Source organism: Vidua macroura, chromosome 1, assembly GCF_024509145.1.
Source record: "Vidua macroura isolate BioBank_ID:100142 chromosome 1, ASM2450914v1, whole genome shotgun sequence".
NCBI classification, from domain to species: domain Eukaryota; kingdom Metazoa; phylum Chordata; class Aves; order Passeriformes; family Viduidae; genus Vidua; species Vidua macroura.
The window spans coordinates 63882462-64001254 of record NC_071571.1 but is presented as its reverse complement, the minus strand read 5'-3'; the positions used below and the strand labels follow the sequence as shown (position 1 = coordinate 64001254).

General features: G+C 39.7%; 2 protein-coding genes across 5 annotated transcripts; one reads left to right on the top strand and one right to left on the bottom strand.

The window, feature by feature from the left end:
- Positions 1-2801: 2801 nt before the first annotated feature.
- On the bottom strand, positions 2802-20066 carry DEK (DEK proto-oncogene). Of its 2 annotated transcripts, none has more exons than XM_053997342.1 (11): positions 19896-20066; positions 18066-18215; positions 16273-16374; positions 15657-15766; positions 13715-13809; positions 12147-12267; positions 10909-11091; positions 8977-9109; positions 6557-6705; positions 5233-5301; positions 2802-4324 (listed from the first exon to the last, which is right to left on the bottom strand). In XM_053997342.1, exons 2-11 carry the CDS (start codon positions 18202-18204, stop codon positions 4313-4315), a joined length of 1113 nt encoding a protein of 370 aa, XP_053853317.1. In that variant the 5' UTR covers positions 18205-18215; positions 19896-20066; the 3' UTR covers positions 2802-4312. The 2 variants fall into 2 exon arrangements, with proteins under 2 accessions (XP_053853317.1, XP_053853327.1); XM_053997352.1 differs by lacking the exon at positions 19896-20066 and adding an exon at positions 19470-19707.
- An 853-nt stretch (positions 20067-20919) lies between these two features.
- Positions 20920-116347, top strand: RNF144B (ring finger protein 144B). Of its 3 annotated transcripts, none has more exons than XM_053997372.1 (8): positions 20920-21165; positions 80789-80978; positions 93902-94006; positions 101692-101752; positions 106416-106620; positions 107771-107915; positions 109642-109731; positions 109928-116347. In XM_053997372.1, exons 2-8 carry the CDS (start codon positions 80814-80816, stop codon positions 110066-110068), a joined length of 912 nt encoding a protein of 303 aa, XP_053853347.1. In that variant the 5' UTR covers positions 20920-21165; positions 80789-80813; the 3' UTR covers positions 110069-116347. The 3 variants fall into 3 exon arrangements, with proteins under 3 accessions (XP_053853347.1, XP_053853340.1, XP_053853357.1); XM_053997365.1 differs by having other exon boundaries at positions 20920-21228; XM_053997382.1 differs by lacking the exon at positions 20920-21165 and adding an exon at positions 63764-63784.
- Positions 116348-118793: the final 2446 nt, after the last annotated feature.

The following is a 118793-nucleotide window of genomic DNA, read 5'->3' as shown; positions in this document are numbered from 1 at the left end:
TAACAATTACAATCCTTAAAAAAAACCAGAGGATATGTTTTTCCTTTTGGCCCAGTTGTCTAACACTTAGATCAGAAAAAAGTGAAATAGTGCAGTCCAGTGAATGATGTCAGGTGAAAAGGCAGGGCAAGTTACATCATACTGCCATCCTTTTACACCCAGAAAAGCTGGAGATCATCTGGTGCCAAAGCTTCTACTTGGAACAGGGCCAACATGGAGCTGGGTACTTGGGCCCCTGCCAGGGTGATGTCCAAACATCTCCAGCAATGAGGATTCCACTACTCCTCCACGCCGCATTTCTGTGTCCACCCACATGGTGAAGTTTCTTCCCCTAACAAATAACTGCAGTGTCCCTGGTGACAACTTGTGCCTGTTGCCTCCCATCCTCTCCCTGTGCACTTCCAAGCAGAGCCTGACCCTGCCTTCCCCATACTCTCCCATTTGGGAGTTGCAGACTGCAAGATGATCCCCCTTCATCCATCTCTTCTGCAGGCTGAACGGGGCCAGCTCTCTCTGCCTTCCCTCCTCCACCCTGTGCTCCAGCCCCCTCACCAGTGGAGGTGCCCTTCCACTGGACTTGCTCCATGATGTCCATGCTTGCCTTGCCCCAGGGAGCCCACAGCTGGACCCTGCTGCCAAGGCCAGCTCACAGGTGCTGAACAGGGTGCCAAGTCACTTCCCTGAGCCACTGGCCCCACACTTGCTGCAAGAGCCCCAAGTGCTGTCAGTGCTCTTTATCAGGAGTGCCCATTGCTGAATAGCCTCCATGAGCTGTCTGCAAGAACCTTCTGCCCTGGCCCTTTTCGGCAAATGTGCTTGGGAAGACACCACTGACCTGACCCTCAGTGGAGATACTCTGTCCCAGAAAGAAGGATGCTGCTTCTGCTTTTGTTAACCTCTATGAGATTCCTGTCAGTCCCTTTCTTTTTCAAGTCAAGAATAAACCTTTAGACCTGTAATTTCCAGCATCTTGCTTTAATAAATACTTCTGAATCCAAAGGCAGGAGAAACATTTCTTTGCAGAAGGGAAACAACACACTTGTCAGCATTCAAGATGCTTCTTTTCTCAGTGACTAGAATATTGATTTTACTAAATTTCTTACTGCAAGTTTTTAGACAGTATTCTGGTATCTTACAGATTTTTCCATTCTTCTCCCTAAATAAAAACCACCAAAAGTAATTTCAGGGATGTTTTCATCTAGTCCAGTTTAAGCTACTGTATTATAGTCAACTTTCTGATTTGGAAACAAGGAAGATTAGATCTGTCCAAGTGGTCGTGAGCCACCCTCTCTCTGAAACAGAAGAGCTAATAATAAATTTTACTTGAATCACTATGCTGACAGCCAGGGGCTTTATTCCTCCAGATTAAGTACTGGCCTCCAAAAGGGTTATTTTAAAGTACAGCTTAGCAGTGGCTGATATAAACTCAGACAATTCTTAAATCTTGCTTTGTCATGTGCCTTGTAACAGGATAACATAGAAAGACCATATACCCTAAAAACAGCCTACTCAGGTCCAAGAAGGCTGTTAGTCTAGAGCTTCTGGAAAAAAGTGGGATTGAATTTACAGCTGGTGTCTTTGTAATTTCATTTTGGTTAGACAAGCCTGACCACTATACCATGGGTTACTACATAACTCTAAATGCATGTAACCTCTTTTCAGTCCAAATTGCTGATCTCCTTCCCACCTAACCCTCTCCATCTTCCTTCTCCTACAGGTCCCATACATTGTTGTCACAAGTGCCCATAAGAACAGGTGTTTATACATGCAAATCATTCAGATTAACTTGTGGTTTTGCAAGTCACCAATCAAAATACTGAATACCAAAAACCTAACCAAAGAGAGAAACCAACAGACTGGACTGTAGGAATTATGCTGGAAGTAATCCAATTAAGATGTTAGGACTATTTTTCTCTAGAGTACAGTGGTCAGAGCATTACCTTAAGCATCTGGAAGGCACACGCCTGAACAATTTATTCAGTTACCTTTTATCCAGTTAACCCATTTCTACTTCTATGAGACTCTGTGAATAGATCCTTGATCAGATGTGCTTCTAATCCAACAGCATCAGGAGAAGCAGGAGATTTTATTTACCTTTCAGTACTATCTTGCAGCCTTTCTCCCAGTTGCAGAAAGAACTGGAATCCTGTATCAGCTGCAGCCAGACTGGTATGGATTAGCAAGGAAACAGGCAGTCCTCTTCTCCATTAAGGACTAACATTGAGTTGTTAAGAGATTTAAACAAAGCATTTGAAGAATGTCAAGTTCATTTCCATTCCATCTATGCAATTCCAAAGTGGCAACTAATGTATATATACAATAAATAGAAGTATGCTATCCTTTTTTAAGTTTTCATTAGAATTTAAATTATTTAAAAATATTTATATTTTGGAGTTGTGAATTTTAAAAACACTTCCTGACCCATATAATTAAAACTGGTACATTTACATAAAAATCAAAAGGCAGATCAAGTATTTGTAAAACATCAAAACTTAATACAAGTAACTTTCTGCTCTTAAGACTGACTTGGAAATTTTTGATGTTTTAAATTGCAAATTAAAAAGTGTTCTTTCTGCTAAGACAGTTCAGAGACAAAAACCTACAAAACAAATCAAAACAAAACACAAATCAACCTCACAAAGATATAAAATCCTGGTGCAGGGACATACATTTCAGCAATAGTGTCTTCTAAAGTAGAGAAGCCAATATTTTCTAGCAGATGAGATAAATACAACAATGTTCCTGTATAGTTTTTTTTTTTTTTTTACTATAGATGTAAGCAAATGTTAGATTAAAACTGATTTACATTTTTGTGAAACACATTTATTGAATACAAAAAATCCCCATTACATTCAGCCTTATTATAAATGATTACACGCAAAGAAATTCAAACGTGTATATGTAAGATCAACAGTCTAACTGGCTGAACATTTTCGGAATTCAGATAATTTATGAACCCTTACTTCTCAACTGTACAATAATAAAATTCAAAAAAATACACTTTGTCTTTCCAGCAATACTAGTCAGAAGATTCTGTGCTCACAGTGTGAATGGCAGCCCACACTTTGGCAGCTCTTAGCTTCATGATTTTAAGTGTAGGACTTCCTATATTAGAAACAAGGGGTATGGAGAAAACCTAAACAAAACTTATGCACAGAGTTCACTTTGATCCTAAAAACTGCCAGCCAAAGTTCAAGACCGCAGGCTTACAAGTACCATTGTTCATGCTGAGGCAATGAAACTCAGGTTCAGAAAAGTCTTCCCACATGGAAGAGAGGTTAAACACATGTTCACATTGGTGCTGTCCGATTTAGAAGCCCTACTGTGGATTTCCAAAGCTATCAAGCCTCCAGCTGTATATCTTGGATACCCACTTGTGAGATGCTAGAAATTTTCCTATTGCCTTTGGGGGGATTTTATGCACTACATCCAAGACATTGAAACAATGTCTGTAGTCTTTGTATAAAGTTAAACTACAGATATAAACCTACAATTTAGTTTTTGTACAAGGTAAGATGAGACAAACATCATGAAACCTCATCTCATTTTCATGAAACTTCTGCACACCACTTGTTAGTACTGCCTCACTGCTGAGCACTGACATTTCATGTCATAAATTCAAAGATACCAAGATTAAAAAACTGATTTGCACAAAAGAAATTTGAAATAACTTTATATACACAACAAAAAAACTTTTGAAAGTATAAAAATAACATCTATATGCCAATTAGTTACCATGCTGTGAGAGCTCTTTCAGTGCCTACACATGCAAGACTGTAATCTAGATTCAGAATAATTCTGTATCTGTAGAATTTATCAGAATATAAAAGAGATCAATACGTGACTAACTCTTCTTATTTTCAGAATTAATATGTATTCAAAATATCTTTGTAACCAATACTGCAATATTCCAGTCTCTGCATGTATACGTGTAGATAAGCAGCTTTCATCTTAGTAGATTTTTAAATCTCCTGTACGCTGGTAATCCACACTAAAAAGTTACAATGGCTTTAATGAATCTAGTTATACAATGCAATTCAAAATGTACAAAACTATAAAAAGGGAACATTTATTGCCATGCATGAAACTTAAGTATGTTCAACTAAAAATTGCATCAAATGCAGTTCTGTTTAACAACAAAAAAAAACCACACAAAGCAATTTACATTAACACTCTTAACATTAGATCAGCAGAACTAGCTCTGACTAAATACCACAAAGGTAAGACACATTCCTTTTGCTGGTGCCTATCAGATCTTCAAATCCATGGAAACATAAACCCAGGAATCTTCATTTCCCACAGTCAAATCAGATCATGAAATCAACTGAAAAGAGAAGTCTATTAGTTTTCTCCTTTTTCTCAATGCCATCACATATAACCTCTCCTTTTGTATCAAACGATCATGAAAATACACTCTCCTTTTGCTATCACAAAACCCGAAAACATCCCTAGAGCAAACAAATTGCCCTTTCATGTCTTTGCTGATAGTGACATGGGACTATCGGTGTGGATAGTAAGATAGGACACTATCTTGCTTGTCTGTGCACAAGACATAGACACAGCAATTCTAGATAGCCACGTATCAACATCACCGAGTGAAGCCACAAGAAAGTGAAGTTACTTTATTAACTCCACTAAATGAACCTCACTTCTACGGTTCCATTTTTAGTTTCAGGGCAAGAAAAAGTAATGAAACCTGATTTTTTTTTAATATAAATTACAAAGCTCTATCTTAAGTACAGTAGGTAAGGCCTGATCTTCAGCATAGCAAACACAGAGAAAAGCTATCCATCTTTATTCTCTTTTGCCTTATCTGACAAGTCTGCTGAGCTTGTACAACCTCATGCATTGTTATCTATCAATGTATGTGGCCAGTGCCTGAATTAAAGTGCATCTTGTAGCCAAGGTTGCAAGTTAAAGCAAATTCATAGCTTTCAGAGTACAAGTAATTAAAAACTATGATAACCTTAATGCTAGTTATGCTTACCAAAGAAATGTGTAAGAGTAGTAGTGGCATGCTAAGAAAATAATCTGAAGCAATTATTTTTTTAAAGAGGGAAACACAAGGGAAAAAAAACCCTAACCAAACACCAAAGATTTTTGTTTAGATGAGCACTAAACTTTCAGTATTTTACAAAAAGCTATTAAAACTGGTGTAAGAGGATGCCATGCCAAGCTGCCATGCCATGCCCACCCCAACCCAGAGTATTTTCTAAATGATAAAGTATTTACCTCTTTGACTGTTTTTTTAATGAAGTCTTTTCTGTCAGATAAATCGTAACTAGGATATTTTTCATATACCTAAAGAAAAGTAAAAACAAAACAAAAACATAAACCTCAAATTACTTTCATTCAATAGATGGTATGAGTAGAAGAAGCTTAAGTGAAATTAGGGCAAAAACTGACATTGGTGCTTCTAGTACTACAACTGCCAAAATGCCCTCTGTTAATTAGGGAAAGACACAAGCTTATTTTTCTGTCCTTATTTTGACCACATAAATATTTAAACGCATGTACTCTTTTATGTTTGGTCACTGACTAAACTGCTACTATAATTTTTCACATCAACAAACTGAAATGCTTGGCTTGCCATGTCATACAAGTAAGAATTCTCCAATTTTTGTTTTAAATGCTCTCTTAAGTAGTCAGAGAGCTCTGCATTAGTGTAGGAAGCCAAACAATTAATGAAAAATAAATAAGCCTTGGTATTTGATAATAAGCAAAACTGTGATCCTTTCAAGAGACTAACAGAAGAGTCAACATATTTGAGTGTTATTGTACAACTACTCTTTGGGAGAGGATCAAACAAAAACCAGATGCCAATACTGACAATCAATTCAGAGTATTTTATTTCAGCATACCAAATCTCAGACTTCCAGAATGATTATAAATATGAAAGAAGTTACATACAGTTTTCTCATAACTTCTGTTTAGTTTTCTCAAGACAACTTGGAATTACCAGGAAAACCAAACATGTGAGTTAACCAGAAAATATAAAGGTAACTGTACTGTTTGTGTTTTGGTCACTTTTCCCCACCTTTCCCTTTTCTGGGCACATGGTTCCCACCTGTTCTGACAATTACTGGATTTCTTGCTGAATTGATTCAACTCACTAACTCATCTGAGAACTATACTGATAGATGCTGATAGAAAACCGCTGAATGGACTTATAAAGAGAACATAAAAAGAGTGTGCAAGGTGAGCAGCAGAAATGTACAGAGCACAGGACACAGCCCTCCCCTATGGACAGCAGCAAAGCTGCTGCACTGCCTAAACATGTCAGATATTTGCATTGTCACACATGGCACTTGGTTTGGAGGTAATACTACTACTTTCCAGGTAGCTAGTTTTAGTATTTCCCTTTCAATGCTGATACCAGTGTTGCATATCTAAAGACTAAATCTCTCTTTGTTATAGCTATCAGTAAGTAAATAAACCAATGCAAAACTATTTAGTTTCTGAACAACAGAGTACAAGCTTCCATTTCTGATAGGATGATAAAAGTCAGTTCACAAACAATCCACTACCTATAAAGAGACTGCAAAATTGTACTTACCTCCTTGCAGATTTGTTTCATTGTAACCTCTTCCAAATTTGCATTGGCCAACAAATTCTTGACAGTTTCCTTCAGTTCTTCATCTGTGGGTGGTTTCTTCAGTTTTTTAATTAAAGGTTCATCATCTGAACTATCCTCAGACTCGCTTTCTAAATAGGAAGAACAAATTGGATTGTAATAGGTTTTCAGTTTGTCTGTTTCTTCCTTAAAAATAGAAGCCATCAGAACTTTCAAACATCCAATCCAGATGTTTTCCTTTAAAATAGACATCTTGCTAAACTATCCATTTAAAAACAAAGCTAATGCCATCAGTACTACATTTATTTATGAATTTGTGTAATTATTGATGAACCATCAGTTTACAAATCAACAAGAACTATAAAAAGGGACTAATTAAATCTATCAAACTAATGAAAAACACTTATTACAACAATTCTAATTCACGTATTATGGCCCTAAGAAAATAAAAAGTAATTATTTCCTTTAAAAATGAGTTTATATTTCTTTTTTTCCCCTAACAGTGTCGCACACTAGGCTCTTGTAATTTTGAAAACTTACGATCAGGAAGCACCATGAGAAGAGGACAAATAGGGAGAATTTTGTAAACAAAGTTAAGTGAAGGGGCACAGGACACTCCTACAATCTTTTCCAGCAGAAAATGAATTAGACTGAATGATTCCAACCTCCACTCAGTTCCTCTACTGCCAACAAGAAAAAAATTCAGAGCAGATGCCAAACCAACTAGATAATGACTTTACAGAATGACTTACTTAACATTTTGATTTTTTGCACAGCAAACATAAACTGAAAACAGAAATGCAGGAGGGGTAAATAAGAAATTACAAATATATTACATAACTTAAAAGAAAAACACATATATAACATTTGTGTGTACATGCATATGCTGATGACAAAATAAGGTGTACACACAACACAGCCACATTTAGAAGTCAAACTGAAAATACACTGAGTTCAGTTACATTGTTGAGAAATAAGGCTATGAAAAAAATTTAGCATAATTCTATGCCCAAGAATTTACCTGCACCTTTTAGCAAAGCACTGACAAGAAGGGTAACTAATCTGACCTGATGCTTGTTCTGTAGCATGCGTATGCCAGTGTCAGCATTAAAGGAAGTATTTTTGCAGCATGGATATAAACAGCATTAGTAACTCAGACTACAATTGTGACAGACATGGCTGCTATCGCAGAGTGCCAGAGAAATTTAGGGTGGGAAAGGACCTCTGGAGATCATCTGGTACCAAAGCTTCTACTTGGAACAGGGCCAACATGGAGCTGGGTACTTGGGCCCCTGCCAGGGTGATGTCCAAACATCTCCAGCAATGAGGATTCCACTACTCCTCCACGCCGCATTTCTGTGTCCACCCACATGGTGAAGTTTCTTCCCCTAACAAATAACTGCAGTGTCCCTGGTGACAACTTGTGCCTGTTGCCTCCCATCCTCTCCCTGTGCACCTCCAAGCAGAGCCTGACCCTGCCTTCCCCATACTCTCCCATTTGGGAGTTGCAGACTGCAAGATGATCCCCCTTCATCCATCTCTTCTGCAGGCTGAACGGGGCCAGCTCTCTCTGCCTTCCCTCCTCCACCCTGTGCTCCAGCCCCCTCACCAGTGGAGGTGCCCTTCCACTGGACTTGCTCCATGATGTCCATGCTTGCCTTGCCCCAGGGAGCCCACAGCTGGACCCTGCTGCCAAGGCCAGCTCACAGGTGCTGAACAGGGTGCCAAGTCACTTCCCTGAGCCACTTGCTGCAAGAGCCCCAAGTGCTGTCAGTGCTCTTTATCAGGAGTGCCCATTGCTGAATGGCCTCCACGGGCTGCCTGCAAGAACCTTCTGCCCCTGCCAAGGCCCTTTTCGGCAAATGTGCTTGGGAAGACAACCCTGTCCCCACCCTCACTACTGCAATCTTTACAGAGTTATTAAGAAACTCAGTGTCTGTATATCCTTTATGCACACCATGAGATATGAGAAAACCAACTGCAAAAGGATGCATGGAGGAACCATATCCATGTTAAAAAAAACCCGTATCAAGCTGCTGAACCAAAGACACACACATGGGATACACACCACTGGATCAATTGCAAGATTTGCATAAAGCCACTGTAGAGGCCCAAACAGAACTTTACCAATGGTTCTTCCAGCAAAATGGAGAATGTGGCTGATACTTTCAGTTTATATGCAAATAAAATCTATACATGCACACAGCAGGAAATATATGAAATCTATCCAAACCAACAGCTTTTTTTATTAAATATTGTTTCAAGAAAAGAAACATCAAGTAGCAAACCAACAATTTACCAAATTCCATTTTCTTTCACAATAAGGTGCAAAAGCTTGCTTTCTAATAAGCATGCCAGTTAAGCTACAGGGCAATGTATGATGAAAGACTTAAAGCATTTACCTTTTCTAGAACTGTTCTGGTTTTTCTTAGTAGTGCTGCTGTCTGCCTTCTTGACATTTGCACCCTTCACAGCTTTCTTGGTTTTAGAAGTCATCTTTTTAGTTCTTTCTCTTTTAGCTACTTTTCTTGGAGGCTACAAAAAGAAAATCAGAAAATTAAAGTAACGGGTATTACTGCAACAATCCATACCTCTTTTCCATAAAGGAAAATTTTCCACTCTGAGGACAATTTACTCCAGCCACTCCATGCCTAAGTTTCCAACAGAGCTAGTGCAGCAAAACAGATACACTGCCTACATCCTTCTAACTCTAGTATATCAAAAGGTGTCACAAACCTAACTCTTAAAAAATGCTGCAATCTTAAAGCTGTACAGACATTTTCCATCTCATGAGGTCCTATTTTCAAACTAATTTGACAAAACAGTATTTTGGAATAATTATGCTTTTATTCCATGCACCTAAACTTCAGTTTCTGAGGACTTCAGTCCACTCAGCCATTGTAGAGATACCTAACTCCTACCTTTTGAGAGAAGACAAAGATTACCCAGTTACATCAATGGAGTTTACTGTTAGACCTTTTTGTTTGTTTGGAGGGTTTTAGAGTTTTTTTTCGTTTTTTTTTTTTTTTTTTTTAATAAGGGAGTTCTTAGAAATATGACAACAACTGCCTCTGAAACAGATATTCCTCTCCTCACAGTAGGAAGCCTGTTTTCCTAAAGAAATTAACACATATGTCAACTTTTAATATTTCAGCCCTCTTTCAATTTGCCGTTTTTAAATAAAGAAAAAGGCACAGAAGCATTAACATTGCTTCACTGAGGCATTAGAATTTCCTTGAACCACCTTTTTACATTAAACCCAACACCTAACAAAATGATTCCAACAAAACAAACCGTTAAGTTACATTAATTGCCTTTCAACTAAAGATTGCTACAATTTCCTATGGCTCAGGCTATTAACCTAACATCCTGTCACACATCCATTTCAACAGACAGAACCTAACCCAAGTAAACAGTGGCCTTATATTATAGACAAGGGTTCCATAGCTTCCATAAAGAACTTTCTTGGGCACCAGCAATTTGACTAATTGCACTTTGTTGCAGGAGTCTGATAAGGTGTTAAGGGTCCTAAACTGAAGAAGGGTTGATTTAGAGGACAAATGTGGAAGAATTTCTTTTACAATAAGGGTGGTGAAACACTGAAATAGGTTGCCCAGAGAGGCAGTGAATGCCCATTCTTGGAAACATTCCAGGCTAGGTTGAATGAGGCAACCTGATTCAGCTGATATCTTTGCTTACTGCAGGAGGATTGGACTAGATGACCTTTAAAAGATTTCTTCCAACCCAAACCATTCCATGATTTGATGCTTCTTGCCTAGTATGCAAAAACTTTCAAAGAAAACACAAAATACAATGAGATGAAGACACTTCAGAGATTGCAGGGATCCTTCTAAGGCTGTTGCTTACTTTAAGACATAAAACCTGAAGAGAGAGTTTAAGATATAAAACCCAGGAGGAATATGGAAACAAGATCCCAAACCAATGCAGTCAGGTAGGTCAGTGACTCCTACCAAATTTAAAGTTAAGTCCTAGGTATCAAATCAAACACTGCATTATGAAATTACAATGAAGTCCTCACAAGATGATATAAGAAATACAATCAATTACATTAGCAATCCTGGCTGCCCCAAAATGACACACAGCAAATGGTTTTATAAATTGCATACATACACCCAAGAATCAGAACTTTTGCCTTTTATCTAAATGATTCTCTAAATTCAACACACTAAGAATTTAAAAAAACCTCTTATAAATTGCAGATGTGTTCCCTTTTCTTTCAGTTAAACATCATTTACTCCCCAACTCTGTGTTCCAAGAGTTACCAATTGATAGCAATGACATAATGTTGAAAAACAAAGAAAACAACTCATTACCTCATCTTCACTTTCTTTATCTTCCGAAGACTCATCCTTTTCCTTTTTTTCATCTTCTTCACTACTGGATTCATCTGACAAGATCTCTGGGTACTTGGTACGTTTTGCTTTTCTTGTTGTTCCAGAGCTAGTGCGCTCTTTTTTGCCACCTTTGCTTTGCGGTTTTTTGGACTTCGGCAACGGCTGAGAAACAAGAGACGTGTGTAATCCAAGTAGGAATACAAAAGTTAATTTAAAAAAGATAAATTCTTTCCAATTACATGAAAGAATAGTAAACAAATATAGAGGTGTCTTAACACAACCCAGGACTATTTTATGTACATTTAAGTCATAATATTTTGCAGCAAGCAAATACTCACTATTGAGACAGAGTTGAGCAAAACGAAATTTCAGTTCTAAGCTAAGTGCACACCTTCCTTATAAGCAAACAAATCTTCAAAGACTGTGTATTAGGGAAGGGAAACAAGAAAAGTTCTACGTTGTTTTTTTACCTACCAATACATAAAACAAGCCTTTTCCTTTGGTAACAAGTCAGCTGACAACTCAGAAAACTTAAAGGCAAGAATTCTTATGCAAACCCGCATTTTGCAGTAACTCAGTACCTGTGTCCCTAAAGCAACATGCCAGCCCCTTACTGACATCACTTCCCAGTGTTTGCTGGGAATAGATTTAGTTTCCTGAGCATCAGTGCAACTATTTTAGTATTACTTTTAGATTAAAAACTGAAAGTCCAAGAAGATTAACAACAGAGTTTAGCAGTCTTAGCAGTGGCACTCTGAATCTAGTGCACTGGTTTTGTATCCTGCAACAAATTCCATTTGGTGATGTCCAAATGTGATAACATACATTTGCCAAATACAGCAAACACAAGTAACATCTGACACTTGATTTTCCTGTCCTTTCATGTATCTATTCTCCTCCACCCACAAAGCAGAGGCTAACTGGTATTTGGGAATGGATATCCTATTTAGCTCCATGTGTTGAACTCACACCTCTGTGCACTAACAGTGTGTAATGGGTACACCCACATGTAAACAGAATTTCTATTTAAGCCTTCACCCCATTATGGATGCCTGCAGTAGTAGAACTACTTTCTTTCAAGAAGTCATTCGTACTTCAGTAAGTTAGAACAGAAATTGTATTATCACTGGAAACAAGCAAACAATGAGCAATAGAGAACAGATGCATTTTCCATCAGAACAGAGCTATAAAAGCAAGCATAACAACCTGTATCTCACCTTGCCCGAAGATTTTGGATGCATAAGGAAGTTTAATATTCTGGTTACAAGCTCACTATTAACTCCTGATCTTTCCAAGTCAAGAACTTCACAGATACTTTTCAACATTGCATTTCTAAATCTGTAGGGGAAAAAAAAAAAAAAAGAAAAGAAAAAAAGAGATTCAGTATCACATACTAAACAGTCAACATCTGACTGCTAGAAGCTGCTGTCCGGTTTGTGTCTGCCACCTGACAATATATATACACAGTCAACTACACTTCCAGTCTTATCTATGGTTAAGCAAAGAATCATCACTATATTACATAAAGCAAAATAAAACAGAATTCCCAAATCTGTATATCTGTATAATAGTATAGTTAAAAAAGTTAAGGAATCATAGTAAAAAAAGTATTACATTCTTTATGATCTATAGCCGGAATAGAGAGGTTCTGTAAAATAGTTCTTGACCTTTGTTCATCTTGTTCAATGCTGTTAAAATATGACATGCAAGTATAAAGACTGGGCAGAAATCAACCACAGAGGCACAACAAACTAACAAACTGATCAACAGCTTGTTTTCTACAAGCTACAAACAGCAGCAGAAGCTACCACAGTAAGGCAAGCACACAGGGCTCTGCACTTCATATGCAACCCAAAGCAACCAGGTTTCAGAATACTTGCTGCTAGCAGTTGTTTTATATGGAAAATATGAAAAAATTTGTGCAAAATTACTTTATTTTGCAGCTTTTTTTGATAAGGGGAATTAGCCAATTAAACCTTTGGGAAATGTTCAAAACTCCCATCGGGAGATAAGAGTTTGTCTTGTAGATTCTCATATATTTGACAAACCATACTCCTGGAAAACTGCATAGCTGAAGAAGAAAAATTTGGAAATTCCAAATTCTGGAATCCTTTCCACTATCTGCAAACAGGTACTAAATAAACTCCCAAGTTTTAGAATATATTGTGTAGGTGTTAGTAGTTCTTTCACTTGTTAGAACTAGCTACACAAATATGCAAGGGCATTTTAAACCCTTTCAGTGCAGCCTAAACTAAGCTGCAGCAGCTTCCCCTGTTGATGCAAAAGCAATTTACAAAGGGAGCCAGTAAAAAAGAAAAAAAAATTTCTGAGACTAGTTGCTACAGCAATTCTAGTATGTTTAATATATAATAAGCAGAAATGGCTTTGATTCTGAAGCAGGAAGGTTTTGAGGCATAGAAGGATGCAGGCTTGCACCACAAATGAAGTACAACTGTGTTTTCACAACACTATGCTTGCCCCAGGGAAATAAAGCTTTCCTCTTACTTGGCAGAAGAATCTACTAGTTAGTATGCAATAGTTAAAGTCAGGAATGCAGGAATTGTGAGTAAAATGTTCACAATATAACTCTTAATACATTTTAAGCTGTCTAAAAAGACCAGTTTGTGTGATTAAAATGAACTCGGAAAAAAAATGTAGAGTTCTACTAAACAGCCACCTGGCTTATAGTTTAAATTTAATCTGAAGTAAAACTGTGGAAGAAAAAAAAGAAAAAATAGAGTGCATAGCATGAATCAAGCCATGTTAACTATCAAGAGATCATTACTTTTTTAACATTTCTTCCTTCTTTTTATACTGGTCACTTCCTTTTTCAAATGGAAACCCACTGAACTGACCCACATTCTTCTTTAGGGATGCAACCTAGAACAGAGCACACAGATTACTTTTCATTGCAAGCAGTTTAAAAGATTTCATCAAATTACATTTGTTAACCTTTCATACAAGAAAAATCTGTTCTAGCATTTAGCTTTCTGTTGACAAAGCTACACCTTTGAAGTTATAACCTACATGGATTATGCCTTTACGTATCTCATGACAGACAAATTATAAGAATTAAGCTCAACTTCTTAATAACTCACTAGACAAAGTCACCTGCCATTTCAAGCTCATTTAGAATGTACTGCATGATGATTTACAGGTTTGCAAAACTACAACATTATGAAGCTGGTTGCACGCTTTGTATCATGTTATTTGTTACAAAATAGGTAATTTTATTTTTTACTCTATAATCTGCTGAAGTAGATTTGCTTCACTAGCTATTCTGAAGTCTTATATAGAACCCTGACTATATTTTTGAACCTCATATTAGTAGGACCAATTTTTTTGCGTTTACATAGCACCCAATCTACAGCTTCTACCATGACACCTGATGTCCGATCTGGGTTGAACTTCCATTACAACAGCCCTTATAATGGGAAAATTGCTCCCATCAAGATCACAAGCGTATTTAAGTTTTGTTTTCACTTCATCTCCTTTCACAAAAAAAAAAAAAAAAAAAAAAAAAAAAAAAAAAAAAAAAAAAAAAAAAAAAAAAAAAAGTAAAAAGCAACCCCAGATCTTTCTGTCTTCTGTGTTCTTTATAACTATCAAGAATAATTTGAACTAGCTTTCAGTATTTCTACAAATTCTGTTTCTCCACTAGTTTATAATTTTACCAAAGCTGAGCTCCTTTTCCTAAGAGCTTTGTCCAGCACCTTAAGAAAATTTGCAGGTGATACTGGTATGTTTTACTAGAAGTGTTAATTACAATTAAAAGCACATACAAAAACATGCATACAAGACAAGATCTGACCTTCACTATATTAAACAGCATTCTGAGTTCCCAAAAACTGATTAGATAGAGTTTTGACTGAAACCATACTGATATATTCTGTTACTCAATACTTGTGGGTACAGATCATTCTTTGCCATTTAAACAAACACTGCACTGGAAGCAGTGGTCTGAGAATTAGAGCTAGCACACATCTGTACTAGTAATACTCAATTTCTGGTTTCTGTGTTAGCTGTTCAATTCTCCAAAATACACCAAGATATTTTAAAAAGTATCAATAATTATAGTAAATGTATAGAAATACATGTTAATCTGCCTCAATTTCACACTTTGCCTCCACTAGCAAGGAAAATGAGTCACATTTACTCTGAAATTTTAGGCACGATTGGTGATACATAAACCACTGCAAGAAAGATTTGCCATTATATTATAAGTGTCATCCTTAAATACAAAACGGACAATATAATATTTTAATTGTCTAAGGAAAATTGTTATATATAAAATCTTCATAGTGATTTTTATCATTTTTATCTTTCTACTGCTTAGTGCAAACAATGAGAAAAATAGTAGATAAACATATGTATTAATACATGGAGTATTTTGACTGTCATCTGCATGTCAGCAGCTTTTAGTACGTGAACCATAAATTATTTCCAACTCATCCTTGTAAGGTAATCCACCATTAAAAAAAAAAAAATCTATATTCAAGAGACTTTTGATTTAGTACATCCTGCCACAGGATTTTTATAGGAAGAGAGTTTATAGGAGTTAAAAGGAGGAGGCTTACTTAACTGGTCCTGCAAATACTCATTTTCTAAGTAGCTTGTAATAAATAACACTTAAGAAATAGATCAATATGTGCAAGGGTAAAAAACTGCACTACAAACATTTTCACTATACATGAGAACTAATGGATATATAAGATTGAAATTCTTACAGTGCCTGGCCTGTTGTAGAGGAGTTTGTGCAGGTTCCTAAGTTCATCTGTCTTCTTTTTACTCAGAAAGAACTGTATCCTCTCAATTTCACAGAGTTTTTGTCCTTTTCCTGAAACAATTGAAATAATTTATGGTCTTCATCACATTCATATTTACCTATGTGTTTATAACTTAAAGTTTCAACTGTTTTTTTTTTTTTTTTTTAAGCAAATAAGTTACTTAAAAACAGCATTAGACATTATAATAGGTCAAACATTAAGCAGGCCTTTTCCTATCAGGCATCCTGACAGGCTCTTTACCTGCCTTACTTGATACTACTTAGATAAGGGTACAAGGATTTGGCATTTCTTTGTATTCTGGCTGCTCCTGCCTTTGTTAGTAGTAGTGAGGTACCAAAGATCCTAATCCAAGTAAGTTTAAATATCATGTAACTTTTACAGTATAAACTGATGCTACAGAATAAAAGAGGGTTTTCATGTAATAGCCTTATTATTTCAAAAAGGATCATGACTTACAAACTAGGTCTCACCTACAACAAATTAGTAATTTCATCTTTTTAGAGTTTTCATTACCATTCCTAACACTCACAATTCATATGTGAGAAGTCAAGCTTACCTGGTGTAATTGTAAAAGGCTCCTTCTGCAGTGAGGACACTTGCATGGTCAGTCTGTCAACCTTCTTCTTCTCCCTCTTTCCTTCAACGATGAGACTCTTCTCTGCAAAAGACAGCTTCCTTAAACACAATATTCTTCATTGCAGATATGACTAAGTGACAGGCAACACAACACTGACTCTTTAAAATAGCAAATCAAAAACTGATGATGATATAATCAGGTACTATGACACTTTCAGACCTTTGGCTAATAAGCCAACGTGATTCTATGGTGCTGCATGTACATAACTAGAAGTCTCTCTAGTCCTTCACCACAATCTTGTATCCAAGGTAACCTTGAAGACAAGACTGGGCATTTCCTGACAGCAACTTTAGGAAGTTACTACCATGATGGAGACTGCAAGAGTACATGTTTCAGAAATCCATCCTTCTCTCCTTTCACTGCCTTTTTCAGGTATGAAACTGACCCTGTTTACACATTTTCCTTGGATGCTGCAGTCCCTATGCACACAACTCCACACACAGCACTCTGAAGAATACTACCACTAGATGGGCAAAAGCAGGGTTCAGGATGCCTGCATACAGATTTGTTTCCCACTACTGGACTGGAGAAACTACACATTTCAGCAGAAGAGGCAGAAGCGCAAGTGCAGTGGGACTGTGCTGCACATCCCAGGGTTCACAGAGAAGCATTCTGCAGGGTACAATAATAAGTGTCACGAATACAACAACAATATTATTCCCAGTAATTCTGGTACTGCTTACTAATGAATACATTTAGACTGTTTTATGTACACCCTGCACATTGCTCATTTAATGATACCACTCTTGAAAGAAACCCCTAAAGCTTCACCTAAACATTTAATACTAAAATACTTGACCTCAAGTAACACTATCCTTAGAGCTAAACAGATGGGCTGTCCTGGCTTTAACATCTGAAAGCAGCTTCAAAACCTGTATGAACACAATCAAAACCAGAGCAAAAATAATTTTTTTTCTGAAAATCCAATGCTAATTACTCCGCTGTTTTCCAAATGGCATAATCCATCTTCTTTCTACTACCTTCCTTAAAGACAACCTTCATCTCTTTCAAAGATCCAAGAGCATCAGTGACTTGGTTTTCACTGTGCCACATCACAGCTCTATTTCCATGAATGCTTTGCTTTTGAAAACATATGCCTGGAGACTTCACAACAGAAATTAACATTTTTGCTTAGTAGTTCCTTCATCTTGTTTTGTTCTCCTTGACTACCTTCAATTACATGCCACAACAAAAAACTTGCCTTGCTTGCTCACCCTATCATATTGCCACAATTTTTTATTACCAAAATTAGTCTAAAGGAATTTCCGCTGACTCAATATAATTACATTTGGATACCCAGAAAATTAATTCACTGTAGTTAAGCAAAGACATCCATATTGCTTCCAAAACTACTGCACAATTAAAAGTTTCTCTTTTGCAAACTTCAGATCACTTCAGAGTGTTACTGGCAAAAAATAATTTGATAAGGGACACTACCCCCTATAATCATTGAAAAATTTATACATCAACAAAAAAAAGCCCTAGTACAGAAGTCCAGGATGCTGGCAATTCCTTAAATCTTTTCTGAGACAAATCAGCACTACTGTTTTTAGCACTGCCTGTTATAGGCTACTGGGAAGCTATTATGACCCATGAGACAGATGCATCATGGAATCTCCTCAATAATTATACAATTAGCCAAAATCACAGGAGACTGCATTCAATAGCTTGGCATCCATTAAAGAACAACTTATTCAATGAGAAAAAAATACCCTTTTCTTCTTCCTCTTCCTCCTCTTCCTCTTCTTCATCTTCATCACTTTCCTCAGCTTTGTTTTCAGTTTCAGGTTGTTTCTCATCTGTTTTTTCTGACAACATTGTATCTTCTTTTGATGAATCAACAGAAGACATGGTGTATGCTTCTGTGGAAAGAATCAGAGGAAACCATCATCAAGAGAACAACATCCATAAAAATCAGGGGAATCTTGCTTTCAAAAATTATGTCTTTGTGCAGCAGAAGCAGCGTGCTGGTACTGTGATTGTTCACATTCTCTAATCACTAAGGTGTTTGGCATACACACAATACACACAACTTTTCAGAAGAAGTTGCCATCCATTCTGCAATTAGTCTGGTTAAGAACACTCTAAGAGGTTATAAATTCTATTCACACACAAGTCTTCAAGCTGCTTTTGTGAAGCATTCGGAAGCACCCACTCAAAGCAGCTGATACTGTTATCTATTAAAAACTGCAGTGTTTTAAGATATCACTATTTTACTGCACCCTGAGATAAACTTAATACTTATTCTTGATCACGGTTAACTATGCATACAAGTTTCCTAGTAACTTAAACAAGTTACTTATTTAGACGGGAAATGGGAAAAGAAACATTAAAAAAAAAAAGTTACAAACAATTCAGGAAAGAATTAACACTGCTTTCATAACCTAGACAGATGCTGCATCTTTAGGCATGAAAATACTTCCTGGTTTTAATTTGCAGATCTACAACAAAAAAGAATAAATGCTTCATACTTAGGATATTTAGGAGTCTTTTCTTAACATCTGAAGTGGCCTATATGTAAGCTTTAAAACGAAAATGTACCATTTTCCTACTAACAGAAAACATCTATCCAATAGAGCAAGATAACTATATGTTTCATTTTAAAAAATTCTAGCTTTCAAAAATTTTCACCGTTTAGATCTGGAACAGAATTTCACACAATTAACAATTTTATTTTTGTAACACTAAAGCCAGTATTATCTGCAAGTAATCAGGTACAAAAAGTAACATTTAAATCTGCTTTTTATGTGCAGCACTAGTAGGTGCCAGAGATCAGTCGTGTTCCAAATGACAGAAAGCATGAGGTAATATTTATTACCAATAGTACGGGGAAAAGTAAAGTGTCCTGGCTAAATCACCAGGGAAAAATACATCCTTCAGGGTATTACTACCAATATTTCATTTGTAGTAAGTAATCTGGCATTTTCACGGCAACTACTGACTTTTACTTGAAGGCATGAGTAAAAGCAAGAGCAGCACTTACAAGCTGTCTTTCTTTCCCCTTTCAATGGAAACAGAAGGGGGAAAGGAAAGTTAGAGGCTTCTTAGCTTTCCACCACCTGGGCTCGGGACGACATTTTGCTTAGGGCAAAAGGGTTCTGGGGATCCACCCTTACCGGGAGAAGGTCTCCCGCCCTCGGCTGGGGCTTTTCACACGGGGATTTTCCACCTATCCCTCCTTCCCGATTTGTAAGCTGGATGCTGGGGCAAATCGACGGCGATGTGCAGCGCCCGGTGGCGCCGGCGGCTAAGGCGCCATCGCCTCCCCGCTCCAGCCGGGCGCAGGATCGCTCCAACCCCTCCCTCGGCTCCCGCCGCAGGACACCGGAGCACCCAGGAAACACGTCGGGCAGGGGCCGGGAGGGAGGCGGCCCCGGTGACAAGCGCCCCGCACACGGCGCGTCCCCGGGGGCGGGACGGGAGCTCGGCGGCACGGCGACCGCGTTTCATTTCTCCTCGTCACAGTCCGTCCCCGCTCGGCCCGGGCGCGGCGAGGCGGGACCGCTCTCGAGCGCCGTTACGGCCATGGCGGCAGGACCCACCTCAGCACGAGCCCCGGCTCCCTCCTCAGGCGCGGCGGCGGCAGCAGCTGAAGGCGGCAGTTACTGCTGGACGAGGCGGGTCCGGGCGCAGCGACACACACACGCCTCGCCGCGGCGCAGCCCTACAGCCAGCAGCAACTCTTGCCCTTTCCCTCTCCTTCTCCCTCTTCCCTCCCTCCCGGAATCAACAAGGTTTTCAAAATGGCGGGTTCTCGGGCGGCGAGGAGGAAGCGGGAAGGCGGCGGCCAATCAGCGCCCGCGGCCCCGCCGGCGCGGGGAGGGTGCGCGTCACGCCCGCCCGCCCGCAGTGACGTCAGGCCGCGCGCTGCGGCGGGCGCGCGCTCCCGCTGAGGGGAGGGGGTGGAGGGTGTGAGCGGCGCGACGTTGCGTTTTCCCTTTTAAAACTGGCACTGTCTTTAACTAAGGTGGCTTAAAAACAAAAAAGCTTTAAAATAAGGAATCCACACCACTTATCCTGCCTAAATTGGGCGGTGATTAATATATGCTCCCCAGACTTTGCTTTTGTACACTGTAGTGTTTCCCAGTACCTCTGGCACAGGTTGCCCAGAGAAGCTGTGGATGCCCCATCCCTGGAAGCGTTCGAGGCCAGGTTGGATGGGGCTCTCAGCAACCTGGACTAGTGGAAGGTGTCCCTGCCAACATCAGGTAGGCTGGGACTAGATGATCTCTAAGGTCCCTTCCAACCCAATTCGTTCTAGGTTCTTAAGTATTTATTAGTGTTTGTCTTACACATATATCCTACTTTTACTACCAGTTCTATGTGACTATGCTTCACGCGCGCCTACGATGAACAATTCCCAGGAGTGGTGGCATTCTTCCCACTTCCTCTGTATTACTCCAGCGCGGCTCCTCCCCGCGGGGGCTGGAGCAAAGCGGCCGTTCCTTGCCGCGATTCCGCGCAGGGGGATCCCTGCCCGCGTCCCTGCGGCGGCGGCGGCGGCGCGGGCGGGATGCGGCGCTGGGCGGGCCCGCGCCGCTGCAACGGCCGCGCCTCGCTCGGGCCGCGGGGGGACGGGGGGTAGCGGCCAACGGGAGGCAAGGGCTGAGGTCGCCGCCTTGCTCTTGCAAAATGTAGGGTCACAGGCGGCCCCCGAAAGAGCCGAGGGCCACTCCCCGCGCTGTGGCCCGAGTTCAGGTCTTAAGTTGAAGCCTGAGAGGTGGCCAGGCTGGTCTTCACGTTGCCTTCAACAGGAGTCAGAAGTACACAGACGGTATGTTGCAGGAAAGCAGCCCGAACTAGCCAGTGCAGGTGACTTGTCTGAAAGTCGTGTTATCCCAAGAGCAGTTTCTTAGCTACTGTGAGGAGCTGTAGGTATGTGGCTCTTACTTTGTGAGGTAAAGGTACAGTATAAGAGAGGAAATGAAAAGAGTGTCACACTTCTGTGAATTTTTCATCTTAGATGGATGTAAAACATAGTCCCATAGAATTAGTAATAAACACAGGAAATACATGTAACACAAATATTACAAAATATTTAGACTCAAAGAACGGATTGGGTTGGAAGGGACCTTAAAGGTTATCAGGTGCCAGTCCCCCGGCTGTGGGCAGAGACACCTTCCACTAGCTCAGGTTGCTGAGAGCCCCGTCCAGCCTGGCCTTGAACACTGCCACAGCTGCTCTGGGCAATCTGTAGGATAAAGATATTAGGAAATACTACAATTTATATGCTGTGTACAAAAGCATAGTCTGGGGAGGGTATATTAATCACCGCCCAATTTAGGCAAGAGAGATGCAGATTCCTTGTTTTAAAGCTTTCTTTTTTTTTTTTTTTAAGCCCATGCAATCACAAATGGTAGTCATTTTAAAAGGGAAAATGTAAATTATTTACCAACAATATGTAATTAGACAAGCTTATTGTTAATAAGGAGACAAAAATATAATTGAGCCATGGGCTACACAAATGGCACAAGACAGATGTTTGAAGACAACAAACTACTTCCTGTAAGATGAATAGGTTTGGATTAATTCAGAATTCTGACAGAAGATGTCCAAAGGCTGTGCTTCAGGTTGTGATGATAAATTAGATCGTCTTTTGTAAAGAGGGATGTATTTACCCAATGGAGATGATTTGCCTAACTGAATTACATATGTTGATATTCTACACATACCACATTAGGTGCACCTTCATCTTGAGGAGAAATAGAAGATAATGGTTTCATTGATCCCTTTAGTGAAGTCATACCACTTTAGTAGCTGACAGACCCTTAAACATAAACCAAATCCAGTAATTTAGGAATTTATATACTTGGTGCAGGTAAATTTCATTTTGTCACAGGTTCCTCTGGCAGAACTTCAACAGCTATGATAACTTCTCTTGATTGTGTTTTTTGAAACCTTCTCTGCCCTTCATAGTATCTTTTTGATTTACAGCTTTATGGAGTAGTTTCAGTATGCTGTCAACAGTTTAATAACTGGTTGTTGCATCTCCCAGATAAGACTGAGACAATACAGGTTAAGAAGACTTCAGAAAAAATCTGCAAAGCTATAATTTGGGAGAAGGAAGGGACCAATTTGAAAAAAAAAATCAGATATGTTTTAAAGGGAAATTTCTAAATTCAAGAAAATAGTTTGAAACAGGTTTGTCTTCTCATTTTGACTATGAGTAAGAATGCTGATTCTCAATATACTGCTTTGGGATGATATGCTGTATCAACACTTCTATATTGCTGTCTTCTCCCAGTCTGAGGAAGTTCACTTAATTATATTATTTCAGGTGAGATTTTAAAGACCTGGATGAGATAATGATATTGGTATAAAATATTAGCATTATCTAAGGTGTTTAGACAGTGTAATGAAAGGTTCTAAATGCAACCTAAAAACCTTGGTCCCGGAAAAAGGACAAATTGGAAGGGGATAAGTAATTTTAAGTAGTTCCTAAGAGCTGCTTCCTATAGCCTGCTCTCCTTATTCCATCACAGAGAGCGTGCTTCTCTACTGTTAGAGTCCTAATCTTAAGGACACAGTGAGTTTTGACAGCTATCTCCATCTGCCAATTCTATGAAACACAGTTCTCCTGGAGGTACCTGGGGCTCACTTTTAGATATCAAAGGGTACATTTCTTAGACATCATAGCTCAGTAGCATTAAATGGTGAAAACTGGTTTGAGGGGACTGTAAAAAGGAGCTGGTTCATGTTTCAGCATACATTACAAGCTTGTATTTTATGCTGAAGTGCACCAGACAGTGCAGTTTTAAACATGGTCACCAGCTGCTGTTAATTAATAAAAACAGCTCTTTTCAGTTAGTTCAGAGCAGCTTGTATTAGCAAGCAATGTTTATTGGCTCTCAGTATAGAGCATAAAAGAACGTATGAGAAGCTTTTGGGAGCAGAAATGTAGGCTTCCCTTTACAAAGTCCCCCAGGGTTGCCTTTATCTTGTTTCCAAAGTGACCTGTTTACTGTAATGTCCTGCCATCAGCACAGAAACTGGCAAGTCTGCTGTGGGCAAAACTATCGAAAAGGTCAGCTCTGGATTGCAGAGAAAGTGCCCTGCATCAAAGTAGACACTAAGTACCTCTCATTTGGAATTTTATCCATAGAGTAAAATACCACAACAACAAATGATGGGATGCTACTTTTTTAATAATGTAGGTACTGTTGCTTTGTGTTCTTGTATGAGTCATTTAAATATATATGTGTGTGTGTGTGTGTCCACATTTCAGGGTTTTTTAACAGTCATGTGACAAGGTTTCCTAGAAATGTCAAAATGCCTGGCCTGTGAAATTCTGAGAAAACTCTGTGCGAATACCAAGTACATGTTTATTACCATTAGGAGCAGTGTGTGGCTTTTGAATCTAAGGGTTATTTAATCACTGCTGAAAGCAGGAATCTAAATATGAACCAATAATTGTATTAATTAATACATCTTAAAAGACAAGAACTTGAAAACTATTTGGGTAGTATGCAGTTAAGTTGTGATGTGATCAATAACATAAGCTGAGAATCTTCAGGTGTTCACTGCACATTTGTGCAAGGCATTTTACATTTATTGACTGATAAGAACACTCAATTTGCACAGTGTTTCCTAAGGGGGTCCTGCATCCTACATTCATTTCCTTTTTTATACCCCATCTAAATGTTTCAGGATTAGCAGGCTATTGCATCCATCATCAGGTTTGTCATGACTGACCCTAAAGAAGCCTAAAGAGTTGTCCCTGTAAATACAAATACTTGCAAACATGAAATGTGTAATCAATATGAAATCAATTAACAGATTCACTATACTTTAGAAATCCCTTTCTTTGCCATGATTCAGGGTAAGTATGTGCAAGATTCAACAAAATTGTAAAGTACAAAGAAACATCAGAGATAGACAATTAATCAAAGTAGGATATAAAGACATGTTTTTAATCGGTGTCTAAATAACAACATTGATGAGTTGTCAGACTGAGCTCTGTGTGGGGATTTCTGTTTACCTTCCACTTACCACAAAGTCAAATCCTACTTTGCAGGGTTTGAAATTTACCACTTTGTGTGTGTTTAGGAGGACCTACAACTCTGTGTTCAGTCAAAGCATGCATGTCTTTTATGTGTTCTATGCAGTATTTAGATCTACTGCCAGATGCAGTATTTAGAAGGAAGAGCCTGGGAACTGTGCATGGATGACTTGTACCTCTGGCAGGCGACAGCCCTAAAGAACTGTGCTTTTGACACCAAGGAGAAGGGTGTAAAACGGCCCTTGTCTTAATGTCCCACTCGCTTCTCACTGTCGAGCTGTGCTCACAGGACTGTTTCCAGAGTAAAGCATGGCAAGGACAGAATTTGACCCGCAGTGAATGCTCACTCAGTTACTGGCCCCCTCTTCCTTGGGGAGAGCGTTGCAATGAATAGTGCTTGGATGTGCCAACGAGCAATGCAAATGTTATGTAACTCACACTTTGGAAAAAGAAACACTGTTCATTCATTTACGCCTTAAAGGTTAGAGCCTGTAAATTTCTACTTGACAAGTCCATAGGTATTTGTATAATTTATTTACAATATCACATTTTTGAACTTATTGTACATGGAAAACATTGCTGGGGCTATTACTACTTTGCACTAGGAGGAGTTTACACTTAGACCGTCAAGTTGTGCTACAAAGTGAAAACTAGTGGTTTTCCACACACATTGTGTGTAGGTATTGGCAACCTCTATTTAAAAAAAAAACACCAAAGAACCAAAGATGAGAAAAAGGAAAACACAGTGGCTTTCTAATAATTTAAGATGATTTTGGTAATAACTTGTCTTCCTGACATGATACAATTCGACGCTGTCCAGAAGACAATAGGCTTTTCTTTCTGGAGAGAGGTCCTCCCCCCACAGCCGCCCGGTAGCGGTGGGACGCACCCAGCACCGAGCCTTTCCGCCGCCGCGCTCGGGACGTGGAAAATGAATTTTTCCTTTGTGGGAGGCGGCGGTGGCAGCACCGCCTGCAACTGCACGCCCGGGGCCGCCACCGGTAGCGGCCTCGGCGGCCGGAGCACCCCCGGTCCCTGCTCTCGCCGCCAGCCCCCGGGCCGGGAGGCAGATGCGCGACGCGGGAGAGGAGCTGCGAGGGCGGCAGGACCCGAGCGCGGCCCGGGGGCTCGCAGCAGCTCCCCGGCCGTCTTCCCGTGGGATAGCGCCCTTGGAGTGACGCCCGCCCCGCACCCAGGAGAAAACCGCGGCCAGGCAACGGTAGGGAGCGGCAGCGGGCGCCGGGACTCGGCCGCCCCGCACCGCCGGTCCCGAGCGGCCGCCGCGCCCCGGCAGCGGGAGGCGCTGCGCTCCCAGCGCCGGCGCCTCGCTCTTCCCTGGGGGGCCCGGGTAGGCGCCGACCGGCGCCTGCAAGCGCGGGGAAGGGAGCTGAGTCCCTTCCCTACTTCTCCCGAAGCTTCTCCACCCCCGCCTTTCAGGTGAAGAGGAGGTGATTGCTGGCTCGAAGCATGTGTGTAAATTGCGTTACCTTATGCAAAAGAGGTGAACTTTTAAAGTTTAACTGAAGTTTGCTTTGGGATTTGCGTGGGGTTCCTCTCGACTGGAAGCTTCGGAATGCAAGTATGCTCCGAGGCTAACATAATGGGATAATGGCATTTAGTGGGGGTTTCATTTTGCATCCTTACAAGCAATATTCTGAAGCCTAATTGAGGTTTCTTTTTTATTTTAAATAGCATTCATTTAAGCCTGTTCTCTCTGTAATTTTGGCAATTTTAAGTTTTAAGTTGTTTTTCATGTACCTTTTCTTTAGGTGCGCTTTGCTACATGTAAGGTACAAGTGCAACACTACAAAAGCTTCTTAGCCTTGAAGGGACTGCTGCTGTGATTAATCTTCACATTTTTCAGGTTCAGGCCCTTAGTGTTTGCTATGAAATACATAAACTAGATGCAGAAACAAATATTAAAGTATCCAAGTATTCCTAGTCCATAGTTGAAACAATTACATTTATTATGTGGAAAAAGAAATCCCAACTGAAGTGGTTTAAAGGTTTATACATCTGGCTGTAATATTCAATCTACTTTAAAATTCCATGTGAATTCTGTATGAATCATGCCTTATTTTTTAATGAATTTAATTTTACACTGAAAATATTAATAGCATATTGAAGCAATATCCATGACCTGGCTTCGACTAACAAAAGCCATAAAGTTCAGTATGGAAGAAAAGCATTTATCCTCATTTGACCTCTGTGTCCTGGGTTTCTAGGCATTTCTTCTCACAAACTATGTAGTTATTCATTGACCATTGCAGGGCTTTAGGTTTAATGAAGTAAGTAAATGCCAGGTGGCCAAGTTCTGTTCCCAGCTACTTCAGACTTTACACCATGGTAACTTTGTTTCAGAGCTGTCACCACAGATTTACCTGACTGTAACTGGAGCCTTAATTTCTTCAATAGCTTCTGTTATATTTTTTTTACTTTGCCAGCTCAAGTCAAAGTTTTTAATACAGGATTTGTATGTAAATTAGATAATGCACTGTTTAATTGATTCCCCTCTTTACTAGGACTTGCAGAATTGGAAATATGCTTCTAGTAGAGACAAGAAACCACAGTGCTGTTTTGTATGGCTAAAAGCTATAAGCTTTCAGTCCTGGTGACTTTTTAGTGGCAATTCTGATATGACAGAACTAAAGGCTTTAGGGAAACTATTTTATGTGTACACACATAAATAAACTTGCAAAGTTGAGATGAGAAAGGCTTTTAAAGTGTTACAAGAATTCTAGCAATGATATTCTGAAAGAGAGGCAATTTAAATATGGGAAGATCATATATTCCTTTCTGGTGGCTGGACTCAGAGGCTTCACTGGTTTCTGCATCTGGCTTCCTCTTAGTGTGAGGTGGGCTCCACCATGGCCTAGGACACCAAGGAAAGTTGCAGGAAGCCTGTAGAGAGCTGCAGGGGTTTAACACAGGACAGAAAATTTACTGTTTTGTAAGTCAGGTCTTGGTTTGTTCTTGTTCCGTGTTAATGCATATTTAAGGGGCCATTTAGGTAAAGTTTGTTTTCAGTATAAGAACCTAGAAAGACCTATTTTAAATTATTAAAGTATGTAAAGGGGAAATGCCTCATTTTATTTATTATACAGAAATTTGATACTCAAATATGAATGAATGGAAATTGATTGTCAAAGTCTTACTTAAATGTTGTTACAATACTTTTAAGTGGAAACAAATTTTATAACACTTACCTGAAGTATCACTTTTGATAGCAGTATCCTTATTTTGGAGAAAACGTGGTTTAATACCTAATTTTGTATGTGAGACTCAACTGCTTGTTACAGAAAGGGAAAAATTAAAATAAATACTCGGAAGTTTTTGCAGAGCTGCAGCCTAATCTAAACATTCTAGAAAGTTTAGAAGTTTTTAATTGTAGTTTCTGTAACTATATTTCTCCACCCTGTTGCCTTTTCATTTATCATTTTTCCAAGTAAACTTTAATTGATATGTTTTATTTAGAGTTCGGAGCATGATAGATTTGTACTGACATGCATACATTACAGTAATTTCAAGAGGTATCCATATGCAGTCATGATTATGAAAAACCGTAAAAAGGGAGAGTGCATTTAGGCTGAGAGGACTGAATCAATCACCATTCTTTCCAGTGGATGTACTGGCTGAAGAAGCTCATCATTCTGAAATGTGCCATTGTATAGTGCATTCAAATGATGTGGCAAGGTCTGAAAGCTGTGAAAATAATAATGACTAGCAGCTGTGGACATGGTGATAAAAATTTCTTTCTTACCAGAGCTTAAAATAAAGACTGCGCCTTGGTAATTACCAGATAAAACAATCTGGATTGAAGGAATTATAATAGGTAAGAGAAAAATCCCCATGTTAAAACGTGAGGTGGATAATTTTGCTTGTAACAAGTAGGAGTGAAATTCAAGGACACTCATTACTTTTGGTATGGTATAAAGAAATTAAGATGCTGGAGTAGGAGTGATTGGAGATGCTGCTATGCAAAAGCTGGAGCCAGTTCTGCAGAATTTCACTTCTCCCAAATTTTACCCCTAGCACTTCAGCCATTTGTTGTGGATGAAGACACTTGACTTTAAGTCACTGATCTTGAATGGCTGCTCAGCTTTTTTTTTTTTTTTTCTGTACAGAAAAGAACCATGTAGTTATAAATTTTATTGTTCCTTTAAACAGACTTTTTGGTATTTCAGTCCTTTTCACATGATGATAATGGATACATTCTGAAGTCTTCCTAGTATAAAGTAGTGTATTTACATGTGTTGATGGATTTTAGAAAACATTTGCTCAAAATTTAAATATTTTTACCAAATATTTCTTAATTCTTCATCTTTGAAAAAGTGGAAAGGCTTTTTCAGTATGTAACTAGAAGACAAGTTGCAAGTCCTATGTGTATGAATCTGACAGTTACCTCCTGTGTCACCAAAGACAAATTACGAAGGTTTCTGTACCTGGGCTTTGTAGATTTAATATGGAGTAAATAATTAAAGATTCACAGAATATTTTGAGTTGGAAGGGACGCACAAGGATCATCAAGTCCAGCTGTTAAGTGAATGGCTCGTATGGGGATTGAGCCCACAACCTTGATGCTGTTAGCACCATGCTCTAGCAGGGATATTCTGAAGCTCACTCAAAAAATGAAATATTGTGTGAGGCCTGGTGAATGGTAGCTGTATAAGTTCTCAAAATGGACAAGGGAATTGTACATTGTATTTTGAGTCATGCCTGTAAAATTGGGCTAAGCCTTTCTGGTCAAAATACCCAAACACAAGAGTATCCACTTACTTGGCAATCAGTACCCTAGTATCCTATTTATTTTGCAGATGATATCAATACACTATTTTACTTGATGAAATTCTAAAAATTAGATTGCTCTGTAAAATACTACAGTTACAGCAATCCCTGTACAAGTGAAAATTACTGCAAGGATGTCACAGAAGGCAGAATTTGAGTACTGAATTGCCTGAAGATGCCACTTCTGAAATGTGGACACTACAAATACACTTTCCAGGAATAACATCACATTGCTACCCACAGGCATCGTTGGTTAAGCTTTTCCAGAAAATGCACAGACTAGCTAGGTGAAATTCTTAAACTAGTTGGAGTTTGCCATTTAGTGTCTCTACATGAAACCACCTCCAAACCACCAAATTTGGAGTAGCTTCTCAGGTAAAGTCAGTGGTTTTTTCCTTGTTATTTTGGTTGGTTGGGGTTTTTTCTTTTTATGTCTTAGTAAAATGAGGATTAACATAGTATGAATATTATTTAATAGCAGAACTGGAAATAGGCTCCAAGTCTGCTGATTTCTATCCACACTGTGAGTGCAGTAGAAAAAGAAAATGGAAATTTACAACATCTTTCCTGAAAGTCAGTAGAACAGTAAGCTGATCAAACTGTACAGTCCCATAAGACCTTTAATTTCTAACAGGAACAGTTTATCTGGAAATGGTTCTGATGTCCATTCTGTCTTCTTTGGTGGTTTTGCTGCCTATGAAGCAGCAGCCTCACTGTGCTCTACAGCTTGGTGTGTTAGGATGAAGTGCTGGCTTGCCATCCATGAAAGGCAGCTGGGATTCAGGACAGAAACCCAAACATATACTGGATATAAACTGATGACTTTTCTCTTCCAAGTATTATTTTCTGTGTTTGTGAATGTGTATATGTTTTATGATGCATGCTTTGCTGGCGCGAAAACTGTAACACGATTATTTTCTTCAGTTTCTGAGGGTGACTTTAAAACTTTGGCTGTTTGTGCTTTTCAGGATTCCAGCTCAAAGCAACCAAACATCTGTTACTGTAGCTGCCCTATTTTAGGACAAAGAGGTGTTAGTGAGAGCAAAGTATGCACAGGTCTGATGTCTCCTGTATTCTCACTCCCACATTTTTATGTACATTGTGAACAGGTTTTAAGGTAGATTTTGAAATGCAAAATTAACTTCAAAACTGTTTTTATTTTTTTGAAGTTGCTTAAGATGGTGCATTATTTTGAAAATTATGTAGAACAAATGTTTCACTTAAATCTTATTAATGGTCCAGTATCCACAGATAGAGGCATTACAATAATTTTGAAAGATTTAAGAATTGGTAAAATAGACATTGGGTTTGTTAATTTTCTGCAAAAGTTTCTGGAGTGTTTCAAATTTTACCCTATAGTTTTTATATAAATAATTTTACAAGACACTTCAGACTTTTTCTTCTTACAAAATCTTTGTTGTTGCAGTTATTTTTATTATTTCTTCTGTTTATAGGAAGGTGATACATATTTCAAAATACATATCCCAACTTCTCCAAGTAATTATTTTATAAATAAGCTAAAAGTCTTTAATACTAGAAAAATGAAAACCATCAAACTTATCAAAATCCTGTGATTCTATGAAATTATCTACTGGTTTTTGGAACAAAACATGCATAGTTATGTGGACAAAAGTAGCTTTGTGGAGTAGAACATATTCTCATGCTTTTTGATCATTCGTTCCTGATGCTGAAGATTAATGTACAAAACTGAGACAGAAGTGGAGAACACACAATGTAATGCCTGTGCCTTGACTTGAGTTTTTTGAAATAAATAATTATGTTATGTTCTTGTTATAATAGGTGGTAGTCTGTAGTAGCTGCTAAGTGGAAAGTTACATAAGAATCTTTTCCATCATTTTTATGTCTAAATGTTGTCTTTGCGTATTCACAATTTAATGAAATATTCTCCTTTCCCAATGAAAGTTTTATGTTTGGTTTTAGTCCAGAAGTTGACTTTCCTGGAAAGCTTATGGGAAAATACTTTGGCTGGTTTTGATTTAAAAAAAAAATGGTATGCTTTTCCCATTTGAAATGTAACTGGAGAAAGAGACTGGTGTTATATAAACACAACTGCATAATCTGACAGTTTTAGCGTGGCCATTTCTCATTGAGGGTTTAATTACTTTGGAAATAAAAAATTGAAAAAGTATTTTAAAATTTTGGTGTCTGTTTCTAGTTTACTCTTAGCTGCTTTATGCTGTTTTGAAAGACTTGCATGCTGGTTGCTACGGTTTGGTGAGGCTTGTACTGCTGTGCTTTTAAACTGCTGTAAATTAGTACAAATGAATAAATACCTATTGCACTTGCTGCTGCTTTGATGGGATGAGGCTTCCTTGGATGCTTAGTTAGGCCTTAAGGGAAATACTTAACACCCACTATGTAAAGCAGCTTTTATTACTCATTAGTATTAGACTTGTTGGTGGTGGATTGCAGCATTGATGACAAGATCCTTGGTCACATGTGAGCTTTGTAACCCAAACACTCTGATGTGTTAGAAGAAGTCTGCGTCTCAGAAACAGGTCCTGAAACGCCAATGCTGTAAGTACCTATGAGAGTGGTTTCCTGATTTGCTCACCAAATAAAGGTGGATTATTCACATACTCAAGGTTTCTACATTTGTGTGTAGGATTGTAGACCTTAATAATGTAACATAGCTGACATCTCTGTAACAGGTTTTAAAGCTTTATATAAGAGAGTACTACCTAATGTTATTAAGCCTGGTTGTTCTATAACACTTCCCATTTTGGGCTTTAAAAGTAAACATGTCCAAAACACTAACAATTTGCTTAATTTTCCTTAAAATTTTCTATAAGATCTGTCAGGTCCTAAAGCCTCGTAAAAACTTTCCAATGTTTTAACAAAGTCCTGGATGTAGTAACTGTGAAAAAAGTATTTTTGTCCATGGTAAATTACAATCTGATGTATCCTGTTACTGAAGACAGCTGAGAGTGTACCCAGACTGAGTGATTCAATTGCAGAGTTTCTGTGTGTCGCTTCTGACTTGTAAATGTCAGTTCAATTTGTAAGTTTAAGCTCCCATCTAATCTGCAGCAGGCTTTGCTGTGAGGGAATGCAGATGCTGAAAAGTTAAACAGGATCTAGCATTAACTACAGAACTTAAGGCTTATCAAAAACAAATGCCATGGCTCTCATCAGAGTAAGAATTTTGTTATGTTGTAGCTATTTCTTATTTAAAATATGCATATATATGTCATTTTCTCTTTTTTTTTTTTTTTTTTTTCCTGGTGTGTTTAAGAGGTGACTTGGCAAGGTAGAATTTGGCCTGCAGTACGCATCAGAATGGTCAATAATACAGGGGTGGTATTATATATATGTATTTTCTTAGAAGTCTGAGTGTTGTTAGATTACAACTCTTTTGTGTGCTTCTTGACTAAGCAATTATCCTTTAGAAAATGCATTCACCTTTAGTTTTCAAAAAAAAAAGTTTTGCATGTCTTTTCAGAGTATTTTTCACTTTTAAACTTTATTGGGAAAAAACCCCAAACCCCAGATATGTGACCTTACTTGGCACAGAAGGTCACATATATTGGCTTACCATCTGGTTAAGTAATTCAGTTGAAAAATGAGCTAGGCAACAGAGCAATTTTTGTCATTTTTGCAAGTGCCTTACAAAAATACTTACTTGAAATATTTTCACTTCACACTTCTTCATAGCTACCTTCCTGCCCAGTTCTAAACACAGCCCTCTGTTTTCACTGCATTTTCTCTCTCAGAAAAAATGAATAGCAGTCTCTCAGCTTGCATATATAGGAACATTCAGGAAAAAATATTCTAAATTACAACATGAACATTCTTTATTTTTAATTTGAGCTAACATCAAAATTTTATCAATTAAATCACATTCAAATCTGTTATGGGTTCTTTGGAAGTGACTTTTGTTTGTGAATTCTGAAGCAAATTAAGTTAAATTTACTACTTAAGTAGTTTAAGCAAGAGCATTTTACAGTCGCCTTTAAACTTTAGTTATGGTTTAACTAATACATTTTAAAAGCTTTTTGAAATTAATCTTCCTGAAATTTCTGGATAATAAACCTTTTTAAGTTGTGGTATGGTGATTGCAGAGGTTACTATGTCTAGTTCTCTGTTCTGCTCTTCTCAGTCTGCTGGACAAAGAGCAACAGAACAACATGGATACTTGTTAAGCAGCCAGGGTGGTTCACAGATGGTACACAGCACAAACTTACATTCAGAGAAAGGAAATACAGGGGACTGTGAGCTGGGGAGGCACGAGGCACAGACAGATTGCTTACTGTGCTGCAGCAAGGGCCATCTTTTGCAGAAAGTGGGCCAGGCAGCAAAAAGGGGTAACATCTTCAGTGTTCCCTGACATTTTCAGGCTTTGGCAGGACTTGCGTCAGTAGCAAGAACATCTCTGTAAATGATCTGTCTACAAACAGTGAAATAGGAATGTGCTCCCTCTTGGAAATCTGTGTTAAGTTAAACTGTATAGTGAGGTGGTTTTGGTGATTTTGTTTGTTTGTTTGTTCTTTTGTTTTTGTTTATTTTTTTGGGTTTTGTTTATGTTTTATTGATACTGAAAATGCTTCTTCCAAGGGAATTTGCCAGGGAAAAAAGCAGAATGTACAAAACATGTGTTGCTCCACACTGACTCCACTCTAGGGTGTTACTGAATATTCTTGTTCAATGTAAATTATACTGAATCATAATGCCCATTATACTGGAGTGTTCAGCTCATTGCATGTGGAAGTAGTCGTTGAGTGTTTGAATTTGTACTATATATTCATGCCTTCAATTAATACTGAGCAATTTCCTTGTGTAGATAAGCTGTAAGAGTCCTTTTCTTTATTCATGTAATTCTTGAATGTATTCTTTAATATCTTTCCACACTTTTCAAGCAGTACAAAAATCTGCTTCTCATGTGGGCATTCCTGATTCCAAAGGTCCTCACACAGTGAAACTGTGCAAGAGGAAATTTTGAATGCAGTTAGTGGTGGGATAAGGCAAGCTTCCTTCTCTGGAGTTATGATTATATTCTGTACAGATTGATTTGGATGAACATGTGTAATCTTTCTCATTTATATAGTTCTGGCTGGGAACACTGACTGCTTTTCAAACTTGGTGTGTAGTAATGCATTTTGAGCTTCTTTATAACCTCTAAGTAGTTACACATCACTTTCTTCTCCTGTAATCTAGACCAAATAATCTGGAATTTTCCTGGTACTAACCTGCAAAAAACTACAAAATATGCCCCCTTAAACATTCCTGAAGCTTCCCAAACCAAATACTCCCTTTTGACTAGTGAAACAGATCATGTTCTTTGGCATAGGCTCTGCTCCTGACCTCAGGGAAACAGTCATGAAAATGAATTGAAACAGTTCAGAGCAGCTGGAAGCAGCTTCTTTGGAATTACTACTAGGTATTGGTTTCTGCATTCTTCTGAGGATACCTGGTTTTGTGCTTGGGGTTCTTCTGTAAAGGGTTAATAAGTCGTCTTCATAGACTTGCAACTATTTCTGTTCTGTATTTTGTTCATGTAAATTAAATGTTTCATGCTTACAGCATATTGGGACTTTTAAAACTTGTTTTTTGGAATGCAGATTTTTGCTTACTTGCATTCTGTTGTCATTGCAGAGCTGATTACTGGTCTGTTTTGCTTTCTGTGTTGCATTTTATTCTGGCAAATATAGTATAATATGGAAATTTGTCTATAGGTTTTTTGTGCCAGTTGATGTCTTCAGATACATTTGAAAAAGAACTCAAGTGTTTCAGGATATTTTAAAAGCAAATCTGTAAGTAATTGAAAAAATGAATTAATCAATGTTTATAGCTGATGAGGAGAGGGGTGGAAAAATGTTGCATGTACAGCATGTATGTTTGGCAGTAGATTTCCAGATCCTTTCAGTACAATAAGATGAAGATGGGGAGAAAAAAAATAAAACCAGCTAAAGTGAAATGATTTGGTTTATTTATTTATTAAAATAGTAATGGACTGGGAAGAGAACTCCTGTGTATTTATTGCAAAAGTGGTGCTGCTTTAGTAAGATCACTCTGTCATTCATTAAATTGTCAGAAGAAAATGAACAATACTGGAGAGTGGAAGGATGTGAAAAAACTGTAGAACCCATTCAGACACAAGAAAGTTTCTCATGTGCCTGACCATTCATCCATCACAAGGGTCTATGCAAGGATTACAGAGAACTAATGTGCTAGTTGGTGCCTGTTGGCCTCATGAGGTGGAGCTCCTCTCCTTCCTTACCTTGCTCTGGGCCTTTGGAGGAATTGCCCTTGTCCTCATCATTGCATAGAAATACCTTCAGTCTGTGCTTCTGTCTCTGTCCTCCTCCTGGCCACTCACCAAGTGGTTGCTGCTCTCTTTTATGCTGCTTCTAGCATTTATTAGCCACATAATTAACTGGATAATAGACATGGACCATTGGGAAAGGGATCAGTTTTTTTGTCATTTAAGGCTCTGCTTAGTGCCCAGACCTTGCAGATCACGTGCCTACATCAGTGCTATTCTGGCACAAATAGAAGTCAGGACCCTCTTTCTTTCTGGGGGATGAGATGGAATTAGATCAGTTTTAGCTTAAAACTATGCCCTGAGCATGTGGCTGGAAATGATGCTGTCTAGTACAACTGCCATCCCCATAGGATGAAGGGGATTTCTATTACATTTCTGTGCCAATTCTTATACTTCCTCTGTTCCTGGGGCAAGTCCAGTAAACTGGTCTGATGAAAATTGTTTTTCTTTTTTGGAGGTTGGCAGAAGACTAAATCTTCTGTCAGATCAGTCAGCGGAACTGTCTTTGTGGTTCCACAAGTTACCACCTGCTTCCCAGTGGAGATGAAGCTAAGGAAGAGAGAAGTGAGGGGGAACGAGGCAAGTAGGAGCTCTTTTTTCAGGGGAAGCCCAAAGCTGCACCAGATTGGAAGGTGTTGAAGACATATTACATCTAAATATTTAAAATAACAAAGTACAAATTTGAGTAGAATTTCAGTTGAGGGTACGTTTCTTTCTGTCCTCACAGTTCTAATGACTTGCTTTTGAATAAAAAAAGTTGGGCTTCTGTCATAAAGGGAAAATTTAATAAGAATTAGACCTTTGTCGTTAACAAAACAAACCACTGTTTTAATTATTTTGAATGCTTTTGGGGTTTTTTAGCTCTTATGAAATGTTTCTCTTTTTTGTGTTAATAAAGTCTGTGTTAATCATCAGATTTTGCAGCATCCACAGAGATTAGCTGATTTGGGTCTTTACAAATATAAAGTAATATGAATACTAGTTCATTGAATAATTTTATTTACTGAATAAAACATTAGATTTTTACATAGTATACATGGACATATTTTTATTAGCAAAACAAAATAAATTACAATTCTAATATCACCTAAACCCTGAAACTTATACTTGCTTGTTTTTAACACTTGAATACATTGATTTTTTGTTACACATGACTCAGATTCCCACCAGCCTTCTAAGTGTGTTAATTTACAAAAGCTGTAAAAGGCAGGCATTAAAAAAAGTCATAGAGTGTGCAGAGTGCCTTTCAGCTCTGATTATGTGCTCATTACCTCTGACTCCCTTTGTGCACTTTGTAACCTGGTTCTTTATTCTCAGGAGACACATGCACGTGCTACTTTGTCCTGAGTTGCTGCCTGGGAATTAAGGGAGCTGTGATGGTCCTGTTGTCCATCAGCTAAGGAGATCCAACTAGTGAATGAAAGGGTGCAGGAATGAATTAAAGCACAGGCAGAAGCTGGACTGGCACAATGCGTAGAGGGATCGAGAGCGTGCATATGGTGATACCCTTGGGGTGGCAGGAGGGAATTGAAGGTACCTAAGGACCTCCCTCATCCAGAATATTGGTGTGTGTGAATTTACTGAGCTCCTGCCTCTCTATGTCCATCTTCTGAATGAGTGCCACCAAGCACTCATTTGTCATTTGCCTATTCATTATCTCTTCTCTTGGCCCTCTGACAGAAGAGTTTGGGATAAAAAGCTGTTAGTTCAAACTCAACTCAGACAACCTGATGACATTAACAAGGCGAAAGGGGGATGTGTTCTGAGAAAACAGTGGGTTGTTTGTTCACTAAACATTATTTTAGGTTTAGGACTACTGCTTGTACTTGGGTAGTACAAACAACACCAACTCAGCGAGTTTGTTGATGACACCAAGCTGTGTGGTGAGGTTGACAGGCTGGAGGGAAGGAATGCCATCCAGAGGGACCTGGACAGGCCTAAGAGGTGGGAGTGTGCAAACCTCACGAAATTCATCAAGGCCAAGTGTAATGTCCTGCACCTGGGTTGGGGCAATCCCAAACATAGATACAGGCTGGGCAATGAGTGGATTGAGAACAGCCCTGTGGAGAGAGTCTAGGGGGAACTGCTGGATGAAAAACCAAATATGAAAGCCTATTGCATTCTGGGCTGCATCAAAGAAGCATAATGTGTGTTGAGGCAGGGGATTCTGCCCCTCTGCTCTGCTCTGGTGAGACCCCACCTGGAGTGCTGTGTCTAGTTTTGGGGCCCCCAGCATAAGAAAGATGTGAATCTTGGAGCAAGTCCAGTGGAAGGCCATGAAGACTGTCAGAGGCCTGGAGCACCTTCCATAGGAGGCCAGGCTGAGAGAGTTGGGGTAGTTCAGCCTGAAAAAGGCTCGAGGAAGACTTTAGAGCAGTCTTCCAGTACGTAAAGAGGGCTCAACTATGCCATGTGAGCCACAGATATTAAAGTACACAGTGAAGCTTTGTGGAGCTGGACAACTTTCAGAACAGTTGTTTTTTCCCCTGCTACTTCTTCATTAAATAAACAGTTAAATGTATATAAAGACTTTTACAAAGAACAGTTTTAAAAACTCCCAAATCCTGTTGCCTTCCCAGTTAGGTTTATTTTAGAAGAGAAAACTTGCTGGTTCTAATGTATGGAGCTGAGTTCTAATACATTCTTTTCTTTTTTATTATGTTAGTGTTAGTAAATTTGAGCTTTGAAGGCACCCTAAAAGTTTGAGTGTATTTTTGTAGGAAGGACAATTACAGACCTAATAACTGCTTAAAATCATGTTTCATAATGTTATTTAAATATTGGAGATTTATGTGCCAAATATTGCTTATCATGTGATATGTTACCGTGAAGCACAATGCTGTAAATGCAGGGAATCAAAACTGAGCTTGTCTAAAGTCTGTGCACAGCTGCAGGCAGCCCCCAGACATATACTCAGAACTGCACTGCTGAACCAGGAGAGCAGCCACTGCTGGGAGGTGAGCACTCCAGCTGCCTCTGGAAGGTCCAAGAGTTTGGCTGCTTTTCAGGTTGTTTACTATTATGATTTGCTCTGAAGTCCTGAATTTTAATGTCACACCATTCTTAATTCTGTACAATTCAACCAGTTTCCAATGTGAGGCCTTTGAAGCACTGGTGGCTGCTCTCTTTAAAGCTTTCATAGCTAGAAGTGAGCATTTGAGTACAGGGCTACAAACTGTTTTTTCCAGGCAGGATGGTGGCTGTAGCATGTACTGCCATTGTGCAGCAGCTCCCTGCTCTGTTCTGGGTTCCACAGAATTTGAAGGAAGCTTCAGTTTCAACTAGGAACTCAGGTCATACTTGACTTTATTTGAAACAGTTGTAAAACTTTTAATGTCTGACTTTTATTTCATTTGAAATGGGTTGAAAGCATCTCAGGCAAATATATAAATCTCCTAATCTTTTACATGTAATGTTAACAGGCATTCGAAGAGATCAATGTAAAGTCTTATGAGATCCATAAACCTTTTGATTGCAGAAGGAAAACGCGTTCATTTCTGAAATCTCTCTGAGAAGTGCAAAAGAAAAATAGGTCATTAATCCAACATGGAACAGAAAGTGTGAAGTTACAGCTTGCAAATTATTTTTGTTCAATGTACTATTAAAAGATGAAGACAGAAGCACTTGTAATCTTTGTAACTACAGAATTACAGTTCTTTTTAAAGCATTTGCAGAAGATGGGTATTCATGCTATGGTTTTCAGTTTTCAGATAAAGAAAATATGCTTGCTTACTTGAGTTGACCTTAGCAGAGTCATCTCTCAACAGGGATCTGTAGTGCATGTTTCTTTCCTTACCCTGGCCTTTTTTCAAGGAGGAGAAAAAAAAAAGTTGAATTAATTTGGTATATTGTGACTTTCTCAGGGGATAGATTACTTGATAGTTTTGGCTATGTCAGGGTGAAAATGAAACCCTGTGTTTGCGACAGTTGACCTGAGAGTAGCTGTCAAACATGTTTTTGAGTCATGAAAGTATTTGAAAATGTTCCTGTCAAATAATGACATACAAAGTTCTTCCCTGACCTTGAAAATTATTGCTTGTTTTAACAAAAGTCTTGTGGCATCTCTAGTTTCTGTGAATTAGGACCAGTAGGGTTCTTCAAAATTAATCTGTATTATCATTAATATAATAAACCAATCCAATCCCCTGTGTCAGAGCATCATAATTAATTTGTTCTAGTGTGAGTCTGCTTTCTTTCATACTGCATTTCATTTTCTAATGGAGGCTACAGGAAGAGAGAAATCATAACAGGACACTGAGAATTGAACTCTAATTTACATGGGAAATTATAATAGTAGTAAAATAGCAGGAAATTTCCTTTGGGAAAACAAGGTTTTCTTTGGTGTTGTTGTTTTTGGTGAAGCTGTATGCACTTTGACCTTGTCATCAATGACCTCAACAGAATAATTCCACAGACCTAAATTCACTACAGGATTTAATGTATTTTTTCTTATATTCTCTAGATAATTTTACTGATTTCATAGGAAACATAAATTTCATTTACTTTTAGATAACCAGTTTGTGCTAATGCCAGGATGTTATGAACATTTCTAAAGCTTTTGCACAAATGTTCTCTGAGTTAAGTGAATTAACATTTTCATTGCATATTTAAAATAATTTACACTTCTTGTTCTTACAGCGACTGCAACACACAAGTCCCTGAAGAAAGAATCCTGTAAGTAAACATATGTGACTTAAGACTGTGTTACATATTCTATATTCTTCCTAATGGAAGAGTGAACAAAAAGTCACTATGTGGCTTTTCATATGTCCAGCTTGCCTAACAGAGCTCAGACAAAGGCAGATGTTATGCCTCCTAATCCCGTTAATTTAGCAGTGATTTTGATTGCACATAATATAACATTACACTAAAGCAAATCCAAAAGTGGACTTTGAAATGACATCTTGAGGATGAATATCAGTTTAGTCAGAGGGCATGTCTTTGCTACCAAACTTTATTCTCAAAACTTTTGCACAGTCTTTCTAAAAATGAAGAAATTATAGCAATCGAATATCTCTTGTAAAAGTATTTAATATATTAGCTTTTATCTCACTGCAGCATTACACTTCTAGCCCTTTTTCAATTGCAATCATGCTGTGGATATAAAAAACTACTACAAATCATGAAAGAAGCAAGAATAAAATATCACAATAATTTGACATCTATTTCATTATCTCCCTAAAGAAAATGCTTTGGTGTAGATGAAGAATTGCCTCTCTTACTGACAACAAGGATCCTTCAGGTTGAGAAACTTTTTAAAATTCACTTTCAAGAGCTGTATCAAGGCTAGTAAAGTGCTGTAGAAGTACCAGTGTAACCATTTAGTCCATACAAGTAATAACTTAAAGAACACAATAGTTTTATCTTTGCCATCTCATTATCCTCTAGACACATATATTCTCTACTCCTGGCTCAGGTAGTAGAAGTACCTTGTCCTGGACAATTTTGGGTGCATACTGGGGTCTAGGAGAATTGTGAGAGCTGAAGAAACCTCATCATCTTCTGTGCATGATTCTTGTCTCTAAGGGTGGCAGTGTTACATCTAACCCTTTGCCATTGCTAGGACCAAAGGCTCTGTCTGTGCCTTAGTAAATACAAGATATATAGGTCCTCAGCTAAAGGAGAGGGGAGGTTTGGTGCTTTAAGGGGCTTCACAGGGGGTTGCGCGCTTTTTTTTTTGTGTGTGTTTTTGTGGGGTTTTTTTGCTTGTTTGTTTGGTTTTGGTTTTTGTTTTTTGTTTGTTTGTTTGTTTTTAAGCTTCCTGCAGAGTCTGGGTATGGGCTTTAGTACGATACTGGTTGCACAATGAAAGAATAATGCTCTGGCATGTGTTTTTAAGTATATAAGTAGTTTCTTAAATTTGAAGTGCAGAGAATGTATTTTCCTTTCACATCTGGATTGTGACTGCAGTTGACAAAGTAGTGTTTCTAAGGTATAAGTGACAGTAACTTGCTGATATTAGGAAAAGAAAAGGAAATTAGTTACAGTTTTGTACTAACTTCATTCTATTATTATAGCTGCTTGGATAAGAATCAGTTTCCCCTTAAAAATGGGAATGGTATTCATTCTAGGATAGCTGGCAACCACCCTTCACTGGTAAATCCATTATGGGATTGTTACTGGTGGGGGTTGGAAGATTCAACAAGTACTGTGGTGCTAAACTAAACTTTTTTAGGAACAGGAACTCAGGATATTGGACATTAGAGAGTGGATCAACTTAGTCTATCAGTAGATTCCCTCCAGACAAAATGTAAGAAAATTTTGTGCAATTTTATGGATTGTCATATCTCTCTGTTTTGCAGCTCTTTTCAGTGGAGGAATGGGTTAAAAACCTTTCTCAGATGGTGGATAGGGAACTTGAAGTCATATTCTCTCTATTCTTTTTCTACAGCCTGTGGTAGCACTGAGGAATGTCATGGTGTGGTTCACAGCTTATCTCCACAGGCAGTTTTGTTGACCCAAATGAGGGAGTAGGGCATGTGAATGAATAAGAAGTCTTAAGCCAATAGCACTTTTGCTCCACAACGTGATCTGGAGGTTTTTGTTTAAAGTGAATTAATTGTTTAAAGTGGAATGGGGTGGTCCTTCATGAAGTTACCTGAATAGGTCCTCTATGGAAAAAAATACCTGTCTGGAGATAATTGCAGCATGATTCATTAGTCACTGATTTTCATCAGTGGTGACTGACAGAGCTGAATAATTTTGAAAACTGAAGGCTCTTTTTCTATATATAAATAAACTTGTATCAATGAATATTATTAGAGGATGACTGAAAGTTGTTTACATCCATGAGTCCTTTCAAATTATAAGAAAGCAATGTAAATATATTTTCCAAATTACAGTCTTAACTATGGAATTTAAGTTACTTTCTTTATGCATCATCCAGATGTATCACCCAGTACCTCAGATTTATTTTTTTTCCCTTAGCTGGAGGTGTTTGGTAGAGCTAATAGGCAGAGCTTTGCAAGGAAATTCCTTACTTGAAATAATATATTATTGTTGCTGTTAGTGAGCACTAGAGGGCTCCTTAGACTAAAGCAAAAGAATACCACGTCATGTTTATCATTGAGGATATGTCTGAGGCATTTTGGTATCTTGAATTAAATAATCAAAACTACTGTTTTCATTAGAATAGTGTAAGGCTTCCCTTTTCAAGAAAAAAATAAATCAATGTCTTTGAAAGGAGAGGCGTTTAGCCTGTTGTTATATAGCAAGTGTTTGAATTTTTGAGAAATGTTGCCTTTATATGTAGGCATCCTACTGGTTTAAATTTTTATACATATTTTTGATTAGCAGTCAAGATCTTTTTCATGTTCCCTTTCCAAGTGGTTTATTTTAAGATAACTTATCTTATGTGCATGGTTTATATTTTTTTCTGCTTGTCTGTCCACCTTTAAATGTCTTTCCTTACATGGTGGTTAGTTTATAATAGCCCCTGTATTATGAAGCCCAAGTCTGCCTTGCAATCTAATAAACGTGATTGCTGTATGCAGAGGTGAATGTAAAATGTAGCTATGCTTCTTTGGAAGTTTGGAATTTTCAAAAATTTTGAACTTGCTTTTCAAAAAAGGGCCAAACATTATATGTTTTATGAATGTAAAAAATGATTCTTAGCTGGTCTGAGTTTCTAGTGCAGCCTGAAAAGGCTTTGCCATCTTACACTGCCTGATATGTAGACTGAGTGTGTTTATTCTAGAGTTAGTTGATGCCATATGGGGGGAGAGGAGGAGCTATAAAACCTACTCTATGCTGATGGGAAAAAAAAAATCATAAAAGAGGACCACTCTATAAGCTGAAGGGGAACAGTGCTCTTGGTTTACACAGTCTTTGTAGTCAGATATATTTTTTAATACATCTTCTTGATTTTTCCTTGTATAGTTGTTCTTGTGCATAATTTGAGTGTTTTTCAAAGACACCGTGGTGTTGCAGAAGGTAATTGATATTTGAGAAAGGGAGAGACATTAAAAATTGAATTAGTTATTATGGTACCAAATTTACATCACTCTAGGTAGCATAATTTTTTATTGTCAGAGGGAAGCCTGAAATTATGAAATAAAATTAGTACAGCTGTGCTTTCAAATGTAAAGCTTTTACAAAGTCACAAATGTACACTTGTTTCAAGAGTAGACTTTGTAGAGAACAATGAGTAGGCTGCTTATTTAGAAAAATGAAGGGCATTTTTTTCCCGATAGCAAGTCAGTCATCAAAGCAGCAAATGAGACTTTAAATAAAGGTTGAGAGATAGTTTATTTGTGGGACCAATGTTCTAGAAACCAGTGGAGATTTTTCTGTCTTAAATAATGTTTGCAGCAGCAGGGTAATTTTACTTGAGACACTTTCTTTGTCTGTCAAACATTCCCCACTTTCTTGTATTTTCCTGGCCCTGATGTACTGTTTCCAGTCACAGGTATATGCAACTTATTTTTAGCCCTTGGTGGTGGTGTTCTGTACAAAACATTCTGCCTCCAAGTGAAATTTTTGGAAGTAAAGAAATGTAATGATGTAGTGGGCCCAAGAGCAGGAGATCTATTTGAACTGTTTCAAGATCAGAGTGATCTATTCCCATCTGGCTTTTCTTTCAGGTTCCTGAGACTTGGTGACTCAAAATATCCATTGTTCAAAAGGGGGCTATGAATTTACAAGAAGGAATCTTTCCTAGTCAGAAAAGATTCTTACTGATGTTGAGTGAAGTTTAACTGACCAGAACAGCTTGCAAAGAGAGCAAGGAAAGAACATTGTGGTCCATTTTATAATTTTCTCTCCTCCAAGTCCCATCAAGCTCACTTAATTGCTCTTACATGCTAGAAGCTCTTGGGGGAAATGAGAGTGTTGTAGATGTTGGTGAACCCAATGGGAAGAATGATGATGTCTAACTCCATTTCAGAAGGCTGAATGATTTCTTTATTATAATTATGTTATAATACATTAATATGCTATATAAAAGAGGATACTAAATACTACATGCTACTTTCTCTAACTATCATATCTCACTCCTCACAACTCGTGACCCTATTCGCCAGAGTCCAGACACAGGTGGATCTGATTGGCCATCAGGCCCAAACAATCCACCATGGTCCAACCAAGCGCTCACTCTGGGTAAACAATTCTCCAAACACATTCCACAAGAGAAAAACAAGGAGCAGAAATAGAAATTGTTTTCTCTTTCATTTCTCTCTGTGCACCTCAATAAAAAATCCTGAGAGAGAGAGAAATGTGCTTGCCACATAAGAGAAAGAGAGTATTTGGAGAATGGTATGTAAGAGGTGGAATTGGGTGCTTTGCCTGCCAGAGAAAAAGATAGGGAAAGAAGATACAGTGTTGAAAAGCAATAGGCTGAGGAATCTGCTGTACTGAGGTCAGACTGTGAGGAGAAATGGGAAGGTTAGGGGGAAAAGAGGCAAAGAAAACCTGCTACAAGCACAAATCATCCCTGACTGCTCCCAAACATTCTACCCTGCTCAGAACCCTCTAACTCCTTGCTGGTACCCACTCCCTAGGGACATTTGGGAATCCTCCAGACCTTTTTTGTGTCCTCACCCTTTCTCCACTGCAGTCCACCTACCATAACCTCACTCCTATCACCTCTGCCCTACCTATACCCCTGCTGTTTCTAAATATTGCTGGCACAGGAATGAGGACATAAGTACTTAACTTCTTCTCATCCTTGGGGCAGTAGCATTTAGTTTTATCCATCTTGCTGAGGTGCCTTGAAGTGATTCCATGGAGGATAGCATAGCTGTCTTTCCCCAAACACTGCTAATATTAGACCTAACAATTACCAGAATCAAAGTAATTTCAGTTTTCTTTGAGGATGAATGCACTGGCTGTGTAGTTCAGTTTGCTGCACACAAAGTGAATTTGAGCTATGGACATTAGACTTCATTAAAATGTCTTCTGGACACTCTATGGCCAAAGATGTGTCTGGATGCTATATTTCTATTTTTCATCACTGATGAAGCATGATGTGTGTGGTGACTTAGACTAGAAGCTGGCAGGCTTGGATCTGTCTCAGCTGCTGCTTCTAACTATCATAGAACCAAAATAGCATAAGCTACAACACAGTTCATAGAGCTTGCAAAACACACTTGCCTAGGGAAAATGCCAGCCAGGTATCAAATGCTTTGGCAATGAGAAGATGCCTTTGATATAATCAGCAGTTTATCCCATGAGTGCAGTCTAGGGTTTAAGGAGAACCTGTGTTGGCACTAAGCTTAATGGACTGAATGCTCAGTGAAAAGGACAGAATGCATTTTAAAAATATTTCAGTCTTCTGTGTCATGGTTAGCTCTATTTGACTAGACTTTGTTTGAATAAAGAATAGAATGTGACATACTGTGATTCTGCTCATTTCCTAGCTCTACTAAGTTTTTGCTAATGTGACTTAATATATACATATATGTAATTCCTACTTGAAATAATGTATTGTAATATTTTTAGCTTTTTTTGGTTCTAGGTTTTAGGGCAAGATTCAAATAATTGCCAAGAATTGCAGCACATCAGGAGGAAACTAAATTTTGACAAATAGAGTCAGGAAACATTAATGTATTTCACATTATTAGAAGATAAAGGCTTATGTTTAAAAGAATCAAGTAATTCTAAAATGATAACTTGTCTGAGGACATGATTCTTTGAAGGAGAATAATTTTGTTCTGTATTACATAAATTCTGAAGCAAAAACTTGCTACAGACAGCATTTGACTATATTGCTGGCAAAAACATTAAAAAAATTAATGAAATGTATAATTTTGACATTTTGTAAATAAGTAAACATGCCAAGCCTAATCATAAGAAAAAAAATCAAGAATTAAAAGCACATTTAGAACTCTGTCTTTCTGATGAAAGAAATTCTGTTGGGAATTTTCACAAATGTGGGGATTGGGAATTTTAACAAATGTGGGTAATCCTTTTTCATATATAGTATTATTTGCCTCAATGCCTCTTTTAATTTATAACAAGTTATATTAATATCATTCTTCAAAGGCATGGCTCTTTCTAGAGGAAAAAGTAATGTCTATCTGGATTGTAGATAGGCAGTGAAAGAAAAGGAAGGGAAGAAAGTGAAATGTTAATGTTAGACCCTGACTTAGAAATACCCCAATAGAAAATGGTGACAATAGGGCCAAACCAATTCCCATTACTTTGTATACCAGTAGGTGTGGGAATGCCGAAGAGGTCTATGGTTTTGATGAAGTTTATAAACCCCAAAAGTATTTAGTAACCCATATAAGCAATATAATTAATGTTAATAGCTTTTCATATAAATGCAGCTTATTCATAATCTCAGAAGGTGGGCGTTGGCAACTGTAATCACAGCTAAATACTTTTCTGTGATAGGTGTGCAGATATAGTTTTCTCTACCTGTTATCTAAAATTGATGTTTCCCAGTTTTCAGCTGAGAAGTTAGCTGGAAGTGGGAAATTTTATGTGGGTGGTGGTAAAAAATAACCCTTTTCCCAATGCAAAGCATACAGACACATTCAGTGTACCCATGACTGTGTCCCTATCTTTCCACTATTGCTTTTTATTTAGTTTTCATGGGACAGCCTGTCCAAAGATTCACATAACAGGCTGGATCCTGTGGACTTGCCCCAGCTATCCATCTTTGTTTTGCCAAGAGTTCATACTTTTTCCAATTGCACATTTCCTCCATAGAGCAAATTTTGCTTTAGAGTCCATGACACAGTTTAAAAATACAAATACAAAAACTGTCTGACTGCTATTGAGATCTCTCTTATAACACAGCAGCCAAAACCTTGCTAAATCTCTTGCTGATACAGCTCTGATATCTCACAGCTAGAGGAAACTGAACAGCTTGCCACAAGTCCATATTTTTTGAGGAATGGCATAGCGCATCCTCTTCTGTCATCCCAAGGCCTTTCTGTAGGTGGAAGATAGGGCTGAGAACCTCAGTCTGAGGCAGCAGCACTGATCTTCTTAGATAGCTTCTTATTGGCTTCAATAAAATGCATAAAACTTAACATACACACTTACTGGCTATTTTCTCTCTTTTGACTTAGCTGTGCGAATAAACTCTCTGAAGCAGAAGTTGTGCAATGAAAATAATTATCTCAGGGCAATTTGAAGGGTGAATTTTCTGGTAAGTCTGTCATGCTGATGTGTTTCCTGAAAAGAAGCACCAAGAAGCATCTCAGCAGCCTTCTCAAGAGACTAGATTTTCTGCTTTCATAGAAAACACAGTATGTGTAAGAACCCTATGTATCCCTTTGTCTGTCCGTCTTCCTTCTAATGGTGTTGGATTCAGTGCCTAACTTGTAGTGGTTCCTGCCAGGCTGGAGGAGACAGAGTTCAGGTCTAGTTTTCAGCTGCTGCTGGTCACCCATCAGTGCAGATGTAGCACTAGGCTGGCAGGAGCTGGGAAGGAGGAAGGACAAGTGCGGTAACTCTAGGAAGGGGAAGGGTGTGGAGAGCAGGCAGTGAAGAAATGCTGTGAGGGGACACTCAGGCAGAGCTGCATGTGGTGGAGCAGTTCAGGTATTGTGCAAGATTGCTGTGAGGGAGCATAGGCAATACAGCTGTGTTACACTGGAGGGCTCAGACACTGCATTACACTGTGGGTGCTAAATGTAGGACATGTTTCTGTAGGAAACCAGGCTTCATTAGTCCTGCTGTTCCCAGGGTGACTTACAGAACAGTAGGCATGCTTTGACATATGGCTGTATACCAGCAAAACTTTCTGTGAATGGCTTGAAGACTGAGTGCTTTCTTTTGTTCCAAAGACACATTTTCATTTCTACAGAAAATGGAATTATTGAGGGCCTGCTGAGGATAGAAAGCCTGTAATTTATCGGAGAACTGCACTGGTAGGCATATCTAATCTGCCTAATCCATTGCCATTAGCATTGAACAGACAAAATGTTGAAAGCATACCTAAGCCTGCTGGTGATACAAAAGTGCCTACAGCTAAATAGATTTTTTTGTTTCTTGAGATTTATAGCTCACATATGTTTGCTGTACAAAAAAGACCAAATCCAACTGAATAATATTACTGTAACTTAGTTAAAGCTTTCTATTGACAGTATAAATCATGAGGACAAAGCTTGAGTCCCCTTTATGTGCCTTTAGAATATTGATATAAAAATAGATCTTTTTGTGTTCATATTTCTTCACAATAGTTTAAAAGAATGCAGAGGCAGTAGCTCTACTGAAATCTTTAAAATTGAGACTGGCATATAGTTGCATCAAAAGGGAAATTAAAGCTCTTCTGACAAGCCACAGTTTTGGAGGGGATGGAATAATCTTTGGTCCTTGTATGCAACTCCTCTTCTGATACCCACTGAATTATTTCAAAAGGATACTTTTTTCTAACATTCACAAATGTGATTGTTTAACAACATTACCCCACACATTGTAATGCAGAGCAAAGTAAAAAGGTGGAAAGAGGAGTGAATAAAGCTTAATGAGCAAGCTATGGTCAGTGTGGAAAGACAAACAATCAAAAAAGGTAAAGTGTAGTTTAGTGCCCTATTTGGTGCTCTGGATCTCAAAGGCATTTATCCTGCAAGTGAGCCATTGGGAACACCAATAACTTCCTCCTTCAGCAGCATCTATCTGATTTCAGTTAACAAAGATCCTCATGAATCTGTTTGGTGTAGTCTGATGAGATAATATGTTAAATCCTGTGATAGCTGGTCCTAATTGCACTTCTTTCCAGACATTATTCATCTTTTACACAGCAGTGTGTTTTTCTTCAGCCTACTAATGCCAGACACTATCCAGATATCACAGCTCTTAATTTGCATTCTCTCTTTAATGTTTTCTGTGGTTTTTTTACTGCAGTAGCTTTGACTAAGTAGTCTTCTATTTTATTGACTATTCCCCTTTTAAGCTAGGGTAAATAATAACTATGACCTGCATTTTGAAGTGTCCAGTATTTATTTTGTTCTTGAAGAACCACTGAATAACTGGTCAGAGCTGGTTTTCAGGTGACCTCTTAGCCATGTGCGTTTAGCACTTTGCTCAGCAGCTCTTTGAAGGAGATAGGGTACAGAAGCAGAGGGCTTTTATCTCCTTTGTTTTTGCCTTTTGGAAACCTTATTGGAAATTCATACACAGTGCTAGTATGCATTAGTGATTTTGCCTTTTGCAGAAGTTGAAAAGCTCATTAGATACCATCAGGTTTGTTTTGTGCATGATATTGGGACAAATAATGCAACTGTACGATCAAAATACTTGACTAAAGGTTGTCCAACACTTCAGATGTTGGTAACATGCTGTGTGAACCTTTTGACTTTCAGGCCAGACCCCTCTGTCAGCCATTTCTTATTTTACTGTATTTTTACCTAACATGGAGCAGTTGTCCTGAGAGGAAGTCTACAAATGTAGCATGGCCCAGAAGAGGCTGAATAGCTGCAGGAAGCACAAATGGGCCAATACTGTTTTCTTGTAGTGGGTGTCAATATGGGGGGAAGGGACTGAAAAATAGATGTATATAAAAAAGAGGAGAGCTTGTTCAGTTGGGTCAGGCTGGCAGAATGGATTAATTGTTCTCACTTGGAAGTAGAGGTGGAAATGGAGGAGGAGCTCTGGAGCCCATATGTTTCTCAAAGGCAAAAATCTTTCCCAGTGTCTAAAATCATGGCAAGGCAATGCTCAAGAGTTATCCGAGCTTCAGGGGAGCAGAGTGCTGTTCTGCACATGCTTTATGAGTTTCAATTACTCTGCCAGACAGTATTGAGTAGTATTGAATCTGCCACTTGACTGGAAGCAGGCTTGGTAAAGACAGCATTCATGATAATTAAATGGCTCAAACGGACTTTGAAAAGAGAAACGTGTCTAGCTAAGGACTGGGATAGTTGATCCCTTGCTGACTGTCAGCAGGGCTTGGGACTTCGTATCCAAGAAAAGGCAAAGCTTTGTGTGACGCTGCAAGGGTGCTGAGTCAGGGGATCACTAACCTGTCTGCCTGGCTACTGCCAACCCCAGAGACACACAGACAAACAGGAGCTTTCTAGAGCCTGGTCTCTGCATTCTTCTATGTCTGTTTTCAGGAAGCTGATACACACAGAGCTGTTCTTACAGAGTGGTCTGTAGAGTGCTCCTTGGTTTCATGGCATTTAAACACTCTGCTTTGTTTCTATCTCCTAACTAAGAGCTAATCCCTCCTAGAATAGTTTCCTTGTATCATTTTTCAGGACAATCAGTTACTGAGGCTCCAATTACAAATGCCAAGGAAAGTTCCTCTCAGTTATGCATGTCAGCAAAATGTCTTCTTTTATTAAGGTGACTCCCATTGTGGAGGAAGGCTACAAGGCAAAACACAGACTCTGCCAGAAACACCTCCGCATCTGAGGTGTTGGCAATATTTGTGTCAGGATGAAGTAATTGGAGCACCCTACTGATTACTAAAACAGGTTCTTACCAGACCTGTCTGAAACAGTGAGGATTTTTGAGGGGGAGGGGGCAGGTGGGGAGGGGGTTGGTGGATGAACTAGGAAAAGCTGAAAAAGGGGGAAATCTCCCAGGAATTATTCACAGTCCCCATGCAGGGACTGTCAGCTTTGTGATAAAATGTTTGAGATCAACTGCTGGATGAGTGCTTCATGGGGCTCTTAACTCTGAAATAGTGTTCTGGCCAATGGATAGAATCTTGAAAAAGTTTGTTGTTGTTTTGGGGATTTTGTTGGGTTTTTTTTAAAGTGACAAAATGATTCTGGAAACAGTGAAAGGAAATGTGTGGTTCTTGTTGTGAGTGTTTTTCAGGCATTAGGTGTTACCATCAAATATCCTGTGGTGCTGGCTGTGGCTGTTCAGCTGTTTGCTCAGTCCCTGCACTGGCCTGTAGCTTGTGCTGGGAACCCTCTCTCCCACAACCTTTCAGCAGTGAGGATTGCTGCCTCTCCTCTCTACCTTTTTGGTCCTTCACAACTCACTGCTACTCCCTAGTCTTCTGCCATTGATGTCATCCTTGCTTGTGCTGTTAGGATCTTTTTATGTGGGCCCATCTATAAAAAAAAGCACCTTGCCTTATTATTCATAAGGGAAACATCTCTTCTTTCAGTTTCTTTGCTTCCTCTATGACTTGTACCTGTGGCTAGCCAACAGTGATGACTAGTTAATGCTGGTCAAGAATTGCAGCTGTTTATTTTCTTGATGAGAAAGAAAGGAGGCTGAAGAAGAAATGTCAGATGTTCAGACTGATTTCATTGTGTACAAAGGTATCTTGTATCTTCTTCCTGTAACATTCTTCCTGCCTTGATTTTTGTGTTATTTCACAACTCTTCCTCTGGTTCCCTCTGACTGCAACTCAGACTGTGAACTCTCTGACAGTGTGTTTGGGTGATGCCTTGCAGCCGGACTGCAGTCTGAAGTAGGGTACAGAAAACCTGTAACATAAAAAGTATTGATACCAGGCTATTTCACAGTCTCACAAAGTAGAGCCTCTTATCATTACTTTTAAAAGTAGAAATGTTAGCAGTTAGGAATTGTCAAATAGGTGTTACCCGAAGGAGTTGCCTTCTGATAATCCTATGCACACATTAATGACAAACACTAAAATGTCATGGTCATGCACATTACATTTGCAGTAGCACAGGAACCCAGATGTAAATACTAGAAGAAAAATTGTTTGTTCAACACATTTCACAAGAAGGCCTTTAAGGCAAAAACAAGATCAAGCACACTGGAGCATGTTATATATTTCTACAGATACAAAAAAATCATGAGCTAGTGGCATATTCACAGTGGGATATTTGGAATTTTGTTTACTTATGGAAGTAACTATTCTGAAGAAAAGGTGAAAAGATTTTAGACCTTTAGAGTAGATTCAGACAGGTTGCAGACAGGTAGTGCAGGAAGTTTTAGGAACTGTCTGCCAAACATTTTGTATGGCTGAGATAACAAGATAGAAAGGGCATGAGTCAAAGGGAAGATGGTGGGAAGGTGGGAGGAAGAATACAGGAGATTCAGAAATGAGAGGTATCAGTGGCCCCTTGGCTCCTCTGCAGGCATTTTGTATTTATTTTGTATTAGCATCTAGTATTTCGGCAGGTAGAATGTATATGGCATTTATTTCTTCTACCTTAGTTTGGCAAGATTGATGGAAACACATGTAGAAACTTTGTATTGTTTGAATGATCATTTGTATTATCTTCCAAACAAATATACTTCATCAGATCAGTGATGTTCACTAGAAAACCTATTTTTATAGGGATTAACTTTTCATCTTTTAATTAACTCCAGATTTCCCTTTGAAAATTTGTGTTTCACTGCTTTGCTTTTGAATGCAAGACACTTAACACTCCATAACAAAGCATACAGGACAGCTGAGGCATGTGTTGTATATTTTGTATACAAGTAAGTAAGGTTGTGGAGTTTTTTTGTGGTGTTAGAGATGATAAAATTACTGTGCTTTTCCAAGGTCAGAGGGTATTTGTGGCAAAGTATAGAAAAGAAGAAGAAAAAATTCTAAACCTTTTATCTGTGCTCCAGGTATTTTTTGTTAAAGAGCTGAAAAGCCTATTGCAAAACTCCTGAAGCTGACTTCCACTGGTCAAAACCAGCATGTCAAATGAAAGTGTTTCATCTTTACCTCCTACTGTGTATAATGAAACCGAAGGGCTGTACATACCCACATGTTTGAAGAGTACCCCGTAAACTGCCCTGACTTTTGCTATGTTTTTGTGAAATGATCAGTCTAATCCTTAAAGGTTTGAGCTGATTTAAGTCTCCTGCTTAACTGAATTTCTTAGGGAAATAGAGCTCATGTGGTTTACACTATTTGTCTGCTGATATGCTTGACAACTTTCTGAGCCATCGATGTAAAAAGGCAGGACATTTTCTGGTACATTCAGTCAAAAAAACAGCATAATGTATAAGGCTCGCTAATCAGTGTGCATGTGGGGCAGTGCAGTTTATGACGCTCCAGGGGCACTTTGGAAGTGATACTAGGGAACTAGGGTTATTGTTTTAGTAGTGTTAAGGCACACAAATCCTTAGAAACCAGGCTTTGTCAGTTTTGCTGCTCAACCATTTCTTCACATATGAGTTTGGAGCATAAAATCTGCCAAATTAATAAACCTCCATTTCTGGGGAAAACCATGGTTTGCAATATCTTCTGAGTGAGGAAAATAATTTACTCACTGACTGGTTTTCAGGAACATGCTGGAAACACTTGTACAAGTGTTCATTATTTTAAAAGCATAAGCTTTTTAAAATCTTTTTACAATAGAAAAAATAAAGTTGTTTGGCAATGTATGGTATAGAGAGCAGAGATCTTGGTCATCAGTTTATGGATGCTTTAATGTGAGAGAATCTTAAACCTTTATACAGTGCCAATAACAGACTTTGTGTGGTCTAGACAGAGTGATGGATGGGCCTTGTGGCCCATAATAGTATTGAAACTCAAAACATCTTGGTATGTGGAGTGTTGCACATTTGAGTTATCACTAAGAGATAAAAAATTTATTGCACACTTGTTGCCATTTGAAGGACGCTGAAGCAGCTCCTCTGGAAAGACAATCAAAGAATGAAAGCACATTATTGGAATTTTTCCTTCGCCATCACTATCTCCATTCCCATCATACTCTGCTGTGTTTAGTGGAAATTAACTGCAGCAGAACATCCAGAGAACATCTGATTTCCTGTAAAACATTAATTTTATTTATTCTTCCTACATATTTTTCAGTTCTCTCCTCTCCTTCCTAGTCCTACTGACAACAAAAGAAATTACACAAAAGATCAGCTGTTTGCTTTATGTAAAATATTGCATCAAAATAATGATTCATTGGAAAAAGATTTCACACAGTAAACACACTCACAAATACCCACTCAGGTCACAAAACCAAAAATGTTATCAATAAGGACAAAGGAAGTTGTTATTTTGGTTTTTGAATAGTCTTGATTCATGTTTCCTGTCATTTTCCCTGGGGAAAGAGAAACAAGTATCCTTAAATAAACAATTTAACAGAACTGCCAGAAATTCTTCAAATCCTTAAACCAGTATTATCAGGAATAAATCCATAGCTGAAATAAGCTATGCTCTCCTGCTGTCCGAATTCAGTTTCCACATACAAGTTTGAGTGCTACATCTCACATCACGATCTGATACTATTTTTAACCCAAAGGCAAGAAGCCATTGTTGTAAATCCTGTTTCTGTGGCATAGTGTGATGATCACCATATTTCAAGAAGATCTCAGGTGAGGTTTTTGGGTTCTTACCAAGTTGTGCTGTATAATTACTCTGAGGTTTGCTCAGTAGGAAGCAGCCTATTTGTTCCAGTTTTGTCAGCCCACAGAGGTGCTTTGTGCTGCTTTCCCAGCTGAAGCCTGTGGCGGCTTGCTCCCTGGGACACCCAGAGACTGGTGAGATGTTTGTGATCACCAACAGGGGTGCTGGGGATGCTATGTGTCTGGATTCTGACACTGAGTTTGTTCTCTGCAAGGCTATTGGGAAGGGCTGTTTGTCATCTTTTTGTTTATGCTGTTCAAAAAGCCATGAAGATATACAAAGCTAAAAGGTCTTACTGCTTTTTCACGCAATGTTTGAAATATTCTGTGTGTATGATTCTTCTTCCCTTTCTTTTGTTTTTTTTTTTTTTTCAGTATAGCAAATGTGCTCTATTCATGAACCAAAACCAGAAAGACTGGAGAGTGTTATGCTCAGTCTTTTCATGCTGCTCATTTCATATTCAGGAAAGTCAAATGGTTTCCCTGCCTTTGGCCTCTGTGAGACTCATGGAGCATTTTGGGTTGAAGGAACCCATCTAGTACAACTCCCCTGCAATGGGAGGGACATCTTCATCTCATCTAATGGATGAGACCTCTCAGAGCCACATCCGACCTGACCTAGAACATTTACAGGAATGGGGTATCCACCACCTTGCTAGGCAATGTCTTCCAGGGTTTTACCATCCCCAGTTCCTAATATCTAATTTAAACTTCTCAGTTTAAAGCCATTCCCCCTTGACTGATCACTACTTGCCTTTCTAAAATGTTTCTTCCCTAGCTCCCATGTAGGTCCCTGGAAAGTGCTATAAGGTCTCCCTGGACTCTTCTCTTCTCCAGGTTGAACAACTCCAACTCTCTCAGCCTGTCTTTGTAGGAGGTGTGCTCCAGCCCTCTGATCATCTTTGTGGTCTTCCTCAGAACTCACTCCAGCAGGTCCATGGTCTTCTGTGTGTGGGACCCAAGAGGGGCAAGCATCACTCCAGGTGGGGTCTTGTGAGAGCAGAGAGGGGGAGAATCCCCTCCCTCACACTGCTGGCCATGGTTCCTGTTATGCAGCCCTGTGTACAACTGGCTTTCTGGGCTGCAAGTGTACATTGCTGGGTCATGTCCAGCCTCTCATCCACCAATCTTTCTGTGTTAAGTTCTTCCTTAAACTTCATGTTCTCTCACACCTCCTTGGCAGATTTCAAGATGCTGGAAGTTTCTTCCCATCTGCCTTCTGCAGGTGGGATCTGACCTAGCTTTGCTCATTTGGTAAGTGAGAGAGGTGTCAGGACTTCTTCCTTGCAAGCAGGCCAGTTGTTTCTCCTTTTGTCTAATGTCACTTTCTCTTATTCCATAATGCAGCATTTCCATTCCCTGTGATTTAGGATATTATTTTTCCCAAGATATATAAATTGCAAGCATGTAGAGAGTATGAAAGGATATGTAAAGATAATGTAAGGAAAAATTTAGTTTAGAAAAATTTACTCACAGTCAGAGGTCACTGAACAGATTTCTTCACCTTTTAAGACAGAACTCATGGAAACTAAAAATTCAGAGTTCACACTTCAAAGCTTTGTTTATATTGTATAATGCAAAGTAATTCTCTGTGGGAACAGATTTACTGATGCATTTTGCCCTGACTGTGTTTTGTCATATGCCAGGAAATATGTATACATGTATGAAATCAAAACTTGAAGGAAATACTTGATCTGTTTAAATTTCTTCCTGATGAGTATAGGGCAGTTAAGTAGAGCCAGGGGCTTTTCAAAGATGAAGTCAAGCTTAACAAAAATATGTGATTTCACTTGTAATTTCTTCAATGACCGCAGATAGTACTGAAGCAGAAAACTATTTGCTTGGATTTTAGCAGTGTTTGGAAAACCAAAGGTTTTGGTATGTCTCCTGCCCTCCTGCCCCTGATCAGTCTTGTAAAACTCAGGTTTCTTTCCCTAGAGATTCTCTCTGCCCAGCTGGGTATCCCTAATTTTATAAGAGTCTTAAACAAATTACTAGGTTAAAAGCACCTATTTTTAATGAAGTTACCTGGCAGTTGATTGTAACAGATACAAAAATAAAGATTAAGTAAACCTTTCCCAAATTATTTCAGTGCAACTGAATAAATTCTTATGTCACTTGCAGAAAGCAAGGAATGTGCTTGGTTTTGAGTTCCGACTATCCTAATTTTGGGATTGTTGAATTTAACAATTGCTTGCTAGCTGGTGCGTGTTAAAGGTGTCCTTTCAAGGAGATTGTTGTAATTGCTGTCTGCTCTGAGCAGAGGAGAGAAAAAGTTTTATCACTATCCTGACGAGAATGTGAAGCAATGTTGGATTTTGTTACTACAGCTGTGATGTGATAAGAATGCTGCCAGCAAACAGTTGCACATGTTTTAACACGTTGCTGCTTCTCATCTGGGAAATGGTACTGTGTCCTTGTTGGATGCTGTCGTTACAAAGGTGGCCAGCCTAAAGCAGCAGGGAGGAGATCAAACAGCCCTGCTGTGGTGCACTGAGAGGCTGAAATCCTTAGAAACTATTAGTTGTGTTATCTGACCACATGATTGAATTCCATCAAGAAAAAAGTGGATCTGGACAAATCTTTTCATATCTGGTCTCATCATAAATAGGTGAGATGTAAATTCTGGTAGGGAAAGGAGACTGTAAAAGGGGAGTGAAATGGCATGGGCACCCTTCCTGGAAGTTGAGTAAGGAGAGGGATCCTGGCAGAGAGGGACAAGTTCTTGGTTTTCCCCTATGAGTATGCTTCAGCTCCATTATTTCCCTGCACAGCCAGTCCATTGGAGTAACCCCTCTCCAATCCCTCTTGGAAAATATTTCTCACCCTAAATAAACCAAAGTGTATGTGTCATACTTAAATACTAAAGAAAAGTTATGACTCAAAGGTGTATATTAACTCCATACGTTGGTCCTTCCTGCCATATATCAGTGAAAGTCTTCTTTTTGGCTTTTATAGCCATAAAATTAAGTGCCTCAGCTCTGTTTCATCTCTGACGTGCCCATCCTTGACTTCAGAAGTTAATTAAATCAACAAGGTCTGGACTGAAATGTATTATTAGGTGCCCCCTGCCACCCTCCCCTCCAAATTCTACCTGCCTTATAAACCTGTAGATAGAGTCTCATCAGGCTAAGGCAAAGCCAACACCTAGGAGACTGGCTTGGGTTGGAAGGAATAAAGCTGTCTCTTAATATTTCCCAAAAAAGCAGTTAAGAGCTTGAGGCAGGACAGAAAACACAGTAGAATCAGAGACGTGAAAACAGTGCACATTTTTATCTCATGACAAGGACAGGTTGATGACCTCTTCTGTTACAGAGGAAGCTTCCTGTGTTAGCTGCCAGGATGGTTTTTCCCTCTCCATTTTTAAACTGATGGTGATTCTGATGTCTGAAATCACTGCAATTCCAGGTACATTACCAAAACACTTTGTTAAAAGTCAACAGAATGTGTCATTTTGGGCACACAATCAAAAGAAAAAAAAAAAAATCTGTGCATGATTGAAAGTCTGTGCCATGCTCTGAAGTTAGCTATAAGCACAGTTAATAGAAAACAAATTAATGTATCTGAGCCTTAAGTTATCCCCATGAAATCTTTATGTACTCTTGTTAAAAATGTGTGCTAACTTTAAGAGAAGGCAGGAGAAGAGGACAGCTTCAGTGTCTCCTCTTTCATGTGTATTTAGTATGGTTACTTCAATGCTGCTTTATAAATTACTCTTTTACAGCTAGAGAGTCTCACCTGTTATCTGATGCTCATAAAACTGAACAGCTCCACTTCTGTATGTATAACACATGAATATCAGAGCAAAGCAAGCTGTTTGGTTTATTTTTTATCATCAGTTCATGCGGTGGTGCTGGTTTGGGGGGGCTACATGTTCTGTCCAGCTGGGGACCTGCCTGCACAAGGTGGCCTCTGAGCCTGAGAGGTGTCCAATGACCCTGGCTGCAGAGTCTCCAGAGTCTGCAGTGCTGACACCTCATTGATGTGTGGCTGTGTGGCTGGGGAGGGACACAACTGCCTTGTGAGATTGTGGCTGGCACACCTCATGTCACAGAAGGTCAAGGGGGGAGTGTGACAGTAGCCTGCCTCTTCCCTGCATCCCGAGTGCAAGGAGGTGGCTGAGGAAGTGCCCTGGGCTGAGGGTGCTGCTCTGGGCTGGATGCCTACTGTTCACTGGCAGCTCATCAGTGTCTTATTTATGGCAGGCTCATAGCAACTTAACTTGTTTTCTTCTTGCAGGCTGGTTCTTCATGCACTTAGTGAGCAGGAAGGAGTTAGCCTAAGCAAAAATTTCTGTAGAGCTTTTGCAGAGCTGTTTGGTGCCACTGGCAAAATGTCCACTCCTTGTGGTATTGCCAGTAGCAGGTTTTGCTATGGGGGCAAATACACTTTGTCTCTTTTGATGCTTCCAGGTCCCAAGGAGACAAGTTGCACTGGAATTCCAGTAATACACTGTCAAAACCATCGGCCTGGATCTTTAAGCTGAAATTTCTAAGCACCTGGAACCCATCCACTAGGGTAGCAGGCTGACTTCTCATGGTTTTCTGCTAAGGCTCTGTTTTATTTTTCCCCCTCTAGCATGGTTCTGTATGGATCAAATACCAAAAGATAGTTTAAAGTATAAACACAGGGAAAAAAAATACGGATGGAGAAGAAATATAGAACTTAGGGAAGCCATATGATTTTGTTTGGAGATGGTCCACTATGCCAACAAAGTTTAATGAATATTGCATTTTGCTTTGTTCGTAGGAGCAGGATGAGTATAAGTCACCTACCACTCTTCTTTGTGTCTGAGACAAATCCACTCATTTTGAGATCATAATCATAAATGTTCAGTAGACAGTGTGCTATCCCACTCCCTTTTTTACTGTAAAATTAAAAACTCTTGACATTGCACCTACTATTCTTTAAAATCATTTAGCTTGATTTATTTCACTTCAATAGAAAACTAATAATAAAGTTTTATATTTTAGCTAAAGGGATTAATGAAGATTTCAAGCCTGGTTTGTCAGAGAATGACTTGCATACCAAGTCAGAATTGTAGAACAATAGGGTTATTTAAACAGGAAAAAGATGTGGTTCTGTGGATTTTCTTGTAGCTATACTGATTAAAGCTTGTCTGCGTGCAAATATTACATAGCTCGGTATTTTTCTGCACTGACATCTGATTTCTAGCATTGTTGTGATTGTATAAATACATATATGGAATAGAGATTCCTTTTTAAAACATTTGGTTAATGAAGGTACCACAAATGACTTTTTATGGTGTAATTCCCCTTTAAAATAGTTCCCATTGAAGACAACTATTAATAGTCCATGACATCAGGGGCGTCACACTTGCAACTTCAGATAATATATGTATTTTGTACTCCTTGTGCAAAACCCCTTCCTGTTTTGTTTTCAGCATTGGTTATGTTACTCATTAGTATCTATTTTTGTTGTGAAACTGTCTCTCTTACATCTACAAATACTTTCTTTTTCCATAGGGAAATGGATTATTTGCACATACACTAAGTAAAATGGATAAAGCTTCTTTTTTTTTAGTTAGGCTCTGATTTTAAAAACTTTGTTATAAAACCTGGTTTTATATTACACCTATAGATAGCTATTGCTTTTAAGGTTATTTGGTTTTTGTTAGTTGAAAACTGCAAAACAGGGTAGTGGAATTTTAATTTTTTTTCCCCTCATAAGCTAGTCCTATTTTCTTTATGTAGAATTACAATGAAACTGTTAGTTATACACTAACTCAGTGTTTTCACTTGCTGTTAATGGCATTTTGTTTGTGGGATGTCAGCAATCTTTTCACTGGTCACGCTATTACTTTTTTACCTATCTATGTCAAAAATTAATTAGTAATTTCATTTAATGCAGAATGGCTTAGTCATTTCTGAAATACTTCAAGGATGACACAGCCATGTTAGTAATTAACTATGCCAGCCTTTATTCTTATTCTGGCTAGTAACTAAACTAAAAGTTTCCAGTGACACTGCATTTTGACATCTCAAAGGCCCAGCTATTACCCCAGTATGGAGGTATAAAAGCATCAGTTAAGTGTGTCCAAAAAATTAATTGGACCCTTTCAGTTTTGTGCTTTATATCACAGCTGTCCAAGAAGAAAGCAAATGGGGAGAACTTAGCTTGTGCCTTGTCTGGAATTGTGTGACAATGTGAACCTCGTTTTTATTCGTTGGCTCAGAAAGGAAGCCAATCAATCTGGGTTAAGAGATTCAGGGATTTGAGCTGGGTAGCAATTTTAGCATGACTCATAACACTTCATAAAATTAGCTTGCCAAGAAGATGTGCTTCTGTGAAACTGTGACGTACCTGGGTTAGAGGTATAGCTGGAAGAGAAATAATTTTGACAGAAGAGCTCATAAAAGTCCAGCTCATGTCTTTTGGTGACGGCAATTGAAAGAATCATCAGTATTGATCATCTCAAGTCCTTATAGCCTGAGCTCCTGCACAATGCCACGTCTCCTTCAGCTCCCCTTTGCTGTGGAGATCCAGGATAAGCACAAAAGTAGGGACAACTACTGAAGAGAAGATGGAAGCAGGGGCAGAGCCAGCTGTCCACAGAGCATCAGTAAGTGATTGTCTGGCATGTAAATCTGGGCCCCACAGTTTAGGATTTGATACCCAAGAAGTGGAGTGCTTGGAACAAGCATACCTTAACATTTCCACTTAATTAAATGTCTCGAGAAACATAATTTTTCTCACCAATTTTGTGATGTCTAAGGGAAAATAGTTTTGCATGTTTATGCAATCACATTATAACTTGCATGGAGACAGTAGGAAATGGGATAAAAATACGATGGGACATTTGTAGCTGAAGATTCCAGAATTTTTGTGCTTTTTAATGCACTAAATCTAGTTTTCATAGTTTAAAAGAACATCCCCCCCAGATACAAGCTGGCCTCATCATTTATCTGAAGAGAAAATGGCTAATCTTTGTTGTAGTTCTGTTCTTCACTAGTGGAGGCTACTTCAGTGAAGCTTGTTTTTCTTTTGTTGTGCCAGCAAGGATTAAGTACCAAACCAGATCCTACTTTTGCTACTCCACTGTTGGCAGCTGCCCTGCTCTGCTTCTGAACTTACTGCCCTGCTATTTTTCCTACACCTGCATGAATGACTTGATTTCCTTCATCCTCCCTCTCACCACTCTCCTCCTTGAGATAATTGCCTTTTGCTGTTCACGTGCTGTGGTGCTGAGCACAGGGGCTGAGAAGAGTTTTCCTGCTGAGCTTCATCTGTGGCCTATCAAGTACTTGTGTGATGGAGGCAGAGTAGCAAAGGGGGCAGCTGCAGGAGGAAAATATAGGAGCTGGAAGCAGAGGGAAGGTAGCGAAGAGACTAGTGATAGAGGCTCAAGCTATTTCATACTAGAACAGAACACAGAGGATAAAAATCTAACCACAGAAGGAGAGTAGTTTTCTACTCGTAAAGTTTTCCAAAGAATTCCACATTTTCAGTACTGCTCTAGAGCCTAAAAAAATAGCTCTTGAGCCATCAGTGTTTCTTGAGTCTTGTCTAGGATTGGCCACTGCTGACAATATATATGTCTGATTCTGTTGGGAAATGCTCTGCTAGCTCAAGTGGCAGTAAATGTGACATGGCTCTAGTTTGCCTAATCCTGTTGTAACCCTGTTGATGAATACCATAAGGATCAAACAAGATTCCACATGTTGGAACAGCTATAGTTTTTCTGGCTATTATCCCCTCCCTCCCTAAATATATATTTAAATAATATATAAATTTATAAAAATTGTATCTATAAAATTATATAAATTATATTTATATATTATAACTATATCAAAAATTACATATAACATCCAGTTATATGAACATCCAGTTAAATAGACAAATTCTAGGTTTGTACTTATTTTGAGAGGAAAAGAGTATATGATGGTAATTCAAGCAAAGCTGTAATATAAAGGAATAATTCAGCAAGGAGGCTGAATTAAAGTTGCACAGACTTTTTTTTTTTTCTTTTTTTCCCTTAAATTAATCTGATGTGGTATAATTGTCTGAAAATAACTAAAAGCTCAGCTATGAGCTTTTATGCACCCCGGAAGAAATGCCTATATATAATTTTTCACAGGAAAGTACTGAAGGCAAAACGCCAGCAATGATTGCATGAAGTACAAAGTAAATTTATTTCATCATAAGAAAATTGTAGATTAACATTTATACTTCCTTCTGTTTTTCTGCACCCTCTGCACTCTGATATAACTATATTTCTTATCTGTGGGTGTGGTGCATTTCCTACAGCAGGAAAAGTTCTTGAGGGTTTGGTGTCATATGGCACAATTAGATATTCTCCTGCTACTTGGCTGCTGTGAATCAGACCCTTAGGTCTGGAATACGTAACCGCAGGATTCCCAACCCCTCTTGCACACAGGGACAGCTTAAAGAGTGAAATTTTAGTGTTGACAGAGTAAGACGAGCACCATCATCATTAAACACTCAGATCTGAAATTACATGGGTACTTTACTTTTGAGTTTAGATTTTTTGCTCACTTCCCCTCCAACGTGAAGAAATCACTTTTTTCTTTTTTTTAGATGACATTTTTCACAAGCAGAAGCCAGCAAGGTTTCAGACATCAGCTGCTATGCAAACTGCTCTCCCCAGACAGGTTAATTTGGGAAGACTTTGATGAGTGTCTCATCTAAAGCCTCGCTGCTTTCAGTTTTACCGTGTTGGGGTTGGGATGGGAGTCGTGGTTAAAAGCTGCACAGAGACCCAAAGCAGAAGGTGAGGGTGTGCCTTGGCTGGGAGCTGCCCGGGTGTCAGTGATCACCTGCGGCTGAATTGAGTCTCGCATGGGAAGTAGGAAGTGCTGTGCTCAAGCTTCCTGTACAAATAGATGCAGCTTTCCCACAGCCACTGCATGCAGGCTGTGACGCGCGTTTAAGATATAATGGAAGCATGTGCTTAATAGCAGGGAGGGGATGATTTCTCGGAGTGGCACAGGGGCTGGGAGACGAGCCCTGCTGCAGCCCTTAAAAGTGTTCAGCTGTCAGATACCCAGGGACGAGGAAGGGCGTGTGAGAGCAATCGGCTCCGCTCCTCACTGCGAGTTCCGGGGCTCTGTGACATCGTGGTTATTGGGAATGCCCGAGTCTGAGTGCAGCCACTGAAAAGTCACACAGCTGGCAGCGAGTGCTACTCTCCTTTCAAGGTATGTTGGAATACAGATTTCTGTCTGTTTTTTTCCTTAACAGCAAAGGATACCCTAAAAGAACAGAAAGCCAGCATTTGCTTCTAATGGAAGAAATTGGAAAAGCTTTTTTTTTTTTTTTTTTTTTTTTTTTTTTTTTTTTTTTTTTTTTTTTTAAGGTAAGGACTAGAATAATTAAATAGCTAAAAAATGTTATTTGTGGTTTGGCTAAAATCAAACTATATGGTGCTTAGAGCTGAGTCAGAAGGAAACCTTGGTGTCCTGACTGTTAAAAGGCTGAAAATAAATAGACATCAAGAACTTCCCAAAAGGGTGAAATTACTTTTGTCAGTGCAACTTTTAGAAAAATATCTGTGTGAAGTGTTTAAAAATGCTGCAGAATTAGGATATATCCATGTGAAAGGCAATTGCTAAAATGGCATATGTTTTAGTACAAATAGAAGAACTTTCTTTCATACTGAAAAAAAACCTGATTAAGCTGGAGGAAGCCTGAGTTTAAAATGCTGGTACTTCCTCCGGTTTAAAGGCATTTCTTCTGCCACAGTCTCATGCAGCTGGTATCAGGAAGGAAAAAATACGTTCATCTGTATTGTAAATGTGTTAACTTCTAATCCGTGTTAATGTATGCTTCTAATCTGATCAGGGTTTAGGGTTATGTCGTTTATGTAAGCACATACAAAATCTGCCATACTTTAGTTTTCTAGTTTGCATTTAAATTTTTTTTTGACACTGAGAATAGACAACTGCATTTACTGGAATGTTTGTAGTGCTTTCTCATCATAAGGTTTTCTCAGCTTTAGTAATGAAGATATTTCAGTCTAGTTTATTTTAAAGCTCTGTATTTTCTGTAATACAAAAGCACTCTGCTTCCTAACTGCATACAGCAATGTCTTCCTTCAGAGAGCGCTGTAAGTTGTAAAATATTTAGAATTACTATAGTAAAGAAAGAATTGCAGGGTGGCTTCAATCCTCTTGGTCAATAGACACCAAATGCTTTAAAGAAGTAAATTTTAGCAGAGATACAGGCTGTGACTAAAATACCCCCATGCAGCTTTCCAACTGCATGTGAGCAGGCAGAGCAATCTGATACATTTGGCTGCCCTCAGCCTGAAGGGCAAGTGGTCTCGGTTAAGGGCAGGCACTGGGTTTGGGATTCCAATATTTACGGAAACAGAAGTTTCAAAATCCTGTCCTTAAATATTTTTCAAAACAAACATATTATCCTGATGCTTGTCCTGTATAGAACTTGTCTGTGCCTGAATGTGAGTGGGTGTCTGGGTTGTTGTTTTAACATGAAAGTGGATGAAACCCTTCCATCAATGAACGTAAGCTATTTTGGAGAAAGTACTGCACATTGAAAAGCCTACATGGCTGCAGTTAGGCTGCTGAAAGCAATGCTTTAGATTATGGATTGAGAAGTGTGTGTTTGCAGAGTGTCTAAATCTGTAATAAAGTGGAGGTATTCTTTCAAACTAAACCAGAGCTACTCCAGAGCCAAGCAAGTGTGATGAGAATCAGACTCCTTTTCTCCCATGCTTCTTACTGGCTGATGGGGGTATTTCACACAAAGTCCTGTCACAAGGACACAGAAACCTCCCTAGGCTTCATGTGGAACTAGCATTTGACAGCCTGGAGTAGTTTCTGATCCCCATGCTGAAGTATATTCTGCATGCACCTTGCTGGTGGTCGTGGGCTTCTTTCCCACAGATGTGACATTTTGATGATTCTGTTTATGTGATAGTATGCCTTGGGCCAAAAGTTAGCAATATAGATAGCAAACAATATGAAGTTTTTTCTCTCTAGCTAGTTTCTTGGATTGCACTCTATTCTCTAAATGCTTCATAAGTTTTGTAGAAATAGTGTGGAAGTGGTTGTCTGGCCTTTCCCTTTTGGTGGAGGAAAGTATGTACTTGTCCATATTATTATTGTGAGTTTAAAATGCAACTGTGAGAATGAGCAAGCCACTCCATAAGGAAACAAGCAGTGCTAATGCTTAACCTAGTTCACAGCTCATTAGTATGCCTCTGATATCATCTGTGGTGTGAGCCTGAGCCCTGTGCCTGCAGTTCACCCTGTTCAGACCTTTCAGTGACTTTCAGTGGTGAGACCCAGTGGACTGTTTTGCTTTGATGTAGCTCGAAAGAACTGCTGTAGACTTGCTGTCCCTCTTCTGGAGTGGGGAGTTTTCTTGAATGTGCCTGAAACTTCACAGTGCCTATAGGTTGAAAGTACCAAATCCATAAATATCTCCTGGGCTAGTAGTACTGTGATATCTGAGACCATAATTACAGCTCTGGGCCCATGGATATCTCAGGCACACGTGAACAAAATACTGTGGCAGGCTGCCAGCATCGCTGAGCTGATTCCATCAGACCTCCTTGTGTATCCTAAAGCAGACTTTGCCTTCAGCTTCATGAGGCTGAAAGTGATTCTGGAGCTGTGCTTTTCCTCTGGTACTTGCCCAGAGCTGGGTACAAGCTCTCTCCTTTTCCTCTGATTTCTCCATGCCAATGCACTTCCAAATTGTCTTTTTTGCCCTTACATTCATTCCACGTGAAAACTAATCTTCTTTTGGTTTGCAAAGGGAAACACTGAACAAAACAAGAAAGAGCAAATCCAGAGGGAAAGACAGCAGTGATATTAAGCTCAGCCTCTAGCATTCTGTATTTCTGCTGAAGCATAGCTCAGCGGCAGTGCTAGACTATGAGCCTTCTTACTTGACAGAAGCACAGGTCTGAGGGCCATCGTACACTGCAAATTTACCTAGTCTTGGACAAACATTTACAGAGATGCTTGTGCCAAATAACTTTGTGCTGATCAGTAAGAAAATAGTGTTCAGTAACTGTTCTGTGTCTCTTCTAAATGGTTTCAGCTCAGTAGCAACTGAGTGGGCTTTATATTCATAAAGTAGGTCACTGCAAGGAGATACTAAAACACTAAAAGAAAAAAAAAAGAGTATCTCAAATTACAAAGGTCCTTATCCTTCCATTCCTGCTGAAGTAGAACTTTTCCAACTCCTAGTCTTCCAGGAGAAACAGAGGTGCCAAGTAGAAATTTTTAGGCTCCAGAGCATAACTAGGTTAATTGCATTGCAAATATACTTTCAAATAAAAAATGTAGCTATGTAAAAACCCACTTCCTTTTTGGAGTTTCCTAGATCTCTTTGTATGTATTGCTACTTGTGCACAATGACATAAGTGTTTCTCATTTTTGTTTTTTTTATTCTATTATAATAATGAAAAAATGTCCTGAGTTGCCCAGCATCTGGGTGTTTTTTTCCTAAATTTTTAAGGAAATCTGCTCAGCCTGCAAGAGAAAATCCATAATACATTGTTAGAAAGGTCACCAGTTTACCTTCTGCCTTGAGTGTCCTTGGTTTGTGCAAGCACAGTTCCAGCTTTGGTGGAGTTTGGGCTAACTTAGCATCCTTGCTCATTCTGAGTGAGTCAAAATCTCTGGGGTCCCAAAGCCAGCCAGCACCAGGCACAGACACAGGAGTCTGACTTTTGGGTCCATGCACACTAGAACAAATTCCCTGCATGGAGTTTCTTCCTGTGTATTTTCCAAACTTGTTGTAGACACAGCCATCAGGGGTACTTGTTATACGTGCTTTTTGTTGCAAGGAGAGACAAGATAGAATCATGGAATGGCTTGGGTTGAAAGGGACCTTGAAGACCATCTAGTTCCAGCCTACCTGCCATGGGCAGGGACACCTTCCACTAGAACAGGTTGTTCATAGTCCTATCCAACCTGGCCTTCCGAGGATGAGACATCCACAGCTTCTCTAGGCAGTCTGTTCTGGTGTCTCACTACTCCTCTGAGGAAAGAATTTATTCCTAACACCTAATGTAAATCTCCCCTCTTCTAGTTTAAAACCATTCCACTTGTTCGATCACTATCTGCCTGTGTGAAAATTACTTTTCCTTTTTTTATAGGCTCTGTTTAGCTACTGGAATGCCATGCTGATGTGTTCCTGGAGCCTTCCCCTCTCCAGATGGAACAATCCCAGCTCTCTCAGCCTCTCTTTGGAGGAGAGTTATTCCAGCCCTCTGATCATCTTTGTTGCCCTTTTCTAGACATGCTCTAAACAGGGCCATGTGCTTCCTGTGCGGAGGACCCCAGGGCTGGATTCAGAATTCCAGGTGGGGTCCCAGCAGATTAGAGGGCAGAATCCCCTCCCTTAATCTCCTGCCCACTTTGCTTTTGGTGCAGCCAAGGGTATGGTTGGCATTTTGGACTGCAAGTACTGATGCTGTTTTCATCCACAAGAACCGCCAAGTCCTTTTTGATAGAGCAGCTCTCAGTGAATGCCTCTCACATTCTGTACCCGTGTCTGGGATTGCCCTGACCCAGGTGCAGCACTTTGCGTTTGAACTTGCTGAACTATTTAGTTCTTACGCACCCACTTCTGTAGTTTGTCCAGATGCTGGTTAGGAGACAGAATACAGAATCACTTTTTATTAGAAGGAAAAATTACCATTTTACTGTCATGCTCATGCTTCTGCCCTTTAATTGAGACTGTCAGTATTTGTGTCTGTTGCAAGCTTTTCTGCCTTTTGCTTTGTTGTAAAAATGAGGAAAGGATGGAGAGTATAAGACATGAGTCATTACTCAAGGAGTGGACGTTGTCTGAGTATCTGACAGAGGCTTTGATGATATTCATGTTTGGTTATACAAACTGTTGAATTTTCAGATAGACAGGAACGAAACTTGCAGATCTGAAAACATTTATGTGTTTTATATATTTGCAAAGAGGAAAAATCATGGGAACAGAAGAGCTGTATCCATTTTCAGGGACTGAAACGATTCCTTCGAGGCTACGTCTGCTTATACTCTTACGTACTGTAAGTTGCTGTGGCGTAGGAGAGATTTCTTTGCACATGTGTATGTATAGCTGCAAATAGTTCAAAATTACATGCTCTAAATCCCTATGTACATAGAAGGAAAAATACATTTCATGACAACTAGCATCCAGGCTAATCCTTTGCATGCGAAGAAAATTCCAGAATTAAGTAGAAGCAGTGACACACAGGCTGGCACTGGTTATGTCTGAGCAGTAGATGGGAGCGTTCGTATGTTCTGCCTGTGATTAATTTTTCAAGAATTCTGATGGAGGTGGTGAGACGATGAAGGAAAGCAAGCCAGTCTTCCCCCCCCCCCACTTCAAAAAACCAGATTGTTCCAAATCTGTAGTCATTGGGGAAATGGAGCTGATCCTGTGGGCTGTTTACCATTGCAGTCACTGGAACATTTTTCACAGCAGTGGATGCTGTGCCAACCACTGATACTAGACCTCTTTCCCGTGGGGTTTACCCATTTTAGGGCTACGATAGCATCCACAGGGCCAGCAACAACTTGCTTGCTGAAATTTTGCACAATGAAGAAGATGCAATCTTGCACCCTCTTGACCTCTCCACAGTTACCCTGATGGTTTCAGTGGTGGGGATTCTTCATCACAGTTTCCACAGAAAATCTGTGGGAAAGGCAATCATGCCCTTTGCCAGGAGTGAAATAGAAGCCACATACGTGTACATAATTTAGATGGTACTACTATGAGGACATGTATTTTTAGGATTGGTCAATGTTTTTTTTGCAAATACCCAACAGTGTGCATGGCTTGAGCAATTTCAACCCCCTTGTTAACTTTGCTTATCACATTTTGGGAGGATGAACCAACAAATTAAGGAAACATACACTTGTGAAGAGTAGAAAAAAGTCAAGAATTCTTGTCTTTTCTCCAAATTCTGTAAAAATGAGGACAAAGTGCCTATTTTGCCTATCGGCATTAGTTGTCATGGTCATAATTAAAAGACCAGCTAGCAGAAAGTTTCTAGAAAGATTTCTGTAAGACTGCCCTCCTATCATGTAATGAGTCTATGAGTTCATTTCAGTTCTGTTTACTCATTTTTCTGAGAGTTTGGGAGGTGGGGCAGCTTCTTTCAAAGATAAGCTCCCAGTTGCTTATCTTTGCACACATAATGCACAGGTCTATTGAAAAACACTCCTTTGGAAACACTCCCCTTGGCAGGACTTGGACTGCATGGCTAAGATCATGTAGAGACTGAGTTGTTACCAGGTGCTGAGGCACTTGAGGCTGAAATCTCGTATGTTTGCTGTTCTCCCTTGTAATTATTTCTGCAATCAATGTTGAAATTTGGAATTGAAGTGAGGGAGTGATGAATGCAAACCTCTTACTGCGTTTGATGGACACCTCTGGTTTATTATGTCTTATATTAACCTGGATTTCTAAGTAGTTGCATCGAGCCCCTGAGAAACTAACTGTGTTCCCTGTGCTTGGCACAGTACAGGCAAAAATTTTCCTGTGAATGCTTGGAGCCTGAAGCACAGAGACAGAAGGGGGATGTGGAAAATAGAGTGGGAGAGGGCAGGGCAGCAGTGACACAATGTTGTGTGATGGTGTCATCAGTCAAACAGCTTTTTTACTCAGGTTTTAGCAAATGTCATATTTGTCTGACACTGTTAATAAAATGCAGAGCACAATAGATAATGTGTGTTAAAACTATTTATTTATAAAAATGGGAATATACAGTTGTTTTAAAAATCCATGGCTGTTAGTCAAGAGTCTAAGACTAATAGTAGTTGAAGGTATTTTTGCAATTCCAGCATAGTTTGCATCTTCTGTTCAGTAGCTTGTAGGTGAGGCCTATCAGAGGTTAGAGGTGCCCCAAATTCAAAGCCTGGGCACATGGGGCTCCTCCACACTGGAGCAGTAGGCAATATGGAAGGAATTGCCTGCAGCAGAATTCTTCCCAGGATCTCTCTCACAGCATGCTGGGCTCTTACGTTTTCCCATGTGTGTGCTGGGAAAGAGGGAGATGAAATGTGAATACTGAGAGTACAAGCAGAGAGATGCTAAGTCAGGGGATTGTTACTGGTGTTTACTTCTCCTTTTTGCCTCTGCAGCTCTGCCAGAGCTGGAACTTGTCCTTTTCTCATCTCCAGTTGCCTTTGGGAGAACTTGTTGAGGAGCTGGCAGAGGAGTGGTTTAGGGATACACTCTGACTTATTTAATTACCAGTCATGAGAAGCAGTAGTAATAGTTACTTCAGTAAATGTGTTTAGTTTCAAAACAGCCTCATGTCCGGGTCCAAACCTCTACTATTTTTCTTGCCAAATTTCAGCACAGTCAGTAGCTCTTCGTGTTGTTTTCTTAATGGCAAAGGCTTATGTTAGAGATAGTGACTTCCCCAAGGTCTAATCCTCAGATTTAACTCCCAGTCTTTGATTCACTGACTGTCCCTGTAGCTAAGACTTGAAAGTTACCACTGGGTAAGCTTTCTAAATCATTGAGATACAGTTTTCAATTTAATTGTTTTATTTTGGTTACTTCAAATAACATATTTACTGTTTAATAATGAACAGCGTATTTGACTGTAAGATAGGGGCAGATTAAAATATTATATGTATTAGTTTTGTTCACTGAGCAGTCACACAAAAATCGTTATAGGAGGAAAATCAACTTATTCTGTTATTTCTGTTGATTCAAATCTGAAGTTGTTAAAAGTGCTTTTCAGTGCTTGCAGTGAAAAGAGTCTATAGGACCATATTCTTGCAAGTTTGCACTTTCTGTGGCTTAACAAAACTACATCACAGAGATGTTAAAGGTATCATCTTATTGCAAGCACTGAAAGAAAAATTCTCAGATCATCCCTTCTAAAAATAAGCACATGGTAATTTTTTTTCCCAATAGATGGCTTTCAGTACATTTTGCAGAATTCAGTGGAGGATCAGGTTCATTGTTCCTGTCAGTTGAGTTGTTCCTTGGCTTTTGGCAAACTCTCCATTCTCTTCTTGACACCAATAAATTTCTTGCTGGCCCTTTGGAGGCCTGGCTTTGTGTCACATCTTTATTTGCCTTGATCTGCTTGCCTTGCAGTAAGGACACTGCTTGCTCCAGACACAGCTTTGGCAGTTTCCAGCCAGGGGACCCCAAAAGCCCAATTAGTTTCTTGTTAGAAGAAGAGTGCAAACTGCAATCATGAAGCTGGTTCCTCTGTTTTCCACTGCTTTTCCACTGCTTTCACTTTAACTATGTGTGTTTACAAATATCTCCTAAAAATCCTTTATGTTAGAACAGGACAGTGTTGCAAATATCTTCTGAACACACCCTATTGAAACTGTAAACATTCCAGCTCAGGGATTTAGCATATCCCAAGGTTTTGTTATCTGATTTACAAAAATAAACATTTTTTTCTGTGTCAAAGGCAAATTGTTACATCTGACTTTCTCTTCCTGTTTCAGCAGAGACAGCTAGCCAAGTTATCAACCCATTTGACCTCCCAAAAGGTCAATTCATTTTACTTAGTAAATGCCACAATTACAAAAGCCTTCATGTGGTCTGAAAGAAATATCTATCATTTGTCATTTTGAAGAATGTGTTTTTATTTAATAGTGGTATATTACCTCTTGTCAACAGGATGTTAAAAGTAAAGTACACCAAACTAGTTTGGGTGGAAATTCCTTGTAGCTTAGCATTAACATATGTTGCATAGTGTCTTTAAGAACAGAGGATGTTATTTAGAAAAGCTTTAGATTTTAATCTCAGACCTGGTAACCAGTACTTGGAATTCCACTTGGTATAGTTCTGTTGTTTGAATATGTTTTGGAAATATTTGGAAATGTTTCATGCCAAAACGCTCTAGTTCTCGTGTCTGACTGCACTTTGTTTCACTGCATTTTGTGCTGATCAACTTTGCTGAGCACTGTGACCAGGATGAACATAAAACCTTAGGAGAATGCTGCTGTTGACCTCCTGCAGGTCCCGGAGGTCACCATAAGCCTGTGCCCAGCACCATGCCACTGCTCAGGCACAGTAAGCCTGATACATCTGGGTCACCCCGAGATGGAAACCCGCAGGCCTGCCCAGCACTCACATCCAGTAGATCTGGTGCAGGAAGCTGTGACTTTTCAGCCTGCCCGTGTTGATAGAGCTGTGTCCTGAACTATGATATGTGCTAGTTTCAAGCACAGAACTGAGTGAAAGTGGTGGCTTCTGCAACATGGTCTGACCTCATCCCCTGCAGAATGGCTTGCTCCCATCTTCATGGATTCAATGAGTATTGCCATTGTGTGGCTCCTGTCAGTATTGGAAAGAGTCGAATACCATGTTTTGATTATGCATTTCAGTTTAATAACAGGTTGAGTTATTTCTCTCATAGTTGGCATGTTTTTATCTTTAAATGATCCAAAAGTGCTTTTCCTAGCTCCCTTCAGCTGTGAGTAGCAGCATTTATTTCACCATTATCTTATAGATTCCCTGTTTTTGAGCTCTCTTGCTTTTTAAGAGTGGAAGGGGGAAAAGTCCACTTTTTTCCCTCTTGCCTGTTCTCAAGCAGTATTGCAAGGAAATCTATAAAGGATTCCCACAATTGAAGATTCACATCTGTTTCAGAAAAAAAAAATATTCTGCTATATTCAGTTAATATTCATGGTCTTGTAACCCCACCTCCCTGAGGATGAATTGACATAGTGTCACAAGAAGTTGCTGTGAAGAACTGGTGTTCTAAATTTTCAAAGTTATTCATACCTCACAGTATTACAGTAGAGTCGAGAAGTTACCCAACAAGTATTATTCTCAAAGCCTTGTGGAGACTGATATATATGTGTCCTAGTGGTGTTTTGGTTTATTAGAATGTTTTGGAATGATTGGGTGCATGTGATATTTGGGAAGCTGTTCAATGTGTATTTTAAATATCCTGAAGTGCTGGTATAAAAATTCCTGGCAGAAATCTGGATCATATTCTGAATTACTATAGTCAGTCTAGTCAGTCCCTTAACTTTTTTTAACTTTTTTTTTTTTCTTTTCTTTTCTTTTTGTGCAAGAGGCTTTCCACTCACTGCATTCCTTTCAAAGTATTTGATATATTTATTTTTTGGTTGCTAGAATGATATGAAAATACTCCATATAGCTACTGCTTCTTGAACAGCAGCTCAAGGTTTTGGTTTTTTTTCCCAGGCATTCCAATGAAAACAAGTGAGAGAAATTGCCTTTGGTGTGTTCTCATGTACCAGCACATTTACTTAGGCTGCTTGTCCTTTAAACAAGTTTTCTGACAATAAAAAGTTTACAGTGTAGAAAGCTGTCATGAAATATTATACATCTGACTTTTCTTAAGCCTCACTCAAAGAGAACAGATATTGAAATACTTTTATTCTCTCTAATGCTTCAGCTTGGTAGCGTATTATGGTAATCCAGAAATAGGTTCTCCTTGTACATGCATGTAATCAACTGCTTGCTGTTTTAAGGCTCAGATGTAATACAGTAATTCTGAATATATTAAAAATGTATTTAAAATGAGACCTTCTATTTGTGGATCTGGTTGCTTTTTTCGAGACCATGATTTCAGAAAATCGAAGTACTTCTTTAACTTCTTAATAACCTCATTGCAATAAAGTAGAACATTCAGGCTTTGATACACAGGAGCACTTAAACATATGATTAAATATCATTCTTGAAGATTAAGGTTTTTTAAAATTGTGGCTTTAATCATATGTTTTGAAGCCTAACTGGATCACTGCTTGATAAGTAATGCTGTGTGGACTGGATAGGTAGCTCTGTGTAGGCAGTGCACATCATAAGGACAAATTAATGCACCATGGGTTGGCTAGTGGTCTGTCTGCAAAACTACAGAAGCTCCAGTGCACTTGACTCAGACTAATTCTCTGAGTAGAGATGCTGATTTTAAAAAGTCTGTCTTAGTAATGAGTTTTGAATGACATTGTCTTGAGAGAGCTGAGACAGCTAAGGACTTGTAACCAAAACTGGTAATGATGGTGTTTCACTGAAATTGATAGAAATGTGGGTTTCTGACAGCTGTCTTCACAAGTCCTCATTTCATAGCTCAGTTTATATCTTGTAATTTGACCCCATAATCTTAATACCACTCTGCTACATTTTTAAAATCTTTCTGTAATTACTCTTTTTCCCCAAGGACCTGATTTTTAGCATTGGTTTTGAACACTCATGTTTTTCAGGCAGTTTTCTTTTTCTATTTTATTTTTTTAAGGAAGGAACCTTATTTACAGGAAACAATAGAATTCTGAGTGAACAATGTCAAACCAGGTTTTTGTATGGCACTGAAGCAATTTCATAATGGGTGGATTACTTGAAAAATCTCTAGAGCATGAGAGAATTACTTGCAGTGCTTGCAAATGTTTCTCCGAGAGAGAAAAATAAATACCTGGTACACCAAATAGGAGTGTAGCACACATGCTGTGAGTTTGTTTTGTTTTGATGCCTTTTTTTTTTTTTTTTTTTGGTAAAACGGGTAGTACTGTGCTAGGTGTTAGACCCACATGTATGCTTATACCTCTTTTCAATCTCACCATGTTTATGCAAATCCACGTGCTGAGTGCTGGTTTATGGGTGTACTGGGGCAGAGGGGCCTCTCAGGTCTCACCCTACCCACAGGATGGACATGCCAGCCGACAGGGGGACACATTAAGGATCCTTTTTGTTCCATGAATGTTTCCTGGAGCAATGTGTCTCATACCTGTGCATTTTTTGGCTTCCTTCTAATTGCAGGTAAAAGCATACAGCTTGACTAACTTTGGCAGAATTTTTTGTAAGCACAGGCTTGAAGTAGCTTCTCCAAGCTACTTTTTTTTGCAATTGGATGCAGCATATGAAAAATGAATGTGTAACTTGTGGTGCTGAACATAATTCATCCATTCTCCTCCAGCTTGAGTGCAGGAGGCTTTAATGATTCTGTGTGATGTTTCTAAGTGGTGAAAGTCACATTCAGACACGTTTTTTAGCTGAATACAGTGACTTGGTTGCAGGCACACTGATAAAGTCCTGATGTTGTAGCTCAGGAGACTGCCTGACTTGTTTTCTCTATTGCATTTACAGAGTAACGTCTGTTCTTTGGTGGTAGTCATGGTTTGAGGCAGCTGGGCAGGCTCAAGTGAGCCTTTGTGTGACTGTAACAAGGATGTTACCTTAAAATTCCTGCTTATAGGGAAAATTTCAGCAGTAGGTTGCATCGATTTTTGATACCTCTATGGAACTGAGATGGCTTGGCCTTGGATGTCTCCCGGACACCCACCCAGCTGCTCTCTCACCCCCGTCACAGGGAGTTAGTAGTTTCCACTTCGGGATGCTAATGCCAGGATTTGCAATGGGTACCTGTCTAGAAGCCAGCATTGCAGATACTTGCTATTAGGAAGTAATTTTCAAGGTTAGACATCAGACACTCTGGTGTCAGGAGGCCCCGAAGGCAGACAAGTTCTGCATTCTTTCCTCCAGTGCTTTTCTCCTGTTTTTCATATTTCACTCAAAATCTTCATGCTTTCGTGTTAGTGTTTCTGCTTATACTTACCCTTCTCAGCCCTTTCTGCTTTGAGCACACTCTAATGTTTTCTTGCTTACGGGCGATGTTGAGATGTTCCAGTGCTACAAGAAAGCACAAAGCTTTGTCAACTCCCAGAGACAAAATGAAAGTGTCCGCAGGCAGATGAGTGGAACAGAAACATTGACAGGTCTGAGCGCTTGGTGAGCTGTGGTCCTGGTGGCTGTGCAGTTTACACCCAGCAGGGTTGACCCTCCCTAGCTCGCTCACATTTGTTCAGACTTTCTGGTCCTGCCTCGTCCTGTGGCATCAGCACCGTCAGGGTCACAGCCAGGGAAGTATGAGTGTTCTTATGAGCTGAGCAGCATACAATTTGAGGAAAGATGTCCAATTTCCTGGAAATCCTGTGCAGTGTGAAAGGAGTATGATTTGTGTGTGTGCATGTGGCTGATAGAAGGAGACAAAAAAAAAGTGGATCGTCAGAGTTCCTGAGTGTTCATGCATGCTGGGGCCAGTTTGACCCTTCCTTGCCATGATTCATGCTGGTACAGGATTCAGACCAGTATATTTCTCTGGATTAGAATGCCCTCAAGAAGTGTTTATCTGTATTCCACAATGTCTCATGGAGCCTGTGCTGCCGTTCAGTGGAGTTCTTTTTGTGGAGTTGAGGTGCTGCACTACAGTTTCTGTGACACATTTCTTGCTTTGTTTGGGATGCTTTCCTAAACAGCATTTTTATTTTAAGCATGAAAGCGAGGTTTTAATGCTTAACAATGTGTTGTATTTATATGAGTGTCCATTGTTTTTCAGAAACTTTCCATTTACTTTAATTTTTGATTGCTTTTGTTCATATAACTAAACATGGAATGGTGTTTTACTTTTTGTTCCTAACTCATTCTTCAGTGAGTCCCTCTTCTTGTGCACAACACATACACCCAAGATGCTTAATAATCAATCTGATCTATTGGCAACTGACTTGTAATTACAATAGGAATTTTAATCCTCTGTAAAGAGGACTGATGAATGTGTAATTAAGTAATGACAGTCTGTGGAATAAGCGTAGCAAAGTGAAAGCCATAAAAATTCAGAGCAGCTGAGGTGGAACTTCATGGCTTCCCTGCAGCACCTAGAAAAGTCAGTTCTGCCAGGCTTATAATGTTGAGGAGATAGTTGGAGATCTTGAGAGAGGACAACACATTTTGAAGTGTTGGGAAAGAACAGGAGGACTAGAGGCTGGGAACTGGAGGAAGATATTGTTACCACCATCTGATCTGAGGATGACGAGATTGAACCTCTCCTGCTGACCTGATCTCAGAGCCCAGCTGCTGTTTCATGGGGCTACCCTTCTTCGTAACCCTGAGCTCTTCCCCAGCATGTGTCCCTTGACAGAAGTAACAGAAGTCCCAGTTCTAATGGGCAGATGCAAGGACCAGTGGGCTGGGTTGCTCTGGGAGAAGGAGCAGGCCACACATCTGCTCTCCCTTTGGCAGGCAGGTGTTCAGCGCTAGCAGGATGGCTTTGCCTGTGCCAGCCTGACCCGGAGAGCTGCTTGTGGACTAGCTGGCCTCTCAGGGACTGTGGGAGGAGTGCTCTTCCTGGTAGCCACAATGTTTCCTTCAAGGGCTGAGCAGCTGTCTCCGTGTTCTCCGTGTTCATCTGAGCAGCTGTCTCCATGTTCTCTGATCCTGTTCACTTCGTTTGATGAACTCCGATGGAGTTGATGAGGCTGCGGTGAGCTGAGCCAGCCTGGGCTGTCTGGGGATGGATCCTCTGATGTGCCAGGCTTGCATGGTGTTGTCTGCTGGCGTTTTCCACAGGGTGCTCTGCCTGTTTTAGGGAGAAGCTCAGCTGTACTCTGGCATCTTGGTGTGAGGGAAGGGTGAATGTATGCACGGACAGGGAGCAAAACTGAATTTAACCTGCAGTCTTTGGGGACAAGGGTTATCATCAATGACAATGGGATATCATAATGAATCCCTAAAGCATCACACTGTGGCATTAGGTTGCTACTAGCGCAGAGCGGTGTATCAGGAGCCTGCTCTTCACTATCACACTGAGTGCTGGATTTAGGCCATCTAAAATTAGCCTCTAGCTCTAAACCTCAGTCATACACCTGAATCTTCCTACAGCTGCCTTAATGCTGCCTGCATGCAGGGTCATAACCCTTTTAGTTACAAGAAGAACACTGACTTTTGAAACAGCTATATCCATTTTATATCCATTCCCACATCCTGAAATATTCCTACCTGTTCTTTTGTGCATCCATCCTTTTAGCATTGCTGTCTTTTACTGTGTAAATGAAAAGATTTCAAATCAGTGCAGAGTGAGGGTGAGTTGCTGACCTGTACAGATGCAGCTGCTGTTGAAAAGCAACCTAAGTAAATGTGTTACAATTCTCTTAAATACTGAGATAACGTCTAGCATGTAGGTTTAAATAACAGGTAGTTCTTGATCTGCCATAGCGTTTCCAGTGACTCAGTGTTCCCCTTCACCCCGCTGCAGTAATTACAGAAGATTGTTGCAGTTCCTGACTCAGAGGGAGGCATCCTTCTAAGGCTTCTGGCCATGCTGGAGCTCCAGTTCTGCAGCTTTATGGAGCAAATTGTGAGGGGCATCATGGTAACAAGCCCAAGGACTGCAACAAGAATAATGTAGGAATAGCGTATGTTATGAACTAGTGATAGCAAGCCATAAAAAGAGAGTTTGCTTTGGATCTGTGGTCAGGAATTTGGTTGCCAGAATCTTGGCCATGATGTTCATATCTCTTAAAACTGTGTGCTTACAAGAAAGACATTCCAAGGTACAAATCTGATGGCTTCTCTGACAGGCTAGGCTAGGAGACTACCAAGTGTAAAAATTAAAAAGCGGTAAGTGTTCTCTGACCCAGATTTGTTGTGGTTTTGTGGCTTTTGAAGGGAAGGTGTCTTCCTGCAGATTATGGGAGCAGAGGGTATGAGGCTTTGGGGACAGGACTGGGGATGGGCTCAGCTGTGAATAAGGTTATGAGGTGGGAGCTGCAGGGAAAGGTTCCACAAACTCCATGAGCCACATCACTCTCCCCTAGGGAGGAATTCAGCAGGCACTGCAAGTCAGTACATCACATATGCATTGACGGTCTACAGCTGTGTTGGCCAGTCTGGTAGCCACAGAATGGCAGCAGGGACATGCTGCCAAATGTGACCTGACAGCCCTGCCCAGAGGGTGCTCAGGGCTGCAGGGGAGGCCAGCAGAAGAGGACCAAAGGGCTCAAGTTTCTGGTTTCCCTCATGAGCTGTCAGATCTGACAGGCACATTGATAGGTCTTGGTTGGTTTCATGTTCATGCAGCCTTCATTTGTGATGCAGCTCTTCAGATTTAGTAGAGCTGCACTCTTGGTGCTGCTGCAAGCAGCTGTGCACAGCTGGCTATCAGGTCTCTGCTTGTAAAATATGCGTGAAGGCCATCAGCAAAGTGTATTCAGAAGGAGGTCTGTGGAAGTTGGGCCAAGTTTCTTAGAGGTGGGGATAGATTTTTCTTGTGCCTTAAATACTGTAGCGAACCCCACTGTCTGTGCTAAGGTGAGTAAAATCTGCAAATAGGCTTTGCATTGTTTCAGCTTAAGCACAAGGATATTCTCTTTAATTCCTTTTTCAGTGTTACTGTGTAAGAATGAGGATCTTGCAATTTTTTTACTGTTATGGTGTGGTGTTTTCAAATGCTTAGGCCAGAAAGCATTACATGCAGGCATGGCATTTCCATCTGCTGCTCATCAAAGAAGAGAAATTTCATCCCCAAGCACTGCTGTGATGTGTAGTGAAAACATGGCTCTGGTGAGCATCTCTCTGTCAAAGTGCTAGGGCACTTGGTTCACAAACACCAGTTAAATGCCCCAGAGGTCTATGAAATAAATAGAAGAGCTGGATGCCAGGAAGTGGGGTGAACAAAAGCTATCTTTTGGCATCATTAAGACAATGCAAAAAAGAGGACTGCACATGAAATGCTCTTACTCATTTGGTTTATGCTCTAGACCTGTGTGAAGTAGCACATGCAAGCTGAAGCTCTTTCCTGGGTTTAGATGCCTTCGCCATCCCTCTTGCAATAGAGAGCCAGCTCACTATCTCAGTGACGACTCATGGAGAAGGTGGAGTTCATGGTACCCACCACCAACATTACAGACTAAATGTTAGAAGTGTTTGCCTAGAAAGTGGGAATCTGTTCTTGTCTTGCAGTGCTTAGGGGAGTTTGCAAGCCACCATCTGGAATAGAAAGTGGGAGTGGAGACATTCACTGGAACTGTGTGGGTGCAGTGAAGACTGAAAGATCCCATTTGGGTGGGAGGAGTATGAGTCTGAAACGCATTTGAAAAGGCAGAGTTATATATATATGTATGTATAATGCCCATCACTGTGAGTTTTGTTTTGTGTTTGTTTTTTTCTTTATTTTGATGTTAAGCAGCCTGACTGAGGTGCTTTGTGCCAGCAAGGTAAATGTTCTCAGAGAACCCAGCCAGTTCAGGTCTATTGAGGAAGTGTGCTCTCTTTGTAAATTTTGAATGGCCTGAAGTTGAGACTGGCTCCAATATATTGAGTAGTACATTTGGGTGTGCAGGTACTTGTACCTTTATCTGAGATGTAAATTCTCAGAGCAATGGAAGTGACTGCATAGCTTGTACGAAGTTTCAGCTCCTTTTCATTTTTCAAATTTCTCTTTTTAGGCTGAGTTGCACCATTAATGACTGAATGGGCTCTGCTGGGAAGGATTGTCCTCACACCATGACAGCTGATGAGTCAGAAGCTGGAGAGTTAGCTCTGGAGCCTCTCCTCACGTGCAAGCTATGTCTCTGTGAATATTTCCTGGATAAGATGACCACTCTTCAGGAATGCAGCTGCATCTTTTGTACAGCGGTAAGATCTGTCAGTGCCTTTACATTAGAGAAGTGGGATAATGGAAGATAGACAGAACTATGAGATGGGATAGCTTGTCTTGTACAAGAAGCATGTATTACCCATGCTGACACAGGATGCTTTTCTGAAGAGCATTTGGTGTCTGGCCTTATTTGAAAGATTTCTCTTGTCATTTTACTTTTGATAATTTGTAACTAACATATGTTCCGATAGGAAGTACTAGTAAAACCCAGGAATAAAAGGGAAAAAGATGCAGTTTAAGGGTGTTGGAGAACATACACAGTTTGCATGCAGTCTCAGTACTTACTTTTTTCTGAAGCAAAATCTTGAAATATCGTAGGATAGCTGTGAGCTTCTGTTTCCCTACTATCCTTTTCTGAGTTCTCAGGGACCTTTAATGTCTTCTATGTAACTTTTAAGGGCAGTCAGAAAACCTAAACGAAAATGGCCTTTTGAACCTTTGCCTCTGTGCTGCAGACATGTTACTCAGGTCATGCATTGCCTATAGTAGTCAGTAAGGACTTTTTGGCCTGCAAATTCAGATCAAATAAAGCTGGTGGAAATGATAGAGGGAGAGGTTGAATGAGCTGATAAAAGCCCTACAGATAGTAGTACTCTTCTGGTCTCTTTGTCAGCATGGGGAAAAATGGACCTTGTTTCTCTGGTGATAGTGACTTTGATGCACCTCACTAATGGCAACCAATGTACCTGACCTGAAAACAGGTCAAAAGTCACTGGAGGATGTTGATGTGGTGTTTTTTTTTTGTTGTTTGTTTGCTTTGTTCAGGGTTGTTGGTTTCTAAACTCTAGAATAAATGTACATGATTTTATTTTTAAAAAACAAATTGTAGATAATCATCAAGGAAGTATGTTTAAGTTTTGCCCTTGTTTGAATTAATGAAGGAATTTGATATTTGTGAAGCCAGTGAGAGTGAGAATATCTTCACTTATGCTGAATTCAGGGTAACTTAAACAGGATGAGAATCTAGCTGTGTATTTCAAGAAACTAGGATAAGATTAATTAATATGCATTTCAACCTGAACTTCATGAAGTTTGTTTTCCATACTGAGTTGGATGAAGCATTTCTGTATTTTAGTTTGTAACAAAAGTTTGAAGAACACATAACCTAAAAGGTAGATGTGAAGATACTGCTTTAAATACAAAAAAACCCCCAGAAAATTGGAGAAGTTAATACTTTTACAGTGGCCCCCTCCTGTCCAAGAACTCAGTGTCTCTGATTTAGTATTGTTAATGGTACATGACCCTCACTGCTAGCTGGGTAGAGTAACCCTTAGGGAAGCATGGGCTGCTGAGGACTCTGCCAGGCAGAGCTGGTCTCTGCACTCCAACAGGACACTGGCCAAAGGGAGAGGCCAGGGATGGCTGGGCAGGTTGCTGTGCCCACATGTCCCCTGTTAGTGCCACAGTTGCCATCACATTCATACACTCCTTCCCTGGCCAGCACCAGGAAGAGTGTCCATGGTGAGCTTGGTGCTCCAGTGCTGTGACCGTGACATGGAGGGTGTAGTCACAGTTGTTTGGCATCTGCGCAAACTTGCTGACTTTGAACCAAGAGCTAGCCATGAGAGAGCCTGAGTGCTGCTGGGAGAAGCCTTTAGACATGCTCTATTTATTTCAATAGGCATAATATGTCTCAGTTGTGTTTATGCTCCCAAATCCATCATTTGTCTGACTGTTGCCTGTGTCCCAACGTCCTCCCGATGGATGTGTCTGGGCTGATGCATGCCCAGACATATAGATCTTGCATCCTGTAACAAAGAGGACTCTGGAAACTTTTAACCTGGCTACATGGCTCTCTGTACTGAAGCCAGAGCAGTTTCTGGGAGGCCATATGAGTTGCACTTCTGGACAGCCTCCAAAAAGCAGTGTCAGAAGCAGCTTGACACAGAGTGCTGGGACTTGCATGGAGGATTGCTTGGGGCACAGCCTGCAGCACCTCTACTGGTGTGCCATGCCCTAAATTTTCTCTCACCCATGCCAGGACATCTAGATATCTTCACACTACACTTAAGAAAGATTTTGGGGTAAGAATATCCACTGTGAGCTATGGGGTTGAGCACCAATCAGTTTTGCAGTTTCTCAGCCAGCAATGCTCTCAGCTTGTATAGCTTATCCTTCTGTCACTCAGGATAAGTAATTTCATAGATCCAGGAGTGGTATTAAACCTGAAATAGAAAAGGGTTTGACATGGACGTAATAGGTTCTGCTCCAATACGGTGAAAATTTAGTTAATTTTTTGTTCTGTTACATGTGAAGTCTTTTTTTTTTTTTTTTTTCTTCTGAACTGTAATGATTGTTTCTCACAGTATTTGTGGCTGTGGAAATAATTGGAAATTGTTACTACTTAGATATCTGTGGGGGTGAGGTTATATTTCCTTTCCATTTGTAACCTGTAAAACCAAGGCATTCAAACGATTTAGAATTGTGTACAGCTATTTTTTTCAGCTTGGAAACTCTTGCAATAAACAAAATGCCCCATAAAAACTGTGTTCTAGCCAAAATAAGTAAACTGTGCTTTAGAATGTGTATGTTTGCATTTTGGTGGAATGTTGCTAGTAGGGCAGGAGTTTTTCAAATAACTGTAAACATCTCTCTATTCTCAGCAGAAAAAGCAGATGGCTTGCAGAGCGTACTTGCCATCTTACTTGGTAGCTCAGCCAGGTCTGAAGAGGCATTAGCCTTGTATTTTTCAACATGTGTTGCACTTGGCATAAGATTTCACTGCAGTGTGAGATAAAGCACACATTTACACATCCCAAGAGTTTGGAAATAGCTGTAGTGTACCTAATGACTTGGTTTCATTGTGTCGGATTTATATTAGCTTTGAATGAAAGACTGATCCCTGAAGAGGGTTGGGAAGGGATGTGAGATATATTTTATCTGTGAAAGTTTCAGAGGTCTGAACTTTACATTATTCAGTTCATTTCCTGTATCTATAAAATCTCTGCAGAGTGCCATGCTGTTGTGCACGCTTCTACATATGGATATTCAGCAATATCTGTACTGCTCAAGCTGCACTATTTTATGGTCCCTTTGTCACCTTTACTTGTCCCTTTCCCGAAAGGGGAGGGGAGCCTCATCTGTTCCTGATACTGCTCATCTTGTTCCTTGACTTCCCACTCATCCTTGTGTATTTGTTGGGGGGATGTCCTTCTTATTAGCAGGACCTTAGGTTTACCTTTTGTTGCCAATTTTCTCTTCTTTGGATGTGCAACTACTCAGGTTTTTGCCCCTGTGGTGATCATGGTGCTCACATACGCATGTGAAATAATTATACACCGTGTCTATTCACACCATTATAGTGTTAAAAAATACAGTATTTTAGTGCACTTTAGTGTATCTGAGTCCAAAGCAAACTAATATTAATTACTTCTTGATTGATTCTCTTACAGAATAATACTTTGAATATTATACTTATTTCTAATAAAAGTTCCTAAATGTTTGCTCTTTTCCTTCCTTCTTTGCCCAGAGAGCTCTTGCAGTGCCTCACTCAGGTAAGACTCAAGAGTGCTCTGGTGGGGCAGTGCCAGGAATGGACAGGCCACCCTCCCCACTTTGCGTTTGCACAGCGCATTGGGTGTTGCCCAGGCATTGGTGCTCATTAGACAGTCCAGAAAGTGTGCATCTAAGAGACTCCTGCCTTTTCAAAACATGGCTGAAACTGGGAAAGCAGCAGGGAGAGACAGTGAGTGGTGTGATCACGTGCATCTCGCATCCCCTGGGTAGAATTGCCCTGGTGTCTGGCACAGCACACTCTACCCTTTGGAAGCGCTAGAGAGGAGTGTGGGACTAACAGTAACACTGGAAATGCCAAGGGCCCTGTGAAAGACTCAGTGTGAGTCTGTAGCCTGTAAACAGCTGTGGAGGAGAGGTTTTAGTAGGTGGGATAAGATTGCCCTGGTGGCAGTGGTGACAGGAGGGAACCAGTGCACTGCTGTTGCAGAAATGTGGTCTTAGGTGTCAGTAAAAAACCAGCATCGGCTTTTCCTTGCACATCAGTTCTTTCTGGTTTTGTCTTTCCTCTTTTCTTCCCTCCTCTTAAGCATTTCAGGGCCCCAATGAGAGCCAGGTGAGCAGTAAATGGGATTGCTGCTATTTATGTCAAGCAGCAGCTTACGTCCATCTGTCTTGTGTGTTATTTACTGGCACAGGGTTTGAGATGTCGAAGATGTGTAATAAACTGAAAACAGAAGATGCTTTCAAGTATGTTATTCTGTGTTGTTGGTACAGGTTTATGCAGAACTAACATGATTCACCCTTTTTTTTTTTCCCAAGCAAAGTCTTTGTTGAGTCTTGTACTTCTGAGAAGTGTGTGAGGCAACTGGGTTACAAACCGTGCAAAACAAATACCATGGTGATCTACATGTTTGTAATTTTGGTGCACACAATGCAGTCCAAATGAGATTAAACTTCATGCAGCCTTAGGAGAAGGAGAAGTCAGCATGCAAGCCCAGGTAGCTTCTGTGCTCACTTGTGCTTCTACAAGTAGGCGGTGTTCCAAAGGCAATTGGAGAACAAGATTTTCTGCTGTCGCGATGTATGACAGCAAGGCTAGGGCTAGACATGGGCTCCAAAGGCTCCTTTGCTGCTGTGGGTGCCATGGGTAGCCACCTGCCTGGGCCCTGGGGGGCCTTCAACCTCAGAAAGAGGCTGCTGACGGCTGCTTTTAGTAGAGGAGAAGAAGAAACTCTTAGAGAAATAGGAGTTTCTTTGTTGGTACTTTATCAACAGGGTGCTGTAAGGTTCCTCTGCTTTCCTTAATCTTTTCAAGAACAGCTGTGCATTGTCCTGCCTCCTTTGGGTAGCTGAATAGTGACATTTGGCCCTTAGCGCTGCGAAGTTTCAGACTGTTTGTGGAGGGGAGCAGTGGGAAATTGGAAAAAGTAATGTGAGGGGTCTTCACAAAAAACATGAGAGTCTAGTCTGAGAGCAGAGTAGACCAAGTAGATCAAGGACAAGGAGAAGGCAGATGGCAAAAGGAATGGGATGCCTGCTAAGTGAAACAACTGTATATCAATAACCCACTGAAATAATACTTAGTAAAACTTAGGAGTAAGGGAATACTTGGATTTGCCATCATCTAGCCAACACTGGGTTTTAGTATCACTTCTGTTTCTTTGTCCTCATTTTCAAGAAGGGGTTTGTTCTCTTTTTCTCCCCATCCTATGAGACACCTTCTCACAACTGCACCAGAACACTCACTACCTTCTCCTCTTCCTAAATATACCTTGTGCTGCAATGCCCCACTTACTTTATATAAAGCTCATCTCAGGTTGTTTTCCATTTGGAAGCGTTGACATTTGGGTTTCTTTTTTTCCCAGCTCGACATTTGAAATGTTTCAGAATAATTTCAAGTTTTAAAAAAGAGAATTCCTACACCTGGTAATATTGGCACTGAACACAGAGCACTTCTGTAGTAATTTAGATGGTTTAAGAACTTCTTGCATGTATTTCTCTGCAGAGTAACACCAAAGGCAGAGTTGGGTTACCAAAAGAGTATAGATGTACCCATTGACTTTTGAGGGATACTACAATGGAGGAAGAGGGACTGCATGTTTCTGAAGTTAGTAGAGGTGGCAGCCTCTGGATGATGGCCAAGGGAAGATGGGAGGAAGAGGGAACTAATGTTTTAATGACACCATTGCATCAATGCAGTTGGTGTTACCTCCATTTAACCAATGAAAAAATTGATGTGAAGTAAATTGTCAATGCCTTGAAGTGCCACAGTAACTGAGCCAGACTCTGACATAAGCATCATGCTCATGTCTGTTTTGTAGCTGTTGGTAAGACTGGGTTTGGCCTGACATGATTTTTGGCAAGAGAAATTATATTTGCAACTGGTTCAGTTTTGTGAAGGATGAGTTTCTCTGGTCCTGTTCTCTGGTCCTTTTCTGTTTTGTGGTACCATTTCATGGCAACAATTACCAGGAACCTTTCCTGCTTTTTATGAAAGGCTGCCAGGATGTCTTGGGCCATGAGTAAATTGGTTTCAGGCTGTGTTTCTGAGCAGAATTCAGCATCACTGGTAGATATTTTGAGACAATGTTGATGACAATATATTTCTCAGGTACATTTGAAGGATCCCATAAAAAACAGGCTGGTGGACCAAGAGGAGACAATTACGTTCTGGTCCATTGTCATATTTGCTTGGTGTTTTCACTTGGCCATGACAAAATTAAATTCTTGTTAGTGATGTTATTCCTTCCCTCATACTGAACCATGAACTGACTGTATGTTCTTTGAAGCTACAGGGGCATTTTTTCACTTTCTTTCAAGCATCTTTCTTGATAAGGCTCTTACGTGGCCTGATCTTCTATCCATTTGATCTTCTATCCATTCATTTATCACTGTATCTGGTCCTTAGCAGTTAAAATAGAGATTGGGCAATATGCATATTTCATTGGAATTTTGTTTCTCACTTTAAACTGTGCCTATCCTAAGTTTATTTGTAGCAAATGAAGAGATTTCTATTTTTGTCTAAAAACTTTAATTGGAAGAGCCTCACTTTTTTTTCCAAGTGAAGTGCAAATGCCTCCAAGCTAATTGCCAATACACTTGTTTAATCTAGTTTTAAGACCTTCTGAGAGATACTTGAGGAGTTTGAGTACCACACATTGAAAGTGACTGATCCATTTTGGTGATTGAACATGTGCAAGTGCAGATGTCACAGCAATGATGAATGTATTATTAAACACTATAGAGATCTGCCATAAACACTACGAGTACTGTCTAGGGGGTGTATTTATCTTAGTACATGTTTGATTAGATACTGGGTAGATCAAGGTGGTTAAATTTAGAGTTCTGACGTGAACTGACTCACCAAAATTAGTAATACTAGATTGTGTACACACTAAGGAACAGGTAACATTTCTAAAGTATAAGAAATAAAGGAATGTTGTGTCTTACTGAATAAAAAGTACATAACCATGGCCCAGAACTAAAATAAAAACTGAATGCCTATCTATTAATCTATTCTGAAGCATGAGACACTCTGGAATGTCAGCTGAAAAGCTGTGTTCTCTCCATATACAGTATTTCCATGCCCTGCCCCCAAACCTGGAGTTTGTAAAAAAGCCTAGGCTAAACAAAACCCAAACCTCAAACAGTTTTGAGAAGATCTCTGGAAGACAGATTTAACACTGTAAATAATTCCTGTGGATTTTAAGAGGAAGACCTGAGTTTTTCTTTTTTTTTTTTTTTTGAAATGGAAATTGTCTTCAAGTTATATGTTAGGAGGAAAGACCTTGTTTTGGCAAGATGCCTTCAATCGTTTTGTGCATTTTCACATTTAATATAGATCATGAACTAGTACTGTCTGTGAAATACTGTAGATCTGTTCTTCACTTTTCAATAATTGAATTAAAGACAAATACCCTTGCTTATCCTGTACCAACTGCTACACAGCGGCTGGCAGCAGTATCGGTGATATTTGACAGGAAAATAAGCCAGTGTTTTCTGTTTCTTTTTTCTTTCTAGCCCACCCTCCATTTTATTAATAAAGATATCTGTTCAGTTTTGTCATATTACATATGGGGTTTCTTTCATGCTTCTCTATCCAAACTAATGAGGCTGCATTTTGGGAGCTGAACAGCTGCAGGCAGGTCGGAGAGGAGCAAGGTAATAGAGCATGTCCAGGTACTTGAAAAGCATTATGTGGGAATGATTGAGATCCATCTTTTGTCTTTGATACAAATTGTCTGAAAGTGGATTTGAATAGAAATTTCGGATTTTACAGTGAAAGGGATATAGTGCCTTTGTCACATCATTACCTAGCAACCTAACACTGAAGTTATACTTTGAACTCATTTTTGTGTTAAAATGCAGAGCTGTTATGATCCCTTTGCAAAGTAAATACACAACCAAACAGACATCTTTTTCTTGGTAAGTACATTAAAAATAGCCTCTGTACAATATACTTTGGGGGGAAAAAAGGTTGAAGTTAGAGCAGCATGCAGAAGTGTTGAAATGAAAAATCTATGAATAGTCTGAACAGAATTTTCTTTCTTAGGCTCAAAGCTGACCATAGAAAGCACTTGTGTTTATTATTGAAGAAGGAATCTTTTACATTACTAGTTTGTGCATTCCTTGATTAGTCTTTTCAGTATATTTTTAAAGATTACTCTGTCACGTTTCAATGTACTCTTTCAACTAACCCCTAGCTCCAGGAGGGGAATATGTTCTTGGGGAATTTTTAAGAATTTGCCTAAATCATAATCTTTCCTTCAAGTCTTGCAAGATAAAAAGAAAAAGAAATGCATATATGGTGCATGATAATTTGATCCAGGTACTTTATAGGCCTTAACTTCCTAGATACTCATGAGTAGCATTTTGTGAAGCAAGTAACTGCATATTGGATATTGATCTTATTAAACACAGGAAGGTGATGGCCTAAAAGACAAAACCAGCAGCATAAGAGGAAAAAATCTTGCCCCAAAACGCTTAGACACCAAATTATTGAAAAAAAAAAGTCATTGTATGTTATGAATCTCAGGCAGAGAAAAAAAATACTTGTAGTCCTCTTTTGACTGAAGTTGTCAGTAGTCCAGCAGGAGCAAAATGTGCTTTGCAAAGCTAGATCAGCAACAAAACATTCTGTTAGGTGTACTTAGTTTTACTAGTGGAATTATATTATCACATTTGAATTGATCACTCTTGCTTGAATGCCTCAGGATTTTATTATGTTTCCCAGAACACAGATATGTACATGATATAATTGCTCAGTGAGGAAAATCCGAGTTAACTGATTCAAGCACACTTGGAGGTATGGGAATTAAAATCACTTGTGTTGGTGTCTGCTTTTTATTTGAGGGGTGAACGTAATGGAATCAAGCCTCCAGTGTGTGATCTGTAGTCAGAAGGATTCCAACCTGTTCAGCAAGACCTTGGTCGATTTTTAGTTTGTTGTCTCAACCATTCTGCCTTGGCTGCATGACATATTCTGGGAAACTTTGCTGGGTCTGGCCATGGAAAATAAGAGCATGGCATTAATGTCACCATAAACCACAGATCCTGTGTTGAGGCCGCTCCAGCCACTGACTGCTCTCCATGCTCAAAAGTCACTGCACTTCAGGAAATTGGTGGGAGAGTGTAGCCCAGGGTGTTGAGATCTCATGATTTCTAGTATGTCAAGATTAAGACCCTTTCAGGCAATGCTTTGTATCACAGAAGGCAGAGCATCTTGATTTTCCCTTTGCTTTGAAGAGCAGTTAAGTAGCATATGTAGTGTATGCAGTTTTCCTGAGACACTGCTGATTTTTGTAGACAAAATGCACAAAAAATCTTGCCATTTTATAGCTATAATAATGTATTCTCTAAAGTGTGGGAGGACACACTGCTGAGAAGGTCAGTCGTGATTCATTATACAGACATGGAAACGTCTTTCATCACATTTTTGGCTTGCATCTTTTCATATACTCTTCATTGCCACTTCTCAAGTAAGCAGCTAAATTAGTAGCTGAGCTGTAAATAATGGTAAAACCCCTCTGAAAACAGTTTCTTTGCAAGGTGAAGGCACATTTTAAAATTTCAGTGATTTTCCAGTGTTTCTTCTTTGGTGCTAAGAGGGAACAAGAAATTCACATCTTCATTCATGTACATGCTTTGGTAAAAAGCCTAATCCTTGAGCAATAAATATTAAATGCTTCCTTTGAGTTTCCCAGCAACTTTAAGCCCTTCTTGTATTGCACCCAAAGTACCTTCTCCAAGCACAGAAAGTCAAGACCAAAGATTTCATATCATAGATACGAAGATGATTTAACAGGGAGATTTTCTGGGAAATACTTGAAGAGCCATGGCACTGCACAGCCCAGCTACAAAATCTCTCCAAGCTGAAAACACAGCAACCTCTAAAAGAACCACAGAATGTTTGGTTGCCCACTTACGTTCACCTACATCCAAGCAGTGGGTTAGAAGAGAAGAAGAATCCAGATCATTAGCGATCCTCAGAAACCTCTGTTCTCCTGGCTTGGTACCCCTAATGACTTAGATACTGCATATGGAAAATTATTGCAAAATCTATACTGTGGATTGAAGCTCCTTAAGAGCTTAATGCCCATCCTTGTACAGAAGCGTAATTGTCAGCACTCTTGAGCTCCTGTCCTGAGAGTCTAAATTAAGAACAAGCCTCTGGGCTGCTCCTGGGCCTGCAGTAACTTCGCAGGCTTTGTCCTCCCTCTGTAACCACCTGACCTGAGCTGCCCCCAGAATACAAATCCACTGTACCATGCTGTCAAAACACATCACTAAGTATCAGGCGGCACTGCAGAGGAGACAGAAGCCAGGATCTTAGCAAAAGTAAAAGGTTGCTCTCTCATGCTTGCTGAGGAATTAAGGCAACCTAAAATGCTTTGGCGGGAAGGAAACATTTGCCCTTCACCAAATGCTGCCCTGAGACTTGATCCAGAAAGCAATCAGGTCTCCCATGAGGAGATGAAGTGAGATGTAAGGAGGTTCTGCCCATGTATCTAAGAAGTGCACTCAACACACTGCAGCATGTGCAGGCCTTGGAGAAGGGACTCTGAGGGCAGAATTTTCTGTTTACATTATTTGTGGAGGGGGCTGTGTACAGGTACAAAACAGGAAGAAAATCTGTGTAGGGAGTGAGTACTTGCTGCCCCATTTCTCCTGTGATACATGCTGAAGCATGTGGGCAATGCTCAGTGCTTAATGAATACAGAGCTTCAGGACAAGGTCACCCACAGCCTCCATCTGCATCACTCAGAGCCCCCCTGGGCTCTTGTCATGCTTTTTTTGGGCTTTCCCTATGTTGCCTGCTGCCACTGCCCAGACCATGGTGGCAGATATGGGCACGGCCCTGGCAGCTCCAGTGTCACCAGGAGTCCACTCCCAGACACCACTGTGGTTCCATACCTTCTTCTGTTTACTGCTCACTGCTCTGTGAGGGAGCTGCTGTGCCGGGGGGTGATTTGATCCCGTGAGTAAACTGACTTTGTAAAAGCACTGTGCCTGGATGCCTTTGGGAGGAGTGGGTGAGAAGATGGGACAGGGCGCTGAGACTGCTGTTGGAATAATAAAAGAATAACTCCTGATTACATCTGGGCTGTTAATCCCTGGGGAGCTAATACTGCCTTCAGTGACTGACACGATTTATTTTTTGCTTTTCACTTGTGAGTATCTCCCTCGCCTCCCACATACTACTTGCACCATCAATTCCTTACAACCTGCTCTGCTGCTTTCCTATAGGAGTGCATGCTGGATCTGAATACATTAGTCCTTAATGAGATACACATTTAAAGCTTACCAGTGAGGTTATATCCCAATGTTCTTCTAAGAGAATACACTTCAAATATTTACAAATCAAAAGTAAGTTAATTTAAAATGCTACTAACTTAAGATGATTCTACTTGTTTGAGCTAATATCTCTATAGCTCATCAGAATTGAGCAAAATGTGGATGTGGAGATTTCAGCAGGGAGACAGAATAATAAGGAAATCTCATTTCCATTTGTAAGAGTCCTAATTATCTTGACAGTTTAGAGGGAATCAGTTTTCCAATAAAAAATACAAATTAGGAAATTTCTTTAATCAGAGCACAATGTGCAAGGCCTTCTCAGAATAGTCCAGACTAACACAGACTTGAATGTTATGTGCCTGTAAATAATAAACCAATGTTTTTTGAAGAGTCTAAGGCTGCCATATGCAGAAGGTCTGCGATTTTCCCATCAGTCATCTATTAGCTTTTGAACTCAGTGCCTCTTCCAAAAGTTGATGGAGAGACAGAAGTCTCAAAACCATATTTCACTTTGACGTATTTCTTGAAAATTGATGAGGCAATAAGGAAGAAATCAGCAGTATTGCGGAGGAGGTTTGTAATGTGGGCATGAAACATAAAGCTGTAGGGAAAAAACTACATTAGTCCTAGTTTTCATAACATATGTTTATTTTCATTTACAGTAAACTATGCAAGCTGATACCAAAATCTGTCAGAAGCCCATACTTTGTTGTTCTGTTAATGGCGACTTGCAATTTATTGTATGCTTTGCCATTATTTTGAGGAGACTATAGTTTTGTTTTATGTAGAAGTGACCTTTCTTACTTATCTGTTCAGTTTGGAGGAACAGTTCAAGCACTGTTCTTTGGTCCATTGCATGAGTTTTGTGCCGTGATTTTACTGAAGACTCTATAATACATGTTATAAAGACAAGTTGAATATATTTGAAACTTGCATGCCAGATAAAGTGTGAGGAGAACAGATTGTTTTTTGAACTTAGAGGGGAAGCCTGCTGTTTTGTAATGGAACAATTTGGAAACATTCATAAAGTGGCCTCCATGCTGGAAATAGACTTTGGATAGAGTAAAGGCTTATGATAAATTATGGAAATTATTTGATCTATGGGGCAGGTGGGGTTGAGGGGGAGGAAAAACTGGTAGCTGCACATCTTCTAGGGCAGATTATAACCTCCCAACCAGGTGCTAAACCCCTTTCCTCTTTTGTGCAGCTGAGAACAGTGTCTTTCTTGTAAAAGAGTTCTCCTACAACGGTGACTGTTGGCTGAGCATCTGAATTAAGAACACAGGAGGAAAAACAAAGGCACAAAGCCTGTTTAATTTGGATAAAAGATACTCACCCCTGCCAAATCCTCCAATCCCAGTTCAGCAGAGCATAGGGGTTGTTAGGGCTGAAAGGTCTGACTTGCTGACTTAGGTAAATGCAGTGCTTGGCAGATGAAGTCATGCATAATTAATTGTTCTTTGTTGCATTCTTTCCAATGTAATGACTTGTAGCATTCACACTTACAGTAATTGATGTTTGCTGTGTGCTGGAGCTTCAGGACAGCCAATTAAGGTGGTGAAGGTGGGAACTGCACAGCATCTCTGACATCTGGCTGTTACCAACATGTGGGCTATAACGTTTTTTTTTTCTTTGCTTTTCTTGTTTCTAGTGTCTAAAACAGTACACAGAGCTGGCAATTCAAGAAGGTTGTGGTTCCCCTATCACATGTCCAGACGTGGTATGCTTGAACCATGGGACCATACAAGAAGCAGAGGTATCTATAATTCTCATATTTCTTTCTTTCTCTCTCTCTCTTTTTTTTTCTTTTTTAATGTATATCCCCCAAATTTCTTTTTCTGCATAGTAATAAATATAATCATACAATTTTTCCTACCTTTAATCACCTTTAATGAGCTTTTGGCAGGAGGCCTGACTGACAAGAGGCGATAGAAACAAACAGATGTTTTTCAAGAGTTTTGCTCCTTTTTCCCTCCCTCTATGCCTTGGGGGAGAAGTTCCTTTGGCATCCGGACAGCCTCTGAATTACCCATGCCGGTGACTTAACCAGAATACCAGAATTGCTGAGCCTCCATTAGACTGTCAGTTTAGTCAGATTTGATTTGACTGCAAACACTGAAATTCTTGTATCTTTCTTAAGAGCAAGAACTCGGATTTATGGTTTGCAAGGCCAGAATTTCCTTGTGTATGTTGATCTTGGGCTGCAACAACCAATTTGAAGTCCAATATAATCATGCAGGGCTGTATAATTATATGGAAAGAAAGGCACCTGCACAACACCAGGTAGAAGTAGGTCTTAAGAGATACGGAAGGTGTCTCTTGGGATACACCCAAGGGATGCTTGCTTGCCTGCTTTGTGAGGCAGGAATGTCCCTGCTGGGCCTGAGGATACAAGTAGGACAAAAACAAACCCAACCAAACAGAAAAAAATAAGATGGCTAAAGAATTTTGATTGGTTTTGTGCATTCTCTCAGCATTTGAGGAATAAAATCAAGGAGAATTAGATCTCCATCCTTGAACTGAAAAAGAGAAGTATGTCTTCTGGATTCTCTTGAGCCCTGCGCACACAGATGCCATAACTGTGGCAGAAGTATATAATCCTATTCAAATGCCATCAGTGACAGTGTGATTCCCAATACCAAAAATGACTTTTTCTCCAGAAAAAATTCTGGATCTGCTCTCTAGCATACATTTGAAATGTTATGCTTAGTTGAATCAGGTCATGGGACTTTCAGCTATGTTTGTAATGGCATGCAGGCATATGGTGGAGCCTTTTTTTGGGCTGAATCCAGCTGTTGTGAAAAGTATTCAGCTGTTTCCCTTTCTCCTCTTTCTGCAAAGATACAGAGAGGGTGTAGCAATGTTCTTCAACCCATTGCACCAGATTGGAGGCATCTAGCCTTTATTGAAAATCTATTTTTAAAGGAAAATTGCCAAATGACAGGAAGAATTCTGCTCTGTTCAACCAGGGTTATAGTGCTATAGGAATTAAGAAAGATGTATTTCCCCTTAGTAAAGGACACTCCAGGGGTATTTAATAATGGACCACTGGCCTAGTCCTTGGGTGTTTTTTGGGCTGACAACAGAATGACTAAACAGCCCAAATGTGCATTAGTGTCCCATGGATGACTGAATGTTCTGACACTCCCTTTTGGCAATGTTCTTGAAACACAAGCCTTCTGCTTGAATAGCAAACAAATCCCCAACCTGGTTAAAATTACTGCTTATGTATTTTACCAAATATCTACTTCTCTAAGGAAAAAAAAACAAAACAGAAAAACAGTAATGAAAGAAAGAATAGACTGACTCCGTTCACAATCCAAAAGAACAGTATGTAAACTACAGATTTATGTATTAACACTCTCTATTCCTTTTTTTTTTCTTTCTCTATAAATAAAGACTGTTCTTTGTGAAAATGTGGCCTTTTAAAGCTATTTCTTAAAAAACCGTATCAGATGATACAGAATGTGCTTAACTAGGACTATTGTTTGGCATGGTAGTACTGTTTAGGGTAACAGTTTATTCCTTAGACTCTCAAACTCCTGGTGTAAAAGTAGGAGGCTTCTCACCTCTGGAGGGGTCTGGATTTTTTGTCTCTGGCTTCTGTCAGGACAAGGTTCCTCACCAGGACCATGGTATGAGGAATGACATTTTGCGTGTACTGTGGGGAGAAACCAAAATAAAAGGTCCTTTTTTTCTCCTCTAAGATAGCATCTGTGTTTTGAAAAGGTATATTTTTCATGTCATGTTCATTTCAGACTATGCTGTGACTGCTGTTCATCAGATACTGCTACAATTTGGAGAAAAAAATAGCAGTTCAAACTGTCTTTGTCATGGACATGTTGCTAAATTGGGTCCTATACTTTGGGCCAAATGCATCTCTTTATGTTAGCTAAAGCAGTTGTTTTGTCTGCGTTTTTAAACACCTTTTGCCATAGCCTGCACAAGGGAGATAAAGGTGATTATTTTAGATATAATTTGAAGTGAAGGAAAGCCTCTTCCTTGACTTCAGTGTATTTTGGGTTGAGCTTTCTTCAATTAGAAAACTGAACAATTAATAACAAAGCTTATAAGTGTATATAACACAGTATAGCTATGAACACAGTATAGCTATGAAAGTTCCTCTTCTTCTCCCTCTCAAGGTTCTTATTCAAGGTGTGTAACATTCCTTCAGTGCTTTCCAGTGACCTGTTTGTCTTCATTTAGACAAATCAGAATTAAGTCCTGTTTATTTTCTCAGTAAAATTCTGAAGAGTTTGTCTAGTTTGCTCCTAAATTACTAGAGCCTTTTCAAAGCTCTTGCCTTGCTTCTGATTTGTATTTTTCTTCAGTTGCTTTTGGGGAATGGAGGGAGGGAGAAACTCTGGTTAACAATTTAAACACAGAATAAAATTACTTCTTGTATGTCTCATGAAGAAATGAGCAAGTGTGAATAGTAGGAATGTGTTTCTCTAAAACAGCTGAATATCAGTGCTTGAGGAATAAACTGCTTATTCATAGAGTATAGGAGATGTTGGGAATTAAGGCTTTACTTTCTGAGGTCCCTCTAGACCTCAGGAAAAAATGTTCCAGGTTTTTTGTTCTTAAAATGCATAAAGTGAGCAGTCATTTGAACTAGAAAATTGTACTTTTCAGTACTTTGAAAATATGTTTTCTGAAACCCCTCTGGCTTGGGTTTCTTTTTCCTTCAACAATATCTAGTTGAAACTGGTTTATTTCCCAGTAGGTTTTTTGTTTTGACAAATAGTGCATTCAAACAGAAGGAACTGTTCCACTGAAGTGCTGGAAATCAAGTGCAATCCTAGGTCACATCTTGCCCTGTTACATCTAGATCGCAGCTGCTTGTAGTATAGCTGTCTTGTAGCAGAAATAAATGAGGGGTGGTGGTGGTAAGGCAATGGTTTTGGCTACAGACTCTTTTTCAAATAGCTGGTTACCCAAAACAGGGGAAGTTCAAAAGCAATCTTGTTAAACAAAATGTTTGCCCTTTCAAGCTCCATGGCACAATAAACAAAGATTACTTGGATTCCTTCCTGGAAGCAGAAGGTAGAAGGAACATCTTATGTTAATACAGTTCTCTTTAAACACGCAGACTTCTGTCTAGAATATTTCTGTCTCTCTTGGGAACTTACTCCATTGATTTAATTGGACCAGTTAATATCCCTAATCTAAATAAGGGGTAATTTATCATGGTTTGAAATTATTTCACTTGGTGTGAATCCAGTCACCAGTGTAAGCTATGAATCAGGGTAAATCTCCACTGCATACAGTGACTTCTACTGTAATACTCACTTGGATAATATCTAGGGCTTTGTGCTTTGCTGTTTCTGATTCCTGTATTGTTCTAAGGTTTATAACATCGATGCAGTGATCCATGTATACATAATCTGATTTGGATTAAAACTGCAGCAGCCGGTAACGGAGGCACTGATTTGGGTTCTTAAATTTGTCCAAAATTACTTCTTTGCATGCAGCGCAGGTTCTGCTCATTATCCCTCTGTCTGTGTAAATCCGTGATCCACACCAGTGCTAACCTGACAGAGGGGTTGTCAGCACTGTAAAGCCATGCTGAAATAGGACAGTAACCCAGATCTTAGAATTCTTAATTGTGTTATATTCCATATGTAGCCAAACACAAAATCCCACTGGGACTTGGTCTAAAATATCAGTTTTATTTTTAATTTCAAAATTGGTTTACGTTTTGCTGCAGAAGATATTGAAATGGTAAAATGAGAAGGAATGTGAGAAAATGTTGCAGGCTGACCTGTCTTATTCAGAGTCAAAATAAAAATTTTTGTTCTTCTTATTTACTTGTTTTTAAATAAAACCTAGGGGAGCAAGTGAGAGAGCCTTAATTTTGTTTTTATTTGTCGCTAAAGAAGAGAAGAGCTCTTTAATGGAGAACATGAATAATTTAGTATTTCATTATGACTCTGGTGAGCATGGTAACTTGACAAAGAAAGTTGTGGGTGTAATTTCTAACAGCATAGAGACTGAGCTCCCATACCCCTTTCAAAAGCAAGCCAGAGCCCCTGTTGGCACCGTTTTACACTGCTTGCAAAAGAAGACACTGCCTCTGTGAGTGGGGCTTTGGCAGAGGTGGGCATTGCCACCCTGCCAGTGCAGGATCTGTCCTTGCCGCCTGTCTGCTGAAGTGACAAAGGGAGAAGCTTTTGTCCTGCTGAAGTTCCCTCCCTTGGCATTATCAAGGTTTGATTCATATGGGTGTGAAAGGAAGTAAGATCTATTCAATTTGCTTGATTGCCTCCTTGCATCTCTCTTGAAAGTCCAAGAATAGGTGGAGTAGTGATTTTCCCTTTCCACTGTGGTAGCCAGTGTTTAAAAACAGGGGAGTTGTTCTTCCTTGGGTCCTGGTTACTACACTGCCTGGAAAAGTTTGCTGCTGTGTACACTGAACCAAATTATTTTGAACTCTTTCAGTTTCCTTTCTTTGCTCTTTTTTTCTCATGTAGTAGCAGGGGCCCTGGTTATTGTGACACATTTCATGACATGATCTTTTTGGATGCTTGACAAGGATCCAGCTGTGGAGGCCTTTGTGGTAGTAGGCCTTCAAAATTTTGCTTTTGTCCATCAATATTTTTACTTCAGGTGAATGCTGCTGTTCTTAGCAATAGCTCTTGTGTGTCTCGTGCTGTGTAGAAAGAGTATTTTAACTGCAGATATTGCTTACAGGATATGGGAAATCAGAAAACTTATTTCAACTCCTAACAGCCTGATAAGTCTCAAATCAAGATATTTTCAGGAGAGGAGAGTTTTGCCTGTATCTTTTTTTATTAAAACCCTCAGTATTAAAAAAAAAAAAAAAAAAAAAAAAAAAGGAAAAGTTCACCAAACTGTCCTCTAGCATTTCTTCCTACATTGAATAATTTCATAGCATAGAATAAGAAAAGCCTGCTTTCTGGTATGCTCATGGTCTTCCTCTTTTGGCTCTTTGCCATCTGCTGAGTTGCTGGTTTGCTGCCCCCCCAGATTTCCATACCCTGACCAGCCCAGAGACATGAGTGATTGTGCAGGAGAGGAGGTGTATGGGCTGGACAGACACCCAGGTGGGGCTTGAGAAGTTGTCTGGAAGTGTACATTTAGACTGATGCCAAGAAGTAGGACATAAACACCTAATCCACTTATTGTACTTACCACTGTCCTTCTTGATTGGGTATAAATGAGATTAAAAGTTCCCTGAGGAAAGGATTTTCTATTTTTTTATAGGGACCTGATATTAATATTTGTTTTGTTGGTTTTTTTTTTTCAATTAAGTTTGCACATACAGCTTTCACGTGGCACTGAATTCAAGCAGCAGGAATTTGTGCATTGTTTTCCTCATGCCTGAAGATTCTAAATCTGTGAGAGGCTTTGGCTCAGCACCTCTCAGGCTGACCCATGTGCGGGTGCCCTCAGGACCTGGTGTTTCCATGCCTGTGCAAGTCAGTGGCACAGGTGATGGGCTGCAAGCAGGGAGGGGGAAGCTGAACTGTGAAGAGGATATGTAGGAAAAAGAGTGGAGCTGAGTGAAGCCAATGGGGAAAACTGGTATGGTAAGCTCAAGTTTTCCGCAGGAGAATGGGAAGCTTTCAGCATTGCCTCCGCTTCCTGTTGAGATCTGCACATAACTCTGCTCCCACTGTAATCAAAAAGGCTGATTTTTAATACATGGGAAATTCTGGGCTTAATAGAAGTGCTTTTAAAAAAACTGTTTGTTAGAAGTAAAAGCAAGTACAGAAGGACCTCGGCCAACTAAACAATTCACTCAAGTGGCTCTTACAGCATTGAGGCTCACTCTTTTCATTAGTTGGAATGAAGGAAAATTTAAAGTAGTTGCCAGTGCTCACCCAGCTAGAGAAATGCAGATGACTCTTTTCACTTTCCAAACTATTTATATTCAAAGCTGCCCTGGGGAGGAGAGGGCAAAACTGAAATGATGTGTCATTGCTGAAATTACTAAACTTCATTCTTTTTGCCCATTTGATTTAGGCTTTTTTTTGTGTTTTCCAAGACTGTTTCAGCTGACTTCTGGTGAACAGGTGAAGAGTTTCCCAGAAAAATCTCCGTGTCTTACAGTCATATTAATCTTAAATATTAATTAATTACAGCCATATGAATCTTTAAATTATTAAATCTTGACATAATTTGGATTCATTTTTGTATTCCTCTGGCTTAGGTTAAGCAAATGATCCAAGGATCTGCTACAAAATACAGTTGTGTGCAATCAAGTCCAATTGATTTGAGATATTAATAAAGCAATTTTGTATTTTATAATAGTTTTTTTTTTCCATCTGTGAAAGAGAATGTATTCACAGCATGATATTGAATATATATTGGATTTTTGTCATTATATTTCTTCTCATGAGTGCTATACCCCGCAACTGAGGAGGACAGCAAGGGCCAGTGTACACTTCGCTGAGGGCAAATTTTGCCCTTTACAATAATCTGAAGGACTGTGGTAGGATACTGGATGTGAGATTTGAAAGCCTGTCACTTTGAAGCTGTCAGTTCTACACTATATCACAGTGCTTCAAATGATCAGGTCCAGGTCGTATATTAGTCTAGGTTTATTTTCAGTAAAAGAGAAAAAAAAATTTCCAGTGCTGGTACAATATTACAAATGGATCAGATAAAGAGAATAGTCCCACATTCTGAATCTAACAAACGTGTGACTCTTGAAGTGCCTGTGAAGTTTCTTTTAAACCCCTCCATACCATGTATGCAGGTTTGCTTATTAGTTGTAAATAGGGCACTTGGTCTTCTTAAGTAGACTGTTAATTGGACTTAGAGCATTTAGCCTTTTAGGCTGCTAGTTTAATTATGGTAATGTGTAAAAAGTATCAGCCTGCTTGTCTATGCCAACGAAATTTGTTAACATCAGTCGGGTTCCCAATAGGCTGCTCCGTGTCTAAGGCAAATTCCAACAGCAATGGCATTAGCTGTTTTGGCCCAAACCCCATGAAATGATTAAAAAATGGAAACCAGACTGGCTTTCAGTTCCTGAGAGCTAAGTGGCCCCTGCCATTAACACTGGGAGACATGAATGAAGAGCCATTCATTTGAGTCGTATTCTTGTGCATGAACAGCATGCTGCAATCTCCAGGGCTGGCAACATGTCACCCTTTGTTACACTAAACCAACGTGAAATAAAACTGGGAAGCCTGAAGTAAATAGGTAGTCGATAGAGAAGGTTTTTGTGTGCATGGTAAGAAAGACATGGGTTGAACTACTGGGTTGTGTGGCTGAAATAGGGGAGGTTAAGAACTACTTTTTTAAGTTTTGGAGAAGTGAGGGTATGGAAGAACATGGTACTGAAAGCAAGCAGGAACAAAAAGGTGAATTTGAGAGCTAACTTAGGAAAGCAGGTGTGTAGAACATAGTGCCTATTAACTTTTTAAAGTTTGTATTTCTAATGCTTATTTTGTGTATTTCTCATTTCAGATTGCCTGTTTGGTTCCTGATGACCTGTTTGAGTTATACAAGAGGTTGAAGTTTGAACGAGGTGTGAAGCTTTTTGTTTCTATTTTCTTCTCTTTTGTCAGTGGAGGCAGCCCGGTTATATATGGCAGAGACTGAGTCTGTTGAGTGAGTTAAGGAAGAGACAGAGAGGATGTCTTTGCTTTGAAATAGTTTAAGAGCAGTCACTAGGTCTGACTGTGTTCCACAGACAAATTTGAAATTTTCTGTTTTGCAAAATCAAAAAAGCAGCATCTTAATGAATTACCAGACTTCTCCTCAAACTTGTGGGCAACACTCTCAGCCTGTGTGCCTGGGGCTCCATTGTTCTTCCGATGGCATGTTCATCTTGGGTCCTTGAGCTGGTTGTACTGGTAGAACTTGTCAAGGTGCTAGAGGCACCTGGTGCTGGCCAGGGCACACAGTCCTTTTACACATCCAAAGGGGTCGTCAGAGCTTCTGGGGGACACATATTCTGAAATGCAATGTGAATTTTTGCAAGCATCTCTGCAAAATAGATTTGCTTATGTAGAAGCCTCATGTGTGTTCATCTAGTAGTTTTTTTTTCCCCAAGGAATAGTAGGTCCACTTGTTCCTGAGGAAGGCCTACTTTGTAAAGAAGTTTAAAACTGAAAGTCTCACTGAGGCCAAGCTTTCCTATGCCCAGAAGTCACTCTTCTGCATCAAGAGATTGTTCCTTGACAAGGCTGAAGAATAAACTTGCTATTTAAAGATGAGATCCCATTCCTGGTTTTAAAGACTGTCACCAGTTTGAAAGTTTCAGCTGGAAGGTGCAGTGTTTTTCAAAGAACTCAGTGCATGGTAATATGCAGAGTGGTGTGTCTGAGACACTGCCCCACTCTGCCTGTTCTCAAACTTTCCTTGAAAGACTGTATTTATATTCTTGCTCTGCATGCCTGCTTAGATGTAATGGATTGGCAATGCAGAGGTCTGTAAAAATTAGGCAAATTAATGCACTTGAAAAGTTGGTCGGGTAGAAGAATATATAGGTTTTTACAGAATCTCATCTGACATGAATCCTTGTGAATGACCACAAGGTAGAAAAACTGCAAAATACTCAAATATGCCCCAGAGTTTATGGGCAACTGCAGATTGTAGCTATGATTTTCAGGCACTCAGGTAAAAAAAAAAAAAAAAAAAGAAATAAAAGAAATCCCAAACCCCAAACCTTGCTTTTATTTTTTATTTCTTTCTCCTGTTTTACCACTTTCTTGTTTATTCTTAGGATTTCTTATGAAGTCTCTCCAGTTCATAAGCTAAGTGGCTTGTCTACCGTCCTAGACAATGGAAATCAGAGCTTGTTAAATCACCATATTAAAGGGTTAAGAAAAAGAGACTTTCTTGCAATACATTAATCTGTTTTTTGTAAAACCTTTTTTAACTGAAGACTCTGAAACTATTGATTTCCTGGTATCTCTTCCTCTATAACTAGCCAAAGCTGAACTCATGATCTTTTGCCCAACTCACTGTTACTTTTTTTTCCCCCTGCCTCCCACACAGAGAAGTCTGAAACTTGTCTGTTTTTTAAATCCTTCTTTCCTTTTCTTTCTTGCCTAAGTCTGACAAATCCTCTTCCACCTCTGCTATCTCTCTTCATTATTATTCTAAGATCTGTCCTTGCTCCTTTATGATAAAACTGGCGTCCAAGCAGCAGACTTAGACATAGCCCTTTTGCCTTGCCTTTTGGCCCCAGCAATAAATCCAGCTTACTGATGTCTGGGAACAAAGATTCCTGCTAGCTAAAGCTCTGACCTGGACAACCAGCACTAATCCCAGTCTTAGCCAAGACCTTTTGCCTATCCTGGATTTAGTGCTGTCCCCAAGGCTGACCTTTCTGCACTCATCAGTGGGACTTGGCTTATTGGCTTCTGCTGGCCAGGAGCTCCATTCTCAGACCTGAGACTTACCTGGCAAAGCCTGTCTGCCCTGGTCTGACACACTTCTTCTTGAACTAGCAATAAACCTCACTGATGGCATCTGCAGGGGATGAATTCTGACCCAGAATCTGTCCAGAGACTCCTTCCTGATCTTCAAGTGATTGGTAGAGCCCTTCCAGACATTTTCCATTGTGAGATGAACTTTGAGGAAAATTTGGAACACCCCAAGAAGGTCTTATGTATCCAAAAGCTATTTCTCCCATCCCCCATCTGTGCTAGCTATGTTAATAGAATATATTTCTTCTCATTTTCATTGCTTTCTTTTTTTAATGGGTCAATAATATTGTGTGAAAACATAGTGAGAAGTAATTGGTGTAGAATGGTGTATCTATAGACAATTGTTAAATTTAATAATAGATGCACTGATAATATGCTATTCTCTTGTGAGTTTTGTGTTCTTAAAATGCAAATGTGTTTTTAAAAAGATTTTTTTGCATATCTGTTAACTTCTCTGCATCCAGTCAGGGCTAAGACGCAGAGCTTCTGTGAAGCATATTTATTAGAAAAACAGTAATTGCTCTACAACTATTTAGGATGATCTTGATGTAGTCAACAGAAGTAAAGAAACAGAGGAATGGTAAGTGGTTAGGGCACATGCATTATGCTTGTTTCTGTGACAGTTACTCAGTAGGCTGAGTGGTAGATGAAGAGAATCTCCGTTTTATGCCTGACTCAAAAGTAGTCTGTTTTAAATGGAGATTTCTGTGAAATACAGCCATAGTCTTATCCTTCCAGTGAGTACCTCTTCTGAGCCAGAAATTATTTTCTTCAGGGTGCTATATTCCCCCTGTCTGCCACCCACATCTCACCTGCTGGCTTGCATTTTTTATGAAAACTGGCCAGATCCATGCCCAAAACTGGCACTGTTTGGGAAGGCTTTTACTCTGAGAGTGGAGGGAGCTGTGACTGAACTGGCTGCAGGGAAGCAGAGGAAAGGCTAGGGAGAGAAATGGCCCTAACCAAGAGATGGAGCAACTTGCCAGAGCAGGATGATAGCCTCTTTCCCTTTTTTGGCTGTGCCTTTTTAGTTTTTTCTGGTTTCACTTGTACTCCATGGTAAACCAAACAGTATGAGACAGCATGGATTGCAAAACACCATCTGTAGGTTCTTTGTAAAATGGAGGAAGTAGAAGAGGAGGGACTTTCATCTCTTGCATTACATCTTGCTACAACAAATTAATAAAAAACAGGTTTACAACCCAACTCCCCTCCTCCCAATGATGTCAAAACCAGACATTCTGTCTTTCACCCAAACACAGGATAGTGGAATTTAGGTTTCCAGAGCTGAATTTTCAACAGAAAACATGCAGAACCTATTGTGTGAAGGATTAAATTCAATAGCAAGTACTAGGCCATAGTCTTACCCAATTCAGAGTTTCTTTTAAGAGACACCAAAGGAACATTGAGAAATAAAAATTTCTCAGTCAGGACATTACCTTTTAAAATATGTAAACATGAAAAGTTACTTGATTTGCTGTGGCTCTCTTCTCCCTACTAATGAAGCTGAGAACTAATTTGTTTTTGCTTTCATTCAGTAGAAAGCAAAATGTTTGTTTGGGAGGTAAAGAAGGTATGTGCAAGACAGAGAAAAGAATGCAACTAGGTCCATGCAATGGCTGAAGATAGATGGTACAGGTGTTTTGATGTCACTGCCTAAATTGTAGGTGACAACCTTTGCATGGAAATAGAAATTCTCTACATCTGTTGGAGCACTCTGACACAGACTCAGAAATTACCCGGAGTCAGAGCACTGCATACCTGTGTGTCCTGCAGCCAGCAGAGAAGATGAACATCCATTTATGCTTTCAGCAAAATTTGCCAGAGAACATGTATATGAGGTCCTTGTGCAGCTTTTTGTTTCAAGTGGGACAACTAATTTTATCTGCTGGAGGTACCTTGAAATGGCTTTTGCTACCTCACAGTCAGGATTTCCAATGACTTCAGAGACATCCCCTCCATCTATTTATTTTCAGTGGTGGTACCAGAGAGCTCCCAGGGAAGGAGAAGGGGCAAGGTAGCTCCTGCAGGCATGACAGCCCTTTTCTGGGGAGGCTCTGCAGGGTGTGAGTGTTCAGTTGCATCTCATGGAATTGAGTAGCAAATGAGCAACAGTGAATATGTCCCAGCTGGGTTTTTGTTGCAAATTCCTTGAATAAAGATTGGGAAGTGAGAGAGAGGATCAACATTTATCATGCTCTCCATGTGGTGATGACTGTAACTCAGTGTCTACACCCTAAATCTTGACTCCTGTAATAATCCGATACCAGACAGATAGTAATGATATGATAAAGTGAATATTAACTGCAGTTTATAGATAGAGAAGAATAAGTAAGGCATGGGAAGTGACCTGACATTAATTTAATTACAGTTCTTCTGCTGTTTATATGGAAGTTACTGCATGGCTTGCACATGTCAAAGACATGGAGTGGCCTAGTGTTACAGAAGACACATGCTTCTCAGCAAGCAGCAGTTAGGTTCATATTTTATAGGAACCTCCCTATAAAAAGTCAAGGAACACATTCTTTGTAATGTATTTCTATTGTTGCAATGCTTTCAGTGCAACTGCTTAGCAGAGCACAAATGCAGACCTGCCTCAAGAAGAGAAGGCCCAAATGCCCATGGGCGTGGGTGTGGAGCGCTTTGGCTTCCACACTCTTGTGCAGAATTGGGTGTTGTATACCTAGACACATGTCACTGAAACAAGAGGGGGACTGTATAAAGAGTTTTATTTCTCTCTCTGGTGCATTTCAGAAGTCCACTTGGACCCCCAGAGAACATGGTGCCCCACAGCCGACTGCCAAACAGTGTGCCACATCGCACCGAGCGAGTCGGGAGCACCGGTGCCAGTGGAGTGCCCCACCTGCCACCTGACCTTCTGCTCCTCCTGCAAGGAGCCGTGGCATGGGCAGCACCTGTGCCAGGAAAACCAAACGACTCCAGTGCCAACCGAGCAGGGGTAAGATGGGAATCCACAATGGCCATGCCGTCTTTTGGTTCTTTTCATCACGGGGCCTAACATCGGGTTCATGGATCAACTTCCTTCTAGGTCCACAGCTTCAGCTCAGAGACTGTCCCTCTCCTGGTGTTTCCTAAATACAATTCCAGTCTAAATATTACTTTAAATGATACATTTTATTTTTAATACTTAATATTATCTGTGTACTTGTCAAGCTTGGGTTGCAATTGACTCTTCTAAAAGGTGAAGCCCTCCAGGACTTTAAATCTGCCTAAAGGCTTAGTTCACATGCTAGAATTATGACCTGTGCCCATACAAAACCATATACAATCCCATATACCAATATTGCAAGATTCAAATTTTGCTTATACTGTGATTCAGAAATCACCCCTGCTTAATATTTATAGAATCTCTGCATAGAAAAATCTTAACTCCTACACAGTGTACATTTCACTTGGAGTGAGAAGCCTGATTTATGCTAATTTTCTTTAAGTGCAAACAACCTGCAGTTCAGGTTGTAAAAGGCATTAATCTGTAGAAGAGAGACTTCTGTGTTTAAATTATGTCATGTCTTTGGCTATCCATCTTTGTTTTCAGAATCATGTTATGTTAAGTCATATTTTCAAAGTTTTCTATAATTTTTTTTTTTCAATAAATGAAAAACTTCAAATCTAGAGCATTCTGCTTTCTAAAGACTCCATGGAATAAGAGTTGCCAAAAAGTTCTTGCTATGATTTTTCTTCTCTAGGTGTGATCTCTGGCTGTGGTGGAGTTTAAGCCTATTTTATTGAGACAAGGATTACGAATTGCATAATCCAGTCCTGTTAAGTGAATTGTGCAAGGTCTCTTTAACAACGTCCTAAGTTTTAATGCTATAGGTGATTAATTGCGGGTGTACTGAGTGCTGGTTTTATATAGCATATAGGAACAAAGCAAGGGATTTTCACTTTTATGTGATATTAATAGTCTTACACTTGTAGTGAGTATGTTTCAGTGTATTGTACTGAAGATAAGAAGCTTCTCACATTGAGGACACTTAGGACAACAACATTAGATGCTCTGAAAAATAAGCACAATACACATCAGGCAGTGGACCTGAATACCAACAATTTTGTTCACATCTCATTTTAATGTTTCCTTACTTTTCTAGGTTCCTTATTGGAGCAGAGACAGAGGCGCCAATTAAGCAGTGCCCAGTTTGTCGAATTTATATTGAGCGAAACGAGGGCTGTGCTCAGATGATGTGTAAGAACTGCAAGCACACGTTTTGCTGGTACTGTCTACAGAACTTGGATGTAAGTGCTGCAGAAAAAGCACCAGGATAAGTAATAATGGGGTTAGGGTTAGTCTGAGGCCCTGCGCAAGCTCTTTGTTAGTTCATTGCTATCCTAGTGAATTTCTTGGCTCAGTTCAGCTTCTGACTCAGTTGCTTTCTCTCACCCAGTCCTTTTATTTGTATCAATATAGTTTTTTATTTCTTCCATAAAGGGTTATGGCCATGTCTGTGGTCCCATGTTAGTTCTTTGAGGGAAATGGGACTAATGTTGCTTTCTGGAGGTTTGTTCCAGCAATACCTTGCTCCGATTCCCTCTTCCTAAAAACAGTTTGGTTGAGAGTAAGGGAAATAGATGTCTTCCACCTGTTTCAAAAGGAAAGGACACAAAATGGTGTCTAAAAAATGATATGGTACTGGGTGAAGAGGGTTGTTCCATGGTATGGTGGGTTAAGGGCTCCCTGCTAGGGAGGACTAGGTCTCCTTTACTAGTCCATCTCTAGTGCTGTGTTTGCTGAAGAGAATGATTGGCTGTTAGGCTTGAGGATAAAAATGTTGGATCATGAACATGGATTGTGAAGTACATGTTGCTAGTTATTTCTCAAAGGTTGCAAACCAGTCTCAACTTGTGTGGACTTCAAGTATCCTAGCAGCATGAAGAGTCCTGGAAGTAATGCACTTTTATATATGGCAGCTTGCCCTTTTGGCACAGTCACCAGTAACAACTGTGGGAGTGTGAAAAGGACTTTACCAGCACTTGAAATAAAATGTTACGTGCTGCCTAGCTTTTCTTGTCTTTTCTTGTCCATAGACAGCAAACGAGACTTCCTCAGTCTTCATCCTTTACTTAGCATGCTAAACAGGTTTCCCTTAGTGTTATGTCCCCTTTCTCTGTGGGTGAATGTGCTTTTTCAAGATGAGTATTAGGGCTTGCCTCAGAGTACATGCAGTACATGGTGATTGCTTAACTCTGTGCTAAACGAGAAGAGTGTCAAATTCTTGCAGACTCTGCAGACATGCCCTTATAGAATTCTTGTCAGTTCAAAGGGAGAAAGAGAGAGAGAAAGAAACTGTACCTGTGTGATTCAAATGTAGTTTTATGAATGTGTGGGGGTTACAGGAGCTCCGGGCATAGATGAAGGTAATACCTGCAAAGCCAGAGAGCAGAGCTGAAAAATGAAAGGGGAAGCAGCATCAGGTTACAGCACAGTGGTTTCGGGAGGGTAATGCAGGGCATGAGTCATCTTCTGAAGAAAAGAAGGGGTAGTTTAATAAGTATTAATGGTAAAAGAGAAATGAAACAGGATTTTTGTACTTTTTGTATTTTCTTGTTAAGTCTAAGAAGAGAACTACTGTGAAGTAGGTACAGCAGGAGAACAGAAGGTAAAATACTTCAGGAAGATGATCCCTCACATTGCTAGTTTTCAGAAATGCTTCTTGTTTTCAGTTCCCTTTATCATCACCAAATTATAGACCAGGTACTTGTGCAATTAGGTGAAACTCATGTGCTTATGCTTTTTAAAAATGGAGGAGGAAAGATGCTGTATAATAGCTCAGGTGCCAAACATATGCCAGTTTCTGAAACTGCAAGAAGTTACTCCAGGTAATATTTAGAAGACAGGTGAACTTGTCTGCTGGCAGCTGGCAATTTCAAAGCAGTGCCAGGAAGGTTGTGTTTCCACTCTGGTCTTGAACTTCTCCCTGCAGTTCTGTAACCTGCTCTTACAGCTTCTCCTTTTGTTTTTCAGAATGATATTTTCTTACGACATTACGACAGAGGCCCTTGCAGAAACAAGCTGGGCCACTCACGGGCTTCAGTGATGTGGAACAGAACACAGGTGTGTCCCTAGCCAGCTGGGCAGAGCTCTCATGCATATATGAAGCAAAGAGATTTTAGCCTTCAGAGAAGAACCAAGATGATTATTTTCATCTTTTAATCTTTCTTTTTTTGTGACCTATGTTTATGCATGCACATGCTTTTTTTTTTTTTTCCATGCTATCTAAATATGTATTTTTCACCACCCTGTCTTTCAGGTTGTGGGGATCCTCGTTGGACTAGGTATCATAGCGTTGGTTACCTCCCCCTTGCTGCTTGTGGCATCTCCATGCATCATCTGTTGCATTTGCAAATCTTGCCGGAGCAAAAAGAAAAAACCCAGCCTGCCGACAACCTAAAACTCTGTGTCTTTTTGAGTCTCCATTTGTACAGCATATGTATGTGAGAAAGCACAATGGTTGTGTTTTGGTGCCATACCTACCAAATAATGCTCCCTTTTTTTTGCCAGTTCTTGGGATAAGTGCCTATTCTTTACAGGCTACTCTATCACTAACAAGTCAGATTATTGTGCAGTACATGCAGTGTAGGTTTTTGCTTCCTGAAGAGGAAAACAGGACACCATTCAGTACTTCATACCTTAGTATGATCTACTGTTCAAGACTGATAGAACATTCCCATTTTCCATCAGCTGCACATGACCTGATCCTGCCGCACTACTCTGTCTTTGCAGATTCAGTCATTACTGTTGTGCTTGCTGTTGGTTTTTGGTGACACAGATTTCTCAGAAAGTTTTGGGTCTTTTGTGAAAGAGGGAGAGGGAAAAGCCTGATTAGGTTCTTCTGTCTGCTAGCTTGTGTCCAGTTAAATGTAACAAACCATTCAGAAAATATGTTTGGTAGTTTCCTGTCAATTGGCTGCCATGGCATTTCTTTTCAGCATTGAAATCCGTTTGATTTTTGCCATTGATCTCAACTACAGAAGTAAAAAAACCAACAAAACTGTTTCTAAGATAGGGCTCTCTTTTGAGAGACTGGACTACCTTGAGAAAGCTGCTATTTTTTTCACATCAAATATGACATCTCTACCATGAAATATTAGAAATATGCATATTTCCCTATCATTGGACATGCCTTTTGTCAGTATCATGGGTGTAGCAAACTCACAGTGAAGGTAATATTGTAAGAAAGACTGTGATACAGTTCCCATTTTGTGCAGTGTTGGATCTTGGTGGGTGTGTACAGAGTGGTGGCATGGGCACAGATATACCAAGTACGTATGGGCAGTCAATGTATTTTTTTCAACAGTTTACATGGGGTGGCAGCAAGAACCCTGTTAAAAAGTTATTGAAACCAGGCTAAGCCAAGCCCTCCTTCAAAATCTTATGGACCTGCTGAAGTGAATACTTGAGAAATGCTGTGTAAATGTGACCTCCGTCCATTGGTGGGTATTTATTTCATCCTGCTCAAGGTTAACAAACTCTGTTATTAATATTTTAGTTACTCTAAATCTGAAAGGCTGTCATTTAATAAGTACTTCATTTTAATTTGGTGCCTCACCACCAAACCAATTCAAACCCTGGTATCACTTACACCTGTATAAGTTCACTGAAAGCTCACTGAAGAGCTGGAATTACTCCAGGATCAGTCAGGAGTAGCTGAGATCAGACTCTGCTCCCTGGAGTTTATTTCCTTAATGGATGGTGCTTCTCACAACCGGGGCCGGTGGCGCTTTTGTTCTGGACTCCCGTCTGTGCATTCTGTATCTGTGGGAACAGATGCAAGTTTGTACTTTATAACTGGTTGTAATTCCAAACCCCTTTCCTTAAGGGCTGCAGGGTTTGAAGGAGATGCTTAGTCTGAGTGTGGTGTCGGGCTCGCGCTCTGCCCAGCTGTCCCTCTCCGAACACACAGCGCAGGTCACCTGGAGAGTGATGCGAGGGTGCTGTGAGTCCTGTCTGTGTGTGGTGTTTGGCTGAGCCTCAGGAACTTTGCCTTCTTGGCAGCTGTAAATGTGACCTTTTTTCTGTTCAACTTCACTCTCTGCTTACTGTAACAAAAGTGGCAGGTTTTCTTCTTTTGAGAAAGTGTAGTCTGTTGAGCAGAGTAGCAAGGACAGAGGCCTTAAATGATACTGTCTGTTTTACTTTTTAATTGATTTCTTTTATAAATACTGTCTGACTTTGCTACCAGTCGTGGCTGGAGGGCAGGCAGTGCTTGCCAGTGTGAAAGGCTATATTTATTCTTCATCCTCAGCTTTGAAGGGAAGCAGAAGGGTAGACAGTACATTCTAAATACAGAGTGCAATGCAGGCAACTGCCATTTATAATAAATAAAGAATGTTTTCTGTATCTGTTTTCTTGAAGAGCACTAATGGTAGTGCATTGGGGTACTTGTGACAGATTAAAGTGTCCAGCCCTTGGCTTTGCACTATTTTTCTACCTATGTTTTTATGGCACTACTGTCATTTCCATTTTATTTATGAACTTGAAGTTGCAAGTCTTACTTTAACAAAGCCTCAAGGACAAAGATGTAGGAGCCGTACAGTCTCTTTAACCATAACCAGCATTGCAATGTACCAATATCCATTGCATGTTGAAATTTGAGGGTTTTTCATGTTTTGTGATCTTACCCACGACCAATGCATCCTTTGCTAGTCTGGTTTCTTTCCTTGTCCTCTCCCTCTTTCTGTTGGCCTGTTTTTGCTAAAATGCCTATTGGAATGAAGGTGTCAGATCTTTTTTTCATTAATACTGTTGTCTTAATGAAACTGTCAGGTTTTTCCCTCTGCTAAAGAAATGCAGCTGAAGGCAGCTCTCTTGCACCAGTTTACGTGCCTGGTGGGCGTACCAAAACTGGTATAAATTAATCATGCAGCCTGGCAATCTCAGTGCCAGTCCAGGCATCTAAGAAATCTAGATGTGGATTGGTAGCCCAGGCTTTTGCTGGAGATCTTTACACAAAAACTGGATAAGGAGAGCATGAGCTACAGGCACCCCTTCCTTTGGCTGTGTAGGTGCAACAAGTGGACCAAGAAAGAAACTCTAGACATCTTCAGAGCTTAAAATTAAAGCTTTACAATGATTTTCTTTAAAAGGCCATGTCCAATGCCCCACGTATCCTGGCTTTTCACTGCGTGGGAATACTTGAGCATGTGCATTTAAGTAGACCCTGGCCTGGCCAAGTTAAGCATTATCTGCGCTGAAGTGCTGGGAGCAGGAAAGCCCTGTTGCTTTGTTTTCCAGAAGGCAGCTATTTTGCACCAACTGGCTATGCTCACAGAGTTTCCAGAGAAACATTTTAGTAGGAATCTTTTTACAGTGTTGGCTTTTGCTTTTGTGTTGCTTTTGTTTGTTTTTTAACTTTGTAAGAAACTTTAAAGTCACTTTATAAAAGATATATTGAAAGCATGACAAATAATACTAGTAATAATTAGGGAGAATGAAAGACGACAGGACTCTGACTACATCTGACTCTTCTTAATCAAGGTATCTGTAAATCCACTCTCCTGAGCTCCATCTGTGCGATGTAGTTGGTGCACAATACCAACTACCAGGCTTCACTGCTCTTCCCATCTCTCTTCTTGCCCCTGTGGCAGGTGGCTGGTGTGGGGGCAGCGGCCAGGGGAGAGCTCAGGGCTGTGGCAGTGCAGGTACCACACAGGAGCTACATTACCCACCCTGGACTCATCACCAGTTTGTTCTTGGGCCTTTAACCACTGAGAGACATCTTGGGGGTTTTGGGCCTTTAATGTTACATTCACAGACATCTCTCTTGGAGAACAGAAGTGGAAAGTACTCCATTCCTTCTGAACCAGGAGCATTCAGACCTTATGAAAATTGGGCTCTAGGTGTTTAAAGGTCAGTTCCTAAACTTAAGAGACCAGTCCTAGAAATCTGGATTTGTACTGCATCTGGCCACTAATCTCCATGGACACATATCATGTCATTTCCCAGCAGTCACTGGATCTGTGTCAGATACAGCTGAAGATGCTACTCAGCATTCCATGTCTATGTGTTAAAATGAGGATGATGATACCTGCTTTCAAATCCATCTCTTAATAAAAAGAAGATATTTGTCATGCTACAGCATAAGTGCATCTCTGCAGTGTTTATTCCAGAACTATAGTGGGTATTCAGTGTTGTCCTTCAGTAAGTGATGGTTTATTTTTGGTGCATGGGGTTACTTACCCCAAAGACGGGCACAAGGGGTAACAATAATGAATGTTTCTCAGTGCTTTAATGATGCTAAATGCTACATCTTCTTGTCTGTCCAGTAACACAGCATGAAGTCCAAAGATAAGTTTAAAATGTACACAAAGTTTACTTGAATGAACTAAGAGAAACTGGATATTGCCTCCATATTTGCATGAAGAAATAAATACAAGTGGACAGATACAACTGCATTTCCACAATGGGACAATAAAATCAACTTTTGGTCACTCCATTTTTTTGGTACCACAATGGGTGCTTGTACTGTAGTGCCTGCCACTTTAAAAATTTGAAATCTGTTTTGCACTGTAATCTCCTTCTCCCAGTCATTCTTTCTCAAACTAATTCCTTTTATGATCTTATTTTTCATCCTGTATTCCGGCCAAAGAGTCTTAGAGCAAAGCTAGTAGATATTTTCGTATGAGGGTAAAAAATCTTCCAGCCATTTTCTCCCAGGTTTTAAAAAGAAATTTGATGCTGAGTTACCTGACCAAAGTTAGAAATTCCAGACTTAGCTTGTTTAGAAAAACTTACTGAGGCTTAAGAAGTTCTCTTGTAAGACCTAAATAAGGGCTGCTTTGTTAGAGCTCATAGATACGGGAGCCATACAGCTTTTGAGCTTCACAGAAGAGATACTTCTATTGTTAAGCAGACTCCTTTGGAAATGTGCTGGGGGGAAAAAAAAACAAACCCTACATCCTGTATATATATTTTTATTATATAAGTCAAAAATACTTCTCTTGTATAGATTCATAATTTAAGGACTCACTCTCTGGAGGCTTTCTAGGGTATACTTAACCAGGAAGATAATCTCATAAATATGCTGAGGCAGTTGAACAGAGTGTACTAGTTATAAAACAGTTGTCAGACATCTCTCACACATGAGTGTGTAGGATGAGATCGTAATTTACATGGCTCAAAATAAAGATGTGAAAATTTACCTTTCCTGGAAGAGCAAGAGTTGGTTCTTCTGCAGTCTTCTGGAAGGTTGAATTACTGCTAAGACTCTGGAGAACTGCAGTCTCATTTTCATTTTTCCTCTAGTTAGTAAAATAATTAAGTGAGAGCTGAATGATATTGCTGGACAGGAAGCCCAAAGATGTGTCTAGTGTCATGACACTCGTTTCTCATAACCAATGTGGTTTTATAATTTATTATTATAATTTATGCAATGCAAATATAATTTATAATTAGTAATTATAAAAGACTAAGGATGAAGTATCATTGCCTTTATCATAAGATACATTTATTTTAATCGAATTCATACTGGAAGGCTTTTCTCCTCTGCTTCCCATAGAGAAGGTCATGGTGCACCTGCAAAGTAAATTTTTGTGATATGATGCAGTCCACAGTAAATGTTTCCTACTATTTTGTAGTTATATCAGAGGGTTTTTTTATGATCCCTCAAGTTCTTTGAATCGAGCAAATCTCTATTGTTAGAAAAGGTAATTTCCTAGCAATGAATTTTATTGACCGTCACAATCTGAGCTATAAAAGATGATACTGATTGGCAAGGTCCCCCAGCTTTTTAGAGGACACAATCTTATTCTTCGTCCTTCTTCCCAAGAAACTTTATCTTTTCTTGGATGAAAATTAAGGATGTCAGTTATCTGCTTATGCCTTCTGGATGTCCAGACAGAAGCTGCAGCTTCTGGTGGCCATGTGCCGGGAGATCCCTGACACGTTGAATGTGCAATGCTGCAGCACGTGTGCAATGAGTTCCTTAAATTTCAAGAAGGTGCCTGAGCTTTATGGCTTCCTGGGGCCCATGCAGTAGATGTGGTGGATGTGGTGCACAAGGGACTCAGCCAGGTGAGGATTTAAATGTCACCAGCTCTATGGCACATGTGCTGGGCCGTCTCACCATGTTCGAGCGTATCCTGGATCTTCATCAGGGGCCCTATCTCAAGCTTGCCCTTTCCATAGCTACCAGCCCACCTCCAAAATGCCCCAGAACCCAGAGTAAACCTGTTCATTTTCCACATCTCTTGCTGCTGACCTGGTCCTGTTTCACAGAAGCTTCAGTTGACTTGAGCTATTTGGAGCTCAGCTGGTCTGATACTTTACTTTTCCCTAATGAACAAGGCTTGGGAATGAAGAGAAGCAGAACTGTTCCACACGCTGGTATTGGCATCACGGGCACCAAGGGTTGCTGTGTGAGAGCTCTTTTGACTGCCCCAGCATTGCTTATTTCTGAAAAAAGGCTGTGTTTAAAATGTGTGTAGATGGAAGTGTCCAAGTCTGACACTGGGTGTGTTTGTGCGTGTGGTGTGAATCAGCGGCAGCCATAGACCCCTGTCCTGCCCCTCGCAGATTTTACATTCTGTTTACCTGTTTTTCTATGCTTTTTCTTTTCCTCTGGGTAATACACTTTCTTCACCACCTTTCTTCTGGTGAAGGGCAAAAGGGTTTGATCTTTGTAAGATTTGTTAAAATATTTTTGTGTTTATAAGAAGAAAGCTGACATGTATAAAGAAATAAGTGCTTTTGTAAATTTTTTTTTTGTGGTATGATTCAGCATTTAAATGTTTTACAGATGCAGTTTTTTGCACTCTCTCTGCATATATTCATAAAAATTATATTTATTTTCTGTCTTTAAGGTTTACTTTGGGGTTTTTTCTTCTGGTGTTATAAAATGCAATATGTGCAACATTAAAAAATCAGTGTAAAGACATCGTCTCATTTTGTTGTAATCTTCAACTGCCTTTAAAAAGATAACATAGAAAATTTACGGAAAGAATTTGAATACATCAGATGTGGTTAATGGAAATTTTGAGGATAAAAGAAGGTAAAAGAGCTGGATCAAGAGTCTTGACTCTTACTTACTTTCTCAAGAATAATTGCCATTAAAATCCTTTTAGAGAGCGTGGGGCAGGATCTGGATGAGCCCTGGGAGTTGCTGCAGTGACCTGCAGACAGCAGTGGTGTTTGCTCTCCATAGGTGGGATGCAGGATTACTAAAGATCTGCTCCCCTGTGAAGTCTGGTGGAGACTGGCTTGGGAGCTACCAGGAGCTGGAGCTACCCCAGGAAGTGGATGTGGGATGTGTGGCAGGCTACATAAAGCAAACTCTGCTGCTTCAGAGCCCCCTTTCTCTTCACTTGCTCCCTCAGCCCTGCCTGTTCCTGCTCTGAGTTTCCAAAAGACCTGATGGAAGGCTGAATCCTGCTGTGCATTTCCAGACATCCATGCTCCTCACACTCCCACATCCTGCAGTGCTTACGAGAGACAATCACAGCTGTGGTTCTGAGTATCACACACGAAGGCGATGTTTATGTTAAATATTTCTAGCTTAGCTACAATTACTCAGCATCTGAAGGTAGGATTTTCCAACTGGTTGACACATCCTTGAAAACCTTGTGTGTCATTTGTGGGGCTTTTCACCTCAATATAGTATCTGAAAGGTCTCTATTTTTTTGCCTCAGAGAACATGTTTTCAGGATGAAGATTGAGGAGAATACCACCATTGTCACTTAAAGCTCAAATTTTGGTCATGAATGTACATTTTTTTTCCCCCACAAGTTTGCTTAGAGTAAATTCAGCACTGATATTATTTCACTTAAACATTTAAAGTAAAATTTAAATGTGTGTGTTCAAGACTCTGGTCTTGTGCAACAAAGTGGACTTACCAGTCCACATATTAACAAAGGTGATGACTTGCAGCAGACTGAAGATTTCCTGCACAGCACTTTTTCTTCAGAGGATCTTGCTGATTACTGAAGAACCAGCTTTCTGATGGGAATGTGTCCATTCTGTCAGACTTGTGATGGACACCAGCTGCTGGCAGCCAGTGTGCCTGTTACCCTGCCAGCCTGCCAGCTGCCAGTGGTGGGCAAACTGCCCGGTTTCTACCTGGTAGAGGAGTGACCTGCCAGCTCCTCACCTGGCAACTTTGAAGAAAACACCAACAAATCTTTCCCAAGAAAAAGATACACATTTCTGAATTTCCAGTATTTAAAATTCCAAATCAGACTAATCTAAGCAACCCAAACATCTTCTGGCCAGGAAAATAAAAACAAACTCAATGGATTCAAATTTGATTTGATCCCAGCTTCAAGGTTCAAGTTCCCCTCTCAGCTCCTGCATTTGTCATGAAGATTAGTTTTCTTCAGAATCTTTTTATTTCAGAGTTATTTGTAACCCAATCCCTCAATTTTAAACTTGACATGTTTTTTGAAATGACATAAGATGTCATTTACCTTCTTAACCTCTGTGTGTGCACATCCATCCACTCACCCACACCCACTTCTACACTACTCACAGTCTGATCCATCATTCCAGTTTGACAAACACAACCCACATCACCCTCTTAAAAAGCCTTTCCTGGTCTCCCATTTTTGCTCTGGGGTGATCCTGTGGGTGGTGCCGCCCACCCCATCATTATTCTGTCACATTTTCCTGTGGGGGCCTGTGACTTCTCCTGGGAATCCTTCCTCTGTAAGCAGCAATGGCCCGCCTCTCAGGATTGCCCTTGCAAATACCTTTCCCAATGTCCTTTGATCCTGGTGCCTGCTTGGCAGCTCCTTTCTCTTTCAAGTTCTACAACTTTTCTCGTCTGAAAACTTTTAATTTTTTGGAAACCAGAAATCATGGAAAATTAGAACAAAAAGGCTTGTCTTTCTACAGAACTTTCCATGGATATCACACAATTTAAAAGCACCCAAAAAATCAAAAACCCAAAGCAACCCACAACAAAAATAAACCCAAACCAACATCCTATACCACCCACAAAATCATACTTCTCAGAGGAAATGCTTTTTACTTGGTGCCATGGGTTACTTCCTGCATGGGATGTCTCATGCTGAGCTTCTCAGCCCAGAGAACACCTTGTTAACACCTCTGTAGTGAGCTATGTCTGCAGCCACTGCCATGCTGAGTCTCACAGGGCAATGGGCAAACTCAAGTCTTCAAATCTG

Bases quoted from the DNA above. Each gene is read 5' to 3' on its own strand.
- DEK (XM_053997342.1), bottom strand. From the start codon at position 18,204: ATGTCTTCTGTTGATTCATCAAAAGAAGATACAATGTTGTCAGAAAAA. The intron at 16,375-18,065 runs GTATTTTTTTCT...TGTCTTTTGCAG, and splicing joins GGAAGAGGAAGAAGAAAAGG to AGAAGAGTCTCATCGTTGAA. The intron at 11,092-12,146 runs GTGAGATACAGG...CTTGTTTCTCAG, and splicing joins ATCCAAAATCTTCGGGCAAG to CCGTTGCCGAAGTCCAAAAA.
- RNF144B (XM_053997372.1), top strand. From the start codon at position 80,814: ATGGGCTCTGCTGGGAAGGATTGTCCTCACACCATGACAGCTGATGAG. The intron at 106,621-107,770 runs GTAAGATGGGAA...TTACTTTTCTAG, and splicing joins CCAGTGCCAACCGAGCAGGG to GTTCCTTATTGGAGCAGAGA. The intron at 107,916-109,641 runs GTAAGTGCTGCA...TTTGTTTTTCAG, and splicing joins ACTGTCTACAGAACTTGGAT to AATGATATTTTCTTACGACA.